We start from the raw sequence: 118116 nt of genomic DNA, 5'->3' as shown, positions 1-118116 counted from the left end.
TTGGAGTGGTTGGGGACATAATTTAGTTGAAAGAAGTTCATACTGGTGAATTGATCCCATAATAGGTAAGCCTTATTGTTGCTCCCTCTGGAAAATATTTGCCCATGATTGACGGAATTCCATGAAATACCTGTGAGATTAAAATCACCAAAAAACATAATGACTTCACAATAAGCTGACTCCCGGGCAAGTTCAACAGATTTAGAATAATTCTCATACAACACGAGAAAACAACTACAGTACAAACAACAGTGTGTAAGTATATTAATATGTGAACAGGCAGAGTCACACGAGCTAAGGGAATTCGCTGTGTGGACAGTTTTGAGCCCGAGCGAGCCCCTACCGTGTCTCGCTGTCTGTATAAGAGTTAGTGTAGTACTGTCAGACCATCGAGCAGAACCTCTGTTAATCTTTTAAGTCTAATTATTTAAATCTAAGTATTCTGTACAACTGATTATATTAATAAAGTATTAGTGATAACTCATACACCACGTATTTCTTATTAGCGAACAAACTCGGTTTTGGAGACGTCCATAACAACGCTAATAAGAGCTGGGGGGCCCTGGAGGGGAGAAATTCGAATAAATATTTGTTCAACATTAGAATATCCAGGTGAAATTAAGGTAGGGTGGAGAGAATCTCTAACCGCGATCTGAACTCCTCCTCCTCTGGAACAGGTACTAGACTGTATATTTCTATCGCATCTAAATATAGAATATCCCGCGAAACATAGTTCAGAATTGCTTATATGAGTAGATACCCAAGTTTCGGAGAGTAAAAATATGTCGTATGATAAGAGATTAAATTTTGATTATAAATTAAATAATTTAGATCTAAGACCCCTCAAATTTTGATAATAAAAATTAAGTTGATTAAGGTGGTTGTTAAATACAGGTATTTGCTTAGAATTAGTAAATCTATTTTTAAATGTATAAAAGTCATGCACTAAGTTATTAATAAAAGATTTAAGTTTATAACATATATTACAATTACTATTAAACAAAAATTTAGCATGATAGAGGAGATTCGGGGAGTCCATGGATGATTGCATTTAAAGAATATCTATCAAGTTCAGATAACTCGTGTAGAAGCTGAGGCCAGGCCAGGACACAGCGTCCACCAGCAGACCATGCACGAGGTTAGGGGCTGGGGCACGTGCTAAACGAAAACACTTTTAAAACGACGTGGAACAATTAAAGATGTTGAAAATAACGTTCCACAAATGATGAAATTTTTATCATAAATTATTATTCAAACACATTTTAAAAAACTACTCACTACTTCGTTTATAAGACTCAATTTTGTAAAACAAATAGTAGAAAATGAAAATTGTTGATTGAAATTTTGAAATAAATCGGTTTTTAACAATTACATATTTTTGTAGATTATTACTGGTTTCGATTCAGACTTAATAATGTATGTATATAAAACAAATGCTATCGCATTCCAAATTTATCGTAATTACTGTATAAGTTATTAATACACTCCCAATTACTCGGCACAGGTATCGTAATTAGGTCGACGGTATAATCGTTTCAATGTACAATCGTCAATCAGTCGCCATTCGAGGTTCAACGTTCTTTTTTTGTTGTTAACATGAGTGCTAATACGCAACGTGCTCTTAGTTTGAGTGACAAAATAGGCATTTTAGAAAAGTACGACCGTCTTTCCAAGATGGGATAACGTGAAGCAGCAAGTAAGCTAAATATTTCACAATCGCTAAATGGGTAGAATATTAAAAAATAGGGAAGACATTGAATGTGAAGCATTACAAAATAAGTCTCAAAGTCGAAAAGGGAAAAGGTGTGGAAAGGATGATACTGTTGAACGCGCTTTGAAAGAATGGTTCTAAAAGTTAGAAATAAAAATGCTCGCGTGTCACGCCTAAGAACTGACAGAAAAAATGGGGAAAGTTAACTTTAAGGCAACAGATGGGTGGTTCCATCGGTGGAAAAAAAGAGAAATTTCTTTCCAAAAAACACATCAAGAACAATGTGACGCAGATTTTGCTGATGCACATTTTTGGCTAGAAAATAAAGGCCATCTCTGATCTCCGAATTTTCACCTTCTGATGTGTTTAATGCTGATGAAACTGGTTTATACTTTAGAGCGCTACCTGAACATACGTATGTTCTGAAAAATGACAAAGCAAAAAGAACAATAACTTGTAAAGAACGAATGACGCTGATGTGTTGTGCCAGTATGACGGGAGAAAAAAAAGAAACTGCTCATTGTTGGAAAGAGTAAGCAGCCTCGTTGTTTCAAAGGAGTTAAAGCTTTACCTGTGGATTATTCAGCAAATAAAAATGCATGATGACCCAAGAAATCCTTAGCCAGTGGTTGATCAAGTGAGATAACGAACTAAGCAGAAAAATTTTGCTTTTTGTAGACAACTGCACGGCTCATAATGTAAGTTTAAATTTGAAGAATATAAAATTGGTTTTTTACCGGCTAATACCAAATCACTTATTCAGCCTCGTGATCAAGGAATAATTCGTACTCTTAAAGCTTACTATAGATCAAAAATAAGGAAAAGGATAATCACTATCCTTGATGATACACTTGAATGTGTTTATGCCGAGCTGGATGATCGTAAAAACAAAGGTGAACATAACATTGTAATAAGATATTTCAACGGGGTCCCCTCCATCATAAAGTTTCCATGACTGAAGAGACTGCGTATTTGTTCCTGTGATAGATGAACATGTTTATCCTCTGAATGTGCTAGATCTTCAATGTTTTTGTAAAAGAATTCTGCATCTTGATCAGAGCAAACTCCAAAAAGAATGTTTGCTAGCCTTCCTACTGCATTTATCAACCCGCGGGGTTGTCGATTTGGATGTTCAGAAGTTCTGTGGTTTGACCCAAGGATTCGTATGACAGAATTGAAATTTGATTCAATTTCTTGCATGAACGGAAACGTGGATTGTATGAAATCCGTACACGCACTAGTTAAGATCGAGTCCTCTCTTTTTTTCAGTTGAATACAAACGTCTCCCGTTTGATCATGGAATGTCTGGAGTATTTGGTACTTCATGTAATAAGTTGTCAGATTTACGTAAGTGATGAAATCCCAATTTGTGTAAGATATGCGAAGAGGTCCCATTGCTTCAAAGTTTAAGCCTGATGAGTTCTGGAATGAAGTAACTTGAAAACATCCGCTCTGAGAGTTTGAAAGTCCACAACATAACAGTGAGATTCTGAAACACAATTTAGATTTCATTCATGAAATTTCTCCAATAGATTTTTGTGCAATTTTACATGTTTATTTTTTTTTAATATGGTCACATTCGGAGAGTCTGTATTAGTTTCCACCACTGTGAATGGTCCTAACCACTTAGGTGCTAATTTTCCTTTACTTGCTTTTTCTTGCACTATGACTTTATCACCTACATTGATTTGCAATGGTACTGCTGTACGATCATATCGCTCTTGCGATTTGTGTTTTGATTTCATTTGTTGATCATTTACCATCTGATGCGTTTCTTGCATAAGACGTTTCATTTCATATTAGTAGTCTTGATAGTTATACTGAGGTTCTGGCTTACGAATTTGGTATTGATAACGGATATCCATACACGACTTCATGTGGTTGAAACCCTGTGGAGTTGTGTACTGAAGAATTATGACAGTACATGGCATAAGGAACATATACATCCCAGTTTTAGTCATAGAACCCTTGGTGAATATTTGCGGAACTACTCTGGAAAAAATCCGCAAAACTGGAATCTCACTGTTATGTTGTGGACTTTCAAACTCTCAGAGCGGATGTTTTCAAGTTACTTCATTCCAGAACTCATCAGGCTTAAACTTTGAAGCAATGGGACCTCTTCGCATATCTTACACAAATTGGGATTTCATCACTTACGTAAATCTGACAACTTATTACATGAAGTACCAAATACTCCAGACATTCCATGATCAAACGGGAGACGTTTGTATTCAACTGAAAAAAAGAGAGGACTCGATCTTAACTAGTGCGTGTACGGATTTCATACAATCCACGTTTCCGTTCATGCAAGAAATTGAATCAAATTTCAATTCTGTCATACGAATCCTTGGGTCAAACCACAGAACTTCTGAACATCCAAATCGACAACCCCGCGGGTTGATAAATGCAGTAGGAAGGCTAGCAAACATTCTTTTTGGAGTTTGCTCTGATCAAGATGCAGAATTCTTTTACAAAAACATTGAAGATCTAGCACATTCAGAGGATAAACATGTTCATCTATCACAGGAACAAATACGCAGTCTCTTCAGTCATGGAAACTTTATGATGGAGGGGACCCCGTTGAAATATCTTATTACAATGTTATGTTCACCTTTGTTTTTACGATCATCCAGCTCGGCATAAACACATTCAAGTGTATCATCAAGGATAGTGATTATCCTTTTCCTTATTTTTGATCTATAGTAAGCTTTAAGAGTACGAATTATTCCTTGATCACGAGGCTGAATAAGTGATTTGGTATTAGCCGGTAAAAAACCAATTTTATATTCTTCAAATTTAAACTTACATTATGAGCCGTGCAGTTGTCTACAAAAAGCAAAATTTTTCTGCTTAGTTCGTTATCTCACTTGATCAACCACTGGCTAAGGATTTCTTGGGTCATCATGCATTTTTATTTGCTGAATAATCCACAGGTAAAGCTTTAACTCCTTTGAAACAACGAGGCTGCTTACTCTTTCCAACAATGAGCAGTTTCTTTTTTTTCTCCCGTCATACTGGCACAACACATCAGCGTCATTCGTTCTTTACAAGTTATTGTTCTTTTTGCTTTGTCATTTTTCAGAACATACGTATGTTCAGGTAGCGCTCTAAAGTATAAACCAGTTTCATCAGCATTAAACACATCAGAAGGTGAAAATTCGGAGATCAGAGATGGCCTTTATTTTCTAGCCAAAAATGTGCATCAGCAAAATCTGCGTCACATTGTTCTTGATGTGTTTTTTGGAAAGAAATTTCTCTTTTTTTCCACCGATGGAACCACCCATCTGTTGCCTTAAAGTTAACTTTCCCCATTTTTTCTGTCAGTTCTTAGGCGTGACACGCGAGCATTTTTATTTCTAACTTTTAGAACCATTCTTTCAAAGCGCGTTCAACAGTATCATCCTTTCCACACCTTTTCCCTTTTCGACTTTGAGACTTATTTTGTAATGCTTCACATTCAATGTCTTCCCTATTTTTTAATATTCTACCCATTTAGCGATTGTGAAATATTTAGCTTACTTGCTGCTTCACGTTATCCCATCTTGGAAAGACGGTCGTACTTTTCTAAAATGCCTATTTTGTCACTCAAACTAAGAGCACGTTGCGTATTAGCACTCATGTTAACAACAAAAAAAGAACGTTGAACCTCGAATGGCGACTGATTGACGATTGTACATTGAAACGATTATACCGTCGACCTAATTACGATACCTGTGCCGAGTAATTGGGAGTGTATTAATAACTTATACAGTAATTACGATAAATTTGGAATGCGATAGCATTTGTTTTATATACATACATTATTAAGTCTGAATCGAAACCAGTAATAATCTACAAAAATATGTAATTGTTAAAAACCGATTTATTTCAAAATTTCAATCAACAATTTTCATTTTCTACTATTTGTTTTACAAAATTGAGTCTTATAAACGAAGTAGTGAGTAGTTTTTTAAAATGTGTTTGAATAATAATTTATGATAAAAATTTCATCATTTGTGGAACGTTATTTTCAACATCTTTAATTGTTCCACGTCGTTTTAAAAGTGTTTTCGTTTAGCACGTGCCCCAGCCCCTAACCTCGTGCATGGTCTGCTGGTGGACGCTGTGTCCTGGCCTGGCCTCAGCTTCTACACGAGTTATCTGAACTTGATAGATATTCTTTAAATGCAATCATCCATGGACTCCCCGAATCTCCTCTATCATGCTAAATTTTTGTTTAATAGTAATTGTAATATATGTTATAAACTTAAATCTTTTATTAATAACTTAGTGCATGACTTTTATACATTTAAAAATAGATTTACTAATTCTAAGCAAATACCTGTATTTAACAACCACCTTAATCAACTTAATTTTTATTATCAAAATTTGAGGGGTCTTAGATCTAAATTATTTAATTTATAATCAAAATTTAATCTCTTATCATACGACATATTTTTACTCTCCGAAACTTGGGTATCTACTCATATAAGCAATTCTGAACTATGTTTCGCGGGATATTCTATATTTAGATGCGATAGAAATATACAGTCTAGTACCTGTTCCAGAGGAGGAGGAGTTCAGATCGCGGTTAGAGATTCTCTCCACCCTACCTTAATTTCACCTGGATATTCTAATGTTGAACAAATATTTATTCGAATTTCTCCCCTCCAGGGCCCCCCAGCTCTTATTAGCGTTGTTATGGACGTCTCCAAAACCGAGTTTGTTCGCTAATAAGAAATACGTGGTGTATGAGTTATCACTAATACTTTATTAATATAATCAGTTGTACAGAATACTTAGATTTAAATAATTAGACTTAAAAGATTAACAGAGGTTCTGCTCGATGGTCTGACAGTACTACACTAACTCTTATACAGACAGCGAGACACGGTAGGGGCTCGCTCGGGCTCAAAACTGTCCACACAGCGAATTCCCTTAGCTCGTGTGACTCTGCCTGTTCACATATTAATATACTTACACACTGTTGTTTGTACTGTAGTTGTTTTCTCGTGTTGTATGAGAATTATTCTAAATCTGTTGAACTTGCCCGGGAGTCAGCTTATTGTGAAGTCATTATGTTTTTTGGTGATTTTAATCTCACAGGTATTTCATGGAATTCCGTCAATCATGGGCAAATATTTTCCAGAGGGAGCAACAATAAGGCTTACCTATTATGGGATCAATTCACCAGTATGAACTTCTTTCAACTAAATTATGTCCCCAACCACTCCAATGTCCTCCTCGATTATGTTTCTCCAATGTTCATTCTGCTGTAATTGAAAAAGCTCCTGTCAGCCTGCTACATTGTGACAGACCCTATCCTTCTCTCTCTTTTAAATTTTATCCTCGATATATAGTTCAAGTTGTGTTTGTCCCAGTGTGTGTACTATCTGGTCATTAATGCCCTTCAGGTGATATATAACGTCTTCATACACGATTGTCTGATCCGCGAGAGAAGATATTTTTATTAGATTAGGCTCACTCCCAGAGTCTAGAAGTAGCTTTAATTTTTTGCTGATGGTCTGTTCGATATAGCAGGTTAGATGATTTTGATCTATTTCTGCTTTGAAGTAGAGGATTTGGCGTTGCCGGTGTTTTTTAACTCGCTCACCGGGCGCCCACCGCTTGCGGCCGGTTGCTGCTGGTTTTCCTGCTGGTTGCCTTCCTTTTTGGAGCTTATAAAATTCCTTTTACGACAATCTTTCAACAGGTGTCCTGGCTTTTTACAATAGTTGCATTCAATGCTTCTAATTTGTGCCGTTGTGGAAGAAGGTCTTGAGTTTGTCGTTGTCAGTTTGCTTCTGCAATCCTTTGCCATATGACCAACTTTACTACAGTGGAAACATGTGGGTTTCTTCGTGGGTTGGTTTGGCGCTCCATATAGCTTCTTTGTCGCTTCTTGTGAGTTTCTGACCCGTTCTTCTTCCCTTGCTGCTTGTATGGCCTTGTCTAAAGTTAACGGATTCCTGGCCTTGATGAAGTCTTTTAGAGGTCCTAGTCCCTCTACGAATACTTGAATGCTTTGCCTCTTGATACTTGCTCCTAGCGCTTGAGCTACCTCCCAACTGTGCCCACTCGTCTCTTGCTCTATGATAAGTGTTTGGAGTTGCTCAATCCTATTTGCATAGTTAGTTACGTCTTCTCCGATTTTCTGTCTGGTTGAATACAATTCTGAGAATAGATAAGTGGTCGTCCTCTGCGGTTCCAATGCAGATTTCAACGCTTCCTTTAGTTCAGTCCAATGTCTTATTTCCTTAAACTTGACTGCCTGACGGGCTTTCCCTGTCAGTCTAACTTGGATACCTTGGAGAAGTCGAGCCTGTACATGGTCATGTGTGCATGCTAACGCAAACTCGCATTTTTCCAAGAATATCTCCAATTCCTCCTGCTTGTCTCCACTGAACGAGCCTGGCAAGAGTTTTAGAGCGGCCTCCAGTCCTATTGTCTCTCCTCTTGATCCGAATGAATATCGTACACCGGATGGATCTGGATTTTCTTCGATTACTTGAGGATTTGTTATCGTTTGAGTGTCTGCATTTGATGGTCCTTCAGAATTTACCATGCCGCTTTGCTGGTTATTACCGGTACCACCCTGTGTTTGAGCTGTTTCCTGAGTACCTGGATTCATGGTTTGGTCACTAGAGTTAAGAGGAGGGGAGGTTATATTCTGATCTAAAAGATTTTCTTCAATGGATTGATCTAGGATATTAAGATTGAGACGATAATCTGTTTCCCCCAAAACAGTATCTACTTCCCCCAAAGTTACTGAGACGTTATGTATTAACTCTGAATTATGGTCTATTAATACGCCAGTTCTGATGAAGATGTTATCAGTACTGATATTCCCAATAGAACGTTCGGATGTCGGATTTTCTGGATTTGAGAATCGTATTGGTAAACTTACACGAGGGGTAGGACTTGGCGGTACTATTGGATTACTCGATTCGTTATCTGAATTTGGGGTTGACCTATCCGAATCGTTTTCCGATTTTCCACTCATTAACTACTTAGCTACTTGACTGATACTTAATAAATTGCTAAATTGACGTGCATAAGTGTGTGTATTTACATGCAATTATACAACACTGCTAAGGTTAACTACGATATTAATATTATATTAATACAATACTACGGATTTATGATTCTGAATCATACATTTAAAAAGAAAAGAAAACGTACTTATCAGTTAGTACGGAGTGCAGTACTGATGACCTATCACTTAATCAAGATACGGTTACAGTTTTTTTTTTCTTTTTAAATATAAATTTGTTTATTTTTTTACTCACAGTATCGCAGTTACAATGATCCTTACCATGGTTTTTTTTTATATTTACTGATTTTTTTTTTCTTCTACGGGATGCTCTGGATGGTCTGCACGGGTGTTCGGCTTGGCTTGAATCGAATTCCTTGACTGTTAACGACGACTTTCCTCTTCGACTGCGCTTGTGGAATCGAAGTTCGCTAGCCCCGAAACTGCTGGCGCGGGGACCACTACACCCTGTAGTGGGTTTCTATGATAATACTAGTATAGTATAATTTTATTTCACGTGTCTATGAACACGGCGCACTCGTGTAGTATATTTATATAAATAATATATACTACTATATCGACGACCCGTGCGAAATATTGACGAAAACTGAGAGCGCGCGTAATATTAACGTATATGATAATACGATATATATATATATTATATATACGTAATACGACGGCGGCGGCCCACACTGCTTGATACTACTAGACGGCAGTATTTGTTTACAAACACGACGTTACGGCGACTATATTCTGCCGGCACTATATTATAATATATATGTATTTATACACACGGCGGCGGCACAGACGTTCGGTTTCGTTAGTACGCACGGCGGATGCGTGCGTGCGTAGGTGAGTGTCGTCTGATTCGGCGGCACTATCGACACGGCGGCGGCGGCGCGTGTATTATGATATATTATAAGTCGTTTTTGTGTGTGTCAATAAATTGACCTTTGGTTTCAGCGGTAACACGTACAACGGACGCGGCGGCGTTGATGCTCGTATTACGGGTTAGCGTTCGCGTGCGTGCGTGCGCTACTAACCATTCGTTCGGGCGGCGCTACTGCGTGTTCCCTCTCCTTGTATTGTACACTAGAGTTCCTGTACACCTCGATGTTTTGGATTTTCTGGACACTTCGGATTTTCTTCTTCACTTAATTATATTAAAAGCATAGATTTACTTTAACTCGAAATCACACGACATTTACTAACTTATTGTTTAACGAACTGGAATCTACGGATCCCACCGCTGCCACCAAAAATGTTATGGACGTCTCCAAAACCGAGTTTGTTCGCTAATAAGAAATACGTGGTGTATGAGTTATCACTAATACTTTATTAATATAATCAGTTGTACAGAATACTTAGATTTAAATAATTAGACTTAAAAGATTAACAGAGGTTCTGCTCGATGGTCTGACAGTACTACACTAACTCTTATACAGACAGCGAGACACGGTAGGGGCTCGCTCGGGCTCAAAACTGTCCACACAGCGAATTCCCTTAGCTCGTGTGACTCTGCCTGTTCACATATTAATATGCTTACACACTGTTGTTTGCACTGTAGTTGTTTTCTCGTGTTGTATGAGAATTATTCTAAATCTGTTGAACTTGTCCGGGAGTCAGCTTATTGTGAAGTCATTATGTTTTTTGGTGATTTTAATCTCACAGGTATTTCATGGAATTCCGTCAATCATGGGCAAATATTTTCCAGAGGGAGCAACAATAAGGCTTACCTATTATGGGATCAATTCACCAGTATGAACTTCTTTCAACTAAATTATGTCCCCAACCACTCCAATGTCCTCCTCGATGTATGTTTCTCCAATGTTCATTCTGCTGTAATTGAAAAAGCTCCTGTCAGCCTGCTACATTGTGACAGACCCTATCCTTCTCTCTCTTTTAAATACAAAGTTCCTGCCTCCATTACGATGATCGGAGACTAACACTCCTTTCGTGATTTCAAGAATGCAGATTACATTAAAATAGCCTTATCGTTGACCGCTTAAGACTTGAATACCACTTTCATACATCTATCAGCCGAAAATTCTGCCATACTTCTACATAATGTCCTTATCGAAATCATTCATCGCTTTGTTCCCCTCAAAACCTTCCATAGATCTTCTTTTCCCATTTGGGTCCCGCCAATGCTAAAATTCTTATATATAAGAAAAAATATAAAATATCAGGCTCTATTCATGATTACAATATGTTCTTTTGTCTACGTTCTCAATGCAAAGCCGAATCGAAACTATGCCTTAGGGCACACATAAGCCACTATCAAGCTCGACTAACTTCCAAAATACTACTTCAATGACCAAACAGCTTCTGGTCCGCAAGTTGCTGATTTATTCACCTCTTTTTTTCATCTACTTACAAAAATCCCTCGACATGCCCCAACACTGCCATTAATGACATGAAAATTGATGAGTTCTCTTTTTTACCTTCACAATTATGCTTCTCTCATGACGAAGTAGCTGAAGCATTGGCCTCTTTATTTAATGAATGTGGTTTAGAACCAGACGGTATCTCTGCCTTATTTCTCTATAATTTATTGTAAGAAGATTTTCTATTTGTTCTATTTTCAATAAATCTTTAAGTGAAGGTAAATTTCCATCTGTTTGAAAATCTGGTAGAATAACTCCTATATTAAAATCTGGCGACCCTTCTCTAGTCACAAACCACAGACCTGTATCTAACCTCTCTTTTATTGGGAAGATATTTGAACAATTTTGTCCTTAAAAGAATTGAAAGAGTTCTATTACCTACACTATCTATTTTATTAAATAATGTGGTGGTTCTCGGATTATCAGTAGAGAACCTCCAACGTCGTCGCTACTTTCGTAACCACGACGATCTTAACTCTAAGAAAAGACAACAAACGTTTGATTTGAAATAAAATGCGTTTTTATTCTCGATGAGAGGACAGGTTGTGATTTCACAGAAAGACGCGACGTTGAGTCATGTGTGACAATAAAAAGCGGTGATCGGTCACGACGAACTTGTAACGGGGTCAAAACAAAAGGTAAGAGGCGGCCGCCGAGCCGCGGCAGTCGTCGTCCGCCGGGGATCACTGTGACCAACCGTCTTACAATACAACCGACGCCGTGGGGAAATCATGTGGCGGCGGCTCGCCACAATAATAATGATAACATGATAGTCAGTTTGTATTTTGATTGTTGTACCACTTGGGCCTGGAAAATTACTCTAAACTTTGTTAGAATATAGAATAATATTGTTAAATATCACTAATTAATCAATAATGTTATTAGTTATTACATAATAAAATTATGTTATTTAATATTTATTATTATTTATCAATTATCATATAAATTTTTGCCCCATATAACCTTAAAAATAGTATCACTTAAGTTTCATGTGATAAGTTCTTATGTCCTATCCATTCTTATATTATCTATGGGTATTACTAGTAGTATCTAACACATTTGTAAACTCCCGATAACTGGAGGAGATAGCGTCACGGGTGTATGCGGTCGGGTAGCTCAGTGGTAGAGCAATCGCCCGGCAAGCGAGAGACTCGGGTTCGGTTCCCGGTCCGGCGGCTAGACTTTTGACGTTATTTCCCCTGGAGAAGTTAACACATTTCAGAGTTGAATTAAATCTTTCACCTATTATTAAAATTGGTAAAGATTAAGGGGACGTCACACCCGCATGGTTTGTCTCCGTCTTCCACACGTACGACCATAGACATATAAATAAATGGACTGCGCTTAGAGAGAGAAATCATGAAACCGACATTGATGTGAGAGAAAAAACAGTTGGGGGCAAGCATGGGGGAAATAATTGAATACTCAAATTATTTCATGATATTATTTATGACATTATCAAATATCAATGATGGTTATCACTACTTATCAGTTTTATAGTCTATAAATTACAATAATTTCATGTCATGAATGAAATATAATTATTATTTCTTTAATGGTTGCCCCCAACAGTTTCTATCTCACTCACACAATTTACATTTCAGATTTGGGTAGATGGGGGGTGAGGAAAGCGCAGTCCATTTATTAATATGTCTATGCGTACGACATAGACAAAACGCGTTTACGCAGCCTGAGTAGAAATCGCTCAATTTTGGTTCTAGAGTAAAAATACCTATTATACAATTTAATTGGGACAATATATAAGAGAGGGGTTTCAAATAAAATCATTTCTAGGGCATTTTGGGCTTTTTCTAGGACCCCAACAACCCTTGGGGGAGGTTTCATATTTGGTTTCAGCACATTGTCCGATTCCCATAAAAATATGCTAATTTATTCATTTATCCATATAAATTTTAAATTATTCAACAAATTAAATTTTGTTTTAAATACACTCTTGTATCACGGTTAAGAGTAATATCAGCGCTTTTTAATAATTTTAATAATTTAAAAATACTTTCTAAAAAATGCTTAAGCGCTGAAACAGCTTCTTTTTTTGGACCAACGTGTTTCACAGTGCACTTTTAATGTAACATTCTTTATACTGTTTAAATTTTCCCACCTTGATGTAGATCCAGAAAACTATATCTATTTTTTTTGATCTATTCCAAAAAATGTAGTGCTAGTTGAAAATGTTTGTGTACGCCAACCATATTCAGACTGTGTGCAGCACAAGGAACGAACACCGCCAATCTATTTTTTTGTAAAATATGAGCTTACACCCAATTATAAATGCCAGCCATTTTAGAACCATTATTGGCCTCTGCAATCATTAATGTTTAATCCATCATCAAAAAGTTTTTTTTGTTATTTTACCAGCTAACCTAACTCCTTTTTTTCCTGTGTAAAGCTATAAAATCAATAAGAGGCTCTTAAATTGTAACTTCTTTATCAATAATACGTACGTATTAAACTTTTTCTGTCAAATTTTACTTATGAGTTACGTCAGGCGTACGTACAATCAAAAAGTATAGAAAAGTATTTTACTCTCATGATTCTATCTAATGCTTCGTTTTAGAGCGAAATTCAGCGTTTTAATTCATTTTGTATTGTAGGAGAAAAATAACTAAGTTGATTTTTATTGGAACAACAATTAGTTTTTTTTATGTGATTGAGCAATACGTTAACATAATGACCAACCAACTAAATTTAATTTAAAAATATTCCATAATTTTTATTATAAATTCTTTCTGATGAACGTCTGAGTGGTAAATGTTACCAATGTATTTAAATTAAACAACAAGATGATTCGAGTAACAAGTAAGTACGTCTTCAAAATATGACGTCTTTTATTTTTGGATAACTTGTCACGCATCGTTGATGGTTTTCCCATCTTCTAATCATTTTTTAAATTATTTCCAATCATTTACACAATTTGAACGTGAATCACTATTTTCATGTTCACAAACTCAGGAGTTTAAATGTTTCCAATCGGAGAAGCCATTGTCCCAACATGAAGATTACCTAATTATATTCTAATTTGTAAAAGTAAACAGAGAAAACAATAAATAGCATAATTTTAAATGCTATATATAAGCCATCGCCTCCGAATCTTTCACGTATAATTTTATAAAACCACTAGCTGACCCAGCAAACGTTGTTTTGCCATATAAATTGTATTATATAAATGCATTTATTTCTCGCGTAGCTGTACGGTCGTCAACCATTATTCCATCATCGACGTCAATAACAGTTGCATCGAATCTACGAATTTTCTCTCCAGCTGGTGTTTTATCTGGATTGATGACAATAGCGTGATTGTCACTTTGTAATTTGTGCATGTGTGATTTGAATAATTTCAACAATTCATTGTGCTCATTCAATAAAGCGTCCAGATCACAGACGATACGTCTGGCAAAAGGTGAATTAAGTTTATTGTATCTACACAATCCACACGATTGTCGAGTGCGCTTTCGGAGTCCTCACCGTCCATAAAGTAAATTTGTAAAAATGTATGTGGTCCGTTTGGTATTGGTAGCAACTCACCGAGGCATTCGCAACACCCAATGCTGCCAAGTACCGGGAGTTGGTCCGACCCGGAGGTTTTGGCGACCGACGACCGTCACAATTGCTCCGCGACATACGCCACCGGGCATATACGAAGAAGCGCTGAAAGAGTTCTGGTTGCAGAGGCTGCCGTCAAGCGTCAGAGTCGTTCTCGTCAGCCTGGACGCCTCTCTCGACTCAATAGCCGCTCGGGCCGACCTCATCATGGACGCGTCCAATCCGTTAGACGTCGACGCGGTTAGTAGAGAGCAGAACGCGGACCTCGCTGGAACCGTCGCGGCACTGGCAAAGCAGATGCAGATGCATTGACTCAGCTGGTCAGCTCGTCCGCGAGACCTCAATGGCAACTGTCATCAGAGCGCGCGGGTCAACGACCATCGCCTCGGAAATTCTACTACCACGAAACGTACGGCGCCGAGGCTCGCAAGTGCCGTCCACCGTACAATTTCCGTCCGCCGAACAACAGCGACCCCGCGACGGCGGAAAACTAAACGGCGCGTACAGGACACCCGCACTGTACGTCGTGAACAACTCAACGCGTTCGTACACGTCAACGATCTCCGTTCCGGCAAGCTGTTCCTCATCGACACCGGAGCCGAGATTTCAGTGATTCCACCATGTTTCGGAGCTCATAAACCATCCGATGTACACCTCTCGGCTGCCAACGGAACACGCATTAAAACTTTCGGCCCGAAGACACTCAACCTTGACCTCGGGTTCTCGCGCACTTTTCCGTGGACTTTCGAGATGGCCGACGTCTCGCGGTCCATCATCGGAGCCGATTTTCTCTGTTATTTCAGTCTCCTCGTCGACGTTCGACGCCAACGCCTTGTTGACCCGACTGACAAACGAACATTACTAACCACTGTGTGACGGGGAGTTATAAGGCCGACACCTCGGGGGTTTTTACACCATTAGCCATATGTCTCGAGGGCGACTCCTTCACGCCTTTGGGTGACGCGGAAACATCCCTCCGACGGGTTGCGTCAGGGCGCCCTGGCGCCAGGCTGACGGTCCTCCGCCGGCTACTCTCGTACGAGATAGATCGGTGGGTTTCGTATAACCGCGTCGGCGAGCGCTGGATTCGACCCAGGCAAATAACTCCCCTTCTACTAAGGCGTTACTCCCACAGTCTTCGCGAGGCCATCCACATAAGTCGCGAACGCGCGGCCGGTGAGCGCGAGCACGCGAGGTACCCGCGCGCATCGGCCGGACGCACGCCACAAAGCTCACTGGGTACTGATACCGTTCGGGCGTTAGCAAAGTCGGGTTCTCAGTAGGGCTACCCCAGTGCCCGCGAAATGAGATTTAAGGATCCGTTATCCAGAGTACTCACAACGACTCTTTTCCCACTAGCATCAGCGTCGGGACAGTTGTTTAAGCTGCCGCGACGCGACCTTTTATGAGTGGTACGGTTTTCTTTGCCGGGTGCCGTGTCCGTACCGAGATGCTCGGGTTTAGGTGCTTGTCAGGTGGGTGTCCCCCGGCCGAACTTCCGCCTTGCACATGTTCATTCACGAGTTGGTCGGGCCCGTGAATTCTCGGCCAGAGTTGGGCGGGGAACGTGCCGGCGTGTGGCTGGAGGTCCGCGGACAGGAAAAATTTGAGGTGCCTGCCCGCGGTTGCTTTGGTCCAGCCCTTCCGTCACGTTCCCTCGCTTAGTTGCCTCCGCCGGTGTGTCGCAACATTTTTCCACGCCGTTTTTAGCGCTGATACGTCACTCGGACGGGTGAATCCCGTGCGGATTAGAGAGGTATCCCTCTTCCCTCTGGCCCCCGGGTACTGTGTTTCCAGGGGCCCCGTGTCGGAATCTTACTTTAACGCCGAATCACGTCTAACGGGCACGTCCTTCCTCAGAGCGGCTCAGTGTTGCGTGTGCAAACTGTTTCACCGCCTGGAACAAGACCTCGGATCTGGTCATGAACTCGGGCTCGCACGGCCAGTCCGCACCGGCCGCTCGCACCGCGAGCTCGAGTTTATTTCTTTCCTGGTCAGCAAGAGGGCATTCAAACAGCAGATGCTCGGCGGTCTGGTTCGGAGACCCGCAACTGCAAGCTGCATCGCCTCTTAGGTTGAACATGTGAAGTTTCGCGTTAAAGTCCCCGTGGCCCGTCATCAATTGCGACGTGTAATAGTCCGCGACGCACCAGGTGCGCTCCAACCGATGACGGATATTCGGGAACCAGGCGTAAGTCCACCTTCCCTTGTCTATAGCGACCCATCGCTGCTGCCAGAGGTCGATGGTTTCACTCGTATAATTTAACAGGTTGTGGTCGGCCTCTACAGCCGTCATAGCGCCGTTTCTCACTAGGATCCTGTCCTTCTCGGTTTTTGCCATTTCTTTTAGTTTCAGGTCCAGGGGAGGGACTCCCGCTAGTACCTGCAGCGCCACCGTTGACGTCGTATTGTAAGCTCCTGTGATCGCCCGCAGCGGCAGTCTCTGGGCGGAGTTTGCTCTGCCCCGATGGTGAGCCAGCGACATGCAGTCTATGGCCCACACCGAGGCCGCGTAGCTCATTTTCGGTATGAAGACCGTTTTATAAATCAGGAGCGGTGCTCCAGATTTCAGTCCCCAGTTGGTCTTAGCGACTCCGTGTAGGCGACCGAACAGGGCTTTCGTGCTTTTCGCTTTTTCCGCCAGGTGGTCGCTGAACTTTGCGCCTTCGTCGAACGTAACACCGAGGTATTTCGCCGACTTAGTTGGCTTTATTCTGTCGGCTCCGAGAAGGAGGACCAGTGGTTTGGAGAGCGATCCTTTCAGCCACAGTGTTTGTGACTTTGCCGCTGAGAACGTAAGTTTACGCTGCTTCGCCCATAGCGACGCTCTCTCGAGAACTGCGTTTGCCCTCGCGGTCAGTTCGGCTCTGTTTTTGCCCGAGATCAGCAGTGCTAGATCATCTGCATACGCGACAAGTTCTGTACCTATGGGCAGCACCTCTGACAGGAGTGGATTTACAGCGTATTTCCAGAGGTCAGGGCCATATTCGCTGCCCTGCGGGCACCCCTTGGTAAGGGTTTTCCTTATGACTTGGTCGCCGATTTTCATTTCTGATTGGCGACCGTCGAGGTAACTTTTCGTGAGTTCGATGAGGCCGTCGCTGCAGCCAGCAGCTTCCATGTCCTTTATTAGTTGCGGCCACCAAAGGCAGTCGAACGCGCCCGAGATGTCCAGGAAGATCGCGTGGACGTACTTCTCCGTTCTCGCCTTTGACCAGTCGAGGACGTGTTGGATAGCATCGACCGTTGAGAGGTTCTTCGTGAACCCGAACTGTCTTTTCGACATGCGCGCGTTGGTTTCGCGTCTTATCCTGTCTACTATTACATGTTCGAGTGCTTTGGATAACACGAGTAGGAGGCTTATAGGACGGTAAGATTTGGCCTCCGCTGGGTCTTTGTCGGGTGATTTCTTGATCACCACGAGCCTGGCCGCCTTCCATGTGCTCGGGAATCTTTTCGCCCTGAGGCAATTGTTAAATATCGCAGATATGCTGTGCCCGAGCACCGGCCAGGCTTGCCTCAGGATTTCGGCCGTTATACCGTCCATGCCCGGAGCCTTCTTAGGTGCCATCCGCCATATGGCCCCTTTCACCTCCTCAATGTCGCAGGGTTCGATGTGCCCAGAGTTTTCAGACCATTTACTAAAGGAGCCGACTCTCACTCCCGTCTCCGTCTGACAAACGAACAGTCACCTGTGCAGTGACTACGTCGGTTCCGTCGAACCCCCCGCTTTTCACCGTCGCACGCGCTCGTGAATGGGATGTTTTGCTGCAGTAATTTCCGAGCGTGACCCGTGAGTCACCCGTTCCCGATACCTTCCGGCACGGAGTCGAACACGTACTTGAAACAACAGGCCCACCTATCTTCGCCCTCCCACAACGTCTGCCGTCGGATCTGCTCGAAATCGCGCGTCGTGATTTCGACCTTATGCAAAGCAGGGGATCTGCCGGCCTTCGTCTAGCGCCTGGGCGAGCCCCTTGCTCCTGGAGCCTAAGAAGGATGATTCATATCGACCGTGCGGGGATTACCGACGGCTCAACAACGTCACCGTCCCGGACCGGTACCCGCTTCCATACCTTCACGATTTTATTGCAAACCTTGCAAAAAAATCGATCGTTACGAAACACTTGGTGCGCGCGTATAACCAAATCCCAATTGCCGCCGCCGACGTACACAAGACCGCTGTCACCACGCCTTTCGGACTCTTCGAGTTCCCACTTTCCCAGTGATGTGTTTTGGCCTACGCAACGCGGCACAAACCTTTCAGCGTTTGGTCAACTTGATTCTCGCCGGCCTCGACTTCGTTTTCGCTTACGTCGACGATGTGCTGATCGCATCGGTGAGCGCGGAACAACACGTCGAACACGTTCGTACTGTTCCGGGACGTTTCGAAGAGTTCGGTATAGCCATCAACTCGGCCAAGTGCGTTTTCGCCGCAGATTCGCTCACTTTCCTCGGTCACGTCGTCGACGCGCAGGGCCTGCGCCCCAATCTAGATAGCACGACCGCCATTCGCCAGTGGCCACAGCCGAAAACAAAGAAAGAGTTGCAACGTTTCCTTGGCTCGCTGAATTTTTACCATCGTTTCGTCGCGGGTGCAGCCAAGATGCAAGCGGTATTGTACGACATTGCCGCGGCAGTAAAAGGACGCGGCAAGAGAGTCATTTCGACTTTGTCGTGAGGCACTCGCCGACACTACGCGCCTGGTTCACCCGCAGAGTGACGCACCGTTACGTCTCAACACAGACGCATCGAACATCGCCGTCGGAGCGGTTCTCGAGCAGTACGTCAAAGGAAACTGGCAACCGCTCGCTTTCTTTTCGTGCAAACTCTCTCGCACGCAGGCAAGTTACAGCACGTACGACCGCGAACTACTTGCTGCATACCTCGCCACGCGGCATTTCGTTCACTCAGTCGAGGGGAGGCCCACGACGGACCATCGACCGCTGTTGTTCATGTTTTCACAGAAGGCTGAAAAACTGATCGACCACCAGGCACGGCATATCGCGTTCCTGTCCCAATATTTTTAATCGAGCATGTCAGCGGTGAACGCAATACAGTGCCTGACGCGCTGTCGCGGTTGGAGTTGTCTACGTTCGACGACGCCTTCCCGATCTCGATCAATGGACCGTCTACTTCAACATAGCCTACAACAGGTCGAGGTTGTTCGTTCCAAAAAAGCACCGGTGCGCGGTATTCATCACGCTACACCGGCAGACTCACGGCAGCAGCGCGGCCACCGCCCGGATCGTCAAGGAACGTTTCGTGTGGTCGGGTGTGGATCGGGAAATACGGCGTTGGGTCAGGACGTGTGTGCAGTGCCAGAAAGCCAAGGTGCACAGGCATACAACGACGCCACTCGCATCATTCGCGTCACCGGATCGACGTTTCGGACACATCCACCTCGACCTCGTCGGGCCACTACCACCGACGAACAATGCAAAATATCTGCTTACCTGCGTCGACCGCTTCACGCGATGGCCTGAAGCATGGCCCGTCGACAACATGAGTGCCCACACGGTCACCGCTACGCTCGTGACGAATTGGGTCGCCCGTTTCGTAGTCCCAGACACCATCACCACGGATCAGGGACGACAGTTAGAGTCTGAGCTTATGCGAGCTCTCAGCATGACTTTCGAGGTCCAGCACGTCCGGAACCTCGCCCTACCATCCTCAGGTGAACGGATTGGTCGAGCGTTTTCATCGGACACTCAAGGCAGCGCCCGCTACACACGAGTCACCGCATTGGTCGCAGCATCTTCCGATCATCCTCCTTGCGCTGCGCAATACAGTCAAACCGGACATCGGCTCCACCCCAGCTGAGCTCGTATATGGTACGTCGTTGCGGTTGCCTGGCGAGCTGTTTCACGCGGCACCACCGGAGGTAAAGGCACCCAATTTCGTCGCGATTCTCAAGGCGTTCATTGCTAAGCTTCGACCTTCTCCCGGAGCCAATCACGACCCGACTCGACGCGTTTTTGTGCCAACGTAGCTGAACGCGGTCAGCCACGTTTTCGTCCGCATCGACGCGCAGCAGGCGCCACTTCAACCCCGGTACGAAGGGCCTTACGCCGTACTACAACGTCGTGAGAAGGATTTCAAGCTGCAGCTGGATCACCGGTCCGCATGGATTTCTGTGGATCGACTCAAGCCGGCATTCGTCCTGCGTGACGACCCGATCGCCGATCACTCCTACGCCATGCAGTCCACCGACAAGCTTCGACTTCAAGGAAATAAAAAAGTAAAACTATTTTCTCCTCCGGTTGGGGGGAGTAATGTGGCGAGCCGCCGCCACATGATTTCCCCCCGGCGTCGGTTGTATTGTAAGACGGTTGGTCACAGTGATCCCCAGCGGACGACGACTGCCACGGCTCGGCGGCCGCCGGTCTCGCTCTCTTCCTCCACACACACACGATCGTCAACGCACGCTCTCCGCTACCGCCTCTTACCTTTTGTTTTGACCCCGTTACAAGTTCGTCGTGACCAATCGCCGCTTTTTATTGTCGCACACGACTCAACTGTAAAATCAGAACCTGTCTTCTCATCGAGAATAAAAACGCATTTTATTTCAAATCAAACTTTGTTGTCTTTTCTTAGAGTTAAGATGTTCGTGGTTACGAAAGTAGCGATGACGTTGGAGGTTCTCTACTGATAATCCGAGAACCACCACATTATTTAATAAAATAGTTTTGCACATAACCTTAATAAGCCCCATATCGTCTTTCTCTCTTTACGTTCTCTCTTCCCTAAAAAAGCACACGGCCCCATATGGAACTGGTATAGGCATGTCCTATCCATTCTTATATTATCTATGGTACTACCACCAATAGAACAACTTTAACATATGATGGTGATGAAGAAGTGCATTTTTATTTTTGAATAATAAAATTAGTACTTATTAGTCAATAAATCTGAGGTTTTAGTTAGATAGTTAAAAATTGAACTAGTTTTAAATTTAAGTAGCAGGGAACTGAGCCAAGCTATGAGCCAGGCTGTATCCAAATACAATAATTATCTTAAAAATAAATAAGTAAAAGATATTAAAGATGTCTTTAATCATGGTTTGAATTTATTATCAATATCAAAATATTATTACTCTATGTCAAGGTCAGTCTCGTTAACATTAATTTCTTTGGTTGGTACTTTGTTCATTCATAATGATACATTCAACCTTAGATACTATTTAATGGATGGAGTTACTTAAATCATTTGCTGTATCCAACATAACCCCCACTTATTAGTTATTTTAAAGTGAAGTTGCACCAACGAATGCATAATAAACGCGTTGCTTCTTGAAATGAATTGGTTGGTGGCCGATGGGGATTGACTGTGAAGCGGCATAGGCGCAACGCATGTGCAATACCTCGTTTGTCCCTGAAATTAAATGGATGGGGGGGGGGGGGGGGGGGTGATGTTGGACACAGCTCAGTATACGAGAAATAAACACATAGCTCCATCCATTGTATATGATCTAAGCATTCAATACTGTTATATTCATAGAATATATCATGGACTTATATATACTGATATAGACCATTAAACCATATTATACCTAGACACTTAGTAGGCAGTAACTAGGTGCGTCGTCCTGGCACCCGTAAATCGTCAAAACCCTCCCTAACATATCTCATTTTTTTGTACCCGATTTGTACCCATTTGAACCCTCCATAAAAAAATTTGTACCCCTCTCCCTTTTACGCAAAATCAAATATCCCGTCCGGGTGTGCTGTAACGACGTCGTCCTGGCACCCGGAACCACCAGAAGTCAACCGATCGATTTCGGCCCTATCTCATTTTTTTGTACCCGATTTGTACCCATTTGAACCCTCCATAAAAAAAATTTGTACCCCTCTCCCTTTTACGCAAAACCTAATCCCCTGTCAGTGTGCTGTAAAACAGTCATACTGGCACAATAAAGACTATTGGATGCGCAGTGCTTGGTGTTTTTAAAAATCTTTGTTTTTCGGTTTACCTAAATGTTCCTCCTTACACATGGATGGTAGTAGCTAGGTAGTTACATTATATAACCATTGTATACGAGTATATAAGTATGTATATTGTTATTTGACAAAATCACTTTGTTGTATTTTACTGAATGAAATGTTTAATTCTTAAGTTTTAAAACAATATCACGTTTTGCTACAGCATTAATGGCTTAAAAAATAAATTACAATTTTTTAGTGATACCTATAAGTTATTTTGATCTATATAACCATTCTTAAAAACCTCTACTTAGTATTCTCTATTCTTAACGAATATTAATTAAAAATGTATATAATATATATTATTTTCATCATGGCAAAACGAGTGAGTTTTTAAATCGCCGTAAAAACATAACTGATGGAAAGACTTAGTTCATAATTTTTTTTCAGTGTATATAACCTATAATATAGACTATGGTTTATCAATGGATTCACATTCAAAAGATCTGGTACTTGGTACCTACTATACAGGAATACAGCAGAGAATTCCTCGGTTTTGTAATTTTGTATAATTGTATGTTACTTTTACTCACCTTAGAGCTTTTTGAATTCTGAACTTATTTGCTCACTTACCTATTTTTGTATCAATAGGTCACTAACCCGCTTTAAAACCGTTTAATACTAGTCCATTATTATTTCATTTTAGATTCTGAGTGGAGCGATGATTTTATTGGTTTTACAATGATGTGTTTTTTTTTTTTTTTTAATTTTTTATCTATGTAAACGATTAGTAGTCAAAATAATCCTTTTTATTTTCAACTTCAGTATCTTGTTCGATGGGGATGTGAATCTAGTTGGTATTTTTGGGAGGTCAAAATTTAAAAATCACAATAGTTTTCAAAAGCGCCCGGAAAAACATAATAAAATTTAAGGGAAAACGTGAATTTTGCGCATAATGGTTTTTGACAAAATCGATTTTGGCTTTTGGTGTTACTCTAAAACAAATTATCGTAAATACATGACATTTTCACTGAATATTTAAATTAGCCTTTTCTATTCATGAAAAAATTCTCAAAATATTTTGACTGGTTTTGAGCTGTTTACGGATATACTCAGTTTCTAACTTTTTTAGGTTTTTGTTATATGAATGTCAATAAAACATTATTTGTTGAGTAAATAAGCGTGAAAATTTAATGTTAGGCTCCTGATATATTGTTACAATAACACTTGAAAAATATTAAAAATTCATAGTCAACATTTTTTTTTTATAAGCATTAAAGTTCAAATTTTGATAAAATTTATCACATTTAAAATTTAATAATTATTTTGTAGTTAAAAATTTATAAAAATTTTTTTTTACCCCAACAAACCCTATTATAAAACTGAAATAATTATCTCAAGTACAGAACACAAATTACGAAATAATAGAATTTTTTTATTGTCAAAAGGGATGCTATTTCAAAGTGTATAGTAGGCATTCCATTACATTTTATATATGATCTGAAATCGTTAGGATCAACCGAAATGTCAAATGTTAACCGGGTTTTGAATTTTTCATTATAAATATTTATTTGTTCCATAACTCGATGCTTAATATCTTTAATTTCATAACATCTCTCTTGCAGTTTAATATAACACCACATACGATCATTATTATTATTTATTATTATCATTATTATTATGGTCAACTACTTGTATAGCAAATTTATTATTATCTTTGTTGATATTCAGGAATGAATTAAATGTCTGCAAACATAACAAAGCTATTTCTGAGTCTTCGTAAAGGTTAATAGACGGAAAATAAGAGGAGAATTCATGGACAAAAAATGTGAAATCTCCCTGTAAAATGCTGTACAGTAAATATTTTTGTGTGAGGGGCAAATAGGTAGACAACGAATTTGAAATCTCTCCATGACTTTTGTTACGGTAAAATCATTGTGTTCAAAAGGGACATGTGAAAAAAAACGTACTGTGAACATACAAATGTATACTACTCACAAGGGCCGGATCTAGGGGGGGGGGGGGAGTCGGGTGATTTATCCCCGGGCGTATAATTATCGTGGGCGTATTTTTAAGGTCTTAAATTTGTAAATTGAAAATTAAAGATGGACATTAAAACAAAAGTCAAAACTAGGTACAAAATAATAAAAGTAAAAACTAATAACATTGATTTAATAATTAAAAAGGACAAATATGAAAATATAGCTTGTAATTATTATTAGGTTTGTGATTGATGATATAAATGAAAAATTATTAACTATTGTTAAGCGGTTAAGGTAACATTGATTTAATAGTGTTGAAGAAGTGCACTTTAAGGCAAAATGTTTTATTGACTTTTAAAATATGTAACTGTCCTAACCGCACATATTTTTCAACAAATACTTGTATACACTACACCATTATCACTATATTTACAGATTAAAGGAATGAATGTTGAATATGCATTTAGCATGGGAAAATCTACAGTCAGTACTTTGCAGACTAAAGCTAGAGACATATATATTATCCATAACTATTAAGTAAAAGAATAAACTGTAGTCTGACGTCTGTACCTTACAAAAGTTTACAATTGTGACTGTATTGGTGTTTAGTATTTACCATTGTCAGTTAAGCATTTCATTTAACAATTTATACATTTTTATCTTGATATTTAAATTATTAAAATGTCTAAAGGTATTCCAAAAGCTCAATTGTTAGTTTATTTAATAAAGATCAATGTAAATAGTTAATAGTAATTAATAAAGTTAATAGTAAAAAGCTACCAACTTCTAGCGTATTTGTTAGATATATTGTACTACAAATCCAAAACTTCTTTTTTGATTCAAACAAATTTTAGTTAATAAGTGTATGTAACTTAAGTACTTAATTGTATTAATTTATAGAAATTATTGGTACAGTGGAATTAAATAAAAGTCATGCCGCAAGGTATATAGGAAGAATTTTAGTATTTAAAAATCTGGAAAATTTGGGATTGGAGAAAGATAATGTAGTGGCCCTTGTAACAGATAGTGGAGCTAATATAAAAAGATTTACGATGTCTACAAAATATTTATTCTTTGTTAAACCGTTTGAAGTACTGACAGGGAAACTTTCTGCAGAGAAATCTGTTATGTTCAATAAAGTTAACCAAATAATATCGGGTATTAGAAACTGAGTAATAAAGCAAATAAAACTATTTTAGTACGCATGAAAATAACAATTTTGGAAGAATTGGAGCATGAGCAGTCTGCTCATTGTTGGATCCAAAGTTTATAAATATGCATTTTAAAATCTCAAGAAACAATTTTTAAAATTGTGAATAGCAACTAGATTATTAATGGGCAACATTGTGGGAATTTTTATATTGTCAACGGAAGAACAATAAAACACTATAATCAATAATGAACAATGTGATTTATGGGGCTTTCAAATTAAATTGTTTAATTTGTTAAAATTGTATCTATATAAATCATGAATATAAGAAGAATAATTATAAATAAGAATAAACTTAGAAAATTATAATTTATATTATGTGTATGTTTAAGTGTTTTATTTAATATTTTTATTTTTTATATCAATGTATTTGACATCCAAATTTTATATATACCAACAGACAACCTACAGGAATTTGATATATCAATTTTTAAATCTGTTTGTACATCCATATCTATTTACCATTGTTACCAACACATAAACATGTACACGCATATACAAGGGCAACATCTAGGTTTGTACAGCTAAAACCTCACATATACATAAATACAATGTGGATAAAAGTTAAATTAAATCAGTCATTCTTACAATTAAGAACTTATAAAATAACATTGATCAATTAAAAACAGTACATTATTAGTAAATTGATCACACAATAAAATTATGTTATTCAGTATGTTTCAGATTTAAGCTACTATTTTTTTTATTTAAAATACAAATATATACCTATCTGCTAAATAATATGAATGGTTTAAATGCAGTACCAAACTTCAGGACTAAAAATATTTATCTTTTTTTGTTAATAGAGCCAATAAGCAGTTTTCATCTATAACATGAAATATGAATTTTTGTATACTTAATAACTTTAATTTAAGTTAATTAGTTAATTTGTAATCTATACAATTATATGATTAATTAATAATGTATAAATACAAAATTAGATGTCAAAAATATTAATACAATTAATATTTATCATGCAAATTGTAATAACCAAAAACTGATTTTAAAGCATGGTAAATTTATATCACAAAAACACCTATTAGTTTTTAATATTATATCTCACGATTAGTCGTGTACAAATTATTATTATTGTCAATATAACAAATATTGTAGATAAAAATTCAAAACAATTTTAATAAAAAAATAGAAATTTCTTTTTAAAATACCTATCATCTTTTACAAACTGAACAAGCTATATTCCGAAACATACTATTATTTAATTATATTTACTTATAATATATATGATGTTTATAATTCAAAAATCAATTGATTGTTAAAAAACGCATCTTCTTCATCATATGGGTAACGGATTTCTTCAAAAGGAGTTTTCCATGTAGATTTTATAACAGATGTTATTTCATCAACAAGTATAGATCCGTATTTTTTTTTCTAAATACAAAAATTCATTAAAAATAACTTTGATAATCATATAAAATAAGTTTTACCTTAATTATTGTTGAATTATTTTCATCGCAGCTGTCTGTACATTTTCTATTTTCAAACACACGATCAATAACACAACTTATCGTTTCCTGTTTGTGTTTAAAATGTATTTTAATCTTTAAACTAATAGAAATAACCAGTATTTTTAATTGAAACTTTACTTTAGCTAAGAAGAGAAGAACTTCTTTAACTTGATTATTGTATGTAATATCCCATGGGAGAGCTTTGTGTACTTGTAACAATAGCCGTTCACCTATTTTGTTTTTATGAAAATTTTTTCTTCTGCATACCTCAAAACCTTCATATGCACTAAAATTGATAAATATATATATGAATAAAATCATCATTAATTAAACAATCACAAATAATTGTCATACTTAGCTGTTAGTATAATTGATACATCATTAGCTCTAATCAGACGTATTTCGTTAGATTTTCTTACTTCTTCTTCAGTTATATTTATTTGTAATTTCAAATCCACAATTGCATTTCTAAGTTTCTTAAAAACACTTTTGACTTTGGTGTTGTCAGGTGATAAGTCTTTTGTTGTGAAATCAATTTTAGCCAAGGCAGTAGCAGGATCTAAAAATCATTAGATGATAAGAATTACTATTTTATTTATTACTTTTACTTAATCTTTTTAAAGATTCAACATAATATATAAAATTATATTTATGTCTTAATTGCAATTAACACTATAAATGTATCTACTAATAATTTATCAAACTTTGTAAATTCAATTACCTATTTTTTATTTGTTTATTTATAAAAATATTCTATAAAATATAAATTAAATAATACCGTCTATTTGTATAGATACATCTTCTAAATTTGTAATATTTTCAATAATATCTTTATCAATCAACTCTAGTTTAGATTTCTTATTTTTTCCCTTTTTTTCATCAGTATCACTTAATTTATTGAGTTGTAGGATATTATCTTTTAACCCTATAAAAATAATATAATATATATTAGTAAATTAGCAAAACATTATAAATTATTTAGTTGTTTAACAATCATTTATTTGTTTATATTTTGTTTAAGTATTATATATATATATTTATGCTTATACTTTTTAGTTCTTACAATAGTATGATAGAATTCGAATAAGGGTGACCTTATGATTTTTCAAAACATATAGTACATGTTTGATTGATATATTCTGGTGATTAAGTAGATTTGCAGCTTTTTGAATTTGGTAAATCAACAAAATCATTTGTTTTATTATTACCGAGTGGATTATCTCAACTGTATCTCTACGTGGCATTCTTTCGCCCAGGCCATGCATGATCTCACAAAGGTCTAAAATAAAAGTAACTTTGTTTATAATGCATTGGTTTTAATAAGAATATTAATTCCATACCTGTGAGCGTGTTAACATTCATTTTTGTGTGCCTAAAAAATAAATAAATAATTTAAATGTACACACAAAAACGGTTTTCAAATAAATGCGATAAATAAACACAAACAATTTTGAACACATTGACTGCCATGTTACTACCGGCGTTCAAACTATATGTATTATCAACATGCCAAGCAAAGTTTTCATATGTATTCCAAATTTGTATACACTGTTGTATTTGAATTCATCAAACAAATTGTAATGATTTCCACTATGCCATTGCAATCTTTTAAATATATTATTGAAGGCGGCGCTCATGTGGCATGGTAGTAATGATAAACTATGAGCGCCGCAGTCACAAAATTATAAAATTTGAGAATTACAAATGACTGCCGACGGTCACATGACAATCAACGTGTTAACCCACTTTAATATTATGTTACAGTTTCAACAAGGAAAAGAGATAATGTTGCTTAATCATAAATGAATTAATAACTCCAGAGCTAAAACACAGTAGTTATAAAAAACAAAAGATTAACATTATCAATATTTTTACAATTTAATTGATACAATTATAAAAAATGTATTAACCGAGCAAATAACGAGAGAAGCGGTAGAAATTTTTTTAATTTAGGTACCTATGTAGTATGTCTTCTGTAGTATTTAAATCACTTGCTTTACTCTAGAATGATTTCGATTGGAGTTTCCCGTTGAATAGGTCACGACGATGACAATAACCTCGATGCGACATCTTTTGAAGATATAGTTAACGTAGGTAAAACAAAATTTTGGGTTCGGTTATTCTGATATGGATGGAAATCAAACAGTTTCCGAGAAAAATAAACAAACTGTCGATTCAGTTCAAAACAAAATCAAAATAAATTAAAATATCATAGATTTACGTACTAAAGAGTAAATGCAATGACCATACTCATTGTTTAATGTTTTAATTACCTACTCGTGTAACAATATTAACTCGTGTTCCAAAATATGTATCCATTCCTTCAATAATTAATTGTCATGAATATCGTAACTAACGCGGGCTCACATTATTTTATTATATTCGGGACAATCAAAACGTTCTGTTTACCTTCGTCCCGGAACGCTGATTACATAACTAGGCAGAAGAAGACTCATGTAAACACTGTCTACACGAAAACCCAAAAATTGTGTTGGTACACCTAGGGGGCTCGTCAATCGCACCTCCAGCCGTCATTTTGTTTAAGCCTCCAAAATGCCTAACGGTCGTCACTCGTCGCAGGTTCGAACTTCATGGTTCAAACATTAAAATTTGCATCTTACACATATCTCATACTCAAACTCGGCTCTCGAATGGAAGATTTCGAGATCAACTTTAACCGCTTACTGAGTTGTCGAGTGTAAAATATGTATAATTACCAAGAAGAGCATCGGTAGAGTCCGATACTATAAAAAATTGACGGGAGGGGGACATGATCATACATTTCTAACTAGTAACTCAAAATATATAGGTACTAAATAAACAGCTCAACATTTAATATTTATTTTTCAGATGTTTGTATAGTGTTATTGCAGTTCCGGACTTCCCCCCCCCCCCCCCATGGACTATTTTCGGTGTAGTAGGACATTTTCCCCCGGTATATTTTTGATGCTGACTTTTTAAAGCCTACTATTTAATAATATTAAATCATTATTTAATATGAATTTATTTTTTTGCCTATTGTCTAATATTTCCAAATATTTTCATAAATATAATAAATTATAGATGTATATTTTTGATCAACTGAACTACTTGAATCAAATTCAAAAGCAATAATTAAATTGTTAAATATCCAAACTGGTAATTTTGACAAAAAAAAAAAAAATCCGAAGAAAGACTAAGAAATACGTGTTTAAAAATAACAAAAAAATTGGTAATCAAATGTTTTTACAAAATGTATCACTTTTATGTGCCATTTTTATTAATTATTAATTATATTTTATTTTATGGTTATTTTTTTGAATTTTTTTATTGTTTTAAGTAGTTTAGTGAACATTTAAAATCTATTATATTTATGAAAAAAAAAAATGTTTATAATTTATTAGATTCTGAGCGGAGAGATGAATGTTGGTTGAATATTGGTTTTAACAATGATGTGCTTTTTTTTTTAGTTTTTATTTTTTTTTTGAGTCCGTGTACACGATAAGTAGTCGATTTAATACTTCGATTTTCAACTTCAGTATCTTGTTCGATGGTAAAGTGAATATTGTTGGTGCATTGGCGAGGTCAAATTTAAAATTCCCAGTAATTTTCTAAAGCGCTGAGAAAAACAAAAAAAAAATTAAGGAAAACCGAGAATTTTTACGCAAAATTGGTTTTGGTTTTTGGTGTAGGTAACTCTAAAACAAATGGCTGTAGATATATGAAATTATATAATATTATTTAATTATATTATTCACTCGTTGTTTATATTAGCATTTTCTGTACACGATACAATTTTATATAATTTAATTCTGAATTATATTATCTGAAAAATAAATATGTTAATTAAACCCCTTTTAAAATATGATTAGGCAATAGAATATGCAGTATTGTGGTAGCTCTTATCAAAAGTGATGAGTGGCTAATGAAGTAATGTACAGAAAGCCGCGCACAAGGACGCATCGGCATCTTCTCGGCTCTTCTCTTATCTAGTCTTCTCAAACATCTAGAATGTTCGCTGCGCGTCTGCGCTTTTATTTTAGCCGTCGTTTGAATCGAATCCAATATCCCTTACTCTGTATGACATAAGTTTAAGATTAAGACACGGTGACGCCTAAAACCAGCTCGTACTCTCGTGGTCGATTGTTTACATGTGACTTAGATTTGCGATCGTCCAACGTCCTGGTCGCAACGAATTTTGGCCAAGTCCGAACCGTTTACGTCATATTTGGCTATTTAGCTGTCCGATTAATTCCGTCCACCCGAGATTTGTTGCAATGGTGGACTCGGTGCCTGCTATGTTTGGATTGTTGGTCAGCGGCAGATTGGTGAGTAGTAGTATGAAATTTCATAACCCCGGCGGGTTGTATACGATTTGTGGCTTGCCTGGCCGTGTCATCATATAAGATATTGTATTATCATAATAAGTTTTTTATACACTTTTTATTTTCATAATAATAATAATAATGTTTGTTATTTAGGTACGGACCGATTTTGAACGTTTAGAAGAAACAAAGTTTATGATAACTATCAACTCGGCCGAATCCGTGAATTACATTTGTGTGTTTTTGACTGGTCTTGTGCCATTTCCTGAGGGAACAGCTGGTTCAGGTAAGAATATGCCCATAACTTTTGAACAGTGTAATTAATAGTATTTATTTAAAACTTATAATTTCATAAAATACACCAATAGGCACAACACAATGCATATAACGTCGAACAAATTATGTAATTTGATTATTCAAAACATCTGACACTTACTAGCTTCCTGTGAAACAATTTAATATTTCTTCTTCTATTGTTCAAACTTTGTCAGAATCTATATTATTGGATAATTTTAATTGGAATCCATAGCCACAACAATTGTATGAGCTTCTAACTTATTTTCATTCAGTGAATTTTGCGAGCGGGTTTTAATTAGCTTTAAAATTTTAAATAAGTGTTAGCAAGCCACCTAGTTATTAAATAAATATTTCACCCGACGTTGGTCGCGTCAGTGTATCATCATTATTAGAATCGAGGTCTTTTCAACCATGTTATATTTTTCAATAATAAAAAATGTTTCATTCATTTTTATTAATTTTATCAAAAGAAATAATTTTTTCAATTTATATAATATGGTTATAAAAAGTTACTTATACATCAAATGGATAATATTTTTAAAAAATAGTAATGTACAAATTATAAAGTCTGGCAGACAATTGAAGTATTCAAAAAAAAACCTTATCAGCCAAGATGTTGAATTTATTTAGAATATTATTATAGTATTTGTAAAAATACTATTGAGTATTAATAATTGAAATGTAAAGTTGTTATGTCTTATTCAAGATGTAAAAAAAGTGCGGTCATTTTGACCATAGCGCTATTTGACACTAACATCAAATTAAGCAACTGTAAAAAACTTTAGTGATTCAAATAATAGTTAAGGTATTATCTTAGATCAAAGTTATAGGAAACGTAAGAAACTACATAAATACATATTTAAAAAAAATTGACTTGTCAAAGCAGCAAACGCAACTTTTTTACATATTTTATTTATTTACAAGAGTTTTTGAAAAAGTATGTATTATTTATATCAACAATATCGTATTTATATCTTATTTATACTTTATTTCATTGGTATAAAAATTACTACAGTCAATATCAGGTGTGTCCAACATTTTTCAACTTGCAGTAAATTCATATTTATACTACGGGCCAAATATACTTCACGGTTTTTTTGGTCATTGAATATTTCCACACTAGGTGCTATTCGTAAGTTAACAATTTGTTTTCGTCATTAGAAAATAGAAACTACACAATTGTAAGATATTTTATAATTCTTAAAAGCTCATTAAAATAAAATTTTTTTTTTAAATTATAATTTTTATTCTTATTTATACACCTATCTATATAAATTTCTTATTTTATAAGATTTTCACGGTCGGTTGGAATACTTCTGCGGGTCGTAGGTTGGGCACGCCTGGTCTATATATCATATCAATGGTTACACCGCAAAATGGTCTAACACTTAGGATCCAAACCACATGGCTTATATTATTTAAATAAAACGACTTAACGAAAAAAAATTACCAATTACTACATAAAAAAAAATATCAAATCACAAAAAATTTTTTTTGACTATCCTGAAAACCTTGAAAAATTTAGCCTATCCCCTAAACCCAGATTTACAAATTGACTATTTTCAGTATTACAAAATATAAATAATAAATGTTATATTATATGCGTAACCTAACCAGTTAATAAATTACCTATATAGAAGAAAAAAAATATAAATATTGATTAGAACAAAAGTTATTTTATTTGTCAGATCTACCTGTTACAACCTGTATATTGCTACAGTTAATTATATATAATAAATATCCTCGGTTGATTTGATTGATTTCAACGTATGCACATAATTTTTAGTTATATATTAATTTATAAAAACGTTAATAAAGTGACCCACGCAAGAACAGTCTATAAAGAAAATGTCTGATTTCCAAATACGCTATTGGTAACGCTATTTATATTGTCTTGCTACAAGACAATATAAATTACCTAATCAATTATGAGTTATGTAGTACAAATTGATAGTATTTAGATTTTAGAGTAAATACAGCATTTAAATATTAATAGCAATAGTTTTTGTTAAATATTTTATACATATATTTGATTAATAATTGTGTCATTATAGTATTGAATTTACCTGTAATATAATTATTATATTGATAACTTGGTTATTATAACACTTCAAGCATATGTATTTATTTAAATATGTTTTATTCTAGTGTACTTCAGTTGGCCTGATGAAAATGCAAAACCAAATTGGCAACTTTTAGGTATTCTGTCCAATAACAAGCCATCTGCCATATTTAAGCTTTCAAATCTTAAACAGCATTTTGATATAACAAACCAACCAATAAACGCATTCAGTCAATTTCCATCGATTTCTATAAATGCTCAAATTGGTATATCTATTGAACCTTTGATAAATGCTGAATTACAAACAACCTGCATAGAATCAACACAAAATTTATCAACGTTTGTCGAGTTCACTCAAAAAATGGTACAAAATTTATACAATTATGTATCAAGTTATGCAGTTGATGGCGGCCCACAGCAAACATCTATGGTACCACTTTTATTAATTCAGAAATGGTATGAAAACTTTGAGAGGAAATTAAATTTAAATCCAAATTTTTGGAAATCCTAGTATTTATATTTTAATATAAACCTAATTTTTCTTGATACTTGGGACTTATTTTATACTAAAATTTTAAATTGGCATTATATAACACATTATATAACTATTTTATAAGTAATATACAGAGACTGTCTATATAATTATTAATGATAGTCTTAAAGTTTAAGCTATGTGCCTTATATTAATGATAAGACTTATGTAAAATAATCTAAGAAATATATAATGTGTATGCTTTTAAACACTTAGATTTTTTTAATGAAGGATTCATTTTGTTTTTTTTCTTCACCTCAAGTTTTTATATTTTAATTGTAGTACTTTTAAAGAACCAAGACCTTTATACTATAAGAAAAATATTGTTCATTACTAAAAATAAAATTTAAATTGTCATCAAATGTTTGATATAATTTTAGTTGAAATAATTTTATTTTAAAGGTAACCTGTGGCCTAATAAAAACTATATTTAATATATACTTATACAACGTTTAAGGTTAAATAATCCAACAAGGCGCTGTATTTGTTTGTTTTTTTTTTTTAGTAATTTTTAAACAACATTGTAATATATTATTTTACATAGGTATATATATTTTTATTTTTTTTTATGGCTATACTTAATAATGAATTAACTTATGTATTTTGATATACAGTTGGCAAAACACTCATTTGGATATTGTTGTACCAAATTATTAATATTTAGTACAAATGATTTTTGGCATTTAGCATTTATGAAGAGGAGGGGTTCAATGCGGTTCATTTCTTGAAAATAATATCATTTTATTGTCATGTTAAAATTATTGAATAGGTTTTTTTAATATTATTTTTACTTTATTATGTATGTTTAAGTTTTATTTTTACTCAAGTTTTAGTTTTTATAAAATATTAATACATTTTATTTAAATATTATACCAATACATGATGTAATATTTAAGGCTAAGGCCAGTTAAGACATCATTGTTTTTAAAAATAATAGAAATTGATCTGCTGTATGTATTGACAGGTTTTTAAAGCTGTTGTGCTGCAAGCACTATTATAACTTTGTGTTGCTGTTGGATATATGATTTTAAAAAAAAATTATGTACAATTTTACATTTTCAAAATGTATTATTTGGCATAAATCTATCTTGAAAAACAAAATTACCTTCCATTTATTCTTGTACATATTATTTAAGTACCTGCCATTTATCGAAAATACTTGTTATCTTTTTATTTTAATAGTTTGAAGAGCATATTATTGCCTAGAATATTTTAATTTTTTAGTGCTTAATTTAATCATATATTAAGCAATATAATAATACAATAGCTTTGTTAGCCATTAAACTTTCAGACGATGATAATAATTTTAAATTTTAAATTGTGATGTACTCTAATATACTTTACATGCACATTAGGGCTCCATGTAAAAATATGTATTCAAAAAAATAGTTTTTGCTGAACCTTGTCTTTGTTTATTGTATTGTAAAAACCTATATTGATAAACCTACAAGCTACAATTTCAAATATTGTCTGCAGAAAATTTAAATACAGATTTTTTTAAAATCTTATCATCTTTTGATTTTATAAATTGGTAGTGTTTAACTTTAAAATAGTAAAATTATTGCACTACACTCAGTAATAGCCGATTTGTATCTACATGTTTCTTACATGTATCTAAAAGAAATTATTTGTTTATTTTAGTAAAAACTAATAAGTACCTAATGCAATGACCAACTACAGAAATTACATGATGCCATTTATAAAATACTTTAAATTGATATTTACATTTTCTTGAAATGACCTGTTATAATTATTACCGTACAATCCGTTATATTTAAGTTTTCAAACTTGAATGCATTTATATAAACTAAAAATTATTTTTTTTTATGGTTAAAATGTGTTTTCTTACCTGTGCTTGTAGGTTGTAGCCATCTTGTTTTTCCCACACGAAACAGGTTTTGTATATTATGGTAGTTTTGTGATAACTGATAGTGTGACAACTATCTTTGGTACTAACTACCTAATAACGTAGGATCAGTGATCCTAAAAAAGTTTATGGGTACACGCATAAATATAAAATTAGGAGTTGAGTACACTATACCACTGCATAGGATATATAATTGAATATAGGACATTACATCCCCATAAAAAAATTGAGTATGTTTCATCCCCGGAAAATGTTAAAATAGAATAATTGGTCACTGGAAGTTATTACCTATAGAATATAATATTTTGTCCTCAGGGTTTTTAATCATTATTTTTATTGATTTTTCAGTAGTTAACATTTAAATAGTAGGAATATAATATAATTTTGGATATTAATTCATTATTTTATTGATACAAAAAAATGAATTAAATAATAAATGCGCCTAAACATACATTTTTTTTTTTTTTTTACTGAATTGATTTCTAAACTTTCACTAAATTAATATTTTTGAGAAATTAAAAAAAAATTAATGATTTGAAAACCTGGAAACCAAACGTCAATAGGTAGCTAACAACTCCCGGTGACCAAATAACCTTTCTTAATATTTTCCTGAGACGAAGTTTGTTTACTGGCCCAATTACCGACTACCAATAAAAAGAAGAATACCCATCACTGGTAAATGTGCCGTAGATAGCAGCAGGGGTGCCCAGCGACACCTAAGAGTCGTCATTCGCACAATATAATGAAAAATAATGTAAAGAGCAAGAAGAGGAATAATAGTTACCTTTTATTTTATTAGTAAAAATGTTAAGACGCGAGCAGCATAAGTCTCATCACATCGATTCGCGGTTTTTCCACCCCTAAAATATAGGTAGGTATGATTTACATTTAAATCTGCACTGCCAGCTATACTTATACAAATTACAAGGTGTAACAGAAAAAACTGAAAATGTAAATTTAACAAAATATTTGTCATAGGTTATAACCTATATATATGTTTTTTAATATTTATTAGAACTTAAGTTTTTAGTTATAACTTATTTCATATTACAGTTAGTCAATTACATACATTAGTCGGAGTCAGTTCATTCTGTTACACCATTATAATATGTATATAATTTATAGAAATATATAGATAGGCACCTACCTATAAATGGGAACAAGGATCAATCTATATAAACTATCTAACTCAGTATAAGAATTTATGCATATTTTAGAATTTGATAGCCGATAGGTATGCGGGGCATGAAACTTGACTACTGGGTCATCATTTGTTTAACTCGCGTAGGTATTCTTCACAAGCGCAAACAACGTTAATTTTTTTTAATGAGAATCCTTATAGGTATCATATTTGGATTGGTCGGATGTGATGGGTCATGGGTGAAGTTATTAATGAAACGAATTCCTTTGATACACGAAACTGCGTCAATATTATTTTTCATTAGGGCCAGAGATTCATAACAGCAGACTAAAAATATTTTCTTTTGTTTATTTTCAATTTGATGAGGATGTAGACATTTTGTTTCGTACCTACTCAAAAGAAGCGTACGGTGGTATGCGTCAACTACAATGCGTAGGTACAGGGTAAGTATAACATTATGTAAAATGTCGAGTGTAAGTATATATATTTATTTAACCTCTACTAGTGAATTTGGCGTACTGTAAATGTATTAAGTTAAGTTAAGATATTACCGAATCAGTAACTATCTCATAGGTACCAAGTAGAAATAATAAAAATTCTTGAATGAAATAGTTTTATCTTTTAATTTGTTAATTATATATCACTATTTATTCATTCATGAAAAATAGTATATTGTGTAGGAGGTAGGTATTTGTGTGGCAAGGGTGAGAAGTAAGCTATTTCAGTCGCTGTCGACGTGTGCACATAAGCCGCAGGCGAGGTCCGCATTTCGCTAGACTGAATTGCCTTCCAGTTCCCTCACTAGACACACGTACTATTTTTTGTCACGCCTCTTCATCAATCACGGCAAAGGTAATGCAGGGATCTATACAACAACCAGACTATTCTACGAAAACAATTTCATAAAAGTAACTATTTGGTTTTATTTATTTTAGGTGTCATGCAAGGAGGTTATAATATAAATATAAGATGTAACTAAAAACTTATGTTTTGAAAAGATCGTGGTACTTATAGATTTCAGTGTTTGGTTGTGCAGCGGATAAGGCCACTTTTGAGGATTTCCATTTACCACCTGGCACCTGGGATTCCCACTTTACCGTCCACTGGACGGAAAAAAGTCGCTTTCCAACGCTTCAATCAACCATCATCGAAAACTAAACTTTTGGTATAGGCGTGATGAAAAATGAATTTATGATTAGCCTAGTCAAATTAGATCAGATTAGGTTATAACTTTTGACTCTAACCATTTACTTACTACCAGTCAAATGGCTCAATTAACCAGTGAATACTAATTAACTTTTGACTTTAATTACTCAAAACACTATTTTTATTGACTTATTTAACTAGTTCACTGACTCTACCCAATCCATACTACTCGAATCAACGAAATGTATGCAGTCTTTTTAATTGTTAGATAAAACAGCCCGTATAGGCTTCATCTAAATTCTAAATCATGATACACTGATACTCACTTATCTTTCTATAAAAAAAAAGGTAATTTTGACTATAAATATGTCACTGTAGTAAGCCAATAACATACAATATACCTACACTTGCAATACCGTGAGTTTATAGAGTCAAAATACAAATCTTATAGGTACCTAATATAAATAAATGGTATATTATGCGTATAGACCTGATAGTTTGAGCCTTTGAGGCATACCTACTTACTACTTAGTGGCGTAGTTAAGATTTTGTCCTGTATGGGGAGGGGGGATATTATTTTAAAATAAATGTGCGGGGGCTTTGCCTTCACAATATCATAAATCACTATAGGTACACAGTAAAATAATTTATATTGAACATTTTAAACACATTATTATTTAACAACACATTTCTTAATCTATAATATATTATATTGTAACAAAACCACTCACTCATCAATAGTTCTCAAAAATAACAAAACGTATACACTTGAAATTTGACATTAAAACCGTGTTTACCTATATATTTTGTGGTTATAGTATAAACTACTTGACCTTAAGTTACTTAACCTTGTTCTAAATTTGCAATCCTTATATATAAATATTGTGCATTTACAAAGCTGGACAGTAACTAGTTAAAAAGTTAAAAGTTAAGTTAAAAGTTACTTTTTTTGATAACTTTTAACTTAATTAGTTAAAAAAAATTGAATGTAGAAAATAACTTAGTTAGTAACTAAGTTATTTCTTTTTATAAATAATTGTAACTTAACTTAGTTATTTTGTTAAAATTAAAGGTATTTGTAAAAAGTTATTTACAAAAATTTTCCTATTATGATTTATGAACTGTATATTATTATAATATACTATAATATAGACATGTATTTATAAATTTATATATATTTAGCCATGGTAATTACTAATTAGTAGTATTATAGTGAATACTGAATAGTGATTATTATTATTTATTCATTACTTATTTGAAATATAACTAGGAAGTTAATATTTTCTATAAAATTACAACGGTTAAGATGTATTTTACATTGTTACTAGTGTACTGGTACATTGATAAGTAATAATACAATTTCCAGAACGAACCTAATTAGTAATTTCTGATACGGTGATACTTATGCCGAGTTTTCTACAAACTACACTCTACTTTCCTATAATATTATATTGGTATATAAATAAAATAATATATAAAAATTAATTGTTGTCAATTTGTAAGTATCTAGGTTATATAATATCAGCTTATGTAGTAGCGTGTGTCAACTGGTGTGAGTGTGTGACTATGAGGGTTCCAAGTTCCAATAGTGAATTTAGTCATTCGTCATTCGTCAATGTAATCATCTGAGCGTTTGTTTTACTTTATACCAAAAACTAGTTATTTTCCTACGATGAGATAAAAAAAAACGTTTGAGTAAGTAAAAGGTATTTAAAAAAAAAAAAGTAACTTAACTTTTAACTTAACTTAGTTATTATTTTCATGAAAATTTGTAACTTAACTTAGTTACTCAAATTCAGTAACTTTTTAAAACCAACTTTAAATTAGCTTAGTTATTTTTTATTTTAGGATAACTTAACTTTAACTAGTTAAAAAAATTGGTTAACTTGCCCAGCTTTGTGCATTTATAAGCTAACTACAAAATAATTTGCAAATTTTCGAGATATTGATGTCAACTTTCGAACTTTAAATATTTATAAAAAAAAAACCGTGCCTATAATATCTATCTTTAATATATTTTAATTTCTATTATAACAACCTATGAACCTTGTATATTTCAAGTTTATTGACCCAACAACATTTTTTTATCGATATTTATAGAAACAAAACTAAAAAATATTGAAAATGTCAAATATCTATAAGAGCTCAAAACGAGCCGAAATATTTTGAAAACTATATCATATAGACATTAAACGAAGATAAAATAAACAATTGGTGAAAATTTAAAGTATTTAAGAAGTAAGTACGGTTATTACTTATTAGTTTTCGATTCACACCATAATACCAAATCGGATTTTCGTACAAATTTTTTTTTCCTGTTATTTTTATTTTTCCCAATCATTAAAAAAAGTTGTGAGAATCTTAAATTTTTACTTTTTAAAAGTACAATATAGATTCAATTTTCTATCAGAAGCTATCCTCAAAGTTAAAAATCGTATAAGGTAGTAAAATCTCTAAACAAATACAGAAAAAAGTTTAAAATCACATCATATTGTAACAATGCTTATTCATATCGATCTACTCAGAATCTAAAAGTTCTGGGGGGTCTATCCCCATCACTACACCACTGTAGCTACAGACAATAAGATGGACAGTAATTTATAAAGGTAGCATAAGAAATCATGGTTAATATTAGGGTTGCCATAATTTCATCAAGTAAAACCGGGACAGACAGAAAAATAGTAAATAAATTTAGAAATATTATTGAACTATATTCGCCATTGGATATGTATTAAATAACGACACAATACTACAATAGGTTATAGTGTTATAACTTATACACTTTATTACTATAACAAATTGACAATGTAAAATTTTTTTTAAAATTTATTGTTTTATAATATTTAACAATATGAAATTAATATACTATAATTATAAAATAACAACATTTTTTATTTATTTACTTGTACTTGGGCCGGGGTGGCTGGGCTCTTCTGTCTCATTTTCTTTGTACCATTCATATTTCTTAGATGATTTAACCGATGTAAGTAAAGATGGCTGTGTTTTAACATACTCGTAAAATTCGGAACAAGTCTTTTTATAATTGTACTTGCACATTATAATACTTTCCACGGTATCAAGCTGAAGACGATTTCGTTCGTCAGTCCATTGTATTTCCATTAAAGAAAATACACGTTCGACGTTAGCATTGTGGGCTGGTATTGCAAAAACATACTGAGCAATTTTTAAAAGTTCTGAGTGTTGTTCATCGTGTATTGACACACTAAAAAAACATTGCCATTTTTCACTAGCAATTTTATTATCCCAATCTAATATACTGTTTTTGAATTCTTCGATTTTTTTTTTTAAGTATGTTAGCTGATCAAACAATAAAGAATCATCTAACTGTATGTTTTTATCAGATAAATAAATTATTGTTTCTTCTACGTCACGCCATGCTATCGGCTCCAATAAAGACATCCAGTCAAAAACATGAAAGTGATTTGTTGAGACCGACCATTTGGTTAAATACGTAATTGCTGTATTGTAAAACTCATCAACTTCTTCATAAAATGTATGTTTTACTTGATCAGATATTTCTTCTTTTCTCAACATTTCTAGAACTTTTAAACCAACAAATTTATTAATTTGTCTATTTTTTAAGTTATCTGAAATGGTGCTTAATATTTTTCTTAGTTCAATTATACTCGTTTTAGATTTTTCAATCAATAAAATGTTCCTGTTAAAAATAACGAGTTGTGCATGTAAAAACCACATATATGTTTCACTCATCGGACTATTAAATGTGTCTAATAGTATTTTTGGAGGTTTCTCTTCGGACTGAAAAAATGATTTTAGTGCAGGCCACATAGATAGCGTTCTTTCTACTGCTGGTAGCAATGATACCCACCGAGTTTTGGAATGATTTAAAATAGTTCTGTAGTTGATATCCACAAATTCACAGAAATCTTTTAATTTTTCTGTTCTTACAGTGTAAATAGAAAAGTACCCAAATATTTTAAATATGATCATTTCAGCATCAAAACTAAACGTATTTGCAGCTGTAGAAATAGTATTGTGCAATATGTGAGCAGAGCAGCCAACACCTTCCAGTTCATTTTGAATGGCTTCTTTTAGTTTAAAAAAAATATTATTTTGTCCTTTTCTATGAATTCCTCCGAAGTTTGTGTTTGCATTATCTGCACAAAATGCAATGCATTTTTTTAAAGGTATTTTCAAATTATTTAATGTATCAATACAATATTGCGAAATTGTTTCTGAAGTTTCGTTTTTAAGAGAACTCATTTTTATTAATTGACTTTTTGTACCATCTGACTTTGTAAAATATTGAATTATAATTGGAAATATTTTTTCTGATTTATGATTACTAGCGTCCGTCGCCAAACTAAAGAAAATTGTATTTTCTAAATCTGATTTAAATATATCAACTGTATGTGGAGCTAAAATGTATTTTACTATTGCAGTGCCTTTAGTTCGTGCGGTTGACATTTTACAAGCAATTTTTGAGTCGGGAAATAATTTTGAATAAAGTGGTGTAGTACAGTCCAGTGAATTAAATGAATTATGGTGAAAAATTACCTTATAAACATTAACCAACTCTGCAGCAGCTACCAATTTTTCTTCTTTTGTATCAGGAGTTACAAAAAACTTGGTCACTTTTTCACTAATATTTACACTTTGAGAATTTTTTTTATGTTTGTTACATTTAATATGATCGACTATGTCAGATTTTCCACCGTGGTCAACTTGAAGATAGCTTTTGCAAAAAGTGCAATATGCTTCAAATTCATTTCTACCTTTTTTTATAAAACTCCAAGTAACGGAAAACTCATCACGAAAGTGACATTTTCTTTTTGGTGCCATAATAACGAATAAAATAATAAATACGAACAATCTAGGCTACGGTCTACGAGTGACTAGTGACTACGACCTACGTTCTACTGATGTAAAAGTCATTAGTCTGTCTCTGTATCACCCGTATGGCTATATCGATTATCGATAAGACGATAAAATATAAAAATAAAACATGTAAACTGCAGCATAGTGCACAGCGCACATGACTTGTTTGTTGTTCTCGAATATTACGGTATTATTATTTTATATTTAGCCTATGGATTTATCAATTATTCGTTATCTTTAACATTAACATGTTGACTCTCGATTTCAATTATTATTTTTAAAAATAAAATTGTAGAAATTAAACAATTTTAATTTTTTCCTAAAACCGGGACATATAGACGTCCCGAAAAATGTTTTCGGGACACCGGGACACAAAGTCAAAAACCGGTGACAGTCCCGGTTTTCCGGGACGTATGGCAACCCTAGTTAATATAAAAAAAGATGAAGAATTATGATTAAATTATGAAAATAAGATTAAAGTGATGGTCGTGTATAGGTGGACAGGGATAAATCGGTACCGTGAAACTGGCATAACCTTCACAGTTACTTAGTTATGAAGACTCATAAGTCCTCTAGCAATTTCATAAAATATAATAATACATTAACAAATAAAGCTCTAATTCATAGAGTAGCTGTAAAATTTGTATTTTATAAAGTTTTAACTTCGATATTTTGTGCAAACCTATAATCTTACATTTAAAAAATACCTATATACCTACCCAGTACCAAAGCATATAAATTTAAATTTGTTCATACTACTTTTGCTCATATACTAAAATATATCACACAAAATATCAGTCCGGGTAACATTGCCGATTGCCACCCTTGGAATTAGGTTTTTGAAGAGGCGTCTTCAGTCTCATATGATTTTTGAATTTTATAATATTGGTATATCTGTTATTATTTTTTATAGTATAGAGAGAGCAAATTGACGGACTAGGATCAGCGTTTGCCGATACCTACTTTACAAATAATAAATATTGAACTGAAAGCTAATCGTGAGGGCTAACTAGTAATTCGCGTATATACTGTACTGTGGGAGGGGAACCCTACCCAACCGGTGAAATTGATATGACGACTGTACCAGCAATGATAGAAGTAATAACAATAATAATAATAATAAATAGGTAATGCTAATAATGCAGGCGCGCGTATTGCAATTAATGGTACATCGTACATAGGACATAGGACATGGTATAGGTACCTACCTACTATTGGTGCAGAAACAGGAATAAAAACATACATATTATAATATATTTTGACGAAACAAATCAAAGTAACGCGGGCGTGGAAAATGAGATATCATGTGTATAGCAAACGAAAACCAGTAAATAATGATAAAAATATTATAATAATAATAATACTTGACAAGTACGATAACACATTTTTTTTGTTTATGTTAACCGCTTATATTTGAAAAAAAAATTAGTTGAAAATAAATAAATAAGTAAATGATAATAATGACAAACATAATATATCATAATAATATTATACACTTATATACGTGAAAAGCCAACGACGCCTAATAAAACACAAATGAAACTAAAACTAATTGAATTTGAACAAAAGCGATAAATTAATATTGATTAATATAATTAATATAAAGATAATAATAAGATTACATTCGACAGAAATGTTAAGAAAAAATAATTTATAGAATATTATTCAAACAAAATATAAAATAATAATCGTAATAATATGTATATATATATAGGTATATAAAGATGTATGTGAGGTAATAAAGATAAACACGACAGTAAATAATAAACATATTACTGCAATGATATTTTAACCCGTTACAAAGAAATTTAAAAAAATTAAAATCAAATCAAATCATATCTAATAATAATAATAATAATAATAATAATAATATTGCATTATCTAATAATAATATATATAAATATTGGTTAACTACACAATTTAAGAAAAAAAAACACATTTACATTAATATCAATGTAACAATAAAACATTAGTGACTTTGATCATACGCGGAGACAAGGGATGGGGAGGAGGTCGTAAATAACGATGTCACATTTTTTTTTAAAGTTTGAACGTATAGGGTACATATGTATATCAATAAGTTATATATTATATTACTTAAAATGGTAGGTACATCTATAAACATTATATTATATGTAACAGAGAAGTAAATAAAATTGCGTTTAAAACGACAAATATATATTTATATATATATATGTACAAAGTAAATATATTATTACGTACGCTCGTTGTACGTTTTATACATAATTAATTACTGTTAAAGAAAAAGTATCTACGGAAGAAGTATAATAATAATAATAATAATAATAATAATAATAAGTAGATAGTTTAATATTATGTAGGTATATAATAATATGTAGATGTATGCATGTACATGTTCGTGTAAATAATATATATATATTTATTTATGTATAAAAGCGTATAATAATAATAATATCAAATTAGGGATTTAAATTTTTATATTTTATGCAAATCGAACGATTTGCTCAGCGGACAATCGCATTTAGAATTGTTTTCCTGCTACCGCTATTACCATTTATTTATTTATTTATTTATTTATTATTATCATCATAATCATCATTATCGTTATTTTATTATATAATACATTGTTTTTTAAAAATTATTTCAATATTATCACAGAGTTTTAGTCATTTAGAAAATGTGTATGTGTGCGCACTCCCCCGTACGGGGATGATATTATATTAAGTATATATATTATGATATTTTAGTGTTGTATCGACAGTTGCAGTATTCGGTGAATGGATTATTAACAACAAAAAAATGTTTTTATTAACTCTACAATACATTTTGGGTAACATTTATTTCTTCACTACACGAGGACGGATTTTACTGAATATAATATTCCATTGACAAGACAATCGCACATTATAATAATATATAATACCTGTATGCACAGAGCACAGTGCACACAACACCTATATAGTATACCTAATACCTACCTATAACCTATATTATATTATTGCTGTCACGGTATACCCACCTACCTACCTATATATTTTACACAGAATACATAGATTATACCAATATTATCAGTTACGCAGTCGGTACCTACTTTTCCAGTCACGGCATACCGTAGTATTAAAAATGTCGTTGCCTTGACGAACGGTGTACACGATTATAATGTGCCGACGAAAGCGACAACTATACCTAAACTATAACACAATACCTGCACAACATAATATTATAAAGAAGCGAACGAAAAACGAAATAAATTAGCCCTAAATATATTATTTACGACTACCTACTTAATATTGAATAGAATATTATATAAGTTGCGGGCTTGCCAATAACTGAAAAAAATTGCGCATTTAACGAAAAGATAGTCAGTGACGGTGAAGGAGAAGGAATAGATGGAAAAACTAAAGAAACGCGTGTTTTTTTTAAAAAACCGCGGAGGAAATGACGCTTATTACCCGAGAAAACAATTTGCTTTTCTTTTTACCCCCTCCAACGTTCCGACATTATGCTATGGTAGCAAATACCACGTAGTTACCACAGTGATCACGAGCGATATTTGTCATCATGATCATTGATAATAGTTTTTTAAACTACTCTGCATAACTCAGTTCCAAACACTGCAGTTTGTTTCACCCAACCAACGTTGTACGTTTATATATTATTTTTAGGTATCTCACAGTACCCCACGACACCATATCGAGCAGTTATCTGAGATAACTTATCTCACCGCTGGAGGACGATTCGATGGATCTCTACTTATAATAAACATATTATTTGTCTGCACGTGCGCTCAGATCAAAAAAGGTATACGTATAGGATATAGGTAGGGTATATCATACAGTATTCATCGGACAACAATAGTTTGGTAGGCTCGGAATAAATAGCGTGAGACAACCCAAAACTCGGCTGGACACGTAAATGCCCTGCGAACTGTTACATGTTATGCCAGTCTTCGAACGATCAACGAGTGCTATTGAGGATGTAACGTAACTATAGTGTAATTTCTGTATACGTGTACACATAACGTGTACCTACAGAACCAATAAGGACTTGGAATGATTGGAAGGTACGAATGGCATAATATAAGTATAATATACGTAACCGCAGTGTAAGTAACATACTAACACCAATCGATACACGGGGTATACCGGATCTCGATGATGGTAAGTATACCTATATCATACCACGCAACTTGATGTAAGAGTATAAAAAGATTGCAAACAGCCGGCAACCGGATCAAAAATACAAAAAAATTTTTTATATATTGTTTTCGTATAATTAAAAACGATTCGTTGACACGGGATAATGTAACACAATTAACAATTATTTTTTTCTTTCATAATCTTATAATCACTTGAGCACTCATTTTGTGCACTGGTAAAATATTATATCTATATGTACGGTTTTTTTTTAAAAATAAACTTACACTCGACACGCAGGACGGGAGTGCCGCTAAAAACAACTGGCCCGCATTTACATATAATAACTAAATAAGGGATAATTTTAAAAAGGAATAAAATAAAATTAGTTGAAAAAACATATTAAACTCATTTATACTCGTAAGGTGCTAAATTAATAGTAATAATAATAAAAAAAAAAAAACAAAAAAAGAAGAAAAAATTCAAACATTGATTTCAGTTTATAGTAAATATTAATCATCTAAAATGCACTAGTGTTTCAAAAAGAAATATATATAGTACACGGATTTTCTTTTCTGAGTAGATATAAAATATAAATACACAGAAAATACACTTTAATATCAAATACTGCTTTTATTTGTATTTTAAATTCCCGTAACTTTAATAATTTGCTCGTACATTACAATACAATTCAGTTCACAAACAAGTAGACTTGAATGAAAATGAAGTCTCATAATAATATAAGCTAAGCCATTAAATTAATTTTAATTTCATATATATATAATATTTACGAGCATATCCGTAATCCGTGTATTATATTATTGTTTTTAAAACACCTAAATTATAAATTAAAATCGAAAAAAAAATCACACACACATACACAGACATGAATGATGATATTTTACCAAATAGAATTGAAAACATAAATTTCATAAAAATGAATTAAATTATTATTGTTAGTTTTGTATTACTATAATGAGAATGATAATAATAATAATAATAATAATAATAATAATAATTGTATCTGTAATAATATTATATATAGTAATAATAATCATAATAATTATAACAATAATAATTATCATTATTTAAACACACACAATTTAAATCAAAGCTATAATGTTAATAATGTACATAATACATTTGGTAGACCTAAGTAAACATTTTGAAACAATTTTATAACATTTAATCATATTGTAACTGTTATATAAAGTGATTCGATGGAAAGTTGACAACACATATGCAAAATTTACTAGGTACAAAATTAAGTAGATACACAGAACGAAATCAGATTGGAAGACAAAGGAGTTCATCTTATTGTGTAAAAAATATTTGCCATCGTATGAAAATCATAGTTTTTTTTTAAAGAATATTAGTAATTGTGTTGTATTGATTATTTTGTTATACCATTTAAAAATCAGATGACATTTTTACGAATTACTGCCATTGTTATTTATTTTGTTATGTTATTAATTTTACTTTTAATAGCCATCGAATTAGTTAATAATAAGTACATCCACATAACAAATTCAAAAATAGATTTGTTATAAGAGTAGATAGTAGATAATTACTTATTAAAAAATTAGATGATCTACTCTGGGGTATAGTACCGTATGCAATACCACCAGGAATCAGGATTCATCTTAACGAATTAACGAGAGACTCTAACCACTTATATTCTTCACGGAGATTTCTTTATTTGCATAAATAGAATGAACCTAACGATGACGGGGAAAGCAGAGCAACAATAATAAGGGAAAAATAAATTTTGTTAAACACGAATTACGGTTAGATTACCATAAATCTCGACTCAATAAAATCAATATTTAATAAAAAAAATGTCAAGACTAGAATCAATTGTCAAACAGTAAAACGACAAACCATACAAATTATGAATTACATTTTTGGAACAAAATTAAGTTTATGAAAGAGTATCCACATTCCACAGGGATATAAGTAAACGTAGATAATAATTTAGTGGCAATGCCATAACAAAGGTAAAAGAAGTCAGTAGAAACTCATGAGATCATAATGACATGGTCGTAGCGACATATGGCGCGTATGCTGTTTCAAAATTACCCGGTAGGGCGTAAAAGTACAAATACCCTATTGAGCTTTCACAAAATACATAAAAACTCAACGAGCCAAATGCTCAGTGGTTCAATAAAGTGTTATGTAACTCGCACGAGTCCAGAAAGTCAATTTTCTTCTGATCACTCAAAGCCAAAAAACCACTGGTCTATAATATTCTCACCCATACATACATATTAAAAGCCTAATTGTTCAAAAACATAGTTATTAATTTTCATCGACATTACTTATCTCACTTGAAAAATGTAAAAATATTTTTGGTAAATGCAAAAATATATCTGCTAGGGATTTGAATTGTTTGTCACGAGTTTTCAATCCCCGTTAGATTTCATGAGTCCGCGAATACTCGATTTATGATTTTTTAAACAACCGATAAAAATAATTCATGTACACCGAAACTATTCCGAGAGTTTCGAATTAGCATTTTTATCAGCATCTACATTTTTACTCTACAGATAAAAGAGCGTTTACTTTTTTATTTTTAGGCCATTGGACTTTCAAGTAGTATGTTAGTTGTTAAATGCGTAATTTTTACTTTTACTTATTAGTGCGATCCGTACCTAAGCTGCGGCCGTTCCTAGTTTTCATTTTTAACCTTCGAGTTGATTACATCGCATAATTTAATTTAATTTTCGCATTTAAAGTATTTTTTGTTCTACTATTTTTATAAGGATATTAGATAATATGTTGTTCTTAATCTTAATCATATAATAATTAAGAATTATTGTTCTTTATTTGAGATTTTGATGGACAGTAAAAATACATTTGTGTATTTGTCATAATGATGACATTATAGTGGATAAGCAATCAATCTAGCATATTAGTATATTTTTTTACTTACGTTCTTACAAATATATTAGATATACATTTGTTTCACTATAACGGTTCTTAAAAAACATTTCCTACAAACAATGTGGACTATATTGGCGAATAACAAAACAATTCATTTAAATAATAAACGCTAAATAGTAAGTTAGGTCTAAAATGCATACGTTACCATACATAATTTTAAATTATATTATATAAGAATAAAATTAACTTAAGAATTTTTTTTCGATACCAATTGCCACCAAATTCGAATCATATAATAATTAGACATACACATTTTACAGCCAGTAAAATAAATCGCATTCATCATAGATCATTTCGAAAACTATATTCGAATATTATAGGTTACATAATATTATTTACTTGAAAAATTAACAGACGCGTGGTATTGAACAATAACTTCCTATGTAGATATTATATCGGAAACCACGATAGGATAAATTTCAGCGATCACTCTGAATAAAACAAAGGGAGTGTAGAATTCAAAGGGAGAGTTTAGATAAATCGAATCATATTATATATGACCGTAAACAATGATTATGTATTGCTCTTATTTTGTTATTCACCAGATTTTTCGTGTGTATACTTAATACTTTAGCCGGGATTATGACTATACTATACACATCTAACAAAATTAATGTTCAAATCGACGAACAAATCATAGTTTTTTCATTGTGTGTGAAAAACGCAGGCGTCGTCAATTAACACAAAATTATATAGAAAAAAATGGTAACAACGAATTCAAGACGATCCCGCGCCGATTTTGGCGTTTGAATTTTTATGTTTCGCGTTTATAATAAAGCCGTTCACGGAATATACTTGCACACCAATAAAAACTTTTAAATTATAATACAGTATTATATAAACGTTTTTATGAGTTTTGCACAATAGTATTATACCAGCACTATATGTATATACAAAGTTATAAATCTACACTGACATATTATGTGATCAATGCATATTATAATACACAAACGTGTTGGGGCCCTACTAACATCAAAATATCGGTACAATAACTCGTTAGTTATACAGTTATAAGCACCAAAGTCGGCATTGCGCACATGCGCGAACCACGAAGTCCGGATATTGTCAACCGCGGTATCGCCGGACAAAACATCTATATTATTATTATCATAATCAACATATTATTATTATAATTATAAGCCATGTTTTATTTCATACTTTACATTTTTACTACAATTATGTCTTTATACGTCGGTTTGTAGTATGTTTCGCCCGTATCGTAGCAGGTGAATGAATTGACTTTTTATTTATGTTAAGCGTTTGTTCGAAAATTATACTCGGTGCTACCAAACACGGAATATCGTATATCATAGAGGCATACTATTAGCTATAATATCGCTGATATTACAACGAAACTACGCCGTTATTAATAGTTATATAATGCGGTTCATGAGATATCAATGATTTTTTTAATGTAAATAAATCGCAATTCGCAGGTAGGTTATAATTTTTTAAATTATAATTAATTATTAACTTAGCGGTTCTCCGATGTGATCGTCAAACGAAAAAAAAAAATCATAACATTGTTTAACGGTTTGATTTATACTTTTACAAATACAGTTAACTTTTATCGTTCTCAAACTGAATGCAATTTAATAAACATAATACACAGGTCATATTGGTTTCATCGATGGCTAATCTTTTAATTTATAAAAATGCTAGACGTTGATTATTCAATCACAAACACACATTTTATATAATATATATATATAGAGATTATATTATGGACCAACCCTTTCACTCCCACCCAGGTACTTTGAAGAACAATGCCCCGTCTCTGGTGATATCATAGCGGGTTTTGGTAATGAAATCGTTTTTTTTCGTTTACGAGGAGAATTAATGCAAATTTTCAACCCTATAGTAAAAAATCTAAAACCCTGCTTAGAATCTGATAATTGGAAAGACTGCATTTTAGTATTCGAAGTGGTGAACAGAAAAACCACATTATATTATTACTTCATAATATTTATATATTAGTTATGTAAAAAAATACGTAACTTTATCATTATTATTATTATTTTGTTGCTTATTTTATTTACGATATTCCAGGAATGTTTTCTATTATTTCATATTTAAAAATATAATATTACGAATTCCAAAATAAATGTAGGTATTACATGTAATATACAAAGTAATAGATTCTGTAAATTCCAATAGGTATACCGACATATAAAATATGAATTTCTTATACAAACCAATAAACCAGGTTAAAGGTATTCAATTTTTTTTTTATTTTTTTATTTTTAAAAGAAGTTTTCTAGATAATTTACGTGGTTAAACAACGAGTTCATAAGAATCTAAATAAAATCGATAAAATTATTTTCTAAAAAAAATTATCTAAAGACCAATAAGAATATTTAAGTATACATATCGAAAAGCTAATAATCAAAAATACTACAAAACACTCCAGAAATTTATATCACGGAATTTTATTAAAACGAATATAAAATATTAAAAGTTCCAAATAAAAACCTCAAATACAAACAATTAGTATTAATGTGCGTTATTTAAACTAATATTAATGTATACATGTAAGTTTAGTTTTATTTGCAATTTTTCATTATTTTATCTATATAATAACTTGCAAAATATTTTTTTTTGTTCTGGATTGAAAATAAATAATATTTAACTTCTACCAACGTATTATCAAATAATTTAGTGTTGTTCTTTATTTTACTAGTAGCATTAATAATAGGAAATATTGTTTCTGAGTAATTTATGAGTGTTCAAATACTTATATTTTATTAGGTACCTACATCTGAAGTGGCCTCAGTACAAAAACTGGATATTTTTAATACTTTTCTTGGTAAAATATTAAGTTTATTTTATAGACATTATTATTATTATTATTTTTATTATGTTTGACATAATTTTAAACAGGAAATATTATGGTACAGCAGAATTTTAAAATGAGCCAAATTGTTATTGTTATATTCAAAATATTGACTACACTCACACTCAGTTAAACACCCGAATACTTACAAATAGATTAATAACATAATATTTTAATAAAGAGTAAGTTATAAATGCCAATATGTAAATAGTATGTGTTATATTTATTAGAACTTAACCCAATCTATTGCACGCCTAACATGGTAACCAACTATAATGACTATGGCTGTAAACAATTAAATTGTCTAATTAATCTATAATTTCACATACCTTAAACTTTTATCTCACTCCTTTTGAAGTACAAGAAAAAACTCTAGGTGTTTTTATAATACATTCATATAATAATACTAACAAAAAAAAGTGGCCTTCATCCTGACCGAAATAAACTAAAGCATGAAAAGAAAAAATATGTACGAAATATTTGAATAATTTAGCACCGAAAAACAAAAAATAAATACAGATATACCTATACATATGACTAGAGTATATTAAGCAAAATTGCCATTTTGATTGACTTTTTAATTTTTACAATATTTTGGAACCGATAAATTTGTGTGCATGCTGCATACTCATTGTAATAAGAATACTGAATAGCAATGTCGTTGACTTATACATTGAAGTATAAATGTATTTATTGAGAAAATAATTTTTTTTATTATTTTATAATTGAATTAAGTCCAACAACGAATGAAAAAACCATTTGCATCTACAGATTTATAAAATTAAGTAAATAGCTCAATGAATTTGAGTTGAAGTACGTTTAAAGCCTACCGAAAATGTTAATTAATTATGAGTGATTTATTTATTGTGAAATTCTAACAAATACAAATTTTGATGTTCATGCACTGCACATTATAAATTCAAGAAAAAACAATTACATTGATGTTATTCATATACATAATCAACAGCCTGAGAATATTCAACCGAATGGATTGAGCGTCGAATATAAAAATAGATTCGGCAATTCGGTAATTATGTTTAAAAAAAATGTTCATGAAAGAATTTAATTTGAGCACTAAATTTTTTTAAATTTTACTGAACAGTAAACAATAAATAATCAATCTTATTCCAATATTTATAAATTTGAATACACACAGAACCAATTTTTGATGAAATGTCTATATTACAATAAAACTATTTTATCTGTTCTAATTTGAATACATTTAACTAAATTATATTTTTGTTTTTTTTTAAAAATTAAGATTAGTTAAAAAATGCTTATCTATTGACTAGAATCTTGTAAAAACATTGCTATGTACGCAAAAAAAATACATCTAAGAAATGTATAAGTATTATTAACTATACGTATAGGTGTATCAAACATTATTCTATATTTTATCAACAACATTTTTATTTGTAACATACAATTTGATAATATTTTTCTTGAATATATAAATAATAAATCAATATCCTACAGCATGGATGTTATTATTATTTATAAAGAATATATTATTATTTATTGCAGTACTGACTAAATTCTATAAACCCTAATAAATATATTTTGAATAGCTACTTATTTATTTTATATGCATATTGCAGATATTAATAAACATAAAGAAGTTCATTATTTTTAAAGCTAACCAACAGTTTTATAGTTTTAAATTAACATATCTGCTTAATTTTTTTATTTATTTATTTATATATTTTACACTTATTAGTTATTACATTTCTATTATAATAACTAGATAATTTGATTTATAAGGCGTCATAAACATAAAATACTAAACTAGAATGGCTGAATTAATGATACACGAATACTTACAGATTATAATAAATAGAGACAGTTTTCTTTTATTAAAGGAATCAGAAACTCTTCAAGAAATATTGAGTATATTATATCATGATTAGTATTAATATTATGATCTATATCTTTAAAATTTTAACGTAATTTTCCTAACTTGTATACTGATAACTAATTTCAGTCTCTTTCTCGTTATATTATTTATATTTAAGTCTTTTCTTATTCCATACGTTTTTATTATAGCTGATAAAATAAAAAACTTATGAACTTTTATTTTTATTATCCGTGTATATTATAATATTTTCACTATCAAACACCGTGCTGGAATGTTAAATTATGAAGGAACTATCAATCAGACCAATAATTCGGTCTAAAAATATAAGTTACAGCTGGCGTAATCAGGTACTGATGTTTTAAATTATAACTACACGGACGATGATACTAAAAAGACCTTAAATTAATTAAATAAAGTAAAGAAGCAGAAATCAAACTCAAATTTTATTTTGAAGAAACTTGGTGGACTTACAGAAGATTTTGGAGATAATAATGACAATTTTAGAAGCATTTTTCTAATGTGATTCATTGATTCATGAGTAAATTAAATTTGATGTTAGTGAATTATTTTAATTATCTGAAGCTTATAAATTATTTAGTTGGAATATTTCTAATATTTTTGTAATTGATAGAACTGTAACATTTACAACTCAAACTTTAAAAATCATATGTTCTCATTTTAACGGTATATTATCTATAAACTTTATTTGTAGGTAAAGAAGAATTTATTTAATCCCGGATACGTATTAAATAAATATTACATTAAAAATATCCAGTTTTTAGTGATAGAATTTTGTTTTTGAATTAAACTTGCCTTCATAAAATTACCCTGTGATTTTAAATTAAATTATTAACTTTTGTTAGATAATCTCCAATAAGTCCACCTGTTATAACATTCTGTACTACAATCAGTACTAATTAGATTTATATGTCATTGTTTTTAAACAGTGTTGAATACTGTTCATTGAGATCAATAATCACACTGGTTTATGTGCAAGTAAAATAAATCAAATAATTTAGTTATGTACTCGCACAACTGTGTATAAGCAACAAAAAAACAAACAATTATGTTCTTAATATTACATAGGTACGTTATAGAAATTGACTCGATTCTTTCAGAATTATTAATAAATGCAAAATGAACAAGTTTTCTATGAATAATAGTTCTTGCAATAGTATCTTAATCATTACATTTTCATATTCTCAACTGTTGGTAACAACTTTCACTCAAAATATTAAACAATAAAATAAATTCAAAAAATATGAAATTGTATCAGAAATTGTCTTTTATTGATGGTGAGGGGGGTAGATAAGATTATTTTTTATTAAGTACATAAAATGTATTGTTTTTTCTTGTACCTAATGGCATTTTAAGAGCGAGTAAAAAAGTAAAAATATTACATTGACTTACATATAGCTTCTCATGGACATTTTATGTAAATTGGTAAATATGATATTTACCTAAATATATAGTAAACACGAATGAATTTATATTTAATATAAACACACTTACATTGTTATGTACACACATAATACACGCACACATATAAATGGAATAATAGCAACAAAAGAAAAAGAAAATATTATAAATTATTTACGAATTTAAATTTAAAATATAAAATATTAGGAATATCTTAGACTAGCAACGTTAAATAGAACAGAACACTATCAGTCAATATGCTTGCGCAATTATTATTTAAATCTGTTCCAAAAGTAAAGTAAAGGAAAAATGGGAAATTTTTTATATAAGATGGGTACCAATAATAATTATATTGCACAAACATTAACAAAATGTTTTAGGAAATATTAACATTAAAAAAAAAAAAAAAAAATTATAATTTGTATATTATTTATAATATGGCTTGAAAAGTGTTTATTTTGATAACGTTATTATGGTGCACGCGATTTAATTTAAATGTATCTAATTAAAAATATAATTAATAAATAAACATAATTTACCTTCTTTAGACATGATAAATATCAGCGAATTTGCAATTCAGTTAAAGATGTATTAGAAGGGAGAATGAATTATGTAAACATTTGAAAATATTCGAAGAAGATTGATGAAATTATTAACAGTCAGTTAATGAATCAGCAAGAGACATTAACAAACTGGATGCATCTCCTTTGCCTAAAAATTATAACATGTATTATTATAATAATATCGCGTATTGATTTTTTATATATAACGGTTTTTCTACACTTAACCATCGGTACACCAACATATTATTTTCATTCATTTTAAATTTTGTTTCGAAATAAATATTCTAAATCGCTAATATCATTTTTACCTTTATTGGTTTTGAACGATACTTGAAGTACACGGTTGCCTAACGTATATCCATTAAGAGATTGAATGGCAACAACTGCTTCATCATAATTAGTCATAGTGACAAATCCAAATCCTTTGCATTTGTTTGTTTGCAAATCTCTAATAACTTTAACACTCTGTACAGCACCAAATGGACCAAATAGTTGCCACAATACATTTTCTTCTGTTTCCGGCGCCAAGTTATACACAAATATGCACCAGCCAGATCCATTCATTGAATTACCAGGTAACATAGAGTTTGCTAACAGATCGCCGGCTAATGGTGAGTATCTAAAATTAAATCATTACATTTAATTAAATATTCAAATTATTTCACATTTTAAATGAAAACTATTAAACTCAATTAAACTGATATGATAAAAGAATGTTTTGATAAAAAGTTATTAAATGGTGACGTTCACAGGAATTCTATGTGTGATTAGGCCTTAAAACAACATAATTTATTTTTTAAATTATTGTTGATAATTGATATGCTTTTAATTTTATTAAATTAATGATAACTTATTTAATGAACTTTATATTTTATTCCAAAGTTTAATGCTACCTATATATTTTTAATATAACAATGTCAACTTAATTTCTGTTAAAAATTAAAATCCTAACAAAGCTTAAATTGCTGGTCTACAGTTAAAATAATTTTTAATATTTTATTCGATATTTTTTATGAAAAAAGTCTTATTTGCAATTACAATTCAAATATTTCTTTATTTAAGTCAATAAAATATATGTTACACATAAACCTATTTTAATGTTAATTGGGTTTAAAAAAAGTGAATTAGGTTTATTCAACAATTTTAATTTTTGTGGTTAATTTTAAAAGTTCTTTTACAGAACATACTAAAATTAAATGAAAAAAATAAATTTAATTATACTTGTTAAGATAACTATCAATACATTTTTCGATAAATTAAGATTTAGTTAAGACTAAAAGATTAAATGTTAAATATATAATATGCCACATAAAAGTTAAAAGAAAGCATGACTTTTATATATACAATTAAATGTTAAATATTTACTCTATTATATACCTTATTTTAAAATGAATTATTACTTTTTACAATATACTTAAGTATACATATTACAATGAAACTTCCGTTAATCGTAAACGGTCATCTCTATGTAACAGCAACTTTGTTTTATTCCGTCAAGTGTTATGGGGAAAATACATTTATACTTCTATTTAGCAAGCACTCTAAATAACAGTCAAAATATAAGTATCCAAAATAGAAAAATATTAATTATTTTAAAATGATTTATGACAATTTATTGGTTATCTTATGAAACTTTTACCATAACTTGATGAATATGGCAAGTCTGTGTATTTTTCATGTTTCATTACTCGTTACTCTATAGTGTTCAATTGAAATTGAAATTGTTTCAAAGTAAATAGTTTCAATGGCAGCCAAAAAAAAAAACACTTAACCGTTGCAAAAAAATGTTTATTAAGTTATCTATTACAAGTTTGAACAATAAGCTTATTAATTGATGATAATGGATAAAATGAAATAATGACATGGAAAATCGATTGAAGAAACCTCCCAGTGGGCCAACTTCAAAAAAAAAAAAACTAGCTATTGGGTTTTTTCAAAAAAGTAAATGTGAGTACATGATTTCTCGCAGATATAAATTTTGAAGAAAGATAACTGAATCCAACGAATTAATAAAAAATAAATATACGGTTTAAAAATCATGGAAATCTAACGGTAATAATAAAATGAAAACTATAAAAAGTTGTGAATCAAATAAAAAACAATTAGCAATTTACTCTCTTCAAAAATGATTTTGGTTTGTAAAAAAAAAAAAGAGAAAATTATTTTGACTAATAAAATTACTTTAGAACAAACTCAATTTTTTTAATTATAATATTTTTGTAATATGCATTATACAGTTTTTATATTCTAATATTTAACAAATTTTTAGTTTTTTAACTACATAGTAAATAACTTTTCATTGTTGCACATGTTATAAATACATTTTATAGTATGTACATAATATTATGTATCTTTTTTTAAATTTACATCTAGCGGTCGTCAGAAAGTATTGCATGTTAACCTTAACAGTCACCTCTAAATAGCGGTTATTATTTCATGTTGCTTCAGTGACTGTTATATGGAAGTTTTACTATATAATACTTTTTTATTATTTCAGGAAAACTTATACTTGTTTATATTTTATTTAAACAGGTCTCTCTTGGCTTGTATTAAGTGGTATATTAATGTTTATTCCATGCACTTAAATCATGTAAACTATTATTATCTAATTTAAATACATTTTAGGCCTTAGACCGTTGAAAAAATTTAACAAAAATAATTGAATTTTTTACTAGATGGTTATATAAAATTAATTTTGAATTAAATTAACTCTACATGGAAAAGCTGTTATGATATTTAAATTATTTAAACAAACACAGAAGAAAAATAAGAAGAAAATCAGGGGAAGCGTTAGCTGTATATCAGATTCTAAGTGACCTCAGATATTGAGTAGGTTACTATAATAAAAGTTCAATTTAAATTTAATGATACCATATGAATAACAATTTTGTGCGGAGGTGTATCGGCTTTATTTTAAGGATATTTTATAATTGTATTAATTTGAATTTCTATTTTTATTAAAGTTTACATAACATATGTATAGATATTTCCAAAATGTTATTTTCAAAAGCTAATAACAAATTATTAGTATATTCTTGTATTCAATTTCAAAGTTTTTTGAGACATATTTTTTAAGTTATGTCTATAAAATACTAAAATAATTGTAATTTAAATTAAAAGAATTTATGTATTATTTGTTTTTGAATTAGGTACAATGAAATCGATTTTATTCAAAAACTGGTGTTGTGTAAATAGATATGTTTCTCTGTAATTTTTTAAAATATGTCTAGATTATTGAGAAATGTTACGGAGTTTTAAAAGAAAAACTATATCCAATTAGCTACAAGAAACCCCAATTAAGTTGGCATATTTACTGCTCTAGAAGGCGACAAGAGATAGAAAAAAAAAACACATAATTGTAAGACCAATTAACATTAATCCATTTAGAATCTAAAAAATGGTTATCATTTTAAAATATCACAATCTAGTCATCGTTAGGCAATCTATTTAAAAATATTCACCAATATGCTTGAAGTAAATAATTTAGTACTGAGCTACTTTTTATACTACTTTCTAAGGTTGAAAATGTTAATTATTCATTTTAAATGGATGGACCTAGATTTCCATGTACCTACAATTATCATTATTTTATGTTTAGAAGTCTTATTTAAGAAACTATACTGACCTCTGTAAGCCTTTGTTTATGGCTAGCATGGTCTTTCCAGTGCTAAAACAAAATAAAAATAAAAATAATAAATATATATTTATATATATTTATAAAACAATAAATTCTATATAAAATAAATTGTACAATGAGCGGCAGCTTTAATAAATATTAAGTTACAAGTAAACATAAATTGTAAATGGTTATCTCCAACAGTTATTTGATGCAACAAAAAAAGGAGGTAGATACAAATCTTGTTGATAGCATATTGTTAGAATTTTATTTATCCATGGAAAATAATACAAAATATTTTCTTAAAAATCGATCGATGAACTATTATACTTGAATAAATAATCTTTATTCATGTCATTTAATAAATATTTAACATTATTATCATTGATTAGAAATATTTTCTATAAATGAAGCAAAAAATAAATTCAAAAAAGTTAATTTATATACAAAAATAAATAAATCAAACTGTGCCTTTCATATGTTTGACACATAAAATAATAATAATGCATAATACAATTAATTTTTTATTCAAAAATAAATAAATAGCAACTTAAAAAATCTATCTTAAGGTAAATATATAAATTTGATTTTTTTTTACAAGCCAATAATTACATGCACATCAATGAACAATACTATATACCCCCTCTTTCGACATGAAACATAAGCTTTGTTTCACTATGTTCTATGTGCACAACGAAATTAAATTGTGTCTCTATTTAAATAATTTCTGCCTACCAGCAATTTTGTGTGCTCACCAGCACTTAATACAAATAATTGGAAATATATTACCTATGCCATCTCGTGATACATCAATCCATTGGTTATAAATTACACTTTGCTACAAATCCAGGAATGGTATGAACAATTTCTCCTCTCCATTGATTGGGTTATTGAGTTTTAAGTCAAGTTTTGATTTATTATGAATATTATTTTTAAAATCATTAACAAATAATGTCAATTATGAATTAAAGTATAATTTTGACCATCATCCGCGAAGGAATTTTAGGAGTAAGAGTTAGTTATTTTATTAAAAATACAATTAATAATTTTTAAATAAACAATTTGATTTATGCTTAAAAAATGATAAATTTAATAGAATATACCCACTTCATAAATATCGAAATACACATCATGTCAATGCTAAATAGGTTAATTTGAGAGGAAATACTTATTTAACTATCGCACAACTGGAACTGAATCCTCCTAGCCCTAATACTTTGCTGTAATGTTCTTTACGGTTGTAGACTCAATGGAATTAAATAATATAGTAAATACACACATACAAATATGAAAATATGAAACTAAAATAATATTAATTAAATACCAGCAGAATAATAGTATTTAATTTAAGCATTTATCAAGTAATGAAATGTATGTACACATTAAAGTTGAATTTTGAGTAAATACTATACTAATATGTATTAATTACATTGTAGCAGTGATCATCTAAATACTAAACTTATATATTCAATGAAAAAAATTCAACTGTAATTTTAAATATATTAATTTAGTAGTTAATATTGCATTAAATAATAGAAAAAAATCCAATTTTTATATTATAAAATTGATTTAATATTGGTAATGATTATCTCTAAATACTCAAACTATACTTAAGCAAGTATAGTTTAATACTTCTTGATATATAAACAAAAGTATTTAAAATTGTTTTTTATTTTTTCAATTTAAATCATATATTGTTATAAACTTAAAGAACATTACAACAACATTACTTATCAACCCTTAAGTTACTAAAAATTAATTTTATGATATGTACATTAATATATTGGTATATGTAGAATAGTATAATGTGCAATCAAATAAAATAAAATTGTAAAACAACACTATTTATAAGCTGCCACACTTTGTAAAATAAAAAAAAAATAAAAACAAAAACAAAAGACAAAATAAAAGTATAATATACTAAATTTAATGATATTAAAGAATAATAAATTTAAAAAAAATACTGTAATCACTAATTAATAAAAATTTAAATAATCAGGAAAATGTTGGTTCTTTAATAATAATATAATTACGTAAATAATATGAAGTTAAAACAAATGAAGGGTGGGTGATTTATGCATGAAATTAAAATGTAAAATGTATTATAAAATATGACCATCATTTTACAGAAATAAATAATTTGACTTTTGTTAAATAAGCAGTTAAAAGACATAAGTCATAATATAATGAATTAACATATAATTAGAGCCCAGAGGTTCAGTATACAGTCACAGTTAGCAGTTTAAAATATAATGTTAGTATTTCAGGCATTAGATTTTATATTATATTTGTGAGAAAAATTTAGTGTAGGGTTAAAACATACCAATGTTTCATTATAGAATCTAAAATTTGGATATTATATTATATTTTTAAAATTATTAAATAAATGTGTAAAATATATCTTGATATTAAAATCAAAGGTGCAATATCATTAAATCTGGTTATTCTATTAAAATATTTGTAGAAATAATTTTTTTTTCATATTAAAAAGTTAAAAAAGATTATTTTTATTAACTAAAAGTTGATAATTTTGAAAATAAAATAAATGAACATTAGAAGAGTATTTTAAAACAAAGATATACATTCATCATAAAATAAATGGAACCATAGATACGGTGTATCTCTATGTATTATGTCTTTGTAACTTAGAACACTAATTTTCGTATGCATAGTCAAGTACGTGTCATATAAGACATGTTATCATGCCTAATGTGACACATAAATTGACTATGCATATGGATATAAATTGGTTTATTATTTTATATTATATTGATTCATTACATTTATTATGAAAAGTTCAATAAAAACCATAATAAGTTATAAATTTAATTTTTAAAATATTAAAAACAATATTATGAATAATTTATATAAATAAGTATGTAATTATAAAATATATTTTAAATGTATTGATCAAAAACACTATTATACGCTCATTTTATTTAAGATGTCAAAATTAAAATGTCAAAATGTGATAACTTTTTTTATGCTTAAAAATATTAATATAATTAGTATTGTAAATTATAAATTTTAATTAATACATTTTTGACTATGATATAAAAATAAAATGCTAACTAGAATTTAAGTACTGTTATTTGGGCTTGTGCCTATGAAAAATATATTAAAAATATATTACTAACTACAATCTTAAATATGTAAAAGTGAACGAACAGCACTCGAGAGACCATCAAAAGAAAATTTGCGTTTAAATAATGTATAATTAACCAATTTACGATGTGATTATTAAAAAAACAAAAAATAAATACTTCCCTTAAAAATCTAACTGTAGATCCTTAACTATTATATTTAAATGAACATTAAATATATTGTTATTTGAAAAACCTAACATTTTAACTATAAGGTCTTTTAATTTATTTCCCCCTAGTCAATAAATACAAAAATTAAATTTTTTAATTGATAAATTGTAGGTATACCTTATGTCATTAACATTTATTTTTTTGATCCAACTATAATTTAAGTGTTTTATATATCTGGTATATTATTGTTGTAAATGTATATTTAACGTAATATATTTTTCCTTTTTGTCTAACCAAATTATTATTTAAATTTCTTTAATAGTAATTTTATTGAAAAAATGGTACATTTAAAATGAATTGTTAATGAATTGATTCTAATAATATCACTGTAAAACAAATGAAGAGAAGAAATGGTCATACCTGGATAAAGGGGAGAGTGGAATATACCTGAAGCGCCCAGTAGGGTGATGAATAGGGCCAGCAGCAAACCTTCGAGCTCCTTGAGGAGTTAAATAAGCTGCTAATGCAGGTACTGCTTTATTGCTACTAGGATTGTTGGCAAACTTCACAGTAATTGATTCTGTTGAACCTTTGGGAACAGTTCCATTTAATTCTTGAATTGCTCGTTCTGCTTCAATTCTTTGATCAAATCTTATAAAACCAACACCTTTTGAAATTGCTAAAAAGAAATTGTAGTAAATAAAATGTATAACACATTTGACCACTTACACATTAAGTTGTCGAGATATCATACAAAATAGTAATATAACAAATCATAGTGTGTTATAAGTTTTGTAGAATGAAATTTAAAATAATTTTATTAGTATCAATAAATTATTTAGAATGCTATTATTTTTATTTATATATAACTAATTTTAACTATAGTGTATTTTATGACTATAATATGCAATAAATAAATAATTTTTTAACGTAAAAAATATAACATTTTATTCTGAGTATTAACTACTAGTTAGAACTATACTAGATTTAGATCTAATGTAGCTATTTTGTTTTAGTTATTTTTAGTTTACTATCTAAAATAATTTACATGGATTTTTTTTATGAATATTTGTGAAATAATAAGTTCATATTTTGTTTAGAAATAATAATAATAAATACAAATTGAATTATATTTTTTCATTAAATTCTAATTATGAACAATTGCATCAACAATATAAAATTATATTTATTCCAGATTAACTTATTTAACTTAAACTTAAATATGTTTCTGAATACAGTACAAAATATGTTGGTGAGTTAATTTGAATTTTTTGTCAGAATAAGTGATTACTGATTATCACATTTCAACTATTATTCTTTTATTAAAATCAATAACTTACACGGCGAATGATCTCCTCCAGTATTTCCTACAAATTGTCGCACTGTGAACATATCAGTAATATTTCTTCCATTAGAATATTTCAAGGCAAACAATGAAATAATGAAAATATGAAACTAAACTCACCAGTCATATTATCACATAAAATTCTTGATGTTATTATCCGACCATAAGGACTAAATAAATTTTCAAGGTCTTGTTGAGTCATATGTTTTGGAAGACCACTGACATACAAATTAGCCCCTTTAATTGCTTCACTACTAGGTCTTGCAAATGATACCTTAAATTATTTTTATTACAATTTATTTCTATGACATTGATTAACTAATATGATACATATGTATAAAATAGAATGTACCTTAATTGTTTTATTTTGTAATCTTAGTCCATTTAAAGTATTAATTGCTTTTTCTGCATCTTCTGGTCGATGGTAGTTAACAAAACCATAACCCAAACTTTGGCCTACAAAAACAAAAATAATTGAACGATTGAAGCCTGCACACTATTCACAACATATCATATCCCAATATGATAAATATAAATAAAATAGTGAAACAATTAAATATCAAATTAATTTATTGAGTTATTAATTATATATGTATGTACCTATATGTATGTATGTTCATATTCATATTAATATCTATAATCATTATTAATATATGCAAATAAAGTTCAAAAAATAAAGTTATCAAAAAAAAAGTAGTTAAATATACTATTGAGGTTTTATTGTTATATATACTCATAGTCTCCTCACTTGATTTTTATTCCAATAAGTATAAATTACTTCCAACAGACTATTATAAATACTTGATTAAAAATTGTAAATTTAATAATAATATAAATTGTAGATCAAATCTCATGATTGAATTTATATTTAACAAATTAAAAGACTTCAACATAAAAATGTCAAAATTTAAGAATTAAAACAAAGAAGTCAACATTTTTTCAAGTTATAATACTAAATTAAATGTATTCATGTTAAAATGGTATGCTGTAATTTTACTTAACAGAAGTTTATTTTATTTTTTTAAACTTCTGGCAAATTTCAAAATGTCCTCTCTAAAGTACCATCTGTGTCCAATTTCTAATCTATAGAGAGGCTATATGAAACTTTTGTTGTACTCATTGATTCTTATAAAACACCCTCCCCGCCCAAAAAAAAAAACTAATAAAAATTATAAAAATTATAATTAAATATACAGATTTACTAAATAAAGCACATGATAGTAAAAAACAAAATCCTGCTCAGAATATTAAGTTCAATAAATTATAAAAATGATATGACTGCAAATTTATATTGGGAAAAATCAAAATATATACAACATTTATATAAATAATATTTCTAAACTTATATTTCTGATCTCAAATACTTTACAGTAATACTATACTATACTGTTAAGCCTATACTTTGTTCGAGAACTAAGTAGGTATTTTTATTACAAGCTAGTGTGGGAATAAGTACACATAAATAATACATTTTTACAAAAACAAAATAATACATCCTAGTTTTAAATTAAAAATTGCCATATTAAGAACTAACAATGCTTTAAATTACAGTACCTGATGGAAGAGATCCTGTTGTGAAAAAGCATGAAAAAATAAAAATAAAAATAAAAACATATGTTATGAGTACCTAGGTAGTAGGTATATTTGTAAAATGCCATTACATAAAAAAAAAAATGTTTTTTATAAATGAAATATTTTTAAATGTTACCTATTTAAAATAAATGAAAAATTATAAAATCATAAACATAAACTATTTATGTAAACACTAATCATACACCACTTATAAACAAGTAATTGTTTTGTTTATTTAGTTATAGTACAAACTAATTAATTTTAATTAAAAGTAAAAAAAATAAATATTTTAATTATAAAGTTAATACCGATTAATAAATACTAATAATTATAATAATTTTCATAATAAATTCAATGGTCAAAATTAAATTAAAAAAATCCTCCTGACATTTGTTTAGTTAGAAATTTATATTTTATATAAATAAAATGTATTATATTAATTTATTTTATTAATAATCGACTAGTTAAAATTATTATGTTATAAGATAGGTAATTTACATTATAAAAACCAATAGTTATTTATCATTTTAACCAAGAACGATATAATACATGTTCTGATTTGATTATATTCACAAAAGGCTATACATATTTAAAATTAAATTAATTTAACCAGGGAATATATTCATTGAGAATACAAATAATTCACACATAGGTACATCCTTAAAACTAACAATAATTTAGTTGTTCTGCAAAAAAATATTCAATGGTAAAATTAAAATTTTTTATTTTATTAACATTTTATTTACCTATTACAATCACAATTGTTTAATAATAATTCCAATAATATGAGAGTTAGATTAAACAAACTTCTTCAAGCAAACATTATAGATGCAAAAAATGTATAAATTAAATACGTCTCCATCAGGTACAATATGATTTAAAATGTTTAAGAAACAAAATTTTAGGGATTGATTTTATCTCACAACAAAAGTATGATAAAAATTAAAAATCTATGATCCAAATCTTATTCCAATAGTTTGTAATAATAACTGAATGACAGGTTTGAGGGAGGATAGGGCAAAAATCTAGCTTTTCAAAATAAATAATTAATTTAATCTATGCCTATAATTATTAGGTATAGTTTCTGTAACAATTATAGGCATTGACTGGAGATGCCTACCTAAATTAGTGATATTTGATAATATACAAAGAAATATAATAAATGTATTAATTATTAATATCAAGATTGTTAATTTTGAAAATAATATTTTAGGTTATATTTAGAGCTTTGACATACAACATCTTTGTTAAAATTAACTGTGGTATTTTGGTAGGTATATTCAATTTAATAAGAATAATACTTTAACATCACATTACATAGGTACATACATATAAGTAATAAGCATACATCACATTTTTTTTTAATAATTTTTAACATTGTGTTTAGTTTAGTAAATCTTGAGGTAAATCTTTACAGAACATTTTTAACAAATTTTTATGAATTTAAAATGTATACAAATTATTTTCGATACATTTAATATAAATTTAGATATTATATAGATTATTATTAGGTACTATTTCATACTTAAAAAATAAAAACTGTATTCCTATATACCTATGTGGAATAGGTATTTTAAAAAAACTCGTCTGTAATACATGGATTAACTTTTTTATTAGTAAATTCTACATTCTACAAATTTAAAATTATTAAAACAATGCTAGGTTTTCATTACATTTTTATATTCATTAGCGTACACAGGATTTTTAGTTTGCTTTTGCTTTTTAGATTAGTTTTAGCCATGACTTAAATATACAAGGTTATTACAACATAGGCCTATATTGTTATCAAACAAAATAAAATGGCAACGTAAAGGTACAGTCTATGGCTTAAGTATATGTCATCCCCTTACGCTGCCATTTCAATGCCTTAGCGTGATAAAATTATATAGTGGGAGTACTATTGCAATAACCTAGTACAATCAGCCTAATAAAAATTGAAAGTATGATTCTCGATGTTATTGCAATTTTACATTAAAAAAAATAATAATTAATCTTCTCTGTGGATTTATTTTGGTAGAAAAAAAGATTTTTTTTTAAATGAAGACTGGGAAGGGGGAGGTAGAACTAAGAATCCTACTTCTGCATACGCCACTGCTTATATCTGTTTATCATATATCATTAATGTACTGAGTCCATATACTCCACAACATTTATAAAGAATATTAAGTACCTAAACTCCAATCGATTTTTTTTATATTACAGTTATTTAAAATTTAAAAATTTATTTAAGATCCAATTTATTGTTTTTATAAAAAATTTATAAATTTCACATAAGAAAATCAACTAATAAATTATAATTTTAGAGTGTCTTTACCTTAAACTTTTAGAATAAATAAGTTCTTAATTGTCCATATTTTGGATGTAATTCCAATCAAGCACGAGAAATTTGTTTTAAAAAATAAAATATGTAGCTAAATAGATAGGTATTACCATTACCCAAGAATTTATTTAATAATAAAATTAAGACCATCTACTTTACCTTTAATAAATTCCCTACTAATAAATATTAAAATTATTTCATTTATATAATTATTTTCTATACTAAGTATTTGGTATAGCATTTTATATTACACTAAGTAAATTATCTTTTATGTATGTATTAATAGTAGTTAATCATAGGTAAATACAAAGATTTCACACTACTACCAAATACGAATTATTATTTGAAATAATACAACACAAATATATAAAAGCTTACCTGTGACTTTATCTCTAATAAGTTTACAGCTTTCAACTTCACCAATTGAAGAAAATAGTGATCTAATTTCTTCTTGAGTCATTGTTTGAGGTAAATAATTTACAATAAGGTTGGTTTTACTTTCTTCATTCAAAGAATTTCCTTGTGATGCATGAGAATTTGTACTTGAGGTATGTATAGAACCATTATGTGGTAGTGAATCCATTCCGTTTTGCATCATATTGATAATTATAATTCTTTTTAGATTTTTGACTAGTTTTTTTTTTGTTTCAGTAAACAAATAAAATAAACGAAAACAATAAATTCTGAAATGTAATCAAAATAAAAAGTTAGTTCAGCTATATTAATTCACATTATATTTATTAGGTATTGATAATTCAATTTAAATGTAAGATTGTAAGAAATCTTTTGAAAACAATTAAAAAAAACACATGGCGGGTCTAAGAAATCAGCTACAAATTCCACTGAATAAACCCTTTATTTTTACTGGACAACCAGCTCATGTTGGGACTGATGGCAAAAGAACAACAGTCTCAAAGTAATAACAGATTATTGATGATAGATTCAAAATATTTAGAATATGAATTATATGAAATTACTTGTAATACCTAATTAATCACTTAATAAAGTTTTCAATAGATAGGTACAATCTTGTGAATAACTATTAGTAGTATTAATTTATTTTTGAGCTTTATGATAACAATTAAAAGTGATTGTTATCCGTTTATGTAATAATAGGTATAATAAATTACAGATTTAGTTCTTAGGTACAATAATATTAATCATAATCAGATAGGTAACCTACCTAGTTCAAGTATGATTGAATGTTTAATAGGTAGTTAATGTTACCTAGTGGCTAGTATCTGCATATAAAAAATAAATAATCAACACTATTTCATAAGTACCGATAACCTATAAGCATTAAGTAGTAAATAAATAACCAGGATAAATATTCATTCATTTTTTTATTTCATTTATGTCATGAAATGTATACCTAGGTTCCTTAGTAGGTACTTTGAATGATAAATATTGAAATATTATGAATTGTGCTTCTGTCATTAAAAATACTAGTAAAACAACATTTGTTAGACCTACTTACTCGCATTTCTTATTCAGATAGATTAAAAATAAGTACTTAATAAATTATTCCTATCTTAGCAAATAATTTTTTTAAGAAAAACCTGGAGTGCTCACTGGTTGTTATAAAAAAACAAAATTTTTACAAGATGTTTATAAAGTTACACAAAAATTGTGTTATTAAATCGTGGGATGGGTATGGCCAGATGGTTGATCACCCTATGGCGAGGACTGAGGAGTTACCTAATAGTTCAAAATTCCGCAGTTATCAGTATGTGGATGGAGGGCAGAAAAATAAAACAATAGCTGTCGTTAGTTGTTACCTACCACGTAAAGTATATAATATTATATTGTTAGGTATAGCCAAAACAGCTGACAAACTAAAATAATATTATGAATTATGATAGTTGACTCGCTACTTGCAGTCCGTCGAGAACCGCCCAAGCTCAGTGGCATTTTCCAAACGCACACGTATCGGCACTGCGAACTACGCGGTCAACTGTCGGCAAACACATTTTCGGTCAACGACAAAATGAAAAATAAAAAAAACGAAACGAAGAAAAATAGAAAGAAAAAAAGAGACAGTGACAGGGCAAGTGGAGCAAGACGTGTGAGGGAGACGACGGAGACGTCCGGGCGTCCGAGAGCGAGCGAGCGACGGAGAGAGTGCGGGAAAAGTGAGACGCGTCTGACTCTTCCGACGTGTGCGGCGGCGTCGTCGCTAATATAATACGTGCTTACGGGCGATGCGTTCGAACGTCGCCTAAACTTCGATTTAACCGTTAAACAAACGGTACGTATAGTATTAAAATATAATAATAATAACTTTCCTAAGTACTATGTTGACTAATATACTATATAGATCGTTAAACGACAACTTTACACGTTCGGGAATCGATGTCGTTAAACGCGGTTAGATTTATGTAAATAATATACACATGATCATTATTATGATTATGGTTATGATGATTGTGATCGTGATTATAATTTATATTATTATTATTATGCTAATAACATCGGTACGCGATGCACGCACGCATACGAACCTGCGCACGCGCATGGCTTCACGCACGCGCGCGCTCGCGCAGTCACGCACACACAAGCCCGGTGCGTCAAACACATGACGACGATAACAATTTTACAGACTACTATAATATTATACAGGCCACAGGGTTATATTTTTTATACTATTATAATTTATAGTCTCTATTTATACTTTTTAGTATTTAACTGGTGAGTTTGTAACTTCTACGGACTACGATGCGTGAAGAAAAAATAAATTCATTCGTAATAATTATAATACTGATAATAATGATAAAAGGGAACAACTGACTAAAGAGTAAAGAGCTGTTGCGGCGGCCGACGGACCATAGTACCATACAAATATACGATGATCGGACGTCGTCGGGCTGAAAGCGCGTGCGCGCGAGTGAGCTTCGAAGTTCGAGATCACTCCACCAGTAAAAAGCTTACAAAATTCCTTTTGGTGCTACAGTGCTATTGCATATCGGCCGTGTCTCATCTCTCTCTTTCTCTCTCCCTATTTCTCTCTCTCTCGTCCCCTCCTTTGAGGCCGCTACAGACCGTCGGACCGAGCAGCTCGAGCGATCGATGGTCCGGCTGGCCGCTACCGCCCCCTCACGAACGATTGCCCGACTACCCGAGCTCGAGTAGAGCCGTCCATCATCAGTCATCACCATCAAGTATTAAATAAAATTATATTATAATTACATTATTTTATTCTTCGTTCGTACACACCCCCGCCACCCGAAACAACGACATTATTGAAATAAGGTTTATGCCATCAGTAGAATCGCGCTCGCAATCACATCCTGCTTACTTTTACATTAGTAATAAACTTTAGGGCTAGCAAAGTTATGAACACTTTTTGAGAAATTTGAATGTGTTTAACTGTTTAACTGTTTAAGGCTACACTCTTCGTACCTACTACACAGACACACAGTACACATAATATGCATTTTCAAACTCTTGCACAATAGTTCAGAGATTTAAGGTTTGTGGGAGGGGGTTTTCAGGGACTCTGGCCTCCTCCATAAGAGTTTTTTTTTTCACATTTTCGTATACATTGGAATAATTAAAATAATTAATGAAAACAGTCATCAGTCACTTACAGATACGATCGATATACAATCAAATAATAATTTTTATTATATAGGGATCAAGTATAATGTTTATCAAGTATTTCGTTGATGATTTTTTAATTTGTATATACCGACTAGTGATTTGTATTCTTTTAAACACCAACCATAAACGTTTCCCTTTACAAATGTGTTGATGACGTTGACGTGTTGTGAATAATCGGTTTTCCCTTTCAGATAATAATTTTATTTTTATATCTGTCTAAACTAGTAAACTCTAAATAGTATATAGAAGTGATTTAGTGATTTGTTGGAATATATAAATATATTGCAGGTAAAACCTGGAAAAGCCGAAACGAGGGGAGAAACGGCTTGTCGTCTTGAGTTTAGTGTTTACAATAAAAAAACTGTATCGTATACATTTTTTACGATCTTTGAAGATCACCGTAAAATAGTAGGTAGGTATGCACATTTTGACAAATTTTGTCAGAATTGGAACTTTAAACGCTTACAAAAAAAATTGTAACTTAATATGCCTTTTCGATTCGGCAGTGAGAATTCAAATTCTATTTTGTCAAAAACTGGTGTTGCATGAAAATTCTCCATATATTTTGTTAGTTATTACTTATTACTTATTCACGATGATTATTTTTTATTTTTACCTCCTTCAAGTACTAAATAGATAAAATGATCTACCAAAAACCACCACCCATGTTGAAGATAGAATATTATATTATAGAAAATGTATAAAAAAAAAACAACGCAAACAACGTTGTAAAACCAGATACCAATAATGGCCTAAAGTCTACATTCTAAAACGGCCACGAGAGTTCAAACTCATAAATAAAATTCGTCTATTAAAAAAAAAGTGTCATATTATACAGTGTATAGTGTATAACTGTATATTATACACATAAATATGCAAATATTTTAGTTTAAAATAGCCAATTAGGTATCTAAGAAATCAAGAATGTGTTATTTATATTAGTAGTATTTATTACGTATTATCTATTTATTATATATTGTAAAATAATTAATACTTTTAATGTTTTTAATGGACATAGGTACTATATAATATTCAAATGTTTATAATAATTATACTATAAATGAACATATTTGCATCATGTTTAGAATTATTTGATATGATTAGCGATAAATTAAAAAAACTTTTCTAAAATACCTAGATTATATTATACCTAACGCGCCTCGATAAGCGTCACGTAGAAGCATTGAAGCAATTTATTATTTTTAGATAAATATATTTGAAAATGCGCCTTTATCAAAGATTATGGGGCTCCACGCTAACCTATCTATTTGTATACTAAAATGGTGTTAGGTTAGGTTAAGTAGAGTCAAGAGGTTTATCAATATTTGGTGGCTATATGCGAGTGAGCGTGTTCATAGCTGGCGGAAAACGTTGAACGAGTAACATTATATAATATTATTGTATAAGATAGATCAATATAATATAATACCAATACGCAAACACACTATAGGCGATCATTTTTAGGAAACCTTATAATTAAAAATATTCAGGGATTGTTAGTCGTTTGGCGTTACGTTTATTTTCTAAGTTCCAAACATTTTTGAATATTTGTAATATACAATTATTGAAGTATTTATGCAAATAATTAATTGGTGTACATATGCTTTGTTGCTTGTTATTCATTATAAATAATAAATTAAAATATTTAATTATTAATCAAATGTTTTAATATACTTATATAATTCAATTGAAATTTAAAGTTAAGCTATATACATTTAAGCGCATAAAAAGGGGGCAAGTGGGTACCATTAGATTCACTTTTCTACAAAAAAAGATGCTGATGCAGAAAATCGAAGCATTTTTACTGTCCAAAAAGGTGATGACAGATACAAAAATTTAAAAAAATTTAAATAAAAACAGATATCCTTGTAAAATAAATATATTTATCGGCTCCGCTCAGTCTAAAATAAAAAGTAAGCAAATGTTGATCATAACAAAATGTATCATTTGCATCCAAAGAGTAAGAATATGGTTTATTCACTCAAAACTATATTGAAGAGGTTCAACAGACGATTTATTTTTAATATAAAACCATAAGCTGTACCGGCGTAAGCATACAAATATCCTAAATGAAATAAATATATAAAATGTTAAAATTCATTACCGACATGCAAATCGCAAATCCTACAGAAATATAGAAGTTAAACACACAATAGAATAACTATTAAGCGTAGTAGGTACAGCAAATAATCCGAATGAACCACATACTATAGTTTGCAATGAAATTTATAAAATTGCTCGATTACACTCTGAATAAGTACATATTGTATAATGTATTGTAATAGAATACTACTATAGTACTATATTATTATATATATTGATAACAGTGGCGGCTCGTGGTATGGTGCACAGGAGCACGTGAACCACCCAAAAAATAAAAATAAATTATAAAAAATAATTAGATTCTTATGGTAACATATAATTGATTATTATGCATATGGTCTGTAATAAAAAAAAGTTTTTGGAGTTTTTCATGTTAAGAAGTGTGTCTAAAAACGATTAAATAATTCGCGGAGCAGAAATTGTTTGTACTCCGGGTGGTCGTAAATATTAGCTACATGTATCGATACGTCGGTTAGTTATATTATATAGTTGTTAGAAGCACATTTAATGTGTGCACCGAACCTATTTTTATCGTGTCGCGATGTCGCGTCGTTCGTCGAAACGATAACACTGTACATTATCCACTAATTGAGTTATTATATTACATTATTTTGGTATGCACCTAAAACAAAATTGATATTTTTTCCATCTTACATAGATATCTTATACTTATACATTTCTTGTGCACCACCTTAGGTGAAGCTCACGAGCCGCTACTGATTGATAACAGACTGCAAGTGCGTGGTGAATATAGTATGTTGGTCAAATCAGAACTTGTTCGAAAAACCCTCCACAGCTTTATTTGGAGTTAATAAGAACTTTATTTGAGGCACGTCCCTCAGCTTAAAGGATGGTGGGTGGAGACTAGGGGCATTTCACATATAGTAAATAATTTATTAAGTACACACTAAGACTAAGCCAATCATTCTCAGTTACCATTTAAGTAAATACGTAATTATTTATATAAGTATTTATAATTACTAATATAAATTATTATGCCTCATAAGTTAATGAAGTTCACCACGCCACTGCCTAACAGTGTAAAAATAATTATCATCTCTACCTATAATTTATTACATTCTATTAATATAATATATACCTACGCAGTAATCTGTTTATTTTTAAAGGTTTTTAATTTAATTTTTTATAGTTTTTAAGCCTGCTAAAAATGTACTTTTTTTTTTTTTTTTTTTTTTTTTTTTTTATTGATCGTAAGCCCGGCAACTATGGCCATTAGCTGTATGGTTTTTTGGTGTATGATTTTTGGTTAGGTGTATTGTATTGTTGGTAGTAGTAGGGGGAAACACGTGTGTGTTGGGTTTTGGCAGATTTTCAATTTGGGCACCCGTAGGTATCTGCCATGCCCGGGAGGGGGATGGCGGCACTTGTTCTCCGGACACCGTGACTTGCCCGAAGAAAAATGCCGCCCAGTGGCCGGGAGTCGAACCCGCGACTGCCAGCGCCGCAGTCGACGCGTTAGACCGCTCGGCCACCTCGTCCCCAAAATGTACTTTTTAATACATACTATTTCTAGTGAAATACCGTATAAAACCATGAGTAGCGGTTTCTTCTTATTTTCATCTATTGACGGATGCCGATGATTAATATAGTTATATATTTTCTTTCGTTATAATTTAATGTTATTACCTATGTATGTATCGAAATGAATAAATATATAGTATGTATGTAAGTCCCCCACTTGTGAGTGATTGTTATAATATTTTGTTTGTATTTTCATGCGTGAATTTTTATCTGACTAACTTCCTCTCCCGGCCATTAGTAATACTGGGTTTAGCATGAGTCATGACTATAATATTTGAGTATACACCATAAAACTTTCAAAATATTTTTCCTCTTTTTGAGCTATTTTTTTTTTATGTTTTCGAAAATAATAATTCAACCTGCTTTATTACTAATAGTAAAATAAATTACTTAAATAGCAATAATATCATAAAATTAATTAACTTGGAATCGTATTATGGATATAATGATTTTATATCATTGAATACAAATAGTTTACATTCCTTACAGTAACCCACTCGATGCCTACTGTACAGCTGAGTGGTAGGTACTCAATTGCCTACCTTTTTAACACTTTTCTTAAGTTTGGTTTCACGTCTGTCTGTGATCAAATCTTGCGCGCTCGATTTGAGGCACTTTTTGAAGATGAAAAATTCTGAAAATTGGTATAGACCTTGGTCTTGGATGACAATACAATAATCCGTTGTCATTTTGGGACATGGACCAAAAAAAAAAAAAAGGATTGTCCCCACGACGTCGCCGTAATATCTCTCGCAGATATTGAACTTTCTCTCTTCCCCAAAAAAAACCGCAACCTCTTACGAAGCAAGTATAGGCGTGTCCTATCCATTATTATAATATCTATGGTAACAACGGTAATTATTACCAAATAACATTATACCGGTATTCTGATATAAAAATATTTACTTTCAACTAAAAAGTACAAAATAAAAAATAAAAAAAAAAATTTTAAAAACACACTTTTCCATAAAAACATTTAAAAAAAAATTTTAAAAATTGCACTAAAAAGACAAAAATAATTCTCTGTACTTAAAAATAATGAAAAATTTATTGATGAAAAATTTAAAAGTGTGTGGTGCATCATACAAAACATTAAAAGCCGAGCTAAGTCTCACATACACTTCTTTGTTCAATCCTGTTTATAAGACAGTGACTGGGAATATATGTCAAGTGTATGAGCACCACACACTTTTAAATTTTTCATCAATAAATTTTTCATTATTTTTAAGTACAGAGAATTATTTTTGTCTTTTTAGTGCAATTTTTAAAATTTTTTTTTAAATGTTTTTATGGAAAAGTGTGTTTTTAAAATTTTTTTTTTTATTTTTTATTAAATATTATATCACGTAGACCAAGTAGATCCAATTATAATAAATTTCAACAGCCAATATCTTATTTATTAAAATAATATATGATTTTCGTTTTATTTAATTTATTTATTCATTTTAATTAGGTACATTATATCACATACATTTAAATATGTTATACAACATTATTGTATACCTACATAAAACAATATTATTTGAAAATAACTTTTAAAAAAAAAATGGTTATTTTGGTTTTATTTGAACATTTATTTTAATTCATCGGCAACATAATATACATATATCATATATGTATTGCTTGTAAAGATCCGTAAATAGTTTTTGATACCGTCACAACTATTTTGTGTACATACAATTTACCAACTATAATAATTAATATGTAATAACTTCTTAACAATTTTCAAAAATATACCAATATGATTCAAAATAAACTTTTGTCATTTAATTCTTTAGATCATAAATTATACACATTTCTCAGTATCGTTCAGAAACTCCAACCCTAAACTCTAATAAAATATGTAATATCCTAAAAATCCTAAAAATAAGTCATTACTCATTAGTGTTAAGTGTATAACAATATGAACGAACAATACGGTTCCGTCTAAACCACTGATAGAAAAACCCTGCACGTGATATACTAGCGACTGGCGTAAATGCCTATCCATAGTTATGTATACATTATCAAACCAGTGTAAAATAGGTACCTAGTGTATGTATTAATTATTATAGGTATGCAATATATTAATATGAACTATTTACTAATAATATGTCTAGGCGAGTAGGTACTACGTATATTATGGTATATATAATATTTATATTGGTACGCAGTAAGCACTCTCAGACTCGTGGAGGAAATAATACAATGTACCGCGAGCCACGAGGGGCACCTTGCGTCTGATATGACGCCTGTACAGTGTATGTTACGTACGGTGCGGCCCGGACATTATTGATTTTTTGAACGCGAAACCGCTTTCCGCAGATTTCCTATACGCGCTCCCGGCCTCCCGGGTCCCGGGTCCCGGACCACCGCGATAAGTGCAACGACCCGCTCTCTGTGAACAATTGGGGTGGTTGACGGTTATGTATATAGTATATCCACGCCGGTTCAATAAATAGCTGCAGCTAGGGGCGTATTTATACAGCGTATATTATAATTTATAATACACCACACACGCGTAATATTATATACGACGGGCGTGCGCAAGTGGATTCGAATTTTCGAGAAGCAGCGTTTTTGTTTTCTTTTGTCTGTTATTGTAGTTATAAGTACTTATAAGCATTAACTGAGGTGGGAGAGAGGTAACGACTACCCTCTGCCAAAACCATAAGGAGCAAAGGACTACCTCGATATTTTTTAAAATTGTATAGAAATATACTGTTAATAAGGCATTTTCGGCTATATAAAAATAATTCAACAATTTAACATTATTCAGAAAAATATCATGTTACAATATAATTACGAACTATATATATTGGAGCCTACATAAGAAAAATTGATTATTACAATATTTTATAACAATCTTTAACTCAACTATACCTGGACACCTAGTAAATTTGATTGTTTAATATATAGTATAAGTTTAATGATATTTATTATTTAACATTGATTTGCACTGAAACGGAATAACTTAGGTTAATGAATCTATAATTGCATCGTCAATAATTACAAGAATAAAGTAAATTTCATCTCCAAGGATAGTTTTTACGGCATGAAATGTTTCATCTTATTTCAAAATTAATATTTATTTTTTCACATGTTAGGTAGATGCTTATTACTTATTAGATATTATTATCAATTGTATAAAAACAGAATTTGAAGAAAATATTTTAAAAATACCTAGGTACTCAATGCTCTTCAAAATCGGTTAAGTACCTACCAGGAATAACAATATAGATGAAGATACTTTAGAAGTTTAAATAACACTTATAACAACAATATGGAATCAAATTATTTGTGAGTAGAATTTGTTAAAATGTGGTTCGTAATATTTTTAAACTTTTTGTAGATCATATAATTTTATTTTTATAAAAATAATTACATGATGTACCTATAAGACGATAAATATTTTATACAATTGCGAATATAATAAAAAAAAATATCGATTTCGAACGAATTCTGGCTTCAAGTGAACGTTTGTTTTCATCCGTTCTCTCAGCTACTATTAAAAATCAATAAAATTATTTAACTACGAATACATTTACATGGACGAAGAGAGACTATGAAAGGCTGTTTTATAAATTGGAAAGACTAATAACTTTTAAGATTAATTTTGATAAAATTATTTATCAAGTTAATGCAGAATCAACATAAAGAGAAAAAAACTCCAATTAGCACATACCTAAATATGTGCATTGTTTCAAAATAAATAAGTAAAACCATAAAGCCGTGAAAGGTACAATAATTGTTAAATCATTAATTTAAAAAAAATGTAGTTTAGGAATAATATTAAGTAATTCTTTGTAATGTTTCTTATTTTAATGTAAATAATTTGTATTAATTTTGTATAAATTAATTTTATTATTATATTGTACATAATAATACAGCTTTAATCAAAAATATATTTTACAATATGATACATGTACGACGTACCTAATATTTGTTATTACTTATTTCAATGCCATCTATTTTATTTTATTTTGAATTTTATTTCAACCCGTTCTTTATAAGTACCTACTTTGCAGTAGACACTACACGCATATTTTACATCGAACGTCTTAGTCACTCAGTTAATTAAAAATCATAGAATATATTTTGAAAGCGACGTAAGATTTATACTTTATAGTGTAGTTATAATATGTTTAAATATAAGTATGAGGGTATTATAATGTTTGTCAATGAATAGTTTTACTTATAAGTTATTAATATTATTAAAGATACTCTGCAGACTGCAGTCTGCATGATTGAAAAACAAAACTGTATAAAAATAAATAATTGCCCATCGACTCAATGTTTTAGTAAATACCTACAGTGGTTGAAGTGGGCATACGATGGGATGGCATCTCTCCACTTTTTATAATTTATATTTTTCATTCCTCCACTTATTTTGTCAAAAATAATGCACCCTTATATTAATATACAAGTATTATCGATTAATATTGGTGTTTTTCATAAAATGTTATTTTTACGATGGTTTTTTTTTAATTAGTTTTACAATAATACAAAGAATATGTGTGTTTATCAATATTATAAATTTGATGATGAACTTATTTTATAAGAAACAAGTACCTACCTATTTGTTTGCTCGTTTAAATTAGGTAATATTGGCATAATGTGATAACTAGATATAATAAATCTAAACCTAGTTTCTTACAATTTTATGTTGATAAAATAATATGTTAATTTAGGGCTGTTTGAGTTTGCTTGATTTTCAAAAATCATTCAAAACACAACTAAGTAATATAGAAATTTGTTTCATAATACTAGGCGTTTAAGGCAATATATTTTATTTTGTATATTTATCCCTTTTTTTTATAAAAGTGTATATTTTGTTATATTTGTATTTAAAGTGCATTTTTCAGTAAAATCATATACCTATACGTCCATACAAGCATACCCAAAGGCTATGACTTTAGGAAAACCTATACAATTATTAAATGTAAAATGGCATTTCGCAACCGTCGTAAAAAAAAGTCCACGGATAACGAGCAAAGAACGACAACGACCTCTGTTCAGCTATCGCACCTTTGTTTTTGTATAGGTGTGTTCAACGGTCGATATTAAGCCCGCTATGTATCTACATTCTATCTATATGTATTTATGAAAAAAAGTAGTGAAGAGGAAATAGCGTTTTTGAGTATTTACTATATTATGACTGCGAAACAAGGCTCGGTGCTTTTATGTTGTAATAGATAAAACGTTAAAGTTAATATTGCAAAGAAGGTAAGTCGTAAGTGTATTGCTTAGAATTTCGTTTAATATCACCATACACGATGGGGGGAAAAACCTTGCAATCGCGTTCATGCGCCTTGGTGAAGTTTATGGAAGAAGTCGAATCGAAAGTATTTATGAGCTGAAAAGATTAAAAGCAGAAAATTCTAAATTGACAACGTAACAATATTTAAGACAATATAATAACACTGTAGTTATTTTTAAAATGAAAATAATGGTTTGACATAATATTGAGATAACATATTTTGACAGAGCTTAAACGATATTCTCTTTATAAATATATAGGCACTACTTGTTACCAATAGAGTATTCAATTAATTGTTTTCCAGAAACCGACTTTCCGCATTAAAATGGTCCCTTATTTGATGTAAGACTATTTTGAAGTCTCGGAGGAAATTATGAACGGATATTGACCTATAACTATATGTTTATAAATACCTAATATATATAGATATGTGTTAGAAAAAACTCAAGAATTTCAGGAAATGGGTAGTTGCGCTACACAAATGAAGTTGCCGTTATAGGTATATTATAGGTTTGTTATAGGTATAAGTATATTTTGGGGGGACGAGGTGGCCGAGCGGTCTAACGCGTCGACTGCGGCGCTGGCAGTCGCGGGTTCGACTCCCGGCCACTGGGCGGCATTTTTCTTCGGGCAAGTCACGGTGTCCGGAGAACAAGTGCCGCCATCCCCCCACCCCGGGGCACGGCAGAAACCTACGGGTGCCCCATTAGAAATTCTGCCAAACACAACACACACGTGTACCAACCTACCCAATATAAAACCTACCAAACCTACCCAATATAAAAAACCTACAGTACCCTCCCCACACCCAATGGCCTATGTTGCCGCGGGTTACTCAATAAAAAAAAAAAAAAAAAAAGTATATTTTGTTACTACTTACTGCGTGGAACGACCATTTATTAATCATCAAATACATATTAAAAAAATAACCATCTAGGTACTAGTAAAAAGACAATCTGTTATGCTCTGCTGATAAAATATGAAATACCATTAAAAAATCAATATTTAGTTACCTACACGTTTACCGGTTAGGATATTATGATTATTTGATAGGTAAGTTATTTCCTTTTAGATTCAAAACGCACATTGCGTATCATCCCGTACAAACCCTATTTCACAGGAAACTGATATTTATTACATTAAAATTGATTGAACCTTTCGCGTGCTATTGTCAAATCGTGAATCCGGGTATATAATGTATATATCATAGATTATATAGGTATTATAGTCTATGTATAAAGTACCTATCTATAGTAAGATAATTTTATAGAATAGGTAACACCAAACGTAATGTGTAACTAGTGTATACTATAGATATAGTACTAGGTGTATCTACTACGGAATACAATGAGTTCAGATGATAGATTTAAATTAGTTTGTTTTATTGTATTTTGTATACAGGGTGATTCATTAAGCGTAAAACACTCATTATCTCAAAAAGTATTAATGTTTTTGAAAATATTTTTTTACATAGTTTCAAGTTGTTAAAAAAACAACATTTTTATTTAAAAAAATCATATTTTTAAATATTTTTTATCCTAATATTTTTTTAAGTTTTTTACATTTTTGAAAGACAACATAGAGTTTTAATTTCATTTTCAAAAGCAGAATATTTTTCTAAGTATTTTGATACATAAAAATCGAATTTAGAACGAGTAGCTTATGAATTATAAGTATTTAAAGTTTTGATGGGCGGAGTGGAGTGGTTACCCCGCAAAATGTTTGTCTACTACTCCGCTTGTCTAAACTTTAAATACTTATAACTCATAAACTACTCGTCCTAAATTCGATTTTTATGTATCAAAATACTTAGAAAAATATTCTGCTTTGGAAAATGAAATTAAAACTCTATGTTGTCTTTCAAAAAAGTAAAAAACTATGTAAAAAAAATATTTTCAAAAACATTAATACTTTTTGAGATAATGAGTGTTTTACGCTAAATGAACCACCCTGTATAGTTTAGTATATTTTAAACTATAAATTAAAAAAAAAATTTAATACTGACTAGAGTCTAGACTACCTATGCACAAAACAAGTGATTAATGTCCAAGACAAAGTACCTAACTTTTAACTGAGTTCCGCTTAGATTCGTGTTCGAATGTATTTATTCATAATTTGCTTTCAAATGTATATTCATTATACCTAGATTACAATAATAAACCACTCAAACTCAAGTTTAACAATTAAACATACTATAGGCATACAATTTGATTATTCACATTTTTCTTCCCATTTTCTTCACAAACATGATTTTAAATGCTGTATATCTTAAATGTTTTTTTAGCAGGGGCTAACATAAATTATTATCACCATCATGAAAACGCTGTCAGGATTGTTTAAATGCTTTTCAAATAAGAATTATTAACACAAAATATTTTTTTATGAAGTATCTAACTACAATATTGAATTTGTGCGTAAATACTAAATTACAGCTCATTTATGAAAAAAGTATGAAATATATAATTATTATTCATATCATTGTGAATTTTAATGAATATACTTTCAAAAAATTAAGGTTTATTGTATCAAAATTATTATTATAATAAATATTAATGTACGATAATTATTGTAATATTTAATTTTTCAAACAAATATTTTTCTTTATTAGGTAGAATTTATTATTCTAAATATAAATTAAGTTAAATTAATTTAATAAAAAATTATTATTATGTACTCTCTACTAAATATTAATTACAGTGGAATTTAAGTTAATAAAATCTGCTCGTATACTATAAACACCGAATTAATTAATTATACCTGTCATGTACACGTCCTTATGTTAGAGCATATTATTTATTAATAATGATGGTTTTATTACAATAAACCTATACATAGTTAGCTGATAATATTAAATATTTTACCTATGAGCTATTATATGCGACATGAGTAGATGTCACAATACAAACTCTATATCCTAAATAGCTGCCTACTTAGACACTTAGTATATTTTACTATAGTTACTACTTTGTGTACAAACACAATTTACTTAAACGAGTACCTATTACAGTAATACAGCTGCATATTATAACCGTATACTTTATTTATACATCGCATTACGAACTTAAAATGAATATTATTAAATATTACAGTGTATTTTTATAACACTTCCATATTTTAAATACCAAATGTTTTTTTTTTAACTAATTTAACTTTTACAACAAAACACAAATATACTCTTTACACATTATATTTTTTAATCCATAAAACTTTGAAAAAAGTTACCTACTTGATAAATTATGAAAATTATAAGATTACTTAGTATACGTTAAGTAGCGATTTGTGAAATGGTTTAAACTAAATATCATACTGATATTTTAATAAGTAGGTAGGTATTGAATAAGTATATGTATTATACGAATAGGCACTTCATTGATGCATTGTTTAAAACTATAATTATTAGTTATGGTTACCTATGTAAATGTAATTTATAAAAGGAAATAGTATAGGTGTGGTCCCAAACTCCCAACAATAAATAGGCACGTACAATATTAAGGTAGGTTTACCGAAATAGGTACTAAAATAATAGAGTAAATCGAAATTAATGTATTCGTAACAATTATTTATTAATTATTAGTACAAATAAATAATATGAAAATATCTATTTTAGAGTTGAATTTTTAAGGGGCGTCTCATTCGTAACATGTATCTTCCAATTATTTACGATATTTAATTTTTAATTGAGGTACAAGTATTTTTAAATTGCAATATTTTACATACAACTACATAAGTACAACTTGCTTCAAAATTTAAAAATTCTAAAAAACCGACATACTGATAGTGTTGTAATACCTTAAAGTTTTACCTATAATAAGTCAATTCACTCTCACATTAAAGCTACATAACTATACAAAATTGGTTTAGTCAACTCATATTTGCTATGTTATTCGTTTGTAAGACGAAGACAACACACATGTGTGTGGAAAATGTATGATAGGTAATTATATAATTGAGGTTTGGGCAATTTCAATGAATTCCTGGAAAATGTAAATGCTTGGGAATGGCCGGGAATATATATATAAAAATATTTCCATTTAATAATCATTATGGAAAATAATAACGTATTGAGATAATTAGATAGATTTTCAAATTTTTTATCAGAATATATATACATGATTAACTTATAAAGGGAAAATCAAGTTGTAATTTTTTTTTTGATAATTTATAATATTTAAATATAATATAGGTACCTCTAATAACAATCAAAATAATAAATTAATGACATTGTTGAAACACAGAATGGAAGATTTTACATGTTTGAAATTTAGTTAAGTTAAGATGTTGATGTACAATATTAAGTTATAATAAAGATAAGAGACAAAAAGTTTGTAGTTAATTATTGATAGATACGTAACTAGTAAATTATTACAACATCCATGTGGTGCTTAATTCTTACTCAGTGGTTACTGGTTATAGCGGTCAAACTACAGGATAACAATTTCTTATATTCTGTGTTTATAGAGCAAAACAGTGTTATAGTTATATCCTTACAATAACGGTGAATTGAAAATATTTTTCAGTTCAGGATAATATAATATAAACCTATGCGGTAAAATAGCAATTTAAATATATAACAAAATATCCTTAGAAATATAGACTCGCAGAATGTCTCTACTCAGAAACGTTTTTTGTCTACAATGTTTTATCATTGAATTTAAATTTAACACATCTATCATACTGACCTACGAAATGACTAGATAAAATATTCACATATAGGTACTACATGTCTACATTACAGAGTGACTCCCCGTTTTTGATTTCCTTACAGTCCATCCATTAATGACCGAAAATTGTACCTATGATAATAAATTGTGTTTGAGTTAAAATAATTGAATAGGTAGGTAGATTATAACAATACAAATACAAATAAAAAGGTATGTACCTAAATATACTTAAATAAGAAACATTTTTCAAACAATACGTATCTTGAGGATAGTAGATACAATTACATTTGAAATAAATATTTAGAAAATATTACATAAAATAATTTGGATTATACAGAAAATTTTGAGTCCAAAAAGATAACTGAATATTGACGAGAGAACCAGACGTTTTGATATTGCAGAATTATTAATTTCCACGAAGTATTCAATCATAAACGTTTTGAATCATAGGCAGAGAGGAACGTAAAGAATAAAGAAGTATAATATTACGTATAATGTATATATAATAAAGTTTATTTGAATAATGAATGAAAAATGTGCCTGTAGGTGGACGATTATCAAGATACATGGTACCTATATTACTATACTAGCATTTAGTTTGTATGTGGATTGAGGATAAACATATACCTACGATATAAGCAGGTATATAACATAATTATATAGACATATAGTTCATATATATATAATTGAATCAATTGAATTGATTGGAATCAAGTTAAAAATATATTTTTAATGTTTCAAATATATATTAATATTTAATACCTATTTAGAGGTACCTATAATCAATAATTTATATTAATAGGTAATTCAACTCACCAGTTACGACAATCTTAAGTCATACCTATCTATTAATACATGCTGAATAAACGGAATATTAAGTTGAATGGAGTAAAACAAATATTTTACAATACCTACGTAATTAAATGAATTTAGTAGATAATAATAACCTAAAGCAAAGATCGTGTTCGTTAATTGTATTTGTATCGAAGATGTACAAAGAAAACGAACTATTGAACAATACTTAAAATTAAAATATGTATATTATACTATTATTTTATGATAGACTATAAGACATCTAACGAAAATTATAGAAACTGTTCTTTATATTAACTATATAGACATATGGTCAGCTTAATATAGTTTTATTTTACATTTTAATATAGAAAGATCAAAGAGCATCGAATAAGTTATAGATTTGTACTTCTACTATTTAAATACATTATTGCAAAATTATCATTTTGACGTAATTAAATCACGCTAATGGTAATTGTTAGGTGCCTATAAAATCTATTATATAGGTAATATATATGTCAAGTTAAATTCTATATTCAGACCTACAATTTGATTAATGATTGTTTTAAGAGTCAGAAGCTATAAATTAATAAACAAAAATGTAATTTATAAATTGTTATTACCATTTAATATTGTTACACTACTGTTTTAGGAACTATAATTTCAAATTTTTATTAGTTATTTACAATTTGAACATAAGAAAGCACTACACGGTGATATTTTAAAGATAGCTAAATTATAATTTAGGTTTCGATCTATTTGTCTTACAAAATAAACAGTTTTTACATACGACTAAATAGACTGACAACCCGTAATATATATAAATATAATATAATCAGTAACCATGTTTATTTTGTTATATATGTACTTAAGTATGATATACATCTATATAATATTATGTATAGAAACTATCAAGTTTGAAACTAAAATAAAAATTAAATAAATTGTTCTCTTGAATCTCAATATGATACCTACATATGCATCGTTATGTATAATGTATAGCTTACAAGAGAAGGTACCTAAGTATATATAGATACATATTAAATATGTATTATTCTAAAAAACGTCATATGTCACGTCTACAGTGCAATAATAATAAAATAATAACGAAGTGTTTCAATGTAACAAGAAAAAACAATAATAGGTACAAAACAAATATACGAATAACGTATACTTGCAGCAGCGTTAAATATTATTATATAAATAAAATAAAATAATACGTACCTATTTATATGGAACTTAACGTGTACACATACAGATGTGTGTGTGTGTATGTATAATGTATATATTATATATAAATATAATATTTACTTGTGTGTATATAAATATATATACATATAATATTTATTAAATTATATGTGGACAGATAGAAAAAAAAATACACGAATAAAAATTAAATCAACAAAAGCGGCCAAAAAAAAAAAAAAAATTATAAAATAAAAAATCCGTGCTTAAAACTAAGTATGTTCTAAAACAAAACACAAGTTGCAGTCAGAAAGTATGGGAACTAAATGGCAATAGTGCTCAGCGGCTATGGTTCACGGTATATCGATTGCCGTCGGACCGTGTATACTCACCACCACCGCCACCGCCTACACATACACCACCCCCACCACCACCAGCCACACCATCATCACTGCAACCCCCACCAAAATCACCACCGCCACCACCCCCGAAAGCACGTGGTGCTGCTCCTCTTCGGGCGGGCGACGGTGGGTGCCTCCGGTACTCGCTCAAATGCTGTATATGATTATATACGGGTTGAACGAAAGCTTTCGGCTTTTAGTGGACACATTTGATTGATGTGTCGATATTGTTCAGTTGTACCGGATACGGGGTGGTGTATGGAATATTGTCCGCAGTATTACGGTCGTTATAGGTACGTGGGAAACGAGATCGGGCGACGTTTTCAAAGGCGGACGAATAGCGGTCCCGCGAAATGCCGCGGCGTACGAATACAGTAATCAATTCAGTGCCATCTCGAACGGCGCTGTGCTGCAGTTCTAACGCGAATGAGTGGCGCAATGCAAATATGCTTCACGGAATCGCTTTGAGTTTCGTACTCGGAATATGTATTATGTATAGGCACCAATACCGCCCTGATGCACTATGTCCATCACTCCAGAGCTGTTTTTTTTCGTATAGGTTATATACTTATTCAATTAGTACCTATAATACCTAATATAAAGTATATAATATCCATTATTCGTTATTCCTTTCTAATAAAACAATAATAATATTATAGGTAACATATAACAACGATAATAATGATGGGGATAATAATAGTATAAATATGCTCCTGAATACGCGATACGAACATCCATGTACCTATACTGTGTAAGTATTTGTGTAAAAACAATGCTGCATATTTTTTTCTCTGAAACAGGAACCGTCTGTTTGTTAACGTATCGGATAGAAATTTACTGGGTGTGACTATTTCATAAATAACGATCTGCATTCTGCAGTTGACTGTAATAATTTTGAAGATGTATCATAATATATAGCTGAAAGTGTGAAACGTTTAACACGCGTAGATCGAATGTTAACATGGAGTAAAATTGATACTGTGTAAAATGCGATGTGTTGTAGAAGCAGAACGCTCACCAAGTCACAAACATTAATATCTTATGCTAATTATCAAAATAATTAGAAATCTCAATATATATTCGTACTTAATTTGAATTATTTGGGTAAAATATATACGAAATTATTATAATATATTTTATAGTAATTATTGGTATTATTATTTATAAAGGCACATTTATCGTTTTACCCAATAAACGAGTAATATATTACCTAGTTATCGAAGTTAAATTAATAGTATTTTAGTTTTTATCTTTTCATTATACAGTCAGCAGAGTAAATATGGTGTAAAACCACACCTACCCTTGAATTTATTAATAGAGGATTATTAAAAAAAAAAAATGGTTTAAGCGTAATACACTATTGATTTGTAAGACCTTAACTGTTGCATTTTCTTGTTGATACTGCTTTTCGTATACATTATATAAATATTTACGTTACCTCTTAGATTTCGGCTATTAAAGTATTTCAGATAAGTTTATATGTTATAATAACTCTAATTACAAAGTAGGTACCCGACTACCGTGTACTTATACCTACTGTATAAATATACGTCCTGGCATGTGCTTTGTATCATTCATAATAAACTACAAGGCAAAGTTGTTACAAAAGTAATCTTTATTCTTATCATGTTACCTAAAGTAGTTAGGTATATCATTTTGTGTATTTATTTTGTTGGTTCAAAATTAATAAATATCTATTTTTTCAGTTCCAAAGAATTGTAGTAATATACCTATTACCTATGCTAAAAGTCTAAAATGCATCAAGTAAAACTGAAAAAAAAATCTTCATATGTACAATCAGAGTGTTAAAAAAATGTGTTACGACTTCTAATTATACCATTAATCAATTAGGTTAGATATTATTATTTATTCTCATATTAGATGTATATATGTTGTTTAATGTTTAGCCGTATAGGTTATATACCTACAAACTACAGTAGCAAGTTTTTTCAAAGATTAATATTTTAAGCATATAGTGGTTAGCAATAGTCCTTAAATATTTAAACATTCAAAAATTTAATAACATATAGTATATGATGTGTATAAAAAAATAATAACTTGGAATACCTTATAAATTTGAATATGGATTTGAACAAACAGCCAATTATTATTTATTATATCTATCAAAATCATCAATATTTCGTAGAATAATAATTGTTCATTAGTATATGTATAATGTATATTATTAGAAAAAAATACTACCTATAGGTATATTGATTACTCTCGTAAGTCTTAATTGATAACACTTTGGTAAAAAAAAATCTTGATCGATAGTTAAATTTGTTTTATTCTTCAATATAAATATTTAATATGTCGACAGTCTAAAGCTGTAATAGGTAATATAAAATAATAATTAATAATACAATTTTAACCTTAAATAATAATAATTAGTGACATTTTAAAAGCAGATTCAGTCACTACATAATATATTATATTATGCTACTAGCCGTTATAATAATTGAATAAATATTAAAAACAAGAAAATGTAAATAAAAAGTTTAATAGGTATACTATAAATATAATATCATCAATATTTTAAAATAATATTGTGTAGGATGTAGGTATAGGTCGTTGGTGTATACAAGTAGGTAGGTGTAACCTGTACAGTATTTTATATCATCAAAAATATCGATTTCAAAAGATAATACATTAGGTATATGATATTGTTATATTTCACAAAAGAAGAATAGATAATGTATGCTGAGATGGTTTGGCCATGTTATCGGAGGTGACTTTGATATAGTGAGATTGGCTATGGAAATCAATATAGAAGGAAAAAGAGGGAAAAGGTGACAGAAAAGAGATTGATAGAAAGAATAGATAAGAAAATAGCTTGTGTGAGTAAAGGTGAAGTGAAGAACAGAGCCCTATGGATGTATAGGACAAGGGTGGCTGACCCGATATAGTTGGAAGTGAAGGGTGAAGACAAAGAAGATGAAGATTTGTATCTTTGACAACAGTGGCTACTACTAGACATTGCGTATCTGGATCTAGAATTGAATTCAAGAAGAAAGAAATATTTAAAAAAAACTTTTATTGTAGATGTGTTATGTGTAGGTACACCTACAACTTTGGTGCATACAAAATACAAATAAAAAAAGGTTGGTATGGTGTAATATAATAAGTTGTATAAATTAAAACAACAAAAAAGCCAGACATGACATAGAGACCGGGTGTTGTGATCTCGTCACGCTTCGCTCGCCTCAGTGCATGATATTATAATTTATAATGATCTATTATATTTTTATTAACTTGGTCGCAATAATCGCATTCAAAAAAATAATTTCTAGTGAGATTTTAGTATTTTTAAATTTAATAATAAAAACAGTCAATTGTATATTATGTTTAAAATTAAATGCGAATAAAGTAAAATTTACAGTGTGAATACTTAATAATCTTGGAATAAAATACAAATCTCATTGTTGATATTTAAAGCTAGATCAAATTTGCCTATTGTATTAAAACTTATCTAATAGAATATCATATAAATAATATATATAGGTAATAGTCATTAAGTAGAAAATTCACTAGAATTCAAGACTAAAACACCAATGGAAAAAAGTTTGAATTTGGACGTTTAAATAGTAATTATTAGTAAATAGTAATATTATAGTATTTATACCTACTGGTAAAAAATCAGAGTAAAATAAAAAATACATCTTGGTTTAGCTTATAGAATCTAAAAAAATATATTATTTTTTAACATTTTTCAGTAGGGTATCAATAATGTACATAATTTAACAAAAATCTAAAGCCATACTGTCGTAATGTCGTGACATATTGTGTCGTGTGATAATTATAAACCAAAATTCTGTATAAATAATATGTAAATAATAATCACGATAGGTTTCAATATTATACAACGATATTTGCATAAAATATTAATAAATAGGTACCTATGTAGGAGGGACCTCTGCACACCCACCCTTGCACACACTAATGATTAGTACAATAAAACTATATTATTATACCTATTTATATATCATATCAAATATTATTGTTATTATTATTAATAATAATAATACAAAAAAGCTGCAGTCAAACTTAAATTTTTTTTTATTGATCATTAAGCCCGGCATCTATGGCTATTAACTGTTTGTTTGTATAGAAGAAGGTACTGTTGGTTTGTAAACACGTGTGTTTGGTTTTGGCAGAATTTCAAATTGGGCACCCGTAGATTTCTGCCATGCCCGGTCGGGGGATGGAGGCCTCTCTCTCCAGACAGTAGTTGCCTGCCCAGAGAGAAAAGCCACCCGTGATTGAGATTCGAACCGGCGACGGCACGCGTCGGAACTAACGCAGTAGTCTACTCGGCCACTCCGTCCCCCAAAACTTAAAAATTAATTGTATTAATTGTATCCATTGGTGACGGCGTGACGCAGGAACGGGGTTGATGCGCTGAATCCCTCCCTCTCCCCCACCATTAACCGTATTATTATTACTTTTTATAAAAAATATTTAGTTATCAAGTTTCAACTGTAATAAACTTGTAAGCAACGACGTAAATTCGTATACGTATTATCAGATTAGCTATAGCCAACATAAATAAATAATGGGACAGTGGAAACCGCTCTGCTGTACGGTAGGATATTTTATATTCTGTACCTACATATTATATTATATTGCTTTTAGTAATAATATAGGTAGGATGAATTCATTTTTGCTAAACCATTTTATTTGCATACCAATTTTACTAAAATGATCAGTATTTTTTTGATTTAAGTATGAACTATTTATATGAAAAACCTTGTATTAAATGTTTAACCCTTTGCTATACAAATTGAACATTTTATTCATTTTTAGTTACAAATTAATTGTGATTTTGTCAAAATTTAACTTTAAATGCTTATAAAAAATGATCATGCTTATGTATCGTTAATATTTTTAAATAAATAAGAACTTATGAGGAACCTTGCTTAGTTGCATTACATTTTTAACAGGGTTGTTATGTTTAAAACACAATATTCTAAACGTTTTATTCATTTTTTAAAACGAATAAAACAATATGTTTAAAACAATGTAAAATCCAAGTGAATATTGGTTTTTTTCGGTTTATTATTAATAGTAAAAAAGCTAAAGTATAAAATAATTATATCTATTACCATCCATAATTAAAATTTTTTTTTTGAAATTTATTAAATAAATTACCAAATTTAAAATGTTTTTACTTAGGTAATAGTTAATATATACATAATATAATTTCCACATATAACTTCCATTCAGAAAATATTTAAAATACATTTAAATAATTCAGTTTTTTTGTTTTTTTTTTTAAAAAATGGAAAAATACACCAACTCTGAAAATTAACCAAAGACAATCTAATAAGCGAAGATTGTCTAATCAAGGTTACCAAACAATTTTTATAATAATTATATTATAATTTTAACAAATTTTAAATTATTTATTTTTATTTATTAGATCCGATTATTTTAAAAAGTTCCTACTGAGCATTTTCAATTTCGACCTCCCAAAAGTACCATTTTGCTTCCAAAACCTCCATCAAAGAAGATGATCAGAGGATTTTTTCTACTAGAAAAGTTGAAATTGTAGTGGCGTTGTACAAATATTTTTAAATACTAAATAGCATATTTGTGTTTTATTTTGAGCATTAGCTGATGATACTTTAATAAAACGTAATTACCTAATATTAAATCATATATGATCAATGACGTGAATCCTCGGGAGAAGGGTGGGTGCTTGTCCCCCCTCTGCCCCACAAAATAATACCAAAATAATTTTGTGGTTAGTATATATTGTGTGTATATGGTGGATCTAGTGGATCCTAGTAGCTGGTGGTAGCGGTTATATACTTACATAATTATATTGTAAATGTATGATTAACTCATAAAGCAGTTACTAGACATGTTTGGAACTGTGGATAATTAACGATGGTGGGTGGGTGCCAGCTGATACATTTCTAGGTTTACCCCCAGTAAAAAAAAATTATTTGCGCCACTGCATTTGATAATATTCTAATTAGGTAGGTATAATAGATATAATAAGTAGATACTAGTTGTAATACTATAATATAGTGTTATTATTATTAATATTTTTATTAGGTAAAGTCGTATAGATACTTAGTTAATAGTTATAATATTAAAATGTATAGGTAAATATAATAATGTCCATGTATATCGCTCTTTTTTCAAGAAATATTAAAACTTAAATGTTTATTCACATTGTAACAAACCCATCACGGAGTAACCGATGAGTCCAATAAGAATGACTTTTTTAATGTAACGAAATATCATTGATTTTACTTTTACGTGAAAATAAGATATGAACCTTTATATATGTATAATAATAATATAACGCCATCTTGCCCATATTGTGCCGAGGGAATGTAAAATACAATATTATGCATTTATGCTGCACAGTAGGAAGATTTAACAGGGAAAAAGCATATAACTAAACGTAATAATACGTAGATACACCTATATAACTATTTCTACATTGTACATTTTATATAATGTACTTCCGTACATAAACACATAAAATTATTTGTAGGCGCCTATATTATCAATTTAGTACTTCCAAACATAGCTGGCAGATTAGATCATATAACTATTTGAATATAGAATTTTATTTAGATAATAATTACCTAAATGTAATTTTCAATACATTATTATTCAAATAAATTGATGCGAAAATATTTTTTCGTTTCTTTGTAATCTTATGAATCAATAAAATATATTGACCGCTAAACTATAGAATATTGTTACTTTATTTTCGATTTATATAATCTTTTAAAAACAAAATGTATTTGAAACTAAAATAATAATATTTTATTTTATTTTAGGTATATATATAAACAAGTATAATGTAAATTAATTATTTAAGTATTTGATTTAAATACAGGTACTAGGTAGTATAAATAACAAAAAAATGTATTGTTAGGAATTTTACATATAAATTTGGTTATGTGACATTTTTATATTATGTATACGAGAAACCCAACAATTTGGAAAAATTATTTTATAATATGTAAATACGTTAGTTTTACTTATATTTTGTGCACAGTGTATAGTTATATATGTGCATTGATGCAGATATACCCTATACAACATCATTATATATACACGGATACACCCTCATATTATAATCCCTTTTTGGCAGTACGCACGTGGCATAAATTACTATATAGTATCTAGGTAACAATAGCAATATATAATAATATGTACTGCTAAATAGATTTCAGGCAAAAGTCCATTGGTGGACTTTTAGAAGGGCTTTAATACTTTATAGTGGTACAACGTTATATAATAATCAGCTGTGGAAAACTTAGGTAATTGTATGCGTTTATTCCAACTATAACTTTTTAATGTGATAGTTTATAGTCTCAGCCACTCTCAGGTCCGGAAATTACATAGACAGTAATAAAATTGATACAAGTTTGCTGATAATTAACTAATAATTAATTGCTTAACTGAAAATGTACGGGGATTGTAGAATATAATTTTTTACTTGGTACGTCCACATGAAATACCTAGGTAAGTACCTCATTCGTCATTGATTGCTTACACCTGCAGTGGCGTGTTGACCGCGATTTTGAAGAGCAGTTGCCCGATAATTTTAAAGTGGTAGGTGGGTGGATGAGTACTAGATTTAGTGTGAAATTAAAGTACAAGACTAACTTTATCTGAATATGATATTTAATATAAGAATAATAACTTCAATAATAAGTATTATAATGTCAAGTTAATCAAGGGGTGGTAGGTCATTTGAAAAATGAATTTCTCGATAAAATATTTCACTTCGCCACGCCATTGGCCTACACTGATTCATGATTGCAAGCTACAATACTACCTAACACGTTAATAAAGTGATGATGACTGATGAGGAATTAACTGCTAGAAAATAATTGGGGTAGGGGGAGGGTTTAGTTCGTAGTTAACGGTACTTTAAACATTAATCAATTATTGTATATTACTGCTAAAGCTCGCTATTATTGAACAACGAAAAATAATTGACAAAATCTGGTAGGTACCTACGACTCATTTAGTTATTATTAGGTACTAATATAATAGAGAGTTTATATAATATTATCCACCATACACTGAAAAAATTAAGAAACTCGACATTTTTATTCTATCAGCTAACTTTTGCAAGTCTCATCCGTAATTTTTTTCTTTCGTATATGGATTAAGTCCATATCATTATGGATTATGATGATTCCAGTATAAAAACTAAAAGTAACATAAAAAAAATGACTTTGTTAATGTATTATGTCATAAATCTTACTCAGTCAGACGTTAGTAATAACTAATAAGCAATACCATTGAGTATCTACCAACTCGATGGTACCTACCTATAGTAGTATACTATCTATCCTCATTGTTAATAATCATGTAAGGTCCGGCGCCTGTAGAGATAGAGGGCGCTTGTGTGACTGCACGATAATAATATTATTATACCACTAATATTTTATGATTTAATTTTTTTGAGGATTAAATTATATATTTATACCTATAAATTATAATATATACTAAATATAATGTATTAAGGTATAAATAAATAATAAATAAAATTTTTTTTTTTTTATCTAATACATTTAAATGTGTCAGAATATTTCATGCTATTACTGCAAGTTTAAACAATTATACAATTTAAAAAAATACAATGTTGCAGTGTTAGTTGTTCTGAGTCGTAGTTGGTTTACCTATACCGGATAGTCTTAACTCTTAAATAAAACAACGAAAAAAAGAAAAGAGAAGATATATTAATAGTTGATAGCTGTACGTATAATGGTGCGTAAATTTTAATGAGAATTTAAATTAGAATTATCTGGTCGATCGATGATTATTATCAACAATTTAACGATTCAATAAATGGAAATGACGTAGATTTAAAATAAGATGCTGCTATTATAAGCTTTTACAAGCAATTCCCGATAACAATAGTGTCATTATGCAGTATCGAATATCGATATAGAACGTGTACTATCACATATTAAGTGACAGAAGATCAGAGTTAGTGTATTTTTTCATTTTTGAAAAAACTATATTTTTTGTTTTTAACTGTTTTTTGTTGTTAAAAACGATGTTTAAGATGTTTTAAACAAAATAAATTGTTTGAGTCTTAAACAGTTAAAAACAATGTTATAAACAGTAAATTTAAAATAACTTAATATTGTAGTTTAATATTATGTAATTTACTTATATGCCAATATACCGTGTACTATATGTATAATATATGTTTCACTATTTATTACTTATTTTAAATCTAAAAAGTATTTATAATGTATCTTAAATATTTTCTTAATGGATGTTTTATGTGGACATTATATTATGTATGATATAGAATCATTGTATACGAAAAATAGTCTGACAGCCTAAATTATATTACTATACCTAGTCTATTATAGTCTATAGTACCTATACCTAGGTGGCTGGGTACATACCTAATTTGAGGATATTATTGCTACTAAAGTAATTTACTTCCGAAAACATTTGAAAATGTCATTGTGTGTAAGTATACTGTACAATAATTTACTTTAAAAATGTCAAGTGACAACGAATAATATTTTTAAATTACAAAAACTAGGTACCTACAACCGTTAATCAGAATTATTCGTTTAAATATCTGATATCGTCCAAATTTGAACTTAAAATATCTATAAACATTAAACATAAAACTTTTGTTTATATATTTTTTGGTTACAATAAGAACTAGCTGGTACCTTCTCCGAAGTTCGAAAAACCTTATTTAAAATTTTCTGGACGGCCATATTAATATGTATAGGATATTCTATATCTTTGCGTGGACCGAAACATGGTTATCAATTATCAGTAAAGTTATCACTAGTAAATTATGTTCATGATAATAATTTTATAGTTTACTTTTTAATTTATATCATTTTATTTTTGTTGTCTGTGGACTATGGTCTATAACTCTACAGTACATATGTAGTTTAAAACTTCTAAATAATAATTAATAGTAGTTTTACATTTAAATAACTACAAATTATTATGATCAATAACTCATAAGAGTATGAATGAAGATAAAGCACTAAAATATGACAAGTTGTTTTGAAATTAAATAAGCACGTATTCTACAATGTCCCCATAGGCATTACAAATTTTTTGATTTAAAAGTTACAGAAAGGAAGACTAAAATAAAAATAAAATTACGTCCAATGGAAAAGATGTAACTACTAAAACAATTTAAAGAGATGTGTGCATTTTGTCAAGGTTTTGTGGTAAAAAATAGGACCAAAGCTGTTGTGTATGTATTGATTTTAAACCAAATTTTAAATAGTTACACAAAATATATTAATTGAATTTACATTATTTATTATTTATGATTTTAAGTTTTAAATATAAATATGGAAAATACAATTTTTCATTTAAAAATTAAACAGTTAAAAACGTTAGATTCCACATAACTTTTTCTGGAATTTATAAAAGTAGAGGGTTTGTACATAATTCATTTTATTTTATGCATTTAAAAAAAAATTATTAACTTGAGTTTTGTATGATCCCGCTTCAACTTCCAGGGTTATTAGTATCTATAAAATTTTTCTTTATTATTCGGTACCTAAATTTAATATGGGGTGCCTATATAAAATATCTTTTGAATCAATTTAAGTATAGTAGGTATTATTTAGAACATATTCTTTTTATTAAGTACCTACATATAACTGTTAAAATATTTGTATAAAAGTAGTTATTTCTTATATATACACATGTTACATTTAATAGTGAACTATAAAGTATAACAATTTGTATTTGCTTGGTTTATGTTGTAACTGACTTAAGAACTTGATAGATTTTTTTATTTTAGCATCTTAGACCTTAGTAGACAGTAATTGTTTTAGATAATACTTACTTTTTGGAAATTTGCATGCGTTATAGTTTTTAATTTTGTAGTTCCATACTTCCATAAGGTACATATCTAATTTTACATAATTATACTTGTGTATTATAGTAGATATATAAACACTATGATTATACATACTTGTATTTATAATCAATAATAAAACTAATTATTTTTGGTAAATATAAAATTCTTGTTATCCAATGACATTTTTAAACCATTGTCTATGTGACCATGCTCCATGAGCAATAAAACATTATAATATAAACATATTATAATTCTTGTACATATAAAATATAATACACTAATTCAAGAATCGTTAAAATATATTATTTTATTTTAATTTTATTACATAAATATTTTAATTTGTTGAGGTTGTAGTAGGTGCTTACCTACTGTACTACTGTTTACAGTGTATTTTTTATTAATAAGTTTAGTTTAAGATCATCTTGATTACACAATAATTGATTATGCATCAAATTTTTTTCTTAAATATTGTATTTTTAGCCTTTAATAAGATTAAATATTAGAATTTAGTTTTCATTATTTTGTACAATATATATTTGTTATATTCCAGGTGAAAGATGGAGTGTATAGTATACTTGTAAGGGTTACGGACTCTGCGACTCTGTAAATAATATAGTAAACAATAAAAATAAAGAAATTAAGAAAATTGATCGTAATATTGAATTGAATTAAAGTATAATACAAAAAAATCAAGTGGAATGCAGTACTTATTGACTACAAGTTGACTGGTAATTGGTAATCATACATTTACAAATTTTTCTTTATAGTTTTATAAGTACAATTATTGTTCTATTGTAAACCTAATTGTATTTAATAGTTTTATGTTATAACTTTAACTATATAAGTCATGTTGAATATGGTATAGCATGATAACCATTGTCCAACATTTTTGTATCTGATTCTACTCATTTCAGGGGTTTGTACATAATGCAGTATTCAATGATGAACAGCCATCAACATATCAGTTCATGTATGCGGAATATTAAGTGAATTAATTTCTTATTGCTCTTGATGGAATATAATAATATACAACCAAGAGTAAAATATAATATGTATAAAAAAAATGGAAATTAATTATTATTCTTAATATATTCTTTGCAGATCCAATTATACTGTGTTAAGTATTATAAGAACAAGACCCATTGCAGAAATACATGTTGAACAAGTTGTGTAGAACCTAATGTTAATGTGCAGCTTCAGAAAATTAGTTGCCACTATTTGATTCTCTACTTGAATAGAGATTATAGAATATAATAATTTATAAATTAATAAGTATTAAAATGTATAGCTATCAAATGCTATAGCATTTGTTGAAAAATTTAGAGTTAAGTATGATGGCCCTATATTTTTGTATGTTATAAATGTTAAGATTAACACATTAAGATACATTATACAGTCAAATCTCGTTAACTGAAACTTCAATAACTCGAAAACGTCAATAACTCCAATTTATTCTTTCCTCCTTGAAGGGGTTTTAAGTGGTTCTTAAGGTATATAACTCGAAAAATACATGAGTAAAATTTATTTTTATTCCATTCAAAAATCGAGTTATTGAGACTCGACTGCACTGGTAAATGTGTCAATTAACCAATTATTTCTAGTAGGTGATTGGTTGCAGTATACATTTTATTTATTAAGCTTAATTTATACTAAAACAAAAAAATAAAAACTTACATTTAATTTTTGATTGTTTATAACTCTGAATTAATTAAAATAAATTCATAATTATTATCAGTCTCATTTATAAATTATACATTTATTAATAATAAAATATATTGTATACATTTTGTTCATAACTAATTTATCTTATAATAACTATACTATGTGTGTAATATAGGTAGGTAGGTATTATCCATTTCAATAAATGGATATCCAATGTCCATATTATGTATTTTCGTTAAAATTTACGATGTGAATGAATTTCTCTGTCTGGACATCCAGTACAAAAAAAAAATTGATTTCACTAAGTGGATGTGACATATTATATGTATAATATACCTAAATGAATATAGGTACCTGCATACTTAAATAAAAGGTATACATTTAGAGAAAAATTAAATAATATCTACATCTTAGTATAATAATTACTATATTTTAATTAAACGGTATTATTATTATTATAATTCATTCAAGTATTTCAAGTATTTATGAATGCTAATATACAAATATATAAGTTATAGGTAACTATGGTTAATGGGCTATTCCATGGAACTCCCATGTACCCTAAATCCATTTGTGTTGGTCATGGGAATTAGGAATTGCTACTTTCTAACTTAATGAGTTGAATTGAATATATAAAAAAATCTAACCTAACATGTTTAAAACAAAAAGTATAACTACTAACTTAGTAGTTTATTTTTACTGCAAAAATCCCAATATACCAAGTAAACAGTGGTTCTCAACGTTTTTTCATTCACGTACCCCTTTACCGCTCACCACTATTTCATGTACCCCAAATATCAATTTTGAATATAAATAATATAACGATATAATTTTATCGCATTAATAACAGTAAATCGCAAACTCTACATTGTAATCAGTACACAATTATTAAATATACATTTCTGATCAATCCCTTATATTTCTTGTAATGCATGGATTAAGATATAAACGGTTATTTAACGGTTTTTAATTATGAATTTAATGTAAATTGTAATAACTTACATTTGAAACAAACAATTAACAATTTGAACAAACAGGTTTTTAAATTTATATTTTAAGCTATAAAAAAGAGGCACATGTGCAGCACTCTGCTGTATAGTTAGTCGAGTGGGTCACTGTAATATAGATGTGTTAAATTTGAATTTAAAGATAAATTATTAAATAGGATTTGGAGCGAAGACTGTCCGTCAGCTTATATTATTAAGTATGTTTTATAGTATTATTACTATTAAAGTAATTTATTTTACATTTTTACTGTAAGTAATTAGTAATGTCTGTAATACAGTAGGTAGAATTAATTTTTGATGAAAACACTGCATTTAAAAATGTCAATATGACATACTGACATATACTATTGTCTAATATTTATAAAATTGTACCTCCTCCTTCCCTCCCATTATTTGTTTAATTGTTTATAAATACACCTCTGTGACTTAAGTAAAACAAAATACCTGTATATTTAAGAGTAGAGTGGAAATAAATTAAATTGACAATATTTACAAGAGAAAATCATATTTATAATATTTCTCATACCAAATTATAAGTCATTATAATCATAATTAAGTATTAATCCGACTATGTATCCGCGTATAAATACTGTATCTAACATTAATATAGAATACATTTTAAGTGTTTATTTATGGTACATTAATATTTCATATTAAATTTGTTAAATCAGTCAGTAGCTGATTAAAGTGTATTCAGAAAGTGCTAAAGCTCCAAGCAATATTTCATACCATAAATTTAGTATTTACTAAATAGGATAATATAAAAAAAATATTGATTTTTTTGTTACCTAATATTGCAATATATTTTGTCATTTAAATTTATTTAAAAATAATAATAATAAAATGTTTTTATCTTAATTTATATTTTATTATACATTTATAAAGTATTTTTCATAACCTTTAGGTACCTATATAAATCTTTAAAAATATATTTTTCAATGTTCAACAATATCAAGCTATCAAAATGATTTTGCTCCATAGACCATATAAGCCATGTCTTAGCATTTAGCTTTAATCCTTCCCATAGCGGAAAAGAATTGTTTACAAGTAGATGATTAGTTAACGGGTAGTATTAACGGTACTATTGACATTTTTCTTAAATTGTTATTATTAATAACTGCTTCATATGCAACTTTTAATAGTTCACCAAGTTCGCGGGGGGTTAGATGTGTTTATTTTGATACAATTATTGTGAATAGTAGCCAGTAGGTAATGAATAAAAGCGTCAGAATCAATAATAGTATTACATTTTTATAAAAATCCTTACACATAATATAAAGCCTAATTTTTGGTCTGTATTTTTTATAATTTTAAACTAATACCTTTAAGAACAACTTTTGAGGAACTTTGTTTTACATTTTCAATCTTTTTGGATTATAAAAAAAAGTTATCAACAAATTCGAGAACAATGTAAAAGATTTTAAATGTTAGGTAGGTACCTATTGAATAGATAATTAAAAAAAGCTAAAATATTTTGAAAATAACTTCATGACTATAAAATACTAATGTGAATATTTTGTGAAAATGTCAAGTCTACAGTTATTCCTTTTTGAATTAGAAACAACAAAAAATAAAATTGATTTCGTGAAAAACGGGTGTTGCATAAAAATCTGTATTCGCGTTTCCTTATTCGCAAGGTATCTTCGTTTATTTGATAATGTTTTTTTTTTAATTTTTCCCAAATATTTTGAGAATAGTAATAAATTTTACAAAGTATTAACCAGATTCAATTATTACTAGAAATGTTGAAACATCTTTACTTCTCCGAAAAGTAGGTAATGACTAATGACGGACGCAAAATTATTTTTTAAAAAACCACACATTGTAAAACCATTAAATGCATCCACTCGAAAAAAAAATAGGAAAATTCTCATAACCCACTAAAAAATGTAAATATCGTAAAGCATCAACGTAAAAACATGATTAAATTTTACATAGGTATAATTATCGTACATTCTTATCATCAACTCATTCAGTTTTACTTTAATACCAAAGGTGGGTAACAACATAAAGTTGATTCTGCAAAACACTGCAAATTTGAAATGTGGTAGGTGCGTTTGTAAGACGGTGACAAATTACAATAACACTACATGCGGGTGTGGTGATTGGTGAAGCGTTAAAATACAGTATTTTGAATTAGAATTAAATCAGATACCTATACTATTAAAAAGTTCACCAATCACAGAGTCATAGGTAGGTAGGTACTATATGTATTACTATGTAGTACAAGACGAATCCAAGTATCGGCTTTCGCCCATCAGTAGTTCGTGAATATAAAGTAGGTAATAATATATTATAGGCATGACAAAAATGTTTGCGACTGACTGGGTCCTTTATGCATTCTTAGACCGTTTATTCGATTGTGATGAAATTTGGTACAGAGATAGATTATACCTTGGGGAAGAAGATATGCTAAAGTTTGTCGCGAAAAAAGTAAATAACAAATTCTCAAACAGGGATTTTGAGATCATTATTATTATTTGATTATAAATGGTTGATATTAGTTTTAATAATTATTATTAATATGCGATAAGCCCGTGTATCTTAGTACAGAGTGTATCGAGTTCGAACCACGGTTTTGGTGGATCAATTTTTTAATACTTCAGAGTTAAATACACTTACGTAGGTACCGCGATATATCTCAGGTTGATTTCCTACCTTATAATATACTGCTCGCATAATCACAAAAACATAGCAATAGCAACGCATTGCCGCGTGACCTACTATTATAAAGGTAGGTACTTAATATAAAAATGTAAAAATAAAAATAACAATTGCATGTTTAACTTTTAAATTTTAAAGATATTCACCACAGACCACGATTATGAATTTGTTTCGAACATTGTGGAATCGATTCGTTTTAAGTATTATAAATGAGTGTATATCGTATATTGTACTCGCACACTTTAAAATAATAACAATAACCACATCGGATGGTGAGTACTAGAGCGCGCCACGAACACGTCTCCTCGCTGTCTTGAACAATCCTGAACGATACGGCGACCATCGATGCCGATAGATAGCGTTTGTTGATGATGGTGTATCGACGACCGTCGAGCGTGAAGCTTCAGCGCAAGTTCCTGAACTTCAGTAGCAACCACCACCCCTACAGCCACCTCATGTAGACTTTGGGCGTCTTGCCGATCCGCTTGAGTCACCGGCCACCGTCTGTCGGTCCATTACGGCCGTTAACGTAGACACGACCAAACCGTAAGACTCGCGTGGGCCTCTGGAATATTGTTGCTTAAGTATCCTGGCGACTGGTTGTACAATTGCATCAGTAGTGGTTACAACTTAACCATTACATTTCATATGATGAAGTAACTTTATGATCTTCACTGATTAATTATGTTACGCCAATGAGAACTTCTCCAGAGGATCTCATTGGAATTCTGATGCCACAACTATTGATGCCAGTTGAATTTAATTATTCAACGCAATACTTTTAAAATTAATCATCACCTTTTAAGAATCTTAATTACTGTTTCACTCTTTAAGATTGTAATTACCACCCTCCCCCCATCTTGACCACAGTTCAAAATATTTCATTATCAGCCGCTTGAAAATTGTTAGTTATTGATTTTTGCTTCATAGTGGTTCTTGCTTAAAAAAATTAAGGAACTATAATAATACACCAAATACCATTTTTTTTCTTTAATATTCAAATGTTGTAACTTATAATAATAATTAATAAAGTACAATATTGTGAACTTTTATAAACTAATTATGAATTGTAATTCTTTCAAACATTGTCATTTATTAGACAATACTTATTTGAAGTCTGAGATGTACCATTTACTGATACAGTCAGTAACCAATAAATTAAATTAATACAAATATAAATTTACATTTTTTTTTTAATACATATAAATCCGAGCCCTAATAATAAGATTAGATTAGAATCTATTATAATTCATTTGTTGTTTTTATAAAATACAAAATATTCTATTCAATTTCATTTATAATTAAATATTATATAATATTGTTTTACTTAGATATATACATATATGTCACTTTCATTATATTATAATTAATTATATAATATATAATATTTCAATTTGATTACTTATACTGATTATACTTACCTACAGTTTACAAAATATATTATAATTTCATATAGGTACAATATTCAATATAAAAGTAAGTTCGTCTTGTTATATTGACCATTTAATTGAAAAAATGGGTGTATGTGGCAGTGGCACACCCAGGATTTTTGTACTGTGGGTCTGCTTAACTTACGAGAGGCCATTGTGCATATAGAAACTTCAACCAAATATGTATTAAAAAGTCACTCGTGATTTACCTTATTAGTTATTTACATCACATTTTTTCAGTTTTGACCGTCATTAAGAACGCACGTGTTATTCCGTTTCCGTTTTTGATGCGAAAAAGTTCATATACGATTATTGTACACGAGTTTATACTAATGCGTATTTTCCAGTGTGTAAATTTCAAATTTATAAATTATTATGCCTTGTATTCAAATTAAATGTACAGATTGCATAACTCACAAAGAAGACTCAATTCGTTGATTGAAAAAAAATCTTTATTTTTTCTGCGCTGGTTATACGGAACCAAATTTAAAAAAATTAACTTTCAGCTCGAAGTCAAGATTCTCATGTGAAACCAGCTTATTATCTACCAATAAATCTAAGATAAAGATGGATTTAACTCGTGGTAACGATGATAAATTAGAGGAGATAATTAATTCAATGAATTTTATGAGTTTGAATCTTATAATGCCAAAATTGATTCAGTATTCTAAATTTTCAAATTACATTTAAAAATAAAAAACTTAATAATTAAATTAATTCATTAAAGACTAAACTTCATGAATTGGAACAACACAACCTTCGTCATAGTATTAAAATAAAAGGGATTTGAGGGAATATCGATTTTATATTTTATTGTTATTTGACTTTGTATTTGAGTTTCAAAATAAACAAAAAAATGTTGTAAATTTAAATGATGTTTAAATTGTTTTGAAACAATATTTAGAGAAATCGATTTGACATTCCCTCAAAAATATTATTCTCTATCTTTTTTGTAATGGGTGATTTTACTCTAAGATTACTTAAAAACATAGAAAAACCGATTCTGCGCAAATGCGTTTTGTCTATGTTGCGCGTGGGCCAGAGAGAGAAAACCAATAGTGCGCTGACATCCTCTTAATTGATTATACTAATCCACTGTAGGTGGAATTAATTAAAAACGACAAACTTGGTATAACTTTGATACTTTAGAGTTAAATCATACACTTATGTACAAACAGCACAGGGTCCGCGATCTACCACAGGTAGAGAGCCTACCTGATAATATACTGCTACGAATCAAAATTTTTATTCCGGGAAACAGAAAAGTTAAGATAAATCTAGAACATCATACACCGAATATTAAATAACGCATTGAACAAAGTTTGAGTCATATTGTTAAGGCTAAAGAGCTCATTAGGCGGGCTTTGTAAGTGGTTTAGTGGACTGTATTTTGTAAGGTACGTTTTTCTCTATTGGTAATTTTTATTCCGGGAAACAGAAAAGTTAAAATAATCTAGAACATCATACACCGAATATTAAATAACGCATTGAACAAAATTTGAGTCGTATACAGTTTGTACATTTAACGGGTAACGAAGTGCACGGGATAGCTAATATTATACATAATTTATTTGTAAATTTATATTTGTATTAATTTAATTTATTGGTTACTGACTGCATCAGTAAATGGTACATCTCAGACTTCAAATAAGTATTGTCTAATAAATGACAATGTTTGAAAGAATTACAATTCATAATTAGTTTATAAAAGTTCACAATATTGTACTTTATTAATTATTATTATAAGTTACAACATTTGAATATTAAAGAAAAAAAATGGTATTTGGTGTATTATTATAGTTCCTTAATTTTTTTAAGCAAGAACCACTATGAAGCAAAAATCAATAACTAACAATTTTCAAGCGGCTGATAATGAAATATTTTGAACTGTGGTCAAGATGGGGGGAGGGTGGTAATTACAATCTTAAAGAGTGAAACAGTAATTAAGATTCTTAAAAGGTGATGATTAATTTTAAAAGTATTGCGTTGAATAATTAAATTCAACTGGCATCAATAGTTGTGGCATCAGAATTCCAATGAGATCCTCTGGAGAAGTTCTCATTGGCGTAACATAATTAATCAGTGAAGATCATAAAGTTACTTCATCATATGAAATGTAATGGTTAAGTTGTAACCACTACTGATGCAATTGTACAACCAGTCGCCAGGATACTTAAGCAACAATATTCCAGAGGCCCACGCGAGTCTTACGGTTTGGTCGTGTCTACGTTAACGGCCGTAATGGACCGACAGACGGTGGCCGGTGACTCAAGCGGATCGGCAAGACGCCCAAAGTCTACATGAGGTGGCTGTAGGGGTGGTGGTTGCTACTGAAGTTCAGGAACTTGCGCTGAAGCTTCACGCTCGACGGTCGTCGATACACCATCATCAACAAACGCTATCTATCGGCATCGATGGTCGCCGTATCGTTCAGGATTGTTCAAGACAGCGAGGAGACGTGTTCGTGGCGCGCTCTAGTACTCACCATCCGATGTGGTTATTGTTATTATTTTAAAGTGTGCGAGTACAATATACACTCATTTATAATACTTAAAACGAATCGATTCCACAATGTTCGAATCAAATTCATAATCGTGGTCTGTGGTGAATATCTTTAAAATTTAGCGAGACAGCTAAACATGCAATAGTTATTTTTATTGGAGATTGATATTTCAGAATTGTTTTTCTTGTCGGTGGTTTTTACCATTATATGTCATAACACCACAATAATGTAATATATTTTGTACTTTGAACATGTTAAATATAAATAAATAATGTTTTTTTGGTGACATGCTATAACGCTAATAACAGTAAATAGTGACACATTGATTGAGAACCACTGAGTGTAATGGATGTGTTAAATTTCATTTCAATGATATTATAATATCATTGTAGTTGCCTATACGAAAAATAATTCTGAGCTAAGACGGTCTATAATACTAAATATATTTATATCGCTATTTATGTAGGTAATTTATTTTACTAATATTTATACAGTAGGTTGTATTAATATTAGCCGAAAACTTTGAATTTGAAAATGTAATTGTGTGTAGGTATACTATGTAAAAATATATAATCCTATATTTTACAAGTTTTAAGTATCCACGAATAGTATTTTTAAATTACTACAATTAATAAAATCGGTAAGACATTATTATTTGTTAAAATATTTAATTTCGTTAAAATGTTAAATTAAATTGTTTATAAAAAAAACAGTGTTTATATATTTTTTGAATACTTACAGTATGAACTACTTATGACTTTATGAGGAGCCTTGTTTTCAATCCTTAGCTATAAAAATTAAATATTTTATTTTTTATATTTTTGTGATTTTGACGATTGATGATTTACATGTCAATATTTGAAATTTAAATACTGAAAAAAAAAGTTGTACGCATGTATATTTATTGGTATTATAACAACTTATGGGGAACTTTGTATTTCATTTTCAAGCTTTTTGACTCAGTGGTAAATTTTTTAATAGTATATATTATAATGTACAATAATATATGTAATATAATATTATATAGTTTAAATAATAAAAAATAAAAAATTCATACTACAATATAATATATGTATAATTTATTATAGTTCAATAATATCTACAATATCATATATTATTATATATTATACAGTATAATATTATATTATATATTACACAAACATGTTATTTATTTTTATTTTACAGAAATATTATGTTTTGAATTATTATACTAAGTTTCCTACTTTATCCATTATTTTATATAAGTAGGTAACTTTAAATAACTAATAAAAATCTTAATCGATAAAGTCAATTAAGGAATTTAAATCAAAAAGGTATATATATTATATTGTATGTACTTATATGTCGGTTATAAATTTAAATAGGTAATTTATTAAAATAATAATAATTTTACTGTTGTAATTTTAATTATTTAATTGTCTTTTTTCTTCAGATTTGTATTTAATACTTATAGGTATATTTATAATATAGGTACAACCTATATAATATATTATATCAACTTTATATTTAAATAGCGAGTCTAAAGAGAGGGAAAATTGTGCGGTTATTGCGATTTTACTAAGGCTACCCGCGGAAGTATTGTTATAAACTAGGGGGGGGGGATAATGGTAAACATTTTAAATAGAGGTAAGCTGGTAAATATATTATTTTTGGCTCACCTCAGAACAGTATAGTTTTAGTGTATTATTATTTATTGCTATTAGAAATTTGAAACTGATGATAATATCATTCAATAAATGATTTTGAGCAGATTCCGTTTTTGTTATACAGTAATACTATATAATATACTGTATATAGCTGGTAATAGGTATATTATAGGTATACATAAGTGTAATAGTATTTACGTCTTATATATGGGCTATTTTTAAAATGTAAAATATCTACCCATATTACATATAATAAGTAATTAATGGGTTTGGACATTAATTGAACATAGAAATGGATTTATGAGTCATGTGCTGCAGTGACCTCGTATTAAAATGTTGGTAGTTAAAGCTAGAAAGGATTAATGGGCGTAGAGACATATAGTGCGTTATCCTCAGTGCAAGAAATAAGTGTAAAGAGCACCGCCACACCCGCGAGTGTTGTCTCCGTCTTACAAACGCGTAACATACCAAATTTACGCTCAGAAATTCACGTTTTATGATGTTAGCTTAAAGATTAGAGTGAATCGACCTATTATGAAACTTGATGGTAAGAACATTATCTGTGTTTCGTTGGAAGTTTTTTTATGATAATTTAGTTTTTAAGTGAGTTATGAGCATTTTTAATTTACATTTATTATACACGCATAACTCATTTAAATAAAACATAGATAATGTTCTTACCATCAAGTTTCATAATATGTCGTTTCACTCTAATTTTTAAGCTAATGGCATAAAACTTGAACTGCTGAGCGTAAATTTGGTATAATGTTACGCGTTTGTAAGACGGAGACAGCACATGTGGGTCTGGCGTTCTCTTAATTATTATTATAAGATAAAAGATTGATTGGAATGATACCAATAAAAATCAATTCCTAACGAAACTTAGTCCAATAAATTGTATACATCGGAGATATGAGTAGTGGAAGTGCATTAAGGGAATTGGGAGCTAAAAAGCCCTATTGATACTGTTTCATATTATCATTCTCATTTATAAGTTAATTTATAAAAAGGTTTGGTCGTGTGGACTGTGGATAGGCATAGGCGGAAATCCATTAGAATTTCATGGGGGGGGGGGGGCTAACATTCTTAACATCAATGTGAGCGGGTGGCTTCGATCCTAGAAAACTAAAAAAAGGAGTAGGCTTGATGGACTTTTTTGGGGGGTTAAGTCCTCTGGAGCCCCTCCCACCCGATTTCCACCAAAAATTATCAACACTTGTTTTAAATTTAAATTTTAAGCAGCAATATTACGTCAATGTTACTTTTAACGTTGGATGGAATTTAAGGAATTAAAAATACAGTCGTTAAAAAAAAAGTAAAACATTTCAAATGATAACGATAAAAATGTTGTTTTTTAACGATGTAAATCGAGGTTGGCGTTCGGCAATGTTCGAAAATGTAATAAAATATTTCACAATGTTGCAGTAAGTAATTTAAAAATATTAAAAATACTATGGCACAATTTTTACCTAAGTGATAGATAATATCTGTAAATGCAAAGCAGAGAAACAACAGGTTATTTAGAATATATGGATTTATAATCATAGATGTACTTTGAAGAGCTTGGTTTCACAATTTTATTGTTGTCATAAAAATTGCATAGTAAGAAAATAAATATGGTTCTAAAATGTCAGGGATAAAATTGTTTTCCAGCGCCATCAAGGCATCAACGTCTTAACTTTGTTCGCTATTGAGTTGTTGACATGGTCACAATCTCGTATTGGAGTCCCATCAGCTAACAACACAATTTAAAATGTATAGGTATTTAAGATATCTTAAATCGTGGTCAAAACTTAAATCAAAATAACAAAAAGGGAAACATTTAAAACCACACTATTGCAGCGGTGTCTAGAGTCTGCAGCCGGACTTGACGCGTCTTTCTGAGACAACGCAAGCGCCCCGCACAGCAATTCTACTGCGGAAAGAGTGGGCCCTGGGCATCCATGCGGGTCGATAATATTCCGCCCGTGGCAATAATTGCACGCACACTACAACAATGATCACCCGCAATACACTATAGTCAATTACGAGGACGTGATACCCGCAAGTGTTGTCTCCGTCTTATAAGTGCGTAACATAGCAAATTCTACGCAAAGCAGAACACGTGTAGCTTCGTTAGTTTAAACATTAAAGTGAATTGACCTCTTATAAAATCTATGGTAAGATTAATATCTAGACAACCTCATAGGCATTTTATTATATTTTAATTTTTAAGCGAGTTATGAGCACTTTAAGATGTATAAACAATTTACAATTTTAAAATACTCATAGCTCACTTTAAAATTAAAATATAATAAAAAGCCTAAGAGGTTGTCTAGATAATAATCTTACCTTTAAATTTTATAAGAGGTCCATTTACTCTAATTTTTAAATTAATGGAGCTACACGTGTTTTGCTGTGCGTAAAATTTGCTATGTTATGCACTTGTAAGACGGAGACAACACATGCGGGTATCACGCTCTCTTAACTTTCTATAATAATTATTATTTTAAATGTTCATACGCAAACACGCAATACTATTTTCCGAAGCATAATAATAATTATTATTTCATACTGCTGTCCATAAATATATTTAGGGTACTTAGGTCTGTAGTAAAAGAATAATACTCGCACAAATTTACTCCATTTTCTATTTAAATTATAACGATCTTGTAGATTAATATAAATTATGATACGTATTATGTTACAATATTTTGTAGTCAGATGGATTTTCATAACTTAGGTATTCAGTATTGTTCTCAGTAATGAAGAGATATAATTGTACTGTATCCTATATAGGTAGTTTAGTTTTAAATATATTAATATAATAATTACTAGGTATACCAAACATGTCAGACGATTACAGATACTATAGTCTATTCCACGAGAGATCATGCCGGTTCTGCGCATGCAGAAAGAGCCCGTCGTCCGCGGCGAGCCATCGTATCCCCTGCATGCGTTTACATTTTACCGACGACGAACGCACAAGTGCTGCTGCCGCCGGCGAACGCCAAATGTTAAGAAATTGGCGGGGGATGCGCAGCGACGACGAAATTTCGTTTTCCCGCGGCATGATCTCTCGTGGAACAGACTATAATAAAAATCATTTTCCATACTATGGTTGAAAGTTTTTTTTTTAAAATTAATGTCTAATTTGTATTATTCAAATATATTAAGAAGATTTAATGCAGATCGTTTTAAAAGAGTTCAATATAGAATTTTTACTTTATGAATGTGTGCGTAGAAATAAGTGTTCATTATAGTGTGCGTGACTTAATGTAAAGAAATAACGGGGCACTCCCGAACGTCCACACATATTATGTCAACAACGTGTCGTCACGCGCTATCGAATAATATTTCCTTTATTTTTTTGGCTGAAAGTATACATTTTTTGCCAACTGTATTGACTACTTCGATATTAAAATATATTATACTATACTTCTTTTAATATTCGATAAAATTACTGATACCGAATTTCGTCATAAAGTTATTAATTGATGATCCAGTTTTTGACAAAATCGTATTTGTTTTGTTTATAGTAATTCATAAATTAGCCGAAAAGACTTAAAATTTCCAGAAAATATTAATATCATTGTACATTATTTATTTAACTTTCATATAATATCTTGGCACTTTTTGGGCGGTTCCACTTTTTTTGGATTTTATTCAAGTTATGTATACAGTGGCAAAGGGGGCATTTGCCCCCCCCCTCAATCACCATAGTTTCCCTTTGTTTTACACTGTGTTTAGCCAATTTTTGTACTTTAGCACCGACTCCCCCGACCCTCCCAAAATTAGGCCCTGGGATCCGCCACTGATATATAATGACATTATTGTTTGTGAATAAAATACTTGAAATTTTAATACAATGTCAATTTTAGGTTATTCTTACAGCAACTAAAAAATATTAAAAATACATTGTCAGAATTTGTTTTATAAGAGAATAGTTTAAATCTTAACATAATTCGTCGAAATCTCGAAATGTTGTAAATCGTTTACAGTTTAAAAAAAAGTAGTAAAATTAGATATATTTGAGTACTAATTTTTGGGGGGTAACAAATTAGGAAAATCTCGGGGTAGTACTTTTCTTAATAATTAGGAACAATTAACAAAAAATAAAATATGTACAGAACACTTGTTTTTGATAGCAAAATATATTTTGCTTTATTCGCTGTAATTAAGAGGACGCCACACCCGCATGTGTTGTCTCCGTCTTACAAACGCGTAACATACTAAATTTACGTTTAATGCCGTTAGCTTAAAAATTAGAGTGTATTTATTATGAAACTTGATGGTAAGAACATTATCTGTGTTTTGTTGGAAGTTTTTTTTACGATAATTCTGTTTATAAGTGAGTTATGAGCATTTTAATTTACATTTATTATACACTTATGACTCGCTTAAAAACGGAATTATCATAAAAAACTTTCAATAAAACACAGATAATATTCTTACTATCAAGTTTCATAATAGGTCGATTCACTCTAATTTTTAAGTTACCTAACGGCATAACATTTGAACTGCTGACCGTAAATTTGGTATAAATTTACGCATTTGTAAGGCCCGTTTCACATGGACGCGTATCATACGCGACGTATCGCACGTGCGCGTTTTTAGTTTACATTGATTTTCATACGTGCCATACCGGCGAAGGAAACGCGCCATCGTCGTAGACGGAGATAACACATGATGCGGGTGTGGCGTCCTCTTAATAATGTAATACCTCAGAGATATTTTCATTAAACAATTATATTAGTATAAAAAAGTAGAAGAAACCTATAAACACAATTTAGTAAAATATAAAATACTTGGAGGCTAACACGCAGTCTCCACTCAAAATCGTATGTTTATTTTAATATACCCCCCCCCCCCCCCCCTAATGGAATTGGCCTGAAGACGCCTGCTATATCGTACCCCCTTCTCTCTCTAAGCGCTGTTCATCAGTTTATAGGTCTATGGACTATGGAGTAAAGTGCATCTCGTTATTGAGTAAATCACTATAATAGATGATTCAATTTGATTTCAATGATAAACCATTACAATATTATTATCTTCATGAAAAACGATTCTGAACGAATTACTGAGACGTAAATCAACTTATACCTATTACTAAATAGTAAATTAATTTGTTTATATAATATTTTTACTATTATAGTAATTTATTTTACTAAAACTGAATAGGCATTAGCTTAAAATTAATCTAAATATTTTGAAAATATCAAACATATTATGGTGACATGCACGAGATACAACTTACCACCCTTGCTGTCTATTATTGAAATTATTAAATTAATATTACTTATATTATTCTATTAAAATAATAATTTTGATTAATTGCCATTATTTATCTTTATCATAAAAGTTTACCTCTTCGTCGACAAATAGGCTTTCCTCATCAGAATATCCATCCGTCTGCTTAACAGAACTATCGATCCATAAATTCACTTTATCTACTACATCTTTTGGACATTTGGACTCGGAAAAAGCATCTTCATTTAAATCATTAACGACTGCTTCCTTTTGCACAATTGCTACATCTTTGCCCGCTATATAATTATTTCCATCATTATCGTTTTCATCTTCTACATCATTATCCTCCTCCTCCTCATCAGCATAGTTCTCTTCAATAGTATTTTCTTCAGTATTAATAGCTGTACTAGCTGTTTCGGTTGCTTTTTTTTGATTGTCCATCAACATGGAATTACCAACAAGTGTGAATCGCAATCCTGTACTGACATTGAACAGACGTGGTTTCTTTTTCTTTACCTTACATTTTTCAAACACGTTCCGAAATCCTTGGAACTTCTTTTCAATATCCTCAACCGTGTCTTCTTCCAGTACACGACCATTACCTATTTTGGCACCGACTTCGTCTGCATACATAGAAGGAACATACGATTCTTTTATATTAGTTCTCTGACATTGTTTTCGACGTCGATCATTCGATCTGTAGAAAACGCGGAACAACGATTTTTGCTCACGATTACGGACATCGCCTGAAGCTGAACGTACATCGTACTCACAGTTCGGTTTCGGAAGACTTATACCAAGTAACTTTGTCACATAATATTTACAAGTGGCCGCCGTATCCATTGCAAGTATACACTATTATACAAACACATTGTCGATTACTAAATTTCTTATATCATGAACACAATTAATAATATATAAACTACTCATTTGTTGTTAACACGAAAGCATAGTGTACACACAAACGCACACATAGTAAATTGAAATGTGTGGTATGTGTGGTGGATAAGGCATCGTGCGAACATTTGTGCAAACAAATGCACAATGAGGGGACATAAATAATTGCACAATTACACCAGTTTTTAATGTTTACACTTCGTAGGTTAAAAAGATATTTCGCTTTCAGCCTAATATAATCTAAGTATATTTTATATAATATTATATTATAGCTTTTTCACAAGTAAGTACTAATTAGGTTAAATACAATAAGAATAGAATTAAACATTTAATTGAAATGACTTAATATTTTTTTTTAGATTCTGAGTGGAACGATGAATGTATTAATTTTACAATGTGTTTTTTTTTTAATTTAATTTTTATTTTCGTGTCTGTCATCACGGTTTGGGACAGTAAAACTGCTTCGATTTTCTTTAACAGTATCTTGTTCGATGGGAAAGTAAATCTAGTTGGGAAGGTACAAATTTAAAATTCCCAATAGTTTTCAAAAGCACCGAAAAAATAAACATAAAAATTAAGGGAAAACGGTTTTCGACAAAATCGATATTGGGTTTTGGTGCAACTTTAAAACAAATGAACGTATAAACATGACATTTTCACTTATTGTTTATATTCAAATTTACCATACACGATAAAATTTTCAAAATATTTTGATTTGTTTTGAACTGTTTAGGGACATTTTCATTTTCCAATTTCATTAGTTTTTATTTCTATAAATGTCAATAAAACTTTATTTGTTGAGTAAAAATGCTTGAAGCAAATCAAATTAAATTTTTATGAGCGTTTGAAATTCATATTTTTACAAGGTTGGATATTCACTCAATTTTTCATATAGTGGTTTTGTTCTTCAAAAACGAACAACTGTAGGTACATGAAAATTTAACTGAATGTTTATATTTTCATTTTCTATACACCATACAATTTTGAAAATATTTTGACTCTTTTTGAGCTGTTTACGGACATTGTTAGTTTTCAATTTTTTTAGTTTTTTTTTCTATAAATATAATTAAAATTGTATTGGTTGGGTAAAAAAGCGTGAAAATTTAATGCAAGGCTCCTGATATATTGTTACAATAGCAGTTGATAAATATTCAAAATACATAGGCATGGGCGGTTGACATAGGTACTCTGTTCAAAATAAGATTGTACTAGGCAGCCGACCTGTCCGTAGGGGCTTCACTACACAGACTTGTTGGGGGTTTAGACGAGCATTGCTGGTCGGGCGGTCAGTGATTAACAAAAACTGGTCTCTGAAGAGACGTTTTTATTTTGAATTGAGTATCTATATTATATTAGTTTATAAATATGAAGCTCTGAAGCTCTATATAAATATGAAGTAAGTATTTATAAGTCA

General features: G+C 30.2%; 4 protein-coding genes and 1 long non-coding RNA gene across 31 annotated transcripts; 2 read left to right on the top strand and 3 right to left on the bottom strand.

Annotated features, from left to right (window-relative positions):
- Positions 1-26476: 26476 nt before the first annotated feature.
- LOC132936657 (uncharacterized) lies at positions 26477-29704 on the bottom strand. 8 transcript variants are annotated; one of them, XM_061003418.1, is made up of 9 exons: positions 29477-29699; positions 29209-29373; positions 28592-28623; positions 28315-28530; positions 28030-28176; positions 27606-27810; positions 27390-27537; positions 27231-27317; positions 26477-27174 (listed from the first exon to the last, which is right to left on the bottom strand). In XM_061003418.1, the coding sequence occupies exons 3-9, from the start codon at positions 28611-28613 to the stop codon at positions 27034-27036; spliced, it is 966 nt and encodes a 321-aa protein (XP_060859401.1). In that variant the 5' UTR covers positions 28614-28623; positions 29209-29373; positions 29477-29699; the 3' UTR covers positions 26477-27033. The 8 variants fall into 8 exon arrangements, with proteins under 8 accessions (XP_060859401.1, XP_060859399.1, XP_060859396.1 ...); XM_061003416.1 differs by having other exon boundaries at positions 29209-29418; positions 29502-29699; XM_061003413.1 differs by having other exon boundaries at positions 29209-29418; positions 29525-29699.
- A 1456-nt stretch (positions 29705-31160) lies between these two features.
- On the top strand, positions 31161-35846 carry LOC132936047 (protein OPI10 homolog). Its single transcript, XM_061002712.1, has 3 exons — positions 31161-31558; positions 31712-31841; positions 34001-35846. The coding sequence occupies exons 1-3, from the start codon at positions 31508-31510 to the stop codon at positions 34423-34425; spliced, it is 606 nt and encodes a 201-aa protein (XP_060858695.1). The 5' UTR covers positions 31161-31507; the 3' UTR covers positions 34426-35846.
- Positions 35847-45277: 9431 nt separating this feature from the next.
- LOC132935313 (ELAV-like protein 3) lies at positions 45278-88715 on the bottom strand. Of its 16 annotated transcripts, none has more exons than XM_061001825.1 (10): positions 88460-88715; positions 69677-69981; positions 66961-66975; positions 65759-65862; positions 65531-65680; positions 65402-65459; positions 64482-64740; positions 60817-60858; positions 57500-57810; positions 45278-57339 (listed from the first exon to the last, which is right to left on the bottom strand). In XM_061001825.1, the coding sequence occupies exons 2-10, from the start codon at positions 69894-69896 to the stop codon at positions 57281-57283; spliced, it is 1218 nt and encodes a 405-aa protein (XP_060857808.1). In that variant the 5' UTR covers positions 69897-69981; positions 88460-88715; the 3' UTR covers positions 45278-57280. The 16 variants fall into 16 exon arrangements, with proteins under 16 accessions (XP_060857808.1, XP_060857798.1, XP_060857801.1 ...); XM_061001815.1 differs by lacking the exon at positions 88460-88715 and adding an exon at positions 71800-71828 and having other exon boundaries at positions 65402-65443; positions 65527-65680; XM_061001818.1 differs by lacking the exon at positions 88460-88715 and adding an exon at positions 71800-71828 and having other exon boundaries at positions 64482-64728; positions 65402-65443; positions 65527-65680.
- Positions 88716-98667: 9952 nt separating this feature from the next.
- LOC132936758 (uncharacterized) lies at positions 98668-103231 on the top strand. Its single transcript, XR_009663540.1, has 4 exons — positions 98668-99046; positions 100215-100392; positions 100579-100634; positions 100766-103231. It is a non-coding gene; the product is annotated as an uncharacterized LOC132936758 (long non-coding RNA).
- Positions 99976-116735, bottom strand: LOC132936756 (uncharacterized). 5 transcript variants are annotated; one of them, XM_061003524.1, is made up of 5 exons: positions 115923-116735; positions 115813-115824; positions 109670-109718; positions 101339-101363; positions 99976-100265 (listed from the first exon to the last, which is right to left on the bottom strand). In XM_061003524.1, coding segments are annotated over exons 1-4 (789 nt in total). In that variant the 5' UTR covers positions 116649-116735; the 3' UTR covers positions 99976-100265; positions 101339-101361. The 5 variants fall into 5 exon arrangements, with proteins under 5 accessions (XP_060859507.1, XP_060859508.1, XP_060859506.1 ...); XM_061003525.1 differs by lacking the exon at positions 115813-115824; XM_061003523.1 differs by lacking the exons at positions 101339-101363; positions 109670-109718; positions 115813-115824.
- Between the last annotated feature and the right edge of the window lie 1381 nt (positions 116736-118116).

This window comes from Metopolophium dirhodum, chromosome 1, assembly GCF_019925205.1.
Source record: "Metopolophium dirhodum isolate CAU chromosome 1, ASM1992520v1, whole genome shotgun sequence".
Classification (NCBI taxonomy): domain Eukaryota; kingdom Metazoa; phylum Arthropoda; class Insecta; order Hemiptera; family Aphididae; genus Metopolophium; species Metopolophium dirhodum.
This window is presented reverse-complemented; position numbering and strand designations above follow the sequence as displayed.

Bases quoted from the DNA above. Each gene is read 5' to 3' on its own strand.
- LOC132935313 (XM_061001814.1), bottom strand. The intron at 65,681-65,758 runs GTACATTCTATT...AAATAATTTAAG, and splicing joins TACAAAATAAAACAATTAAG to GTATCATTTGCAAGACCTAG. The intron at 57,811-60,816 runs GTCAGTATAGTT...ATTTAATTTTAG, and splicing joins ATAAACAAAGGCTTACAGAG to ATACTCACCATTAGCCGGCG.
- LOC132936047 (XM_061002712.1), top strand. From the start codon at position 31,508: ATGGTGGACTCGGTGCCTGCTATGTTTGGATTGTTGGTCAGCGGCAGA. The intron at 31,559-31,711 runs GTGAGTAGTAGT...TTTGTTATTTAG, and splicing joins TGTTGGTCAGCGGCAGATTG to GTACGGACCGATTTTGAACG. The intron at 31,842-34,000 runs GTAAGAATATGC...GTTTTATTCTAG, and splicing joins TGAGGGAACAGCTGGTTCAG to TGTACTTCAGTTGGCCTGAT.
- LOC132936657 (XM_061003412.1), bottom strand. The intron at 28,531-28,591 runs GTATGGAATTAA...CTTTTATTTTAG, and splicing joins GAATGTTAACACGCTCACAG to ACCTTTGTGAGATCATGCAT. The intron at 27,175-27,230 runs GTAAAACTTATT...TTTTGTATTTAG, and splicing joins ATAATTCAACAATAATTAAG to AAAAAAAAATACGGATCTAT.
- LOC132936756 (XM_061003523.1), bottom strand. From the start codon at position 116,648: ATGGATACGGCGGCCACTTGTAAATATTATGTGACAAAGTTACTTGGT. The intron at 100,266-115,922 runs GTAAACTTTTAT...TATTATTTACAG, and splicing joins GCCTATTTGTCGACGAAGAG to AGTCGCAGAGTCCGTAACCC.